At 41.3% G+C, this 118,049-nt stretch overlaps 1 protein-coding gene across 1 annotated transcript; it reads left to right on the forward strand.

The window, feature by feature from the left end:
* Positions 1 to 14,630: 14,630 nt before the first annotated feature.
* LOC127620241 (regulating synaptic membrane exocytosis protein 3-like) lies at positions 14,631 to 115,688 on the forward strand. Its single transcript, XM_052093397.1, has 7 exons — positions 14,631 to 14,777; positions 33,062 to 33,361; positions 93,253 to 93,394; positions 95,471 to 95,583; positions 95,965 to 96,066; positions 96,516 to 96,655; positions 115,311 to 115,688. Exons 2-7 carry the CDS (start codon positions 33,112 to 33,114, stop codon positions 115,521 to 115,523), a joined length of 960 nt encoding a protein of 319 aa, XP_051949357.1. The 5' UTR covers positions 14,631 to 14,777; positions 33,062 to 33,111; the 3' UTR covers positions 115,524 to 115,688.
* Positions 115,689 to 118,049: the final 2,361 nt, after the last annotated feature.

Genomic DNA, 118,049 nt, shown 5'->3' on the forward strand with positions numbered 1-118,049 from the left:
TCACGGAGGCGCGAGCGCCCACTACGAGACACTTATATGCCCAAAAGTGGAAAGTGTTCAGTGACTGGTGTGATACCAAGAGCTTGAACCCCAAATCGTGCGAGATACCAAGTGTACTCGCCTTTTTGCAAGAGCTGCTGGAGGCGGGCCGCACACCCTCCACGTTCAAAGTCTATGTGGCTGCCATAGCGGTGTCACACAATCCTGATAAAGGACGTTCATTAGGGAAAAACGACCTAATCATTCGTTTCCTAAGAGGCGCTAGGAGGATGAACCCCCCTCGCCCCCCCTTGGTGCCGATCTGGGACCTGGCCACGGTCCTGGACACACTCAAGAGTGCCCCGTTCGAACCTCTCCGAACCGTGCACCTTAAACAGCTCTCGCTCAAAACTGCGCTCTTGCTGGCGCTCGCCTCAGTCACGCTGCACGCGCTGTCATCAAGCGCTGCTTGCCTGGAATTTGGACCTAACGACTGCAGAGTTGTCCTTAGGCCAAAGCACGGGTATATTCCTAAAGTGCTCTCCACACCCTTCAGAGTACAGGTGATATCTCTGGCAGCGCTATCGTCCCCAGCGGACGAAAGCGACGATAATTTACTCTGCCCGGTCAGGGCGCTCAGAGTATATTTGGAACGTTCTGCCCCGTTCAGACAGACGGAACAATTATTTGTATGCTTTGGCGGCCGCACTAAAGGTCTCACAGTTTCAAAGCAAAGAATATCGTGCTGGATAGTGGATGCTATAGCGCTGGCTTATGAAGCCAAGGGCCTTCAATGCCCCTTAGGCGTCAGAGCTCATTCTACAAGGAGCATGACCTCCTCGGGGACGTGGTCGAGTGGGATACCCATTGAAGATATTTGTGCGGCGGCAGGCTGGGCCTCGCCTTTGACATTTATCAGGTTTTATAACCTACAGGTCCCCTCATTGCATTCCAACATTCTATCAGCCTGACTGTAGAATGGACTGGAGTATGTATATGCTGAGCATTATCTCCTCCCTTATAGGTCCGTCTCTGACTGACTTAGAGGATTTTTTATGCATATCAATACATAGAAAAATCAGTACATAAGTTATGTGCTTGTGTTTTTACAATGAGCGCCCCACCATGGACCTCCTTGGGGCAAAGGCTCTGTATTTTCCCATTATATAGCTCGCCGTTGGCTGGCTTGTTGGATAATCACTTTGCTTTAAGGCTCAGGCATCCGCCTCTGGCTTTATAGAGCGAAGTCAGCACGCACGGCGTTTTGCATGGTGTTCCCATAGCGTAAGCTACTTACGCAATAGGAGAGACCTCTCGAGAGGGAACGACTCGGTTACTAACGTAACCTCGGTTCCCTGAGAGGAGGGAACGAGTATTGCGTAAGCTGCCGTGCTTGTGCTTGGTCAGTTCGCTTCAGTCGATTGAACCTAAAGAACTCTCATGACGGGGCGCCTAATATATAGCCTTAGCCATGCTAATCTTGGCTGGCTCTGAGCGCCAAGATTAGCCTCGTCGCCTCATCATTGGTTCGAGCAAGTTGCCGCAGCACAGCCAATGACCGAGCTGCCTCGCTCATTGCTGTCTGCTGTGCAGCTGCAATGCGTTTTACATAAAGAATTCAATATTTCTCGAGAAACTGAGTTTTCCCATAGCGTAAGCTACTTACGCAATACACGTTCCCTCCTCTCAGGGAACCGAGGTTACGTTAGTAACCGAGTCGTTTTATGCTTTTGACTTGCAAAACAAAACAGTTGTATGCTTTTGACTTGCAAAACAAAACAGTTGTATGCTTTTTACTTGCAACCGTATCGCGGAGAATACACACAGGGGGAGTCCGAGTAGGAGTCCTCACCCTGTGGAGCACCTATTTCAGTACAGGGTAGATTGAGTTCCTGCAGTGGATTGGGTCGGCAAGTTCCTCCGCTGAACTGCGGACCCATGAGGGCTAGGGAGGAATCGACCAGGGATTCGAGGAGTGGAATCTCCTGGGAAAAACAGACGCACAATTTTACCTCAACCGATGGAAAGGGTGCTATATGCAAGAGATTCACCCGGCCAGCCTATCAGCGTGTTACCGAGTTCTACTGGCTCGGACCTGAGAAAACACGGGATGAAACTGACTCAACCCTGAGATTATAATATCTCGTAAAGTTGTTGGGTGTCGCCCAACCCGCTGCTCTACAAATGTGGCCAGTGCCCCCGAGGACGCAACACTCCTTGTTGAGTGAGCTCGGACCCGCTGGGGGGGGGCACGGCCTGGGTGTGATAGGCCAATGAAATGGCGTTGACTACCCAGTGGGAAAGCCTCTGTTTGGAGACAGCGTTTCCTTTCCACTGTCCCCCAAAGCATACAAAGAGCTGCTCAGAACGTCTAAAGCTCTGCGTGCAGTCCAGATAGGTACACAAAGCATGTACCGGACACAGCAACGAAGGGGCTGGGTCTGCCTCCTCCCGGGGCAGCGCTTGAAAGTTCACTACCTGGTCTCTAAAGGGTGTGGTAGGAACCTTGGGCACGTAGCCCGGTCTTAGGATCGCATGAGTGTCTGCCGGACCGAACTCCAGGCAAGTGTCGCTGACAGAGAACGCTTGCAGGTTCCCGACCCTCTTGATGGAAGCGAGCGCGATCAGCAGGGCAGTCTTAAGAGAGAGAGCCCTGAGTCCAACTGATTCTAGCGGCTCGAAGGGAGGTCTCTGGAGGCCCGCGAGGACTATCAAGAGGTCCCAGGAGGGGAACAGGCTTGGCCGGGAGGGATTTAACCTCCGGGCGCCTCTTAGGAACCTGATGATTAAGTCATGCTTACCAAGGGACTTGCTGTCTACTGCGTCGTGGTGGGCCGCGATAGCAGCGACATACACCTTTAGGGTGGAAGGGGACAGCCTCCCCTCCAGCCTCTCTTGCAGGAATAAGAGCACTGACATAACTGCGCACCTCTGTGGGTCTTCGGCCCGGGAAGAACACCAATCTGCGAACAAGCGCCACTTCAGGGCGTAGAGCTGCCTGGTGGAAGGGGCTCTGGCTTGGTTGATTGTGTCTACTACAGTAGGTGGTAGACCAGCTAGATCTTCCGCGTCCCATCCAGGGACCAGACGTGGAGTTTCCAAAGGTCTGAATGCCTATGCCAGAGCGTGCCCTGCCCCTGAGAAAGAACGTCCTTCCTCAGGGGAATTTTCCAGGGAGGGGCTGTCACGAGGAGTACGAGGTCTGAGAACCAGGCCTGGGTGGGCCAATAGGGAGCCACTAGTGTGACTTGTTCCTCGTCCTCCCTGACCTTTCACAGCACCTGTGCAAGAAGGCTCACTGGGGAAAATGCGTACTTATGCGAGGCATCTCAGCACTGACTGCGCACGCTCGTTGGTGAGACGTGCAGACATTGAGACTGAGTCGAACTCCATGCCGAGAAAGGAGATGCTCTGAACTGGGGTGAGCTTGCTCTTTTCTCGGTTGACCTGAAGCCCCAAGCGGATGAGGTGCTTGAGCACCTGGTCACTGTGAGCGCATAGTAACTCTCGGGAGTGGGCCAGTATGAGCTAGTCGTCGAGGTAATTGAGTATGCTGATGCCGGCTTCTCGGAGCAGGGCAAGAGCTGCCTCTGTGACTTTCGTGAAGGATGTGAGATATCGCCTCCATCTGTTTCTTCACCGCGGAGAACTGCTGGATAAAGTCCTCGACGGTGTCGCCGAAGAGACCGAACTGGGAGACTGGGGCGTCGAGAAAGAGAACCTTGTCAGTCTCACGCATCTCGACCAAGTTCAGCCACAGATGTCGTTCCTGGACCACGGGGGTGGTCATCGCCTGCCCGAGTGACTGCACTGTGACCTTCGTGGCTCTAAGGGCGAGGTCGGTCGCTGAGCGCAGTTCCTGCAGCACGTCGGGATCAGGGCTACCCACGTGCAATTCTTTAAGCGCCTTGGCCTGGTGGACTTGCAGGAGGGCCATTGCGTGCAGGGGGAAGCGGCATGTCTGGTGGCGCTGTAGGCCATCGCTGTCAGCGAGGATGTTGTCGTACAGGCCTTGGAAGGGAGTACAGGGCGACCCCGCCTGGTGGTAGGGTTTCCGGGCATAAGTGGAGGGCAACAGTCCTATCCACCGGGGAATCGCCGTGTACCTGTGGGCCGCTCTGCCGTTGATGGTAGTGAGAGCGGATGAGCGAGTGGCTTTGTGACGGGTGGTGAAAGGTGCTCTCCACAGTGATGTCAGCTCATCATGCACCTCCGGGAAAAACGGGACCAGGGATGGGGATGGATCAGTCCAAGCCCACGCTGGCGGCGGCCCAGGAAAGCATGTCAGACATCTGAGCGTCAGCCTCAGCTTGGGCGTGCTGGCCCGAAGGCGGCAGCCCAAGGGAGTCATCCGCGTCAGATGCCGCGCTCTCCGATGCAGCGGCAAGCTCATCTGCTTCGAGCTCCAGAAGATAGGCAGGCTGGCTGTGAGGCGAGCCTGCCTATCCTCACAGCCATCCACAAATGCAGCCTCAGTGTGATCGCTACCCAGACACACGAGGCAGCGTCTGTGGCTGTCAGGAGCGGAGAGCACTCTTCCACATCCAGGAACTACACAGGGGCGGAAGGGCATCTTTATAAAGACGCATCCTAAAAAGGACTTTCAACGCCGCTGTGTATTGCTCTTTTAGAGAAAATCACTCTTTTAGAGGAAATCACTCTTTTAAGTAACTCTCTTAGAGTTTGGGTTTCTGCACTGTCGAAGCGCCCAGGGGCAATTGCACTGCCGTGCAAAGAAGGAGAAATCGCCGCTGTAATGCGGGGTCAATCCAACAGCATGCAGAGTGTCAGAGGAATACTGGAACTGGTGTGATCTAACACAAACAGCATGCACAACCATCGGCTCCGAAGAAATTTTCTGAATGAACTCTAGTATTTCCTCGCCTTTATACCCATATGTCCGGGGGCGGGGTATGCAAATACTAACTGCCAACTTCTCATTGGCCTTTTTTCATAGATCAGAGGTATATTCAGTGCTCAAGAGAGACCCCTAGTGTCGCTTCTCTGACACAACGTTGAAGAGAGCGACAGACGGGGAACAAAACAGTTTTTGAGTTTGACTTGTAAAACAAAACCAAACAATTTTTGTGTTTGACTTATAAAACAAAACAATACGGTTCTATGAGTTTGACTTGTAAAACAAAACAAAACAGTTGTATGAGTTTGACTTGTAAAACAAAACAAAACAGTTGTATGAGTTTGACTTATAAAACAAAACAAAACAGTTTTTTTTTTTTTTTGTTTGACTTGTAAAACAAAGCAAAGCAAAACAGTTGTATGAGTTTGCTTTGTAAAACCCCAAAACATATATGGCACATACAAATAGGTACAGTGCAAAACCACACAGACACACATTAACATGAGTTTCATCAAGATACAACCAGATGTCCCCTCTTAAAGAGGGTCTGCTACAAGGAAATGATCACAGTTTCCGACCTAATCCTATTTCCATACTCATGTGATACTGAGAAACAGACCTGCAGCTGGTATTCTGGTAAAACATCATCAGGGATCATTAATAAAAAATGATATATGTTAACATCACTATGGAACTATTTGTCCTCTTTGTTTTATTCCCCTGCTTAGATTTAACATACAATAAATTTGTGTTTCACTGACTGGCACTACATTTACTACTACAGTAACATATTGACACTTATACTGTAGCACAACATGTACAGTACATTATACCCTACTTATAACAACAACAAACTTATGGAATACTTTGAAACACTACTTCTAATATATAAATATGTACACTATATGAAAAAGCTTGAAAACGTTTTCATTTATGTTTAAATGCATATAAATTGCTGCCTGCATGTGAATTTCTTTGTAAAATTAAATTTGTTTTCTTTCTTTATTTTAAATGTTTATACACCCAAATGTATTTATTTCAGTAATGGATCAGCTGGACCTGAAAGGTGAAGGAAAAGCAGCCAACAAGTGCACAGCATACACATGAACTCCTCAATAAGATTTTTTTTTTAAACTACACTCTACACTAGTTTTTTTATTTTATTTTGTCCTTTTATTTCTAGAGAGTCAGGGGACAAATAAATCAGAGTTGCTACATAATTCCCATATATCCATATTTCATAGTTATGATCTAAATTGTGGAAAAAAGGAATTATAAAGAATAAGTACTTAGGAATGTCTTAACATTGGTTGAGTATGTTATTGTTTATCTCGCTCTTAAAATGCTTCTTAGGTTGAATGTTGACCTAGATTGCTGGTAAAACAATTAGACTGGTAGTCTAATGCCTAAAATATTTTCTCATGCTCAGGGTCACAAATTACGGGTTTCCCCATCTGCCTTAGACTTCAGAAACACCTTGTCCATGAAGTGAAGAATGGTTGCTTGGAAGAAGTTGTCTTGGGAATACTTAACTCTTTGTCTTTTTTTCTACAGTCACCATTAATGTTTTTTTTTTTTTTAAATAATAGAAAAGGAAAAAGGAAAGACAGATTGCAGGCAGAATTCGCAAATGTATTTTTAAGCAATGGTGAATGGTAGTCTATAAGTAGGTGAAAGGTCAATGTATGTGACCCCTACAGACAGGATCTGCATTAGAAATTCTTCTCAACTCACAGCCCTCTCCACTTGGATAACGCCACCATCAGGAAGGATTACTCAAACATGTCCAGGAGCAAAAACAAACATGTGTGAACCTCTGCTGAGTGGCTGTTGCTTTAATTCACTCTGGCAGGTTAGAGCCGGTAATCCAATAGTACTCACTTTCCAGGTGAGTATGCCTGCCAGGTCAGCCCATTTAGATCTGCACAATCCATAAACCTCTTAACCCAATTATGTAGTAGAATCATGACATAACCTACACTGCATTGTGCACAGAGTGGGTTTAAGAGAGAACTTGAGATAACAGCCCAGCTCTAAAGAACGTGATCATCTGGAATGATTCATAGTGCTTTTTATACATTGCCAGTCTAAACCTTGGACACAACTACTCATTATTTTTAATGACTATTTTCCACATTTTAGAATAATAGTAAAGTCATCAAAACTAAACTGTATAGAAGGAGTTTCCATGTATGCTGGACACTTGTTGACTGCTGTTGCTTCTGGTCCAATTAATTCATTAAAATAATAATTATAATACTTTTTATATTTGTAAAGAAATTCAAACATGCCATTGCTCAGAGTAAAATATAATTAGTTGACCTTATTAAGATTTTTTTTACATGCTTTTTTTTTTGTAAACATATTTATTTGGCTCAAATAAACGTCATGGTTACTGTTGTAACCTCTGTTCCACGAGGGAAGGAACGAGACATTAAGTTGAATGAAGTGACACAAGGGGTATTCCTGGAATGCCAAACGTACCTCTGAACCTGAGAAAAGGCCAATGTCAAGTTGGCAGACAGAATTTGCATGCCCCGCCCCGGACATACAGGTATAAAGGGAAGCGGGGCAGCGAGTGCCAGTCAGTATTTTCTAATGAGGAGCCGAAAATAAGTTAGCCTACGGCCGTTTACAGTGGTAGGTCTAGTGCTGTGGCAGGAGGGACACAATGTCTCGTTTCTTCCCTTGGGGAACGGAGGTTACAAAAGTAACCATGACATTCCCCTTCTGTCACTCACTCGACGTCGTGTCGAATGAAGTGACACAAGGGGTCCCATATAAAAACGCCACACACTTACCGTGTTACGTGAACTGTCGAGACAGGTGCAAGCAGGCTACTGCGTGCTAGAGGCAACTGTGTCGGCTGCATGTAGCCCTCCCAACGGCCCCAAAGAGATGTCACATACAGACCTTAGGTTCCCCCAGCCCTGAGGGGGGGAACAGGTGCTACATGACTAGCATGGGAGAAAGCCTGGCAGCCGCGGCCTTCTCTCTCACTATGTCTCTCACATAGGACGTGAAGCGGCTGGGGCTATCTTAATGCTATGGAATACGTTGGGGAAGGAGGTCTTTCCCGGTCCTATTCTTTCAGGGGGAAAAGACCCTGCAGAGGCCACATCCTGCCCAGTCTAGGGGGAGGTAACATGTGGCAAATACACCAGGAGGGTTGTGAAGCCATACATGGGAAATGGCGCGGTGGTAGGTCCAGCCTAATGATGGGGGACTCTACAAGCACAGTGACCGGGGAAGCAGGGCTGCCCAAGGGAAACGCGGGATTACCTGCCCAAGATTACCGTGGGAAAAACATCACAGGGAGTCTGCCTGAAAAGGGAACTAAGCCCGTGGAGCCAGACCCCAGTACAGAGCACCTGTGACTCATAGTGGGTCTGGATGCAAATTGCTTCGCTGAATTTGCAGGCCAGAAGGCTAGGGAGAAGAACATCCATGGAGTGACGCTTAGTGGCTAACCTGGGATAGAAGGCGCACTGGATCAACTTGGTGAAGGGTGCTGTGTGCAAGCGGAACACCCTACCGGCTCTTACCTGAGAAAACACGAGACGAGACCGACTCAACCCTGAAATTGTAAAATCTGGCAAAGGTATTGGGTGTTGCCCAGCCTGCTACTCTGCAGATGTCTGCTAAGGAGGTGCCATGGGCCAGTGCCCACGAGGATGCCACACTTCTCGTAGAGTGTGCTCGAACCCGCAAGGGCCTGGGTGTGATAAGCTAAGGAAATAGCATCAACGACCCAGTGAGCTAACCTCTGTTTGGAGACGGTGTTCCCTTTCCGCCGAAGAAGACAAAGAGCTGCTCAGAACATCTAAAGCTCTGCGCGCAGTCCAAATAGATATGCAAAGCATGTACCGGACACAGCAACAAAAGGGCTGGGTCTGCCTCCTCCCAGGGAAGCCCTTGCAGGTTCACGACCTGGTCCCTGAAGGGGGTCGTAGGAACCTTGGGCACATTGCCCGGTCACAGTCTCAGGATAACTTGAGAATGTGCCGGATGAACTTCAGGCAGGTGTCGCTGACAGAGAACACTTTCAGGTCCCCAACCCTCTTGATGGAGGCTAATGCGATCAGAAGGGCTGTCTTCAGGGAAAGGGCCTTGAGCTCAACTGAATCAAGCGGCTCGAAGGCGGGTCTATGAAGGCCCGAGAGGACCACTGAGAGATCCCAGGAGGGGTATAGGCTAGGCCAGGAAGGGTCCAAATTGGTCCCAAATCAGCTGGACCACCTGGGGGTGGAGCCTCCACTCTCCACTGGGTGAAACCTGTCATGACAGCGTGTCCGCAGTCGTGTTGTGGTTGCCAGGGATGTGAGTGGCGCACATCGACCTGAGTCGCGGCTGACTCCAAAGGAGGAGATGGCAGGCAAGTTGTGACATATGACAAGAGCCCATGCCACCATGGTGATTTATGTACATTACCATCGCAGTTCTGTCTGAACAGATCAAGATGTGCTTGACCCGGATTAGTGGGAAAAACTTCCGTAGGGCAAGAGATACAGCCAACAACTCTAGGCAGTTGATGTGCCAATGCTGCCGGGGTCCTGTCCAGAGGCCAGCGGCAGCATGCCCATTGCACACGGCACTCCAACCCTGTCAAGAGGCATCTGTGGTCACCACGACACGTCTGGACACCTTCTGCAAGGGGACTCCGGTCTGCAAAAAGCAGAGGTCTGTCCAAGGGTTGAAAGTCTGATGGCAAGAAGGGGTGATTGTCACACGGTGTGTGCTGTATAGGGCTGTACCTAAAAAAAAAATTTAGCGATTAATCTAACGATAATTTTTTCGATTAGTCGATTAATTTAATGACCAATTTTCAGATTTCTAATTTCCATGAGATGTTTGGAGTTCAAGTGAATGAGACACAAGTGCTTTTCCCTCCGCACTCACTGGCGAGTCAAATGTAAAATTTGACTTGCCAGTGGCTATTAACAGACGTTTTTGGTTGCATAGTGCGAAATTTACTTGCATATGCGAGTGATTTACTCGCAATGTAGAGGGCTGCATGGCCGTTAAAGTAAACAGAAAATATAAAACGGCCAAATAACAAAATTAGATGACGCATGTTGTGAAGTTACATTAGCAGCGGTACAAAAATTACTTTTAACATGGTGGCGATTGTAACAAGTAGAATTAGGTACTGCACCTTTAAGATGGAACGTACTCTGTTACTACTTCACAGAGTGGGCAGTCGATATGAGAAGTGCGAGCTGTGAACATCGAGCTGTGAACATGCGTGCAAGCCCATTTTATATTTCTGTTGTTCTTATTCTGCTTTTATATCTATTCAGTAATGCAGTTGTTAGCTGTGTGTTTTGCAAACTGCCCATGTGTGCGTGGGACCGACGACGACACTGATAATAAATCACCACGGTGGAATATCAGTTACGTCTTGTGAGTCTTTGCTTACACCTGACTACAACCATTTAGGCAAGCTATCCGGCCCCTTTTGATTAAGAGCGTTACACGATGATGAAACATTTAGAAAATATATTTTAAGTGACTACTACTAACAGAAACATGTGTTGTAATACTATATCATGTTTGGGTGGGGACAAAAAGTAAACAGGGCTTACGGTGCTGCCGTCTTGACAAGCGATCCGGGATGCTTTCTCTTCAAGTGTTCGGACCTTGTACTGATATGCCTGGCCATCGAACGTGAACCGTAAGAAGGGTCGGTGTCGAGGCAGAATGGAGACGTGGAAGTACGCGTCCTTCAGGTCTACTGCCGTGAACCAATCTAGCTGTCGATCGCAGGTAAGAATCTGTTTCTGCGTGAGCATTTTGAATGGGAGTCTGTGTAAGGCCTGGTTGAGAACTCGCAGGTCCAAGATTGGTCGCAACCCGCCGCTTTTTTTGGGTACGATGAATGGCTGTAGAAACCCTTCTCCATCTTGGCTGGAGGGACGGGCTCTATCGCATCCTTGAGGAGCAGGGTTGTGATCTCTGCTCGTAAGGTGCTGGCTTTCTTGCTGCGCACTTAAGTGTAGTGATCACCGCTGAAACGAGGCGGGAGCCAGGCAAACTGAATCGCGTAGCTGAGTCAGATGGTCCTGCCCAGCCAGCGTGATGGATTGGGAAGTGAAAGCCACGCATCCAAACTCCGCGCGAGGGGCACTAACGGAGAGATCACTTTTGACGTACCAGGCGGGGCTTCACGGCGGGAGGGAATCAGGTAATAGCGCGTCGAGAGGCAGAAGATCATCCCGAAGCTTGGGTGCTGAGAAAATACTCAAAACTCTTACCTTGCTCCGCGCACCCGGTAGGGGGCGGGTTAGAGACTGAGGAAGAGGTCCTAGAGAGGCGTCTTCATAACTCGTCAATGCTGGCCTGCCGGGGCACCTCTGTGTACCTGTAGACTGCCCTGCCATCCAGGGAAATGAGAGCGGACGAGCAGACGGGTCGGTTACGGGCAGTAAAAGGTTCCCTCCATGACCGAGTCAGCTCGTCATGCACTTCTCGGAAGAATGGTACCGGGGGGTTTGGGGTGTGGCTGTGAATGGCACCCGGAGCCGAGGTACCAGTCATCAATTCGCAAAGGCTGTGGGGAGGACGGAGGGCTCCAGTCCAAGCCCACACTCACAGCAGCCCTGGCAAGCATGTTGGCCAGCTGCGCGTCCACCTCGGACTGGGCGGGCTGGCCCAAAAGCGGCAGCCCTATTGAGTCTTCCACGCCAGACGCCTGGACACTCTTTTCCGGCTGGCTGTGTGTCGAGCAGCACTCATCCCGAGCTCGGACGGAAGTGAGCGAGCGTGTCGGGGGGGCAGGTGGTTCATGGGGATTGAGGGTCATCCTCAATCCAGTGGGAAAAAGGAGCGACGTGGGGGGCAGCTGAAGTGGCATTCACCTTGAGGAAGGAGAGCCGCAACGCTGCCATGGTCATGTTCTCGCAACGGGTACATGAGCCATCCACTAACGCCGCCTCAGTGTGATCACTGCCCAGGCACACGAGGCCGTCGGTCTTGGAGAGAAATTGACCACATCCAGGAACAACACAGGGGCAGAAGGGCATCTTGAAAAAGACGCATCCTGAAAAGGATGTTCAACTCCGCTGTGTATTGCACTTTTGTGAGTGGAAAACTCTTTTAGAGAAATCAAAACTCTTTTAGGAGGAGAACACTCTTTTAACCCTCATCATGGTGACTTTAACTATCAACCAGATACAACAAAACAACCACAATATTCATAAGAATTAAAAGTATATACATTTTTTAAATAACAAACATACATAATTCATCACATTCAATTTTGTACTTGAAACTTCTGAGTCAGTACTACTCTATGCCAAAGTTTTAACAACATATATATTTGAGTTCTGATTCCAAAATGTGACATTTCTCGATAATGAGGACAACTTAAATGTTTTTATTAATGACAGCTTAAGGGTTTAGAGAGTAATGGACTTAATTAAAACTAGTATGAATAGTAAAACATCTAGCTTAAGTTGAGTTAAGTTGTTAATATAAACCTCATTTAGGTAACACTTTACATTAAAGATTGCTTTTATAAAGTGGTTCATGAATGTCTAATAAGTCAATTACAAATGCATGATAAGCGGATATAACAACATGCATAAAAAGAGAGACTTTCATGCAATACCTGCCAAAAAGTAAGCCATTTTACTTCACATGTTATAAATGCTTTATAATCATTGTTCAACATTAGTAACCTATGAAAATGTATCTAATGTAAAGTGGACACCTGTGAAGCATTTATAAATGAGTTGCCAACATTAGAAAACTTTATGTAAAAGTTCAGTATGGTTTAATGGTCATCAGACTTTATTATATGATACATTGCTGTGAAATAGCATGAAGACCTGAAAAGTGTTTTTGCAGTAGACTTTAGGTAACTAGGAAAGTGACAACATAAGTGAGTCAATACATTACGGTAATAAATATAAACAAAAAGTAGCTGACTGTGGCAAAATTATATAATACCTCTTTATAATCTCACTATAAAAGTCTATTTTAGCTGCATTGTGACATAAATCATGGATTAGGTAATTTGGTAGCACTTCCTATGAAGCCTATATCTATAAAGGCATTATAATGAATTAGTAATGTCTCATAAAACAGTACACCTTATAATATGTTTTTAATGTCTCTAAAATAATACATTTTAATACTTACTTATTCATAGTTATAGCTTAGAGAATAATGTATTATAGCACAATCAATATCCAATTTTATCTGCAGAAGTTATAATGTATTATATATATTTGTAATACACTGTATATAATAGGTATGCTTTAAGTAAAGTGACAAAAGCAATGCCTTCTTATAAACACTTATAAGATATTACAAGTCATGCTGGAAGTTATATACATTACACATGCACAAAATACAAAGTAACACACATTTAATGTACATTTTGAGATATTATGAAAAACACTTGTAAAGCTACAAACTTAAAACGTATCAGAAACTCTCTCTCCAAAATAGATCATTTGTATGTTGATCACACTTGTAGCTAATTGTCTTGTGTGTAAACACGCTCAATAATAATAATAATAATAATAATAAGCTGATTCTATACTGGACTCTATTCAATAAACTTTAATGTTTGTGCATCTTATTTGAATACTTATTTTATCAAAAACTTCCAATAAATAAGTTTGACTTATAATGTATTGTTTGTGTATGGTAGTTTATGTTATGACTGTTTATAAGTAGAAATTGCTTTTGTAACTTTACCTAAAGCAATCAAAGTCCATATATATATATATATATATATATATATATATATATATATATATATATATATATATATATATATATATATCGATCACATCATAAAGCCTTTTGACTATTAACTTTATTAGCTTCTGCTGCATTAAAATAGAATGTTGCTTGTGTTATAATGCATTATACTCTGAAATGACTGAATAGAGGAAGTCTTATACTGTATCATAACTGTAGTAATAATTTATGAGAAGTTATAACTTATTATAAGGTGTATTATGAGACATTATGAATGCGGTATAATGCATTTACGATGCATTATAAATATAGGCTTCATAGACAGTGTGACCAGTCATTTTATGTTTTTGATTATTGCAAGTATAAATGACTGTTTTTATTAAGCATTTAAGTTAAAATGCTCACTATTTAGCAAATATTGGATGAAAGTTGCTCTTGTTATGCATGTTGCTTTGACTGCATATAAATAATTTATAATGCATTTGTAAATGACTTATAAGTCATTAATAACCAATTTCTAAATCCTTAACAAAGGGAACAATAATGTGAAGTTTTACCATATCTTTTAATCTAACGGAAATTTGGTTAAAATTACGTTACTTTTAGCTTTAACTGGTAGTTTATGTTTTTTTTTTAATATGTATTAGGCCTATCATCATTAAAGTAAGAACAATATGTTTCAATAGTAGAAGTGATTTCAAACTTTATGGTCCTAGTTGGCCTCTGAATAGTTACATGAACTACTCTGGGCTTCATGTTCGAGAGAAAGAATACAATAAACAAGTGAAGTCTAATTATGTGTGCCTGGTCAGGATATGGGTGTATTATGATGCGAATTAAGTTCATTACGAACCCTAATAACAGCTTCTGATTATCCCATGTAACTAGCATCAGGGGATTATATCAGAGCGAGCCAAATATTTTGCTCTTTCTACCCAACCTCATCACCGCTAGCATGTCTCCATGGTTATACACCTGACTCAATCGGGCCCAATGGGTCAGGTGTGTAACCATGGACACGCGCTCCCTATGAGGAGGCTGGACCAGCAGGCGCGCGCCGCTCTCTCGCTCGTCAGTTGCTCTATCGCGCTCTTCTGTGGATGCAAGCACCAGCACACGAACAGAAAACAAACCCAAGCAATGACATTATTTGCAACGATACGACAGAATCACACCACTATCTGACAACTTGAAACAATTACCTTCCTCTTCTGCTCGCTGTTTGCCGGTAAGTGTTTTTAATCTATTCGCGCGATCAGATATGATGCATTCAATTATTATGAGGGCAAAGCTGCCATTCAAACAGCAATTAATGCATCATTCTCAGCTACTGTGCATGCTTCTGTGTGAAAAAATTCTAACGCAATCTGCATATTGCGTGCATTGCATGAGTTAATATCGAAAACCTCTAATGCTGAATTTATTTTCGGTGCTGTCTCTACGTAATCTATTTACAATGTGTCTCTGCGATCTTTTTAATGCATTTGAAACATTTTTATATCAAGTCATTTTGAAAAACAGCTCTTATTTTGTTGTTTAACTGAGTTTTACCTGAGGTTATGGGTGCTAAATTTCACTGCATAATCTCAAATGGGACTTTTGAAAAGAAATTGCCTGATACTTCAAAATAAGATTACATATTCGTATAGGACTGTATGATAGTTAATAAATATCCACTTGTGTTAAATGGTGCATTGCAAACCCTGCAGTCTGTCACTAACCTTTCAATAATATCTAGAGCAGCTTGCAAAATACCTTTTTTGACAAACCATTAGATGTTTCTATACAGAGATGTTTGCATGAACGTCTAAGTCAGCTTCCATATAAGTTTTACTCTGCTTTTTTGTGGATATACTGGAATTCTGGCATGTGATTGATTTAATATAAATATGAACGCTTCCTTCTATGAAATATCAGCAGAATTCCAGTGTTGAGTCACTACTATTTCTCACAGGCTGTGAGCTGACTATATCATAGCTGCTTAAGTGATAAATGTGATTGATTTACACCAGGTCTGGTGAGCATTTGTAAAACTCAATGGACAGCTAATCAGCTTAACCTGTTGTTTAAGCTGTCTGTATCTATAGGCATATCATTGCATCAGTGATCCTTGTGATATACGTTTGTTCCTGTTCTGAGTCGATACGGTTAAATCCATAAAGTTTCTGAAGGCCATAAGGGCGGTTAAGGGGCGGTTACACCTTTCACTGATTTAAGTACATCATCCATTTTCAGAGTATTCGGGAGGGCTGTAAATGCATTGGATTTATATGGTCAGTTCACAGTTACCAGACTATTTGGTGCCTACACACTGCTTAGGTCAAAGGCAATATTAGATTTAATTGGATGACTCTATCAAGACATTCTTGGCATTTTTCCAGTAAATTGGCTGAATAACGGTTGAATTGCTCTCTGATGTTCAGATAATATATCTATACATACATTGAGAAGTATAGGGGCAGATACAAGTCCAAAGCCATATTTACACTTAAAGGTGCCACAGAAGCTGCATCTGAAGCGGCATATTTAAACTGTTTAATGCTGCTCAGTGTTGGCATTAATGCATTTACACAGCAATTACAATTACATAAATAATGAGATTAATAAATAGTGTTTTAAATATACAATTCTGAATATATATATTCAGATGGCAGCCCAAAATTGCATAGAGTTTAAGGGGTTAAATGCATAACTTTGGTCTTTAGTGGTCATTTCAACCCCTTTACCTCATTCATTTTTGGAGTTATGCCACACCTTCTTAATATCCTCAATGATAGGATTTCTCTCATGAATAGTGAAACGAACAAATAAAAAATCTAAAATATATAATGCGCTGTTGTTGACTGACTTTATTTACATTTGATACTGCTATTTAATGAAAAAGCAACATGGAAGTTAACTATAGCAAGTACAACACATGAACAGAATGATTTGGCTGATGTCATTGAGGTGTACTACCGAAATGATGTATGTTGTGCACCTATTCAGTGGCGCCTGCAGCTGTACGGCTGTACGCACTGTGCGTATCATGAGCGTTCCGACTGACCTGAGAAATATTTACTCTCAGAATATTTCACCAGTCATGAATTGTATCCCGTATTTCTGTTGGCTGTTTAAAAGAACAACTAGAAATGCCCAATTTGTGAGTGAATAATTCTTTTGAGTCGGTTCTTTTCAGTGAATTGGCTAAACAGGCTTGCAAAACGGTCTGAATCGATTCGTGATTCAGTACAATTTGTTCACACGGCTCTCTCACTGAATCAGTTGGAGCGGTTTTTCACACAGTAAAACAGTATTGGGATATTCACGAGTATACAGAGAACAAACAGCGCTGGATTCAGTGTAAATTTACCTACAATAAACTGAAACAAAATGCTGTCTTTTTGAGAGGGAACTTTGAGAAACTTCAGCTAGTGCTGTGGCATTTGAACAAGGGGCTGTTCAAACTGAACATGTTTTTTGCATCCGCTCGCACTGTTTTTAAATTGCTTTCCATATAAACATTTGTTAGATTGATATCTTTTGACAACTGTGTCACGTTTCACTGTGTTTTTAGCATCTCTCACAGGAGTGTTGCATTTTTAGACGCTGTTAAATTAAAAAGAACTTCTTCAACTGATAACTCGAGACACTTGCGTTCTGCTCTATTCGTCGTGGTGCGTGTTGCTTTTTTTAGCATGAAAACGTTACTGGAAGAAATGCTATAGCCAATAGTTACATGAATGCTACTCATACTCAAGACAATAAATCAAATGCTTATCTCAAAGTTACCAGATGTGAATGCTTTGGTGTTGTTTTTTGCACACACAAAAATCTCTCGGGGGAGCTTGCCCCCAGACCCCACTAGATATAAGGTTTATTAGACAGATTTCTGTGAGTACCCTCAGATGAAATCCTGCAGACACCCCAGCATCTATTTAGACACAAAATACTGATGTGCTCATGTGTAGCTTATATGTTTTGTGTAGCTCAATGTGTGTTTGACAGCCAGTTGCATCTCATAAAATTTCATTGCAGAAATAATTAATCCCATTCTATAATTTTTTGCTTCATCTCTTTAATGTATCAAAACATCAGCATTAAACAGAATATGTACTGTACTGTTATTTTCTAATTATCTTGATAATTGTATTTTATTTTGGCATTTTGTTGATCCATTTGTGATAGATATTTCTGGCGATACCCCCATTCATTTCAGTGTAACTCCAGTACAGTACGAGTGTTATTCCAAAATGAACACAACACAAGGGTTAAGTATAATATCAATTTAAATAATATATTAAAAAAATTAGTTTCTTACACTTTTTGGTCTCTGGTCATAGTTTGTAGGTGATCAGAATCTATATTGCAAGCACACTATATTAGCATGTTTTGATTGTGAATGTATGTACAGGAGGATAAAATACAAACCAATGCAACATGTACAACAGCTGACAATGAGCATTCAGTGATGAAGGAATCATGTGAGTTCAAACCTGTAGGATGTAGGAAATAGAGTGAAAATGACACATTAGACCATATTTCTTTTTTTGACCAAATCTGGTGGGCCCAGATTTTGTGCTTCTTACACCAGGTTATGCTTAATTGTGCTTTGATACAATTATAGTTTTATGAAGCTTGTGATTTATAGTTTTTGGTGAGACTGGTTTGGAGTGCTGCTGATTTGATTCTGTGGTACTTTTGTGGCATTTAGCAACTATTCTGCAAAGTGTCTTTCTGTTCCTGTCAGTGAGCTGCTATGTTCAGACACTGCTCATTTTTGTGAGTGCACCTGTTTGCCGCTATCGAGACTGTTCTGCTTTCCACATTTAATTAGTGTGCAGGTTTTGTGACCTATGCATCCCCGTCTACACTATTTGGCCTCTTTAGAACTGTGCTAGTTATCTAAATGTTGCTCACCTAAAAAAAATCTCATTGCCGTGAAACATTTATCTATTATAAGCTCTTCCAGCCTCGCAAGCTCAGTTTCTGAAATGCGTCAGAGCGCAATTCCTAATAAATTGAGAACACATTGTATTCTCAAAATTGCCACTATCCACTGCCATTGTATGACATCACTGAGCACAATATTTTTTTCACAATTTCTCTCTTTGTGTCTAATCAAGTCTAATGAATTATTCCATGTGACTCACGTCTTGTTCTTAAGGCATATGACAAGTTTTGGTGAGAAACAAACTGCAAACTAATTTATTATTTAATAAAAGTAATGTTGACTGTTACTCTCCTCTGCATGCTCATGAGAGTGCACAAGAGCAGCAGTGAGAAAAAAACAACACAGCTGCAAACAAATCAGAGAACCGAACTTACAAAACATGTGTTTGAACTCGAAAAGGAGAGCATTTCCATAGCATTTCTATGACCTGCCTTATTTGTATGAACTAGATTTCTCGGAAATCAAGCTGAGGGACTCCTCCATTTCGTCCTCTTGAAGCTTGAAGAGGTGGTCAACATCCACTGCCATTGTATGACATCACTGAGCACAATATTTTTTCACAATTTCTCCCTTTGTGTACTGAAAAATAAAGTTATTTGTTTTTAGAACAACACAAGAGGGAGTAAATAATGATGGAATTTTCGTTTGACTTTAAAATGTTTTAGTTAATTTGGCACGATCGCTGTTTCATCGTGTAGGTGCAAAAAATTTTTTGTTTTGTTTCCCTCCTCTTGTCCCAGACCTCATCCAGATAGGCGGGGATGACCTGCCGGCAGACGGGGGGTTTAGCACGCCCCTCCAGATGGAAAAGGGGGTGTACGTCATGCCGAGGGTTCCCCGGCCTGAGAGCATGAGAGAGGAATTTGACAGGGCGGAGGGCGGGGCCAGGTCGTGATGCTACACACCCGGCCTCTAATCATGCTAATCAAGCCTCAGAGAGGGATAAAGGCTGACTGCTGTCTCCAGTCAGCCTTTATCCCTCTCTGAGGCTTGATTTGCCTGATTAGAGGCCGGGTGTGTAGCATCACGACCCGGCCCCGCCCTCCGCCCTGTCACACACCTATTTCTAAATTAATATTATTTAGGTGAAATGCATTCAAAATGAATTATTTTCAGATGCGAATCTGTTTGTGTTTCTGAAAGATGTGTGCCCCCCTAATGAGTCACTGTGAATTAAAATTAATACATATCTCAAGAACTGTGAACTTTTTATGCACATTGAGATTAAGGTATTTGAATGTACATTTTTAATATTTTTGGTGATGCCCTACAGTGAAAGGCAATCATGCCCCCATTTTTCTCCAGTCATCATAACACTGGGATTGACCTCACAACCAAAGGTCACATTAAATATGCAGGTACACTTGTGGTCAACTGCAACTCGTATGCTGAGCACTGGCTTTCGTTTTCAGTCTGTATCCATTTCTACTCCTCTACCTCTCTATTCTTTACTCATGCAGTCTTTTGGTGAATATAGAGGGATTTAATAATCAATGATGCAATCAATGATGCACTAGGTCTCGTGCCAAACATGGTTTGGATGACTGAGAGAAGAGTTTGTGAGAGTGATTGAGAGACTGAGGAGTATAAATCAGAGAGAGTTCATGTGCTGTGCTCTAAGATGAATCAATGTTCTCCGATCTTAAGTAAACACAAATGTTAAAGCACAAGATAGTAAGAGATTGTATTTTTATCTGCCACCAAACAGACACACAAAAAAAGTTGCATTGAACTGATGAGGTAACCATAGAAACAGTCCAGTCTAAGGCACAAAACGGCAAGTGGTGAAACAGCTGATGTTCTGTGGATGCCAAATGACAATTTGTGTTGCACAAGACGGACCTCAACAGATGGCGTATCGAAATTACGAAATTCATTTAAAAGGTTGACCACCTTGAAAGTACAGTTCGCATAGTACTGGTGAGCTCACACTCACCCTGGAGAATTCCCTCCATCACTCGTTGTGAAACCAGGCAAAAAGAGGAGAAAATGAGAGGAAAGAGGGAGGTAAGTGAGAAGAAATAAATTGGTGAATAATTGTGTCAGCAGTTCAGTTAAATACGAAGCGAGAGATTTGGGCTGAAAAGAAAGGAAGCAGCGAGGGAGGAGAGCAGGAATGGAAGATGACAAGGACAATAAAAGAACACGGAAGGACCCATCTGTGTTCTCATTTGCAAATGAGCTGCTTCAGACGGCATTCTTTTTTTTCTTTTCACAAAGTGCCCTTAACCTCTGTCCTTACCTTGTTGGTGTGTCTCTTCAGGCCCTCATGAATAATCGTATTCAAGTTCAGACTCCACAATCTCTCTTTGCTCCCTCTCATTCTGTCTTTCTTCTCTTTATTACACATTGTCCTAACCAGGCATGACACGGTGATCTCATTCAAAATTGTTAAGAAAACACAGATATGAAGGCTAATTCGCTATGGGTTTTCCTATGAAATTTTAAAAAGATATTTTCGATTTACGGGTAAAATAAGATCAATGTTGAAAATGACCATTTTGAACGTCATTCCTCAGTCGTGGATTTTGAAGCCATTGTGTCTTTTAAAAATGCATGTTGCTAACCTGTTGCTAAATAAGGACTACAACAGTTGTTCATTTCGTAATGCATGTAGCCCACATGCTCATGGTAGTTGTAGTCCTTAATTAGCATTGTGATAGAAAAAGCATCTTTTTTAAAACATGGTAGCTTCAAAGTTTATGTTTGAGGTCTGTCTGTGTGTAATTTATGTTCTAGAACAAAACCTTACAATCATTTTTAAGTAATTTTAAACCACAAACCTTATTTAACTCAAACATTTAAAACTGGCATTATAAAAACTCAAAGAAAATTCCTGAGGGAACCCATATCTCAAAAATGCGAATTGTCTTCTCGGTTTTTGGTCTACAATCTGAACAGTTCTATTAGTGCTAGAGCTGTCCGCCCACATTTTCAGCCATCTTGGGATCAGAAGTATTCCTCCCATTAATTTCTTTCATAGAGGTTTCATAAAATCCTTCATAAAAGAGTTCTAAACCATGAACTAAACCCACCAGCTTCTTGGTGAATCACAACATTATAAAGTTTAATTTGAAGTAAAAGAATGTACTTGAATATCTAAATGTCTTTCATGACGGCATGAACAATAATTAAATACAAAAAATGTATGATGAAAAAATATGAAACAATGTTTTTTTAAAGTTGGTGATTATATGTGTAGAAACAGTATCCTTTGATTTTATTGCAAAATATAATGTTTGCAAATATAAGTAGTTTGAGAGTGTAGGGGATTAGGCTTCATTACGTCATTAGTATTGTGTCTTTTAGGCAGTCGCAGCTGAGCTCTTTTGCTTCTCTTTGTTCTGAATGGTAGATTTATTCCCTCATGATTATGAGTAATGTAGTTCTTCACACAGACTGATGGCTTCAACAGAAGCATATATCATTGATTAACAACTTAGGAGCTCACGGTATGCAGACTTTAAATGTTTATAAGTAATTGCTAAAAATCAATTCCCCTATGTAAAAATGTATGGGATTTTTACTTTCAGAACCAGACTGTTGCACCCTATAGACTCTTGTGATCAGAATTTCTGTCAACAAAAAGTAACAAGTATTGATTATTTCACAGACAGAAAACAAAGCAGAATACAGTTATGTTCATGGATATATAGTTTACTTGCTATGAAGTGCCTCAAATAAAGTGTTATGTTTATTATACTGTATGTAAGCTGGCCTTGCCCCTATCAAAGTTTTATTGGTTTAAATTTCCTTTCAACACAGCTGTATTAAACAACAAATTGACTGTGATTTTGTTGTTTTGCACAGCATTTTGGAATTTATAAGGAAAGAAAAAAATAATTGTGCTTGAACATGTCATGTCAGGCTTGGTTAGGACACGATGTAAGGAGGACCCCGCTCATCATATCAGTGTCTTGAGGGCCTGACAATTTTGTCTAAGCCCCATTCAGGAGGAGTGTTTTCAAACACGTCCATCTTCAACATTGTGAAGTTTTTTTAGCAATCAGGATGTAATGTTATTCATCATGATAATTAAAGCTTTGATTGAGGTTGAAATGTATGATGTTGTAAAGACTTTCCCAGGGAGGACACGGGGAACTAGGTTTCTTCAACTCAGGTAAGAAGTTTTAATGGAGTAACTTGGGTTTTTTATACAGAACACGTCTGCTTCACACTTTCACAACACTCTTTAGCTTCACAACACTCTGTAGCTTCAAAAGGGCTTTAAGACCCCGAATCTCTCTGTCTGGTCTGCTGGCGGTGTGGCTCTTTTATGCCGCTCTCCCCGTGCTCACTGTAATTAGACACAGGTGTTAGACAAAATTTATCTCAGGTGCAAGTGCCCTTACCGCTTTATCTCTCTCCGGATGGACGCTTGACCACGCCCCCGCTGCCACAGATGTCAACAACATATTCCAAATGTTCAAATGCTGGTTCACAGTCCAACAGCTCTTTTGATTCTGGCTCACACATAAACTAATGGTGTGTTAATGAAGAGAGTGTTGTGGATTGAAGTTGCGTGTATGTGTGTGTGAGTGAGCATTACTCATCCCGTGACACAGCACAGCTCGTGGAGTGAGAGATACCACACAGACATCATGTAGAGAGCTGTGTGTTTCTCTCCATTTCTCTTCTCATACCCTAAAGTGTAATGTACAAGATACCCAGCCTGTTCATTGGCAGTGTGCAGATTTTAATAGGGATTGATAATGCATATCCTGTTTGTGACGCCAAACGAAAAAGTATGAAAAATAAAATCAAGGAGTGCATTACGGTCGGTGGTATAACCAAAAGCTTATATCACTATATCAATACCTTTTTATGTATATATCATGAAACAAATGGTTTAAGCCTTTATATGACTTAACCATGTGGTAATGCATATTTTTGAATAATCCAGTGAATTAAATACTTAACAAATGATCAATACTTCATCTCATTTGATTCATTTCTGTTTTTATTTGGAATTTGATGGCTGTAAACCAAAATAAATGAATGATAAATCTAAAACTTTATAACAAACAAAAGTGAACAAAAGACTCAAAACATTAAAAATAACAGCATAAAACAGTTCCAACTTTAAGATCTGATTGGATCAGTCACATTTGAGGCGTTGCAAAATCAAAAGCCTTAAAAAAAGCACACGCATCCAAATAAAGCGAGAATAGGGTACAGCATCCAAAAAATACAAATCCAAAAACGGAGTACAAAAAGAAAACGCACACCTGAAAAATTCCCATAAACCGGATTTTAATCAAGAGTGAAGTTTGGAGCATTCCGCTCTTCCTCAAACCTATGCTGTGTCCATTCAAGATGGATGAGGGATTTTCCTACTTGATATCTCCAATCTCCGACCATAAAGGCATTCAATTACCACATGCTCGGAAGATGACGTGTAAGAAATGCTTCCATTAGCTTAGCAAGAGTTCGACTGTCACCAGAGATGTCTCCTAGCAATTGATAAACACTGCTGCAATGCTAGAATTAGTGCTATAGGTGTGATCATCAAAAGAGTGTATAATTTACCATGTTTTGAACACATATCTGCAATTGTTTTTTAAGCAAGCTTTAATATCATGTAATGTACAAATTTCTAATCATTTATTGTTATTATTTAATAAACGTGAATGTTTATCACTTTATGTCTCCCTGGGTGCAACCATGTTTGTGTGATATTTTGTGTGAGAATTTCCTAACGTGTTTCCAAGTTGGAATTCTGACTTCAAGTGGCATTCCGTTGCACTTTTCCTTGTAGGAAGTTGGAAAATCCAACTTTCTGACTTGAATGGAATGCAACATTAAGTCACCTGATCACACTAAAACAGCATTTAAAGTGCATTCCATTCAGGAGTGATTATCCCTATTCCCTATGAAGAGCTTTGGAGGGCTGAAAGTTGTGGTGCTCAAATTTATTTTTATTGGAACTCAACTTTTAGTTCATTTTTATTGGAAATTCAGTTTGAAGCTATCTCACAGCATGGCTACCATGATCATTCTCCCTTCGACGTGCCCTTCATTGTCTGATGTTTTCTGTTTGGATTCACAATAAATATTGTAATATCTCAAAATAGAAATACCTTGTTATACTGTATATAGACATGATTTTAAAGAAATGGCCTAATGGCGTTGCAAAATAACCAATATTCACACCTGTGATCACACATTTGGATTCTGTATTAAGGCGCCAAGTTGCAACATTGCTTGGTAACCGTATTCAACTAAACTTTGCTTCGTGCCTAACAAACACCCCTTAATAACCAATTCGACTTGTTTAGGAATATCACGCTCTGTATTTTTGTGTTTCTACAGTACTTGTTACTTTGTTGCTCACTTGTAGCCTTTTGGATATATCTACCGGTTGACAAATATCTACCATGTCATATATACCGTCATTCCACTCAGCGCTAGTGTGCATTGGTTTGTTTTAATGACTAAGTATTTCTGGCCATAGTGCCAAAGACGCTTACTTGCACTGTCAATCGTACATTTTTGTTCTCAAAGCAGTCAGTTTACTGTAATTCTTTTCTCAACCAGTTGACTGATTAATAACTATAATGACATGTATCCGTTGCCCAGAAATTAACGAGGCCAATAACAATTATGATTTCAACTCTATTAACTGTAATTTGATTAACAACTTGGTACTAGTGAGTCTCACGCTCACCCTGACAGTAGACTCAAATGCAATTGGTCATTACTTGATTCAGCATCCATGCCATTTCTTATGATGTTTGCATCTCCAGCAGTGAGTACAGAAAAGTGTCTGGGTTTTAAATGAAGAGGACCCCGGATTTTTTCAACATCACTCCAAAGAGGTCATTTAATTAATCTTATCTCTCCAACCCATAAAAATAACCACAAAGAGATAATGTGTTGAGCGCAAGCCCAAATTAAGACATCCCTGTATTGAGAAGTGGGTTAACGGGGCAGTGATGGATGGGCCGGCCCATTTTCTCCAGTGACTTATGATGACCCCCTTAACTTCTCTGAGAGTTGGGTTCTCTGCGGTACAGAGAATGATTGAGCATGCCTAGGGAGGGTCATTTTTCGTTTTTTCTTTACTGTTGAACTACTTCAGAATCTTCTGCAAATCTTCTATTGTTGTGAAAACTCTATTCCAAAAGGACAAGCTCCATAATTTAAATAATTGGTTATTTTGCACTAATTAATGCACTATAATTAGTTTTTTTGGGGTGTAGCTGGTGGACCAGACAAATTGTTAACCAGCTAAACTTAGCAGGTAAAGTTGTTTAACCAGCATGGTAAATGGTCTGCACTTATATAGCTTGTTGATCAAGGAGGTTATGGTGGTTAAACCAGTGCAGAATTATGCAAAGGCTGTTCCAAAATGTAGACAGCAAAATGATGCTGCCCTCTAAGATACCTTCTTTTGAACACATTTTTAAGGTAGCATTCAGTGTTCGTTTTCACACATTTTTGTCTTTCGATGTAAATGTTTAATTTTAGTCAATATTTCATCATGTCATTTCATTAATTATAGTCAATTTAAATGGCTTAAATGGCTTATAATTATAGTTGACAAAAATTATATTTTTAGTTGATATTTTAGTTGACAAGAATTCGTAAAATGAATTTTATTTTTATCAAACTGCAACAGACCAAACTTCACCCAAGAAATTTTATTTATAAACATGTATCAAACATATTAAAGATTAATATGTTTTATATGTAAGAACAAACTCTATTGGAATTCACTACAAGCAAGTGTGTGAGTACGAGTCTTCTGTACATTTCACGCAAGGAGTGCTATTTGTATGACACATATTTTCTACCTTTAGAGCTTTCAAAACAAGTCATTTATGAGGTTTGAGCAGGACAGACAACAAGGCAACTCACTACAAGGCCACATCTACACTAATATGCTTTTGGTTGAAAACAAATAGATTTTGTTTAGTTTACGACACTCATCAAGTCTGGAATGGCTTGGAGACTTGGAGCTCTCTAGTATTTCTTGATTGAAATACTTTAAAAAAACGATGACATTAGGAATCAAGAGTTTCATATTTGGTGCATTCCAATCGACCGTTAGTGTCCTCCGAAGTGGACTTCAAATGGTATTCAGCCAACTTAAGGGAGATTCCAATCCTAAGGGAGCATAAATGTTCAGTTGGAGGGGCACTCCAAATGGCTCAGGGAATAAGTGTATATCGATACTTTACCTCACAGGAAGTTGAGAGGGATATTTACCCACCAGTCATTGCGAACCAGCTGAGTACTGATGTAGGCTGTGTCTCGTATGTAAGGCTGCGTCCTCCGGAGGTCGCATACGTCATCGAGGCTGTCTCGTTTCATTTTTTATTTATTGATGATTGGGAATGCAAAAAAGGTTAACAATTGTATAAATGTAAGTGCATATACATAAAAGGTATTGATGATTTAGAAAAAAAATTAAGAAAAAGAAAGACATATTTTTTTTAAAATGAAACGAGACAGCCTCGATGACGTGTGCGACCTCCGGAGGACACAGCCTTACAAATGAGACACTGCCTAAGTGTGTCTAAAATAAACTCTTAAATCAAACAAACAAAAGGAGTTAGAGATGCTGGCATTTAATTAAGATTATAAGTTACCTCAGGTGTGTTTACTATGCAGTTGTGCGTGAGTACCAAGCACGCGAGATGCTGCTGTTACATCCATTTTCATAACAACTGGTTAAGAAGACTTATTATAAAATAACCACATTGCATTTATTTTTTATATTAAACAAAAACAGTCATTTAACTTACGGGTTACATGTCTGGAAACTATATTCATTTAAATATATAACTACAAGTATATACATGGAGGTATTATAAAAATTGACAGTATATACTGTCAGGTTATTTATTGTACATTTATTTTTATTTACATGAGTTTATTGTGTCATCTTACTTGAATTCCTTAATTAGCGTGACTCAAGCATTGTCTGTGTTTGATGAAGTTGCAATTTATTCCAAATGAACTAATTTTGTCAACTTCAGCAGGTATCCCGTGCTCAGTGAGTAGGGAGAAGTGAACACTGCATAGGTACCCTGCGGATTGGAATGCACCTATTATTGTGGAAGTTGCCTACATTTTGAAACACTGTCGTTTGAGCTGGAAATGGTACTGAATGGTAGGTTAAGTAAGTTAAAGGGATAGTTCACCCAAAAAGGAAAATTCTCTCATCATTTACTCACCCTCATGCCATCCCAGATGTGTACGACTTAATTTCTTCTCTTGAACAAAAACGAAGACTATCTCAGCTTTGTAGGTCCATACAATGTAAGTGAATGGTGGCCAGAACTTTGAAGGTCCAAAAAGCACATAAAGGCAGCTTAAAAGTAAACCATATGACTCCAGTGGTTTAATCCATATCTTCAGAAGCAATATGATGGGTGTAGGTGAGAAACAGATCAATATGTAAGTCCTTTTTTACTGTAAATGATCTTCCCTTCCCAGTAGGTGGCGATATAAACAAAAAAAGGAGGATCGCTTAAAACAAAAGAAGAATGCGAAAATGGAGATTTATAGTAAAAAAGGACTTAAATATTGATGTATTTATCACCCACATCTAACATAGCGCTTCTGAAGGCATGGATTAAACCACTGGAGTCACAAGGATTACATTTATGTTGCCTTTTTGGAGCTTCAAAGTTCAGGTCACCATTCACTTGCATTGTATGGACCTACAGAACTGATATATTCTTCTAAAAATCTTTGTTTTTGATCCTCAGAAGAAAGAAAGTCATACACATCTGAGATGGCATGAGGGTGAGTAAATGATTAGAGAAGTATCAGCATCAGGCTTCAGAACACAACATATGCTAGTGACCATGCAAAGGTGGTCTTTTCAGCAAGGGATAAGGCCAAATAGCTAAACTTTGATTCAGGGTGTACAACACACAAGGTCCCACTCTATTAAGCTCTATTTGGGCACTGTAAATAAACGGGAGCCACTTCTCCACATCTGATTGACCTCAAAGTGGCCCACTTTGTCTGTAAGCTGTGGGTCATCATGGGTGATGTCCTTCTAACTGGATCAGCTCAGATGTTTATAATACAGTGTATTCTGCAAACGTTTGATAAAAGGTGCCCTCTTAATCTGTCTGAACTCATCAGTGCCACAGTTAAGGGCTCAAGGCACAACAGCGGGGGCCATTTGGTCTCTTTGATCGCCTATACTGGCACATTTCAGCCCATTGATCTCCACTCGTCTCTCTCACCTAAACAGACCTCACAAATACACTACCTAAACAAAATTGAATACTATGATAAAGACTTACCATGCTTTCTGTTCATTTCATTTTCATTTCAAAGCAGTGTTTGTGCAAATCCAGATCTAAATTATGATTATTATCACTCAGGGAGGCAGGCAGATTCATTTTCAAGAGGGATGACTGCCGCAGACCGAGAAACACTTGAGTTGATATGAGAAAACGCACATCAAAGAGCGTTAAGAATGAAGATGAGTGGGAAGGGGAGCGTGAGAGTAGAAACAAATATGCAGATGATGCTCACAAAGAGAAATAAAGAGAACAGATGGACTACACTTTTTCATTCACTGTTTTAATTCAGCAAGCAACTGAACTTACATCTGAGGAGAGCACACTGGCCTTTTCTCCTGGAGAACAATGATTTTATTCGTCAGCTCACTTACACTCTTTAAGATGTCATCCCAGTCCATCTTGTAAATAATTGATCAGGCCATCATTATTCTGCACCTGTGAGCCAGAGCGTTTCATGCTGTTAAAAGCTAAGCCTAGCCTGTTAATCACAAATCACTATTCTCAATATGTTTCAGCCTCTTGACACAATTGAATATCTCAATATTCATCTGTTTGTGTGTGTGTGTCTCTCTCTCTGTATGTGTGTGTGTGTGTGTGTGTGTTTCATTTCAACCAAATAGCTGTTTTTGCAAAGTAGATTCAAAATATGCATAAATAAATGAACACAAGGATCAATTATTTGTAATCATTTTGAATTATAAGCACCAATGTAACACATAGTATACAGAAATATTTACCTACTGGTACATATATTTTTGGGTCAATGATGTGATACTAATTTCTTTACAAATATTTTTTATATCAAGATCTATTAAATTATTTATAAAATATTAAAGCTGTCGGAATGAATGAGTTCATGCATTTACCATTAATACATCTTAAATCAGCACAAATTCTTGGAAAGGCGGAAACTTTGTAACGTGTTCTCTTGAGGTTATTGCACTGACGGACACACTACAGACACACACAGCAATGATTCAGTGTCAGTGATAAAGTGGTGGGAAAGGGAGCTCTTAATGCTATTTGATGTATAAAACCAGCCCAGATTGAAATCAAGTAGTTTTTAATGTTTAATGTAACTTGAATTAGAGCGATTTTAGTGCATTTCTATCTTTATACTGTGGATGGCAAAATGTTAGCAAAGCATTATATTGATACACATTGTTTTTGTTTTGTTTCCAAAGATGCATTTTGACAGGAAAAAAATAAAGTGTAAAATTTCAGCACTTTCTAAATCTGTGATTAATCGCGATTAACTACAAAAAAAATGATGCGATTAATCACGATTAAAAATGTAATCAACTGACAACACTAAAAATATATATAAAAAGGCAATTCACAAAAACAATTGCTTACACCTCTTCTATGATGAACATATATTCAAATACTGAGTTCAAAGTCATTTTGGTATTTTTCTGAGGCTCAAAGTAAAAAATGTCATGTGGTGTAACCGTCTAGAGATAGTAAATACAAAGGTAATAAAAGCAAAAATTAATGGAAAATTTATATGTTGGCATGAGTAGTGCAGAATGATCTTTTATTATTATTTCTTAAAAATAAACAATGATACAATTTTGTTTAAAAATATGATTAATATTTTTTTTTAAATTGACCACCAAATCAAATTCATTGTAGGTAGCGATTTTATTCGATTTTATAAGTTTCAGGAGCATCCAAGCACAAACCACATGACTCAGAAACAGATCATCATCGATCCTCTAGAAAATTTACAGTGGGTGCGAGACTCTGCGGGTTGAAGGCCTCTCCAGATCTACTTTTAACCATTAGACGACCAGGTGGAGGATCGGTGATGAACTGGGGGTGCTTCAGTAAGGCTGGAATTGGGCAGATTCGTCTTTGTGAAGGACGCATGAATCAAGCCACGTACAAGGTTATCCTGAAAGAAAACTTGCTTCCTTCTGCTCTGACAATGTTCCCCAGCTCGGAGGATAGATTTTTTTTTCCAGCAGGACAATGCTTCATGCCACACAGCCAGGTCAATCAAGGAGTGGATGGAGGTCCACCGGATCAAGACTCTGTCCGGGCCAGCCCAATCTCCAGACCTGAACCCCATTGAAAACCTCTGGAATGTGTGGATGAGGATGATGGATGGCCACAAACCATCAAACAAAGCTGAGCTCCTTGAATTTTTGCACCAGGAGTGTCATAAAGTCACCCAACAGCAGTGTGAAATACTGGTAGAGAGCATAAGATGCATGAAATCTGTGATTGAAGATCAGGGTTATTCCACCAAATATTGAGTTCTGAAATCTTCCCAAGTTAAAACATTAGTGTTGTGTTGTTTAAAAATCAATATGAACTTGTTTTCTTTGCATTATTCGAGGTCTGAAAACACACAATCTTTTTGGTTATTTTGACCAGTTGTCATTTTCTAAAAATAAATGCTCTAAATTACAATATTTTATTTGGAATTTGGGAGAAATGTTGCCAGTACTTTATAAAATAAAACAAAATTTGTATTTCTAATCAAACACATGCCTATAAATAGTAGATCCGGAGAAACTGATAATTTTGCTGTGGTCTCTTAATTTATTTATTATTTTTTAAATGTATGTATGTATTTATTTATTTTGCTTATCTATCCTGCTACATACATATATTCCTCTTTGTTGGTTAAAATTGATTTGTACATATTAATATATCCTTGTTTGTCAGTCCTTTTGCAAGAGTAACTGCCTATCTTGCACATATTAAACCTACCTCACTGCAGTACTTGCAGATAAGACATAACTTGCACTACAATAACTACCTAGAGTAGTTACTGCCTCACACAACTCAGTGTGGGTGCCTGCATATTCATGCATTCATTATTTATTGTTTATTGTTGTATTCAGTATGTGTACTTATTTATCATTCACAGTGTTGTTTTCTATTGTTATTTTGTATTCACTGTTGTATTCAGTGTTGCAATAATTTATGTGTCTACCTGTGATAGTCTTGTAAGACATGTTACATGTTAAATGTTATGCACTGTTGTCTCAGGAGACACTTTGTTTCATTTCTTCCCCTGAAATGACAATAAAAACCACTTGACTTGACTATTATTATGTGACAAAAAACATAAAACAGAGAGGGCCCCTAAAGACCCTCAAGACCAGGTGAAGTTTAAAAAATATAAATATTTTTTTGTATCATTAAAAATCTATATTTTTACATTTTTATGAAAAGTTTAATTTTGTTAAGGTCAGTACGGAGCAACCCTGAGAAAACGTATTGATTTTATTGACTCAAAAATGACTGATATTTGTAATATATATATATATATATATATATATATATATATATATATATATATATATATATATATATACAGGGACGTGCACAGACATTTTGGGGGCAGGGGCTCAAATGGAAAAAAAGGGCACTTCTCATAATTAGTTATTTTTAAAAATTCAAATTTTAATTATTTAAAATGCCAAATTTGCATATCAATGTGGCGATTGTGATGACGTTATTAGACACACATTTTAGTGTATTCACCTGTAGTGTCTCCATTAAGTACAGTACATTAGCCTGTATGACTATATTTGTCTTTTGGCTAATTAGCTGTGAAGTCGAGGCACTGGTAGCTTTGTCTTTTGTTCATCACCACTCACCTCCACACAAGCCAAGAAAAACACAGCTGGGATAGGAGCTGGGAGGGGCTGCTGCCTGCCTGTCTGTGTGTCTGATGTGCTGATGTGTGCTGCTCTGCTGCGGTGGGAGGGAGGGTGGACATCGAAACTCGACAAATTCTCATCTCCCAACCTGATCTTTTTTTATTCAATAAATATATTTGTTTGACAGGGAAGCTGTGCGCAAACAGGAATATGTTATATTCCTATATATATTTTTATTTATGTAAAATTTATATTTGTACATTCTCATGTATTCAAGGTGCAAGGAAAGTAATACCTTTTACTCGATGGTTACACCACATGACATTAAATGTTTTAAAAATGTTGTCAAATCAGCATGATTTTTTACAAAATGTCTCTCTTTTAACACAGCCAAAAAAAAAAACCTGATTAATATAATCATGATAGTTAATTCTAAATCTGCAAAAAAAAAACATTTTTATACATTGTAAATATTGAATATATTGCCCAGTCATAAATGCCGCCTTGTTAAGTTACAGAGACCGTCCCCATGCATGGTTACGTCAAAGATCTTGCAGGGCTTGAACATGCATCATTTTAGTTATCATCCCACCACTGGGCCACAACAGTGTAGCCCACTTTTAAAGAAAACATTGTTTCGTATTTGAATTATTCATCATGTGCCAACCTCTGACTTTTCTCCCACTAGCTTCCTCTCAGACTCAGTCCAGCCCTGTGCCCAGAGGCTTGTGTAGAATCATGATGCTCAGCAGCTCAGTGGATGTACCCAGCCCAGGGGGGATGAGCGAAGTGGCGACCAGGAATGTGCTGCGCAGTTCCAGCATCAGTGGGGCCATGTACAACTTGGAGAAGAGCCCCAGCAGCATGGGGACTGATGCCACAGGCCTGGCAGGAAACAAAAAGCGTCGCTCCAGTCTGGGAGCCAAAATGGTGGCTATTGTGGGGCTGTCTCAGTGGAGCAGGAGCACTCTCCAACTCAACCAGCAAGGTTTGAAATTTTCTGTTTGGTTACTCTATCTACCTTAGTGTTCTGTGTCATACACAGTTGTCCTAAAAAGTATTTGGACACTATTACATACTTTAAGCTTCCAAAAGTGTCAAATACTACTGTACTACTTTGCTTCTGTTCACTTTCACTGTCACAACATGAAAAATGTCAATGCCTACAGAGCATTTCTGCATGCTCTGTAGTTTTTCTACTTCACTTCCTTTTCATTTTGCTTTCCTTCACCTCCTCTCAACTTTCAATTTTGCTATTTTCTTAATACCCCAATTTGACTTTCCTATTTCACATTCATCCACTTTCAAAAGGTTACCTAGTCCTGTCAGTCTCACAGTCCTTATTATAGCTTCCATCCATCCATCCCACCCAGCCTCCCTTTTCACCTCTTCTCAATGCTGGATCTGGTCACCATGACTTATATACTCCTGATCAAGATGTTCTTGCAAAGCACAGTTAAGCGAAAAGGTGACAAGCGATAAGTTCTATTCTTTCACGTTTCTGTCTTAACCAATTGTGACAAGACAATATGTTGGTTGTTTGCTTTCTATTCCTGTTTGTTGCACTGGTTATTCCCGCCCACTGTGAATTCTAATTGGTCTAAGATTCCACATAAGGTGGCGTCCCAGTAGCCTACTCAAACTCAACTTGATTTTGGTAGCGATTGTCAGACCTACCGACTGTTTATGTTGAAAGCTTGCTCTTTTTTGTTGGAGGTCTGTCATAATCGCTGTTTTATGGGGCATTCAGACCGTCACACAGTTTTGCATTATGCTGAATTTTATTTTTATTTTGTAGTGAAGTAAATATAGCCAAAAATAACTTCTACATTGAATAAGTTAGTTTAAGCGTGAACTTAAAAATATTAAGTACATTTTACAGTTGTGCTCAATTCAAACGTAAAAATGATGATCGCTCTAGCTTTTAAGTAAATATTATTTACGGTTGTTTGTTATCTTTTCTATCCTGTATCAGTCCTAATGTAGAAAACATTGTCATAATTTGATAATTTGAGTAAATTTCACAGGTAAAATAAGTACATTTTACATCACTTTTCAAAGTTGTTGTTTCCAGCAAGCACTGGGCTAGAATAATTAATGAGCTTGCATGATTTCACTGTTTGCAAGTTGATTTATACAGTTTTTTATTGTTTATTTTGTTGTTACGTTTGGTAACTTGTTTTTTGAAGTCTGAAGTTAAATTTCTCCTCTGAGTTAACCGTTCATAATAAAAACAATTATCCGTTGATTGATATCGTCATCATGTTGTGTGCACCAAGTGTTCAGATCTGCACATGCATCTCTGAATTTTGAGTCTATCGCCATTAATGCAATGTGATATTGTTGAATAGACTACATAGCATGCATTAAACTTCCCTGCGGTAGGTTTCCATGTGTCATGTGGTACATGGTTAAAAATAATTGAAATACTATTTAATTTGAAAAAACATGGCTTAATTTAGTATTACATTGCAATACTCACGTTTTGTCTGTACATTTTATTATAGCAAAGTAAACATTACTTGAGAATTTCTCATTTAAAGCTTTTACTTGAAAATATGGTCTGTTAAATTTACATTTATTTACATTTGGCAGACGCTTTTATCCAAAGCGACTTACAGTGCCCTTATTACAGGGACAATCCCCCCGGAACAACCTGGAGTTAAGTGCCTTACTCAAGGACACAATGGTGGTGGCCGTGGGGATCGAACCAGCGACCTTCTGATTAACAGTTATGTGCTTTAGCCCACTACTCCACCAACACTCCATACATTTACATTTATGCATTTGGCAGACGCTTTTTATCCAAAGTGACTTACAGTGCACTTATTACAGGGACAATCCCCCGAGCAACCTGGATTAAGTGTCTTGCTCAAGGACACAATGGTGGTGGCTGTGGGGATCGAACCAGCGACCTTCTGATTACAAGTGATGTGCTTTAGTCCACTACGACACCACCACTCCACCAAATTTACTAGCAATTTCTGTGTGGACACGGTTTTCTAGGATTTATAAAGTAAACCATGTAAGAATGTAAGACGCAGAGCAACAAATAGAACAGAAAGATGTATTGAGATGTGATTTTAACAGTTGAAGTTGTTTTTAACTTGACACTGTGTGTCTAAAAGTCGCAGTGCTCCTGCCAAGATGCTGAAAACACAGCGAGACATGACACAACAGTCAAAGAAGTCTGTTCAGTGCATTTTTACATTGAATAACAATTGAAAAACAGTGTGAACAGATGCAAAATCACGTTTGGTTTGAAGAACCAAGCCTCTAAGTATGGTAGAGGGGTGACAACATTTTTCTCTAATTTCTTTTTATGGATTGCCAAAATAAGAACAAGCACAACACAAAATCCATTGGGAAGGGCTCTTCTTACTTGGGCCAAAGCAACCACCTAACAACCACATAGAAGACCCTAGCAACTTCATAGCAATGCCCTGACAACCGCTAACAACATTCTAGCATTTGCAAGCAACACTCACATAATGGGGTGGGGCCCCTCTGTTCACATTAGAGGTCCGCCGGGCTCGAGTCAGTTTTTCCTGCGTTGTGTTTCATTCGTTCTGCTGCAACTAGACTGTTTTTAGCGCAGGTGTCACAAAGATTTAACATTCTCAACAAGTTCAGGTTGCAAAGAGGTGACTGTTACAATTTTTTACATTATTCCAGATTATTCTGCACCAAGGCTTGATAAACGGTAATGTTTTTTTACCTTCTGCTCTAGTGTGCTGAGGGGCCGCCGTGCCTTGTTTACTGTTACAATACTGTCACGAATGTTGCTTACGATGTTTACAAAAAATACAGCCTTCTGCTACATGGTGAACAATACACCGCAGAATCAGAATATAAAGTGAAATTAAAGTAAATATGACACCAAAGTGAATATTGCTTTTTTTATCACTGTATTGTGGAAAAAACGAAATACATGCATTCATTATCTTGAACTAGATTTCTATTTCATTACATGTTTTGAATGTACTTGGCAACGATGGCTGATAGGATTATTTAAAAATTATGATTTAAAATACATTTTATGCAATTGTTTAAGCAAAAATTTTCTAAATGGGGCCACAGGTTGGTCTGTTGCTTGGGCCTCAGAAATCGTAATCCCGCACCTGTTCACTATATAGGAAATAGTGAACGATAGACCGAATTCAGACACAGCCAGTCTCTTCACGATACGATCGCCCTGCACTCCTTGCTATGTACGCGTACAAATGCTGTCTGATCACTCTCCAGCTGTCAATCACGTGAACATGAGAGCAAAGGCATTTATTAATTAGAAATGTACTTGATTGAGTGTAAAAAGTACCCACTTTTAAACCTACTCTAAATGTATTTTTTCCCCAAAACAGTTACTCAAGTAAATGTAACGGAGTAAATGTAGCGCATTACTACCCACCTCTGTGTATAAATCTACAATAGTCATCATTTCATGTCTTAATAGGCATACGCAGGGAAACCCTTTCATTTGCTTTGCCTCGACTGGTCTTTGTGCTTGTTTATTTGTGGCTGCAAGATATAAAGGCTTTGTGTTACTCAAATGAGCGTGTGTTGAGAGTGCCTTGCTCTTAGTCAAGCGCTAGAACAGGCTAACCTTCCTATCACCCTGCATGACTCACGGATGACTGGATGTGTGGCTGAGTAATACAACATAAATGCGGCTTCTCCCAGGAATAAACCTACATTTTAATTCCATTATTTCATATTTAGTTGGTGAAAGAAAGAGAGAGAGAGAGTCTTTCTGAGAGTTCATTATTTTTTACACAGTTATTGTTATACGTTTTGTCTTTTATTCATAGCTTTTTTCTTTTGACAAAATAGTTTAAATTACACTGGCAGTCAAAACTTTGGAATAATGTACAGATTTTGCTCTTATGGAAAGAAATTGGTTCTTTTATACACCAAAGTGGCATTCAACTGATCACAATGTATAGTCAGGAGATTAATAATGTGAAAAATTACAATTTGAAAGAAATTTTCAGAACTTCTTAAACTACTTCAAAGAGTTCTCAGCAAAAAAATCCTCCATGTGCAGCAATGACAGCTTTGCAGATCCTTGGCTAGCTTTCTGTTTGTCCAGATACTCAGGTGACATTTCACCCCACACTTCCTGTAGCACTTGCCATAGATGTGTCTGTCTTGTCAGGCACTTCAAGCACCTTACAGTCTAGCTGATCCCATAAAAGCTCAATGAGGTTAAGATCCATAACACTCTTTTCCAATTATTTGTTGTCCAATGTCTGTTTCTTTACCCACTCTAACCTTAACCATTTTAAAAGTGGCTTTTCTTTGCAATTCTCCCCATAAGGCTGCACCCCTGAGTCTTCTCTTTACTGTTGTACATGAAACTGGTGTTGAGCAGGTAGAATTCAATGAAGCTGTCAGCTGAGGAAATGTGAGGCGTCTCTTTCTCAAACTAGAGACTCTGATGTACTTATCCTCTTGTTTAGTTGTACATCTGACCTTCCACATCTCTTTCTGTCCTTGTTAGAGCCAGTTGTCCTTTGTCTTTGAAGACTGTATTGTACACCTTTGTATGAAATCATCAGTTTTTTGGCAATTTCAAGCATTGTATAGCCTTCATTCCTCAAAACAATGATTGACTGATGAATTTCTAGAGAAAGCTGTTTCTTTTTTTGCCATTATAACCTAATATTGACCTTAAGACATGCCAGTCTATTGCATACTTTGGCAACTCAAAAACAAACACAAAGACAACGTTAAGCTTCATTTAATGAACTAAATAGCTTTCAACTGTGTTTGATATAATGGCAAGTGATTTTCTAGTACCAAATGATCAATTTAGTATGATTACTCAAGGATAAGGTGTTGTAGAGATGGCTGCTGGAAATTGGGCCTGTCTAGATTTGATCAAAAATGACTTTTTTCAAATAGTGATGGTGCTGTTTTTTACATCAGTAATGACCTGACTATACTTTGTGATCAGTTGAATGTCACTTTGGTGAATTAGAGTACCAATTTCCTTCCGAAACAGTAAAATCTGTACATTATTCCAAACTTTTGGCTGTCAGTGTAAGTCTAAGTTATTTTGGCATGTACTGTAATTTTAGTCTATATATGTCATAGTTGACCACAATGTGCAAAATGACTAAACTGTGAAACAAACTGTCACAGATCAAACTTTAACTAAACATTTAGAATTATTTTAAAACATTCCTTAATTTAAACATGTATCAAACATATAAAAGATTTTTCAACATATGAAATACAAAATAAAATCACAAAAAACTGTCTTTGTTGTGAAAACTTGAGCTCCTCAAATAATACCATGCAATGAGATTACTAAAGTATGAGCTACTTCATAGAACTTACTGTGTTGTGATTATTCATACTTTAGAGGCTGTTATTAATTTTCCAAGTTTTAAAGACTGTTAAGGAAATTGCATTATGTATGACTCATTCTTATGGCCTATTCACAGTAATGCATTCTGACTACGTAACTTAGTTCAAGTTCTGGCTGTGCATTCGCTTTATTGTCTGTGCAAATTTAAGTTGTAAAATAGTGTTTATATTGTGGATAACACTGATTGATGTTATATAGGATGTGTTTGAGCTAATCATTTAATTATAGTAATGTTGCATCTGTTTATGTCTTGCCATCATTATCGTCATCGTTGATGAAATCAAAAAACATTTTCCAACTACACTTTTCCTTCAGTTATTTTGTAGAATCTATGGAAGATTCTGTTGTGTGCAGCCCACCTTTTTTTATCTTCCTTTAATTTTTCACTCTCCTCCAGTGTAATTGTGCTCCTGTAAGGTAATTACAGACTCAGGGGGAAGGATTGTGTTACTCTCTCTCTCTCTCTCTGTAAGGGTCAACAGTAGCCACACTGCAGTATGACCATGTGAGTGGTCTTTTCGAAGGACGAACAACTTTTCCGACAAACCAAGATGGCAATTTGTAATGATTCTTTAGCGGATAGTCCATCCATGAGCTGAAAATAGTGCTAATATTTTTATTCCGTATACATTGCTGATTTTCAGATTTCTGTTCCGCTAAGGTTTCGACTGTTCACTGTTGTGGCTCCCTTTCAATTCATGAATTAGAATTTGAATTGAATTGGCCACACCCACATGTTGCAAACTGGAAACTGAATTAGAATGACAATGATTTACTGAATGGCAATTCAAAGAAATACAACACAGTAACGCTAGACTATTGACCTACAGGTTAACCACACAAGTTTGCTAAAAATAAACTCAGACATTTCCATAGGAAAATTAGAGCTTCTGCATTATGGGAAATTAAGTTAATCCATTAATAATAAAATATAAGAGTGTTTCTACAACTTTGGCAATTTTCTGTCCCAGGAGTTGATTTTTATTAAAACTAAATTATTTAAATTTTTTTCTCTGTGTTATATGAAGGTCACATTAAAACTTGGAACTTGAAAGCTTTTTACCAGGCCTTTACCACTTATTTTTGGAACTTTAAAAAAAACCTTTTATGTATAGATTTGACCCTTATAGCCGTGTCCCAGACACATTTTAAGCTATGAAAATCCATTAAAAATAAATGAAATAAAATAAAAAAATAAATGTTTAAAACTATGATTATCTTAACAAAAAGATAATTCTGTTGGTTCCTGTTTTTCATGTCTTTTATTTTGAAAAGTTTGTTCATGTTCCATGCCATGTTTCGTTCCTGTTTCCTTGTCACCTGACCTTCCTGTTTCCCTCCATGTTCATGTGTCTTGTTTTCATTGGTTCATTGTTTGATTACTTTGTTATCAGTTCTAGTTTGTCATTGGTTTTAGTTTATTGTCTTGTTATCTTGTTTAGAGTTATGTTTGTTCATTGGCATATATTTCCACATGTCCATGTATTTAAGCCCTCATGTTTGCCATTGTCTCTTATCTAGTATTGATGTATGTTTACGTCAAGCCATGTTTAAGTCAAGGCATGTTTAAGTCAAGTCAAGTCAAGTCAAGTCAAGTCAAGCCAAGCCATGTTTATGTTTAGTTTAGTTTTTGTGTTGTTAGGTTTTCACGATTGTTGCTGGCAATGAAGAAGACGATGACGTGAATTGAAGAAGCCAAGTGCAGTTTACACAATTTACAATCGTGAAAACCCTAACTCAACACATGAACTAAACTAAACATGGCTTAACATAAACATGGCTTGACTTAAACATGGCTACATATACAAATTGACGTGGTTGCTTCAGAAAATGTTCTTTTCATTTCACTTCTGCATTTTAAAACACTGTCAGTTAAGATTAAGTGTTGGTTAATGGTAAGGATGTCTGTTTTGTTAAACTCTCATTTCTCTTTTCGCACACTATTGGTTAAGTTTAGGGTAAAGTTTTAGGTTAGGGAGGTTAGTTTTATTAAAACCTCCATCTAAAATTCACCTTAAAAACCTTGTCTGATTACAACCTCATTTAGCTCGTGTTTGGCACCCCCTGCTGGACATCTCACTTGAAAAGTGCAGCCAAACGTGTTAGGAAGCACATAATTTCAGTTTTGCATAATTACCAGGCTGTAATTACCACTTGAGAGCAGAATATTTTTATTTGTCATCATTTCCAATCAAGCTGTAATTTTGCCAAATTATGCAAAAATAAGTTGTTTTTATGACATGTAAATTACATACTGACCTACAAGTAATTCATACTGAAAACTGCAGTGTATTATTTAAAAATTCCTTTGCATTGCATTTCATTTTAATTCTACTTCCTTATAATGATGTTCACATTACAATCCTGCCTCATGTTTTCTACCTCAATTTCAAATTCAGGGAATTGAAAAGGAATTCAAATATCCTGAATGTTAAACAACCCTGATCTCTTGATCCCTGATCTCTCTTCCTCTCTTTCTCTGACTCCTATGACTAGTCTATGTGCTCTCCAGAAAAAAGCATGACCTTTTCAGTATGCTGTCTTGTCTCTGGCTCTCCCAGCAGGGCTAATGAGACTGAGGTGCTGGCTGGGTTTGTGGAAGGTTTAGGGGGAGCTCTTCGGTTCCATGGTTCAACTGTCTGGGGCATCAGGGCCAGCCCCGCATTTGCCCTTATCCTGGATAACTGCTCTGCTTTGCTTTGTCACTTTTCCACTTCCACTCACCCTGGATCCCAGTCAAGCAATTTAAACCAATACTTAGGTTCAAGTCTTGATTCTGCTCTGAATCAGTGATGCAGTAAATGCAGTTGCAGTCATTTTATCATGCTATGAGCTCAAGAAGAGAAATTGAGATTCATTTGTATATTCAAATGAATTTGTGGTTCATTTGTAACAGCTTTACTTTTTTATTTAGACATCAATTCTGATCTTTGAATGTGGCTTCCTTTGGTTACCTGGATACATTTTATGATAACTTTGTATAATCCAAGAGTTTTCTGATCTTCGAAAAAAGTTTACATTTTAGCTGGCTGATCATATTTTAGAAGCTACAAATAAAGCCTTAGTTATAAATGAATCCTTAGAATAGGGTAGGATTTGTCCTAGTCTCAGACAGCATGTCCATGGACCGCCAACATATTGTTCAGTGACAGTCTGATGGACTATAGGGCTGGGTGAAATGGCCAAAAATATTATCACAATATTTGCTTTTTTTCATATCGTTCCATTTATCACTATATACATTTCTTACCATTACTGCTGGAGGAAATGCATTCCACATGTTTGTTTGAGTTCACAGAATTAATGTTTACAAGTAAACTCCAGAGTGTAAGGTACCTTTAAAGTATACTCCGTTTAGGATTTAATCCTACATAAGTGTGTGTGACCTCGCTTCTATGTAATTTCGCCAAATTCATCATCTTCAGCTGACGTTTGACTCTACTATAAGACTTTCTTTTGATGCTCCAGTGGAGCGGCTCCACACTCCAGATCGGTAGGTGGCATTAATGCACCATAAGCTGGATTGCCAACTGCCAATAATCATCACAAGAAGAAGAAACACTTTCTTGCCTGTGTGAAAAAAATTAGTGGACGTGTCAGCACTATGGATCATGATTTTTTTTTTTACTAAATAGTACATAAATAAACATAAATAATCGTGTCGATGTCGGAGTTGCGTTGTGTTCTATCAATAGCTGTATTGCATTGTCAGTGCTGTCTTGTTCGGTACACAACGATATCACATTGGCTACCATGCCTCAATACCAGTTTCCTCGACAGCAAGGCTATGTAGCCGCTAGCCTGCTAATACTTCCTAACAGGCTGATTTCATGGCTGTGATTCAATTAGATTGTTGTGTGCATAACTTTGCCGAGCTGTTAGCACTTTTAGCAAGTACTCAAAAGTTTATCATCTGTATAATTTTATTTATATCGATATTGTTTTATCGCCCAGTCATAGAATGATGCATAGGCCACTGACAATTAAAAGATCAAATCAGATTCCCTAACTGCTATGCAACTTCCGGGAGTCAGGGTACACAGGTTTCTACCAGTGCAATGGAAAACACATTTTATTTGAAAGATACCAGGTTAAACCATGCAAACTGATCACCATGAATTTGTCAACAGAAGATTGAAAGTTCTTCTGTTGAAATCGGTCTGTGCATACCAAAATTTGGATCACTGTCCCCAGTGGCCGAAGCTAGAAGTGTTGTTGAACGTATGGATGCCAGTGAGCTCCAGTTTCCAAGTGAAATGTTCACAAAGTGGTGCCAAAACCAAGCTGTATTTTTAGTTGTAAATGTTTTATATATATATATATAGTCAAATGGAATGCATATTTTATTAACTATTATAAATATATAAAAAAAAAAAAACATTTTTATTGCAAAAATCAGTAGCTTTGAAGGGAACGGTAGCCATTATTTAATAGTTTTTTTCCCACTTTGGTCTATTATGGTGGTATGACCAATTTCAGATTTGCCTTTCTCAAAATTCAACATAAAAGATGTCATTTTATTTACATGTCGGTCAGACAGTAGATCAGTGTGGGATTCTTGGACAGAATAAGCTGCAAAGTGGACCAGATTTTATACCAATAAAGCGCAACAGTCAGGTTCTGGAAGTAAAAATCATGGTCATTGTCCTTGAGCGAATTGATTTTTAAAGATAACTTTTAACTTTAACTTATCACAGACCTACTGAGAGCTCCCAGGTTGTTAATCGATGGCTCAGTTGAAGCCATCTTTCTGCATTATTTCAACTTTATTAAAAAACAACAACAAAAAAACACTTGTTTAATAGCATAAATCCCGGAGAAGATCTACACTGCATGTGAATCCTAAGAGAAAAGATCCACCAGTCAGAGAATCAGGGCCAACAAAGTACACCAAAAGAGCTCTGCAGCAACCACCCACATCCATGATGCACTGTGAATGACGCAACTTAGTCAAAATTTCTTAGATATTTATAAATATATCTAAATATTTTACAATAATATTCTTAAAATCTATACTTATAAACAACAACAACTTTAAATCAATAGTTTTCCATTTGTTCTGTCATTTTTAATTTGATTTCATCATTCGCAATGCTTCATGGGATTGTAGTTCATTCCCTCATTAAAGACGTTAAGTACACAATCTCGTATCTTTGTCTTTTAGTTCGACTTTGAAATACTTCACCTCGTTGCTGGTTGGTTTGTTTCATGGCTTAGAACTCTTTTATTTTATTTTTATTTGATAAAAATCTCTAAGGAAACAATTAATGGGAAAAATACATTCAAAATCAACATGGCTGGGCACTGTTGCACTATATAGTCAAAAGTCTGGCTATATGAGCCTATGGTATGACTAGGTAGATCTGAAATGCAACTGAGAAGGTTTCCTCATTTCTCTCTGACATGTATTTGCAAACGATGCACTTGGGCCATATGGGTGAGTTGCTAGCATGGCACAACATGGCACCTTCACATTTCAGCAGCACTCAATCCCTCTGGCAGACGAGTTTGCTGGCACTCACTCTATCTCCATGGTGACAGTGATGCAGCTTCACATTTTCTGAACCTTGTCTTTATTAAAACACAGATGACAACACTTCTTTCAAAATGAGCTGTCAATTTTTTCGCTGCAGGGACTTTGTACCGAGGGTCATCCTAATGAAGAGAGTGCTGCTATATTTAGGCATCTCTGAATGTGACTGAGAAACAGAGAACCCCTCAACAACATGAGGTTGAGGAAATGAGGACAGAATTTAAATTTTTGTGTGAACTATTTCAATTCTTAGTGTTTTATTAATGCCTTTAGCATGTGTTCTCCAGTGCTCACTGCAATGAAGGAAACTGCAGAGCATTAGCTTTCTCGCAGGTTAGTGGTCGCATAGATTTTTGTTTTACATTGACAAGCTGAAATTAGCAAATTACACATATCGTTCTATTGCTTTGTTGAAAGGGGAGAGAAAAAAAGCCTCCTTTTTAGTTCTGCTTGGTTTCACTGCCTTCGGTCAAGATGTGTCATTAAAATCAATTTGGACTGCTGCTTCATGATCCAGACACATTGATCAATGTATTGATCACGGGAGTCAAAGCAGGTGTTGTTTTCCATGTAGTGTCTTACATTTCTCTGCTGATAGACACCTTTTTCACAATAAGCTCAGCAGGGCTGAACTTCACAGGGCTGAACAGCCTACTTTCCCACCAACAAAGATGACTTTAACAAAATGGCTTTAAACAGTTCTTGGACTCTCATTCATTGGCTTTGTATTTGTGTTTGGGCTACTTCAATAAATTGAACATTTCGTGGTCTCGTAACTTCCTTGCTGAATTTCCATGCTGGTCTAAGCTGGTTTATGATGGTTTAATGCTGGTCTAGCTGGTGGACCATGGATTTTTGAGCACCTAAAAAACAAGAAAGTACAACCCCAATATCCAAAAAGTTGGGACAGTATGAAAAATGTTAATAAAAACAAAAATGAGTGATTTCTAATTATAATCACCCTTTGCTATTTTGAAAGCTATACAACTACACATTATATGCCTGTCAATTTCAATTGGTTTATTTTGTATTTTTTAAATGTACAGTAAATTCAAATCAGATGACTGCAACACACTCCAAAAAACTTTGGGACAGTCGAGTGTTTACCACTGTGAAACATCACCATTTCTTCTAATAACACTAATTAAGAATTTGGGCACTGAAGACACAAGTTTGTTGAGTTTAGAAAGTGGAATTTCCCCCCATTCATCCATTATGTAGGTACATAAAACCATTATGTAGGTACTTTAGCTGCACAATTGTACGGGATCTTCGTTGCCGGATGGTGTGCTTGATAATGCGCCACACATTCTCAATTGGAGACAGGTCATGACTGTGGGCAGGCCAATCTGGTTTGGTTGGTTGGTTGGTTAACTTTATTATCCACATTGTGGAAAATTGTCTCTGACTTCACCATACAATATATCACAAACAATATTTAAATATACATTAAAAAGGCATGCAAGACAAGATAGTGACCAATCCCTTGCATTTAAAATTTTAACAGCATTGGCCACAAAAGATAACTGATTAACTTTCTTCATTGCACGTGGTTGTCTATAACATCTCCCTGATGACAACAGGTGAAACTCACCATGAAGAGCGTGAGACACATCCCCTACTATCACTAAAGCCTTTTGCTTGACTTAACATGAATATAGATCATTCAAATGTCTCTGTGTCTTGCCGATTATCTTACTGGCTTCATTTACAATCTTGGGCATCTTGGCCTTGTTTTTAACACTCAAATTACCATACCACAAGGACATGTTAAAAGTTAAAATACTTTCAACTAAAATCTTATAGACCATTTCAATTATGTTCTTACTCACATCAAAGTGATTTAACCTCCTGATCAAATACAACCTTTGTTGAGCTTTGTTACAAATGCTGTCAGTATTCTCTATAAAACTAAGTTGAGCATCTATATGTGTCCCCAAATACTTAAAATTACAAACAAATTAAATTGGATTCCCATGAAGAATTACAGGTTCCAACTTAAAAATATTCTGCTTATGTCCAGTAATTACCAATTCTTTTGTTTTATCCATATTTATCTCAAGTGCACTCAGCTGACACCACTCAAAAAGGGCTTTTATGTGCTCTTGGTATGTGCTAGCACCCAAACTCTCCGCTTACATAATTGTCCTGCTGGAAAATGCAGAGGCGTCCCTGGAAAAGACGGTGCTAGATGGAAGTATATGTTGGTCCAAAATCTGTACATTTCTGTCTGCATTCATGGTGTTCACACAGATGTGCGAGTTACTCATGCCATGGGCACTGACACATCCCTGGCCCATACAGACACTTGCTTAAACCTGATGCTAATAACAGCTTGAATGGTCCTTTTCCTCTTTGGCCTGAATAACATGATGGCTGTGTTGTTCAAAAACCTTTTAAATGTGGACTCTTCAGACCAAAAAACACAGTTCCACCGTTCTACTTTTCATCTAAAATGAGACCGAGCCCAGAGAAGTCGGCAGCTCTTCTGGACAGTGTTGATATAGTGCTTCTGCTTTGCATAGTAAAGTCATAAAATTGCATCTGTGGATGCAGCGGCGAATGATGTTGACTAACAAATGTTTCCTAAATTAATCCCAAGCCGTTGTTCATGATATCCATTACAGATGACTTTTTTAAGACAGTGACATCTGAGGGATCAGAGATCACGCGCATTCTGAAGTGGTTTTCCTCTTACCCTTTATGCACCAAGATTTCACCAGATTCCTTGAATCTTTTACTAATATTGTGCGCTGTAGATGGTGAAATGCCCCAAATCCTTCCAATTTGTCTTTGGGGAACATTTTTCTCAAAGTGCTGGATTATTTGCTGAAGCATCTCTTGGCAAATTGAAAGTCTTGAATGATCCTTGTTCTTGAAAGACTAGGCTGCTTTTGGAGGCTTCTTTATACAGTATACAGTGCTCTGAGACAATTGCCTCACCCGATTAACATCTCCTGTTTCTCATCACCTTGTTATTTCAACTTGTCAAATTATTAGTCTTAAAAGTTTTTTGGAGTGTGTTGCAATCATCTGATTTGAAATGACTGTACATTTTCAAAAAACAAAACAAAAAAACAATGTAAATCATCATATTATGTGTAGTTGTGGTGCTTTCAATATAGCAATGGGTGAATCTAATTTACAAATCACTCATTTTGGATTTTATTAGCCTTTTTCATACTGTTCCAACTTTTCATAATTGGGGTTGTACCATAAAAGTAGTCCAAACAACTTGTGCATGATATTCCAAGTCTCCTGAAGACATACGATAGCTTTGTGTGAGGAACAGATAGCAATTTAAGTTGTTCTTGACTGAAAATCTTCCCCTTAGCCACAGCTCTCAAGTCTCATTTGGAAGCAAATAAACCATTTCAAAGAGAAATGTGTTGGTTTGGGAAGTGATGTCTTTGTTCTGAGAACATTTCCTGTTAATTGTCACCCATTTAAAACAACAGTGGGAGTCGCTTCATTGATAGTGACTTGCATCGGTAATGTTATAGGCAATTAAAATTTGGATCATGTTGTCGGTGACTGGATGCTTTCTAGATGCATTTGTAGATTCCAGTTATGCAAAGTGCCTCTGGTTCTGGCGTGTTTCATAACCAATCATGTTGCACAAAATTGAAATATGTGGAAATGTGCATGAGATTTGAAAGCAGCAGTGATTATCAGTGAATAACAACTGGACTAATTTTGGTCTGTTCCTCACACTTAGCCATTGAATGACTTGACAGAAGAATGTAAATACAGTGCACGATTCATTTGGACTATTGTTATGATATTTTTATTATTATTTTTATCATTTTAGAGCTCAACAACACCCATCCCCATTCACTTTCATTTTATGGGAAAGAGCTGCATGAAAATGCCTTTTGTGTTCCAGGGGAATAAAGCAATGCATATTTAGAATGACATTAGGGTGAATAAATGATGAAATGCTTTTGATTTTTGGGTGAACGATCCCTTTAATGTCTGCCCACTTTCATTAGTTCCAGTTGAGTAACAGGTACATCCGTGGCAGCATTTCCTTTTTGGAACTCGCCTTTATTCACTGCTATTCTTAGCAGGTATAAGATAGTGCTAGTGTGCAGTGTGAGACAGAAAGAGCATCTCCAACCCTGTAAGCTCTGACTCATCCTTCCACAGCTCCAAGCCTGCTCCCCTGATGAGCCCTGCACTCCTAAAAACAGCTCAGGCACAGGTGGACAGCACCTTTGACCCTGCTATAAATGTGCAAAGCTCCCTTTGTGCAAACAACAGCCAACACAACAAAGACACTCAGTAATCATGCACAAACACATACACAGACTTCAATGAGGGACTTCAGTATCAATGAGGGACTTGAGCCATATCAATATCAAAGAGACTTGGATGTTTTGACATTGGACCAGTAAGCAACCACCTAGAACACCCTAGCAACAGCATAGCAACTACCCCCAATTGAAACTCAGTAGGAAAGTAATTCTCTGATATCAGAAGGGATCTGCAAAGTCAAATCCCATTGTTTACGTGTTCAATCGTTCAGATCATTGCTTGTTGTTGTTGTGAGTCATTCTTCTCTTTTCCCTGTTGAGTTGATTCAGGGCACAGCACATTGTTGGAAATATTTGTGGTCTAAAGAGCTGAAATTCACTCTCATTATGTGTGTAATCATACGTCCGCTGACAGTTATTGGTTAGCAGCCAGCCAATGACATTTTCTTTGACGTCATCTTGATTAGTTGAACACTCTTTGTGAGACCTCTGTTTTCACTGGCATCACTGTCCGTCTCCAGTCTCAGAATCGTTGTGATGATTTTGGAAGCTATTATGGAGCATTTTTTCTCCCTTACTCTCTTTTAACCCTCCATCTTCTCCTATTCCCGTTATATGTTAACACAGTTATGAGCTTCCAACAAACACAAATAATCTCAATGACCGACTCTGTTAATAATTTGTTCTTCTCATGAGAGGTTTGTGAAGATAAATCACAATGTATTTGCAATAATTTTACTGATGATATAGAATTTAGCAACATCGTAAATATGCTATACCAGTGGTCTGTTGAATGCTTGATTCTGATTGGTTGACTCAGTCTGACCACATCCAGCTATGGTCTATGGTCAATACCCATTCTGTCAAGTGTCTAGCGGCTGGCATCCAACCTGACCCATGACCAGCGCCCTCCATCCAACCTGACCCCTTACAAGCGGCCGCTACCCTGATTGACCCTTACCCAGTGGACACTGGTCAGTCATTCCTGTTTCCAGTCAGTTCCTGTTTATATCTTTTTCAGTTTTTTATTTTGCTTGTTTGTTTTCTGCTAAATACAAGAATGGCGACATTGAGAATTGTACTTATACTTACATCTTGGTGATTTGAAGCAATGTTTCTGCTGACGAGAGCCACAAACACAGGTAATCCAATACGCAATCTCTGTTTTCTTTACTTCTTTCTCTTGATTTTTCTCATGTGCATATTTACACACACGCACAAGCGCTCTACCTTTTTACATGAGTGAGTGCTCCAGCCTCCAGTAAAGCAGCACAAGCAGTGCAAACCTCCGTGGCTAGTTCTAAAGTGATGATTTTGAACTAGCAATGGTGGCTCGGGCTGTATCAAAACAGTACGCTGAATTTGTGGCGGAAGAAAGTAGTTCCACTCACAAGAGTGTTTTTTGGGACGGAAACCAGAAAATATCTTGATATAAAACCGTGAATGATGTCTTAAGGTGTCGTAACCATGGTATAAGCAGAATAATTGACTTCAGCTCATTGAATTATTGAAAATGTTGCATCATGTCGTGACAGCATTACTGTTCGTCATCAATTATTCCTTACATGATTATTTTAATGTGCTTTTAATTTGGCCAGTAAGTTTCCAAAATAACATGTCATTAGACTAGTATTCTTCCTTAGTGAGTTTCCTGAGCATTAGAGTGTTAAGACAAAAATGCTTTAATTGAGTCTCTGAAACTGAAACAGTAACTAAAGCAGCAAAAACAGTGTCGGAGTTTGATTTACTTTTGTGAATCAGTACGAACTGTCCATTTCTGATTCAATGCTTCATTTACATCATTACTCAAAAATTTTTATGTATATCCCTATGTAACATTTTTCATGTATAAAATTTAGAGCTGTCAAAATTAACAAGTTAACGTATGCAATTTATTTCTATTAAAATGTTTCAGTAAATGATATATACAGTAGGTAAATATTGTTGATTATTACTATGTTTTAATATCATAGAAGGATGTCGCAACAGCAGAATAAAATTGCTTTTTGTTAAACGCCACCTATTGTTCGGGAGTGAATTTGCTTTTCATATAGCCTAAGAAAAAAGTGTTTTTGCCTTGGTGTAAAAAGACCTTTCGCCTGCAGTTTGTCTCGCTAATTTTACAATAAGACTAGGAAAGTGTATTTAGAAGGTAAATTGGCAGGGGTTAAATTGGGATTTTTGAGTAGGGGGAATCCTACCACTTGTAAATAGGGTCTATTTTGATTGACCATAACACTCCCTAACTGAATGTGCTTGAAGTGGAGCTGAGACCTGGAAAATTGACTCAAGAACAATGTCACAACTAAACACAAAAACACTCACAGGTGCTAAATATAGCGCTTCAAGTGACAATGAGCAAGAGATCCGTCAAACAGAATGAATCACTGCAAAGCTGCAGTCTGTCTGGTGGGCAGCACTGGCTCCGTTATACTGTGATCACATTAACAGACCTAGTCATGGCAACTGAGGCCACAGCTGCACGCTGATAAACACAACATGATAAGCTTCATTTTTGTCTTTAATTAAATTAAAATGAAACTATGGCTGTAAAATAGTCTAAAGCTGTGTGTCAGAAAAAAAAGCTAGAAACCTCAGACCATGTTTAGAAATGGGCGTTGCTTCAACTATGTGTACCTTGGGACCCTGTGGACCGTATAACAGCCTTAAAACACACTTTTCAAACTCACTAGTTTATTTAATTTGTATGCAAATTATATCTAAAAGTGTATATCCATGCATTACAGCATGAGAATTCTGTAATTTTTGTGTTTTCTCATGAAAAACATTTTGTGATGGAAACTATATTTTAAACATTTTTGGAATAACATTTTTTGGAATAAAGTTGCAGACATCATTTATAACTAAATAATACAGTATTTTCACACTTTTTGCATGATTTGCATTCATATCAAGACAAGCATCATCTTCACTGACACTGTTATCTTCTTGCTAAGAAGTACACTAACATTTGAAAAGACTTCAGTGACCTTCTCCTCCCTTACACCCCCACCAGAGCGCTCAGGTCTTCTGATCAACTTCTATTGAGGTGTCCTCGTTGACGCTATAGATCTAAGGGTGACCGTGCCTTTTCTGCAATAGGTCCTAATCTATGGAATAGTCTCCCTTTGCATGTGAGGTCAGCTTCATCAATAGCCATTTTTAAATCTTCTATAAAAACATATTTTTATTCTGTGGATTTTGAATAGATTGAATAGTTTGAAATGGATAAATGCATGATGCTCTATCTAAATGTTTTTATTTATTTTATTATTTATTTGTTTGTTTTATCTATAAAGTAAATGTGCTCTATAAATAAAGGTTGACTTGACTTGACTTGAAATGTGACAAGGCAGGCGAGGAATGAGGCTCTAAGTGCAGCTTTAATAAAATAAACACAAAAACTCAGAGTAAAGAAAAACACAGGGAACCTAGCACAGAGCATAACAAAACATGCAAGAACTGACAAAATAACTGGGGGAAACAAGGGCTTAAATACACAAGGGGAAACAAGGAACACCTGGGGAAACAATCAGGGGAAACCCAATCATAAAATTAAACTACAAAGAACTACAAAAACCAAACAGGAAACAGGAACTAAACAAAAACTTCAACATAAAAGCACAAAAACAAAAGACAACAGGGAATATGTGACATGAAAATGAAATATTAAGGGAAAAATGGTCGTGGAAGAAATGATACAACAGTGGGACAGTCATATTTTTTCTGTCAAAATTTAGATGAATGATTTTCACTCAATAATAGTTTGTTTATTTAACTATTTGTTTAGCTTATCATTGTTTTTGTTATTAATCAATGTTTTATCATTGTTTCAAATTAATGATTTAAGATTAATTAATCAAAGTAACCACAATTAATCAATTACATTACAATTTGCTGAATTCAATATACATGGAATATATAATTATAAATAATTACATGTTAATAATTATGAATATAATATAGGTGTTTGTGTATATATATATATATATAATTAGTCAATCTGTCCGAGATAAATTTATTATAAGGGCTTTTCTTAGGATGCATCCATGTATGTCTTTGATTACATTGGGTCATAAACAGCATTTTTAGGATGCTGTCAAGTTAAAGGAATTTTAAACTTAGTCTCGAGACCTCTGCATCCAGAACTGCGTCCTGTCAAGCTGTGTTCAGCACAAGTTCACAGCCTCATCTTGCTGTCAAAGTAAGTGTGGTTTGTTGCTTGTAAAGCTGGAGTTGCACTTACTGCCCCCTGCTGACTGAGACTTATAAATCATGAACGTTGTACTTCAAGCTTGAATTGAACTTGAATCCTTATTTTGGTCCAGGGGCATGATTTTTTGCATTAATTTGTTTAATGCATAATTTTGTATATTATTAATCACAATGAATTAACGTGTTTATATATAGTGTATATGTATAACGATTAATCTCTGCTCTCCTCCAATAGCTACCATAGCTAAACAGTGATGCATCAGTAAGAGGCGATAGTGGGGTAACAGCGGCTACAATGACCAAGTTGTTTAAGCTGAATTTTGTTCACATTTTGTGAACATTTTTGTGCTTTGTGCAGCCATTATGAGGTCTGTTAGTTGTGTAGGGCCGTGGCAGACCTCTGGCATACCATAAAATGGCTCCAAAACACTGTCTTTGGAATGCAGAAGAAACTTCTCTACAGGTTTTATCCATCATGCTTGCCTTGTCAATACACAACAAGGTCTTAAGTTAATGTTTTGACATGGCAGTTTTCCGGCTCAACATCAACAACAGTAAAAACAGACATTGAAGTGAAATGCCACAAACTCATTCCAGGCTCCACTTACACCAGGGTGCCCATATGCCTGCCAATTTCTTGGGCAGAGATATTGGTGACCGGAGTGCCGACTCATGGCATGCTGCTTTTAACATGTGCCTCAAAGCTGCTTGATATGGTGAAAAGGAGGCAAGTAAGGCTTGAGCCGGCGACAAAACCATCAGAAAATCTCCACGCTCTGTATCCCATCCTCTTCCATCTCTCTAATATGGTCCCTTAGGAGCACAAGAGGAGCAAGCAGAAGTAGAGGGGTGGGGCTTCGGCTTTCAGAACAAAAGCATGCTGAGAATGGAGCATGTTGAGTTTCATGTGTCTGCATTAAGCACAATCCATCTCAGTGAGTGCTATGTCAGCGAGAGCACAGCCCAGGCTATATACAGCACTTGTACTGAACAGATAAACCACTTAATACAGAGAAAAGGAGGTACGCAAGGCTTGAGTCTGCGACAAACCCTCCTAAAATCTCTGCGCTGTATATCCCATCCCCTCGCTTCTCACACATGTGGTCCCTCGGGAGCCGCAGAGGAGCAAGCGGCAGGACAGTGGAGTGGCTTCGGCTTTCACAATGAAAGCAAGCCTCTAGAGCCAAGCATGATGAGTTTCATTCAAACAGTGCTCGTGCCCATGAGACAGAGGGATATATTGCTCCTTTGCTTGTGGAAATATTTGCAAAAGTAAGCAAAAAGCTTTTTTTCTTAATTTATTTCACTGAAAGAAAACACACACAATGCAAACAACACAATAACACAGATGTGTTTGAAGGATGTGCTTTTCTGTGCTGAAGTACACCGGGAGTAGAAGGAGATCCACTCTCTGACCAGGTGCAATTTAGAATAGTGAAGCATTGATTTAGGGTTACAAAGCACACAAGAGATGTCTACGCGGCCCTAAAAAAGGAAAATTCTGATTGTGTGGTGCTGCACTCCAGCTTATATGCCCAAGATGACGCAAGCATAGGATGGAGCACCAAGTTTCACCAGCCAATCAAATTTACATGATGGTATAGCGTTTCAAGGTCACCTCCCTTGGAAGGAGCTCCAACAGTGCTTAATGGTTTTGTTGGTTATCTTAGTACAAATGCACCTTATGATTGGCATTCAACTGGACTGCCTGACCATGTACAGTATGATGCAAGAGTACTCTAATTGGGTAAAGGCTTTGGGACTGTCTAGTGGTATCGTTGTGGCTACTGTCCACTGTAGGGGCTGTAGGGGGCATGTCAACATAGTAGTTGCCGGTGTGAGTGTTTCATACTCAATTAATCATCTGAGCCAATGAACTCGTCTTCTTTAGCTGGAGACTCAACTCCCAGCCACCAGCATACCATTTTCCGTTTTGTTGATAAGTTTGTCTTTTCTTTGTACTGGCTGTTATAAAACTCTGAAAACATACCTATGACATCAAAGCCATTTTATGATTGGATTACAAGGTGCATGCAATCCATGTTGTCTATTATTGATGATTATTCTATTTGCAATGACATAGACACAGTGATTGCCACCTCAACCTCTATAAGACAATCTCTGGCACTGCCACATGTTTTCAAGGTTCCTTTGAGATAGTCATTAAACTGGCATTTCTGACCTCCAAGAGCTCTGACTGCTGGCATTGAGAAGTAACTGTAGATAATATGTCGAGGAAGTTGGTTTAAGGGCATACAAATGTGTCATCACAACTTTCACCTTGCTAGAGTTCTTTTGATAATGATATGATTATTGCATTGGAAAAGTTGGCTATATTGGCTGGAATCGTTTGTGTAATCTATCTATGATGTATCAAATATCACCAAAAGGTTTAACATTTTTACAGTATAAAGTTATATTGCCCAGCTCTACTCACTACATATGTTTTGTTTGGTAGGTCTGTATAAAATCTGATGAAATTGTGCTAGGATGCTAATAACTTCAGTTTTCACAATGTGGACTTGTCATAACCACTGCTTGGAGAAATGTAAGTTATAATAGGCTGTTGATTTCAGAGATATAAACATGCAGAGAGTAGGAGAATATGATTGGTTTCTCATCTCATTGACTGTCACTTCATGTAAATATTCCTGAAACTGTCTTTGAACTGACTATTTCAAAAATAACATCCTATGCTTAGTGTTTTCACACAAGTGGCCAATGACTCAGATGATGCTGAATCATTTGTGACATTTTCTGAAAACACCTACTTTCCTTAACAATATTTAGAAAAATTACTCATGGTATTAGCTTGCAGTACACTCAACGGTGTTTCTGAGGTCCTATAAAGGATTTCTTATGAACCCCCTGGTAAATTAGAACAATATGTAGATATTTGTTGAATACTGAACCTGAGCTTTGCTTTCTTATTTAGTTAAAGATTTATCTAATGTCACCTTAACAAATAAAACAATGAATATTTTTTGGTAATGTCTTCATCTGCAGTGCTTCATTATAACTGATCTAGTTGTAAATGCTGATGCATCACTATGATGCAGTGCATTAATAGAAACTGTATTTGCATACAATAGTGGCACTTTGAAGCTGAACCCTCTAAGTTGGAGTATACAGAGCTCTTATATGTTCTTGATGGTACTTTTGATTAAATACAGATGCTCTTTCATAGCTCAGGAGACTTATTGAAGATCATTAAATTAACTTTATCTCAGAGGTTTCCTATCTGTAACTCACTCAACGTTGTGTCGATGAAGTGACACTAGGGGTCACTCTTGGTAGCCCAAGACACCTTCTGATCTTTGATAAAAGACCAATGGGAATTGGGGAGTGGGGAGTTCGTATGCCACTCCCCCGCACATACGGGTATAAAGGAGCTGGCGTGCGAACCACTCATTCAGATTTTCTCTTCGGAGCAGAGTGGTCACTATTTCATTGAGAAATAAGCGAGCTGAATGCCCACGGCTTCCATTCACCTCTGCTGGATTCTGACGGTGCATTACAGCGGCTTCTCCGCGCTCTGCACTGGCACACTGCAGAGCAGGCAGAACAAACTAAAAGAGTATATTCTAAAAGAGTATAATTCCTAAAAGAGTATATTCTAAAAGAGCGGCACACACGGAAACGTCTTTTTAAAGATGCCTTTCAATCTGTGTGTTATTCCTGATTGCGCTCATCATCTCTCGCCTTCTGATGGCCACGTTCGCTGTCTTTTGTGCCTAGCCGCTGCCCACGCGGAGACTTTGTTCGTGGATGTGTCATGTTTTCACTGCGAGAATATGACCATGGCAACGTTGCTTTCACGGCTTGCCTTCGTAAGAAAGCAAGCCACCCTAGCGGATCCCTGTCTAGGTCCTTCTACCTACGGGATTGAGGCAAGTGTGGCTAGCATTGGGGGTGATTTGCGGACCTCAATGGGACCACCTCTGCTGGGTAAATCCCCATGGACCTCCCATTCCCAGCATGCTCGTTTGCCCCAAACAGGCTTCCGGATGCTTGCATCCAGCTTGCATCATGCACAAGATGATTAAAGTTCTAAGAGTTAATGACATTTTTAAGTTTTTCTGGTCTTCTGGTTTCTATGTTGCAAAACTCTGTTGCACTGTATGAAGCAATTTGCTGTGATTAAAGTCTGTTATATTGCATGCTTTTGCAGGAGATATGAGGTATTTTTGTCCATACAATGCAAGTCAATAGGGTCCATCACTCTCAAGCTCCAAAAAGGACATAAAGGCAGCATTAAGATAATCCATACAACTCTAGTGGTTTAATCCATGTTTTCTGAAGCGAAATGACCCGTTTTAGGTGAGAAACAGACCAACATGTCCTGAAACTCGTTTTTCAATATAACACTTGCCATCTGCAGTTTCTTTGGGGCATTATGATTTTAAGCTTGATTACACTTCCTCATGCTTCACACATGTGTAGAGCATATGCAAATTCCATGTACATGCACAGAGCTAAAATGTTAGACTTGCAGTGTATGGACAAAAACAACTGATAAGAGAATTGTAATTTTTGGGTAACTATTTTTTAAGGAGTCTTCGACTTGGGCCAGTAAGCAACTGTCAAGCAACATCCTAGCAATGGCATAGCAACATGCTAAACACCACTCAGAACACCTTAGCATTGCATAGTAACGCCCTGGCAACCACCCACTAAACATTAGCATCTGCATAACAACATGCTGAAAACCACCTAAAATTCCCTAGTGGTTGTGAGATTTGTACGGGCAAGCATCGCTAACTTGACAACAGGGTACTAAGGGCAGTAAATGCAATTAGAATTGTTGTCCACATACTTTCTTCCAAAATTAGGAATCTTTAAGAACCGTTATTGGAATCATTAAGGGAATTGTTAAGTCAAATTATAATCGGAGCCAGAATTCTGTCTGATTCCCATCCCTAGTACCGTGATCTCTACAAAGCTGTTAAGCCACAGATCTGTAGTCCTGCTGGGGTTGTATGGGTCTGGCACAATCAAACACTTCACACTGCAGAGGTGAGACATGTACACTGGCTAAATGAAGCATCATACTGGACCACGTACAAAAACAACAGCAGCTCACTCCCATAGCGAGAAACCCTTCAGCACAAACACACTCACTCACGTGCTAAATCTTGGCAAACACATCCATGGCCAGTTGACATATGTGCGGAGAGACAGATCTGCCAAAATGAAGATCCATTTCACCTCACACACACTCTCTCTCATTCCAAACTGCATTTCATCTGATTACAGCTCACTCCCGGTAATCCTACACCCTTTTTTCAGCTCAGCTCTTCACCCTTTACACTTTATACTGCAAGTGTGTCATATTATAAAGGGTTAGTTCACCCCCCAAAATATTAAAATGAGACATTTGCCGCTCTGTACCATGCAGTGGAGCTAGAAAGTGCCTAAAAAGGACAAACAAGCACCATAAAATCATTTTGTTTTGTTCAGATGATTTGCGTACTATTTTACAAGTCTTCTGAAGCCATATAATATATTTGTGTGAGGAAAAACCAAATGTAAGTTATTCACTGAAAATCTTGCTTGACAGCTGTGGTCACCATTCACTTTCACTGTATGGAAAAGAGCAGCTTGGACATTCAAGTCCTTTTGTGCTCATAGGGTTTCAAAAGACAAGATGGTGAGTAAATGAAGATGGTATTTTCATGCTTGGGTGAACTACTGTATCCCTTTCATGAGTCATTTGGGGTAAGTTTAGATGCCGAAGCAAATACTATGTGATTGCATCAACGTGATTAGACATGTTGGCAGGGGATGTTGCTTGGGTTTATGTCAAGATGCTGCAGCCCACAAACATGACTGAATGTTAAACCTTGTAGACTGAATCAGCCCACAGCGGTAATGACTAGCGCTATGCTTACGGTTTCAACAACGTGCACAGATGGAAGATTCGCCCTCCCTCCCATTTGTAATTAACCTCAAAGTAATTAACTTGTATTTCTCACTCATATCTTGTGAAATCCCTGTCTCCACCCTTCTCGCCCACAACATTCACTCTATCACTCACACCCGAAAGGTTACCCAAACACCAGCTGACATTTAGTTTCTGGCCACAGCGTAACAAAAGATTGCCTTACAATACAGTTTATATCGCAGCGACAGCAAGATGTACACTGTCTAAATGCCAGGATAGCAGTTGATCTTAATGGGGACCATGCTTTATGATTGAAAGTTATTTGCATTACTACATATAGGAATCATTCGAATTTAATGATTCCCTATTCCATTTATGATTCTTAGTACTTTATAGGAAGCACTAATAACCTAAAATTGATCTCAATTACACCATACCATATTCTGTCATTTGCTTCATGAGTTCACTGGTTCATATGGGTCTAGAGTGTATTAAGGTTAACAGATTTGGCTTGCGGTCCATAACAGAGGGGCTCGAGCACAGTACTGGGATTGATTTCTAATATCCCCTGCATTCATTTCTTTCAGCCATTTTGTGCGTATTTTTTGCCTTCATTGAATTGCATTATATGCATAGGCATTGTTCAGCTTGCTCTCTAAATACTGCCACGGACCCTTTTCACATGTCCGCGTTCGCTAGGCGGAAGCCGTCATAGTTGGGTAAATGCAACTATGGTCGCTGCTGAGTTTTATGTGTTTGCACAGTCCTTAAAAGGTTTGCCTGCATTTATGTTTGGAGAATTGAACCGCGTCGTCCATCAACGGTTAAATCTAAACTCAATAAAGACAAAGATTACAAGTTGTTTTTTGAGGGTTATCTGCACGATGCATTTTGGTTTGGGTGAGAAGCATTCTGAGTGAGCTGCAGGTGTGTAATGGTTTTTGGGAAGACCGGTTAGTAGTCCATTGCTGTAGTCTACCCAACTGGTGATGAATGCATGAACAAGTTTCTCTAAGACTTGACTGGATACAAAACATCTAATTCTGGCTATATTATATTTAGTTATTGCTTTGATGTGACTACTGAAACTAAGATCTGACTCCTAAATGACACCAAGATTTCTTACTTGATTTTTTTTTTCTTAATACCCTTAGAGTCAAGGTATGTATTCACCTCAGGAAGTTTTGGCACATCCAACATTTATTTTCATCAATGTACTGGCACAGAGAGTCTATGGGGCTGTAGTCATTTGGTGATAGGGCTAGATAGACCTGGGTATCGTCTGCATAGCCATGGTATGCAATTTGGTTCTTTTTCATAATTTGTCCTAGTGGGAGCATATACTGGCAGAACAGGAGTGGTGCAGGAACTGAGCCTTGTGGGACTCCGCACGTCATAGATGTCCACTCAGATTCATAGTTGCCTATGTTCACATAGTAACCCCTAACTTCTAGACCTGAACCAGCCAAGAGGACCGTCCCAGAGAGCTCTACACAGTTTTCCAATCTGTCTTGGAGAATGTTGTGGTCAACAGTGTCAAAAGCAGCACTGAGATCTAATAATACCAGCAATTATATTTTGTATGAATCAGTATTTAGCCGAATATCATTAAGGATATTTATGAGTGTCATCTCTGTGCTATGATGTGATCGGAAACCAGACTATAAATTGTCCAAGTAGCAATTTTTTGTTAAGCTGATTGAAAACAACCTTTCCAATAATTTTGCCTATGAAAGGAAGATTTGAGATTGGTCTGTGGTTGTTCAGTATTGAGGTATCTAGATTGTGATTTTTAAGAAGGGGCTTGAAAACTGCAGTGTTCAGGGACTTCAGAAATGTGCCTGAAAGGAGTGATGCATTGACTATTTCTTACAGATCTTTTTCCGGACAGCTAAACAATTTTTTGTAAAATGTTGTTTGGAGTGTGTCAAGACAGCAGGTTGAAGTTTTAAGATGCTGCACTATTTCTTCCCGGGTTTTGCCATCAATTTCCGGACATAGTGACTAATTTCAGAGGTTTTTGTGGTGGGTGCTGTCTGACCTCAGTGCAACATGAGGACGAGCTGATCACCATTCTTATATCATTGATCTTATTCATGAAAAAAATGCAAACTCGTTGCATTTCTGTCAGAGAGCATTTCACAGCAACCTGTGTTGTGGGGTTTGGTAGTCTCTCTACAGTAGCAAAAAGAGTGCGGGTGACGTTTATATTGCTGTTAATAATGTTTGAGAAGAAGTTCTGCCTAGCTGTGCATAATTCCAAACTGAAAGCATTAAGGCTGTCTTTATAAATATTATAATGAAAGACTTCAATGGACTGTTTTCCACCACATACATTCTGCATTCCTGCATTTTCTTTTCATGTTTTCCACTGCTTTTGTGTTTCTCCAAGGTGCTCTACGCCTGCCAGTGATCGTCCGGACCTTTACAGGAGCGGTGCCATCAATAACATTTTTAACTTTTGAGTTAAAGTTATCGTGGAGATCATAAACACAGTTTGCTGATATACTAATTTCAAAGATATAACCTTGATAAATTGCACACTAGTGTTCTCATTTACGTACCTCTTTTTGACAGAGACAGATCTAACTTCAGTGGCAGGAGAAATCAATATTTCAAAGAAAATACAGAAATGGTCAGATAGCACAACGTCCTTAATAATAGTGGACGACGTGTTCAGATCCTTGCTAATAGGCAGATCAAGAGTGTGTGGGTCCATCTACATGTTGAGTCAGATCAGTGTTTAAAGCTGTTTTGAGTTCTTTGGCAGTGTTGTGTTCAGGATTATCTCTATGAATGTTGAAATCCCCAGCCATAACAAAGCAGTCAAATTCAGAGGAAGTTGTTGATAACAGTCCTGTAAAATCATCAGAAAGCCAGGAGAGTATTTTGGAGGCCTATAAATGATTATAAATAAGCATCTTTTTATAGAAGTTATAAGAAATGGATTAATCTAATCCAATAATCCAGTTTGTTTGGGTTTTTTCCTGTTTGAGCTGTGCAAGCTGGATGCGCTGAACACAGACAAAATGAACCGCTTTAAAATGGGTTAATTATTTTACTCAAACGCATGTTTACACATGACATTAATTACTATATCTTATATCTTATAACTTACATCTGCACAGACAATGAAGCTAACGAACAGGTGAAACTGAATTTAAGTTATAATAGTCATAATATGCATAACTTGCATTGCGTAAAGCAATATAATAATATAATAACTGACTAAACACAGAAAAATGAAGAATTCACAATACAGTGTGCTCACTTTTAAAGAGTCGCCAATACTTCTATATGTTCATTATATGCTATTATTTCAGAAGCTCGGGGTTGTTGTACGATGACAGTTGTACAGTATTTTATATGTAGCCTTTCTTTTATATATGTTTGATAAATGTTTAAATTACAAAAGTGTTCAGACATTTTTTCTAAATGTTTGAATATTTGGTTAAAGAGTGATCTGTTACAGTTTGAAACATGTTTTTGAGCTTGTCCTCCTATTTCTTTAAGACACCATAATTCTGGATGGTTTAGAATAATCATCCTTACCTCAGTTACCCAGATGGACAGGAGGTGTTGAGTGGGTGGACTGGTCAGCGCCAGGCTGCCTGGCTGGAGGGGAATCAAAACACGGCATACGGTCCAGAACATACGTTCACAGGTTAAAAACAAGACAGTGTGAATACTCAGAATTGTATTTAATATAGCTGAAAGAGATTTGGAATGTGCATATCATGTGTGTATGTCAAGAGAGAGAGTAAATCCTCTGTGTTTACCTTTAGTTGTTTATCTGGTGTTTGTGTACGTGATTACTTGACACCAAGGGTGACTGTTCCCCAGTGCCTACAAATCAACATCCTTTTTACTTTTAATGCAAATAAGAGCGGCATGTTTTGGAGCATCGCTTCTGCTGTCATACAGTATATAGAGAATATATACAAGAGTACTGGAGTCCATCAGAAAAAGTTTCCAAACCTTCTAAAGCCAAAGCTTCAATGCATCTCTATCTTTGATGATGAAAAGCTCAGCAGGATAAATCAATATGTTGGCTAACACACTGAACAAATAAACACACACACACACACACACGGTCACATACCGCTCAGACCAACCACTGCTAATTAATGGTCTCTAAGATGCGACAGTTGTTTTGTTTTTTTTATCCCACCTTTCCCTGAATTTAGACAGGGAGGGTTTTGTATGGAGATGTATTGCCTCCATCAACAAGTTCTTGGTTACTGTTGCTATGCATGGTACAATGTTCCTGTTGCAGCTACAGCCAATAAGCATGCCACAAAGACACTGGGCTCTAAAAACGGCAATCTATATTTCAGCAAACAAGCAGCTGCAGAAGTGCGCTTCAGCAAATGTCAAGCTTTCCTTTTTTAATGATATTGCTGACTTGTGTTGACTCGTAATTAAAATACCCTGTTACATGCGTCACAAAGTTATATAGCTACAGCTGGACTCCATATTGATTGTTTATGTTGTTTTATATCTTTTGTTTGCATACAATGAATAGCATGCTGTATATTAGGGGTGGGCAGTTTGAGCAAAATATTGATGCAGTAACATTTTTGAGTTCTCTCAACAGCTGCTTAATAATTGTCCTCAGTAATTTTGCTTTGTTTACTCAATGTAAAAAATCTTGTTAAGAGAACAACTCATTTCTTATATAGCCACATATCAATTTACAGTATGAGGACTTTCATTTTGTCACCATTTCATATATTTTTACATGAAGTTAACTGCAATCTTTTCTTCTAAAGAGAGGTGTTCAATTGTTCTACATAGACACATAATAGACTTCAACCCTTAATACACAAACAGTGACAATCAACAAACCTCATTAAGTTAAAAGTTGAGCTTCAAACATAACCACACAAATATTTTCTAACAGGGATAAAAAATAAAAATAACAGCATAAAGTCAATAAATAGCAAAACAAAAATAATAATAAGCATTTTACACAAACCGCATAATTTATTTATGTTGCAAGGCATGCTGGGAACTTGCAAATCAGCTAAATATTTTAACATGAAATTGTTTGTTCAGACAACTCTGGTCTCACGTGTGTTTTTATGTAGATTTAATGTAATTCACATAGTGACTCAAATACTGGCAAAAGCTGGATAAAATGCTATAAAAAAAATGTACGCTGAATAACCATATCGTTTCGCTTATTTTTGTATAATCCAGTGGATTAAAAACTTCAAAAATGAAAGATAATTTATTCACTTGTCTGTGTGCGCAAATAATAATAATAATCATAAGAAAAAAGCTTCAGAACAAAATAGGGTGGAACGGTACATTCACAACATAATCAAGATAATTTTGCTGACGATATAAAATTAAGCAATATTGTGAATTTCACGATAATTTTATAGAGCCTTTTATTTGGACAATGTGTTTCATAAGAGCCCACCTTTAGACTAATTACACGTCATTCAGGGCAGTGCAGTTATTCAAAATAACCAACAAAACATACCATCATTATTTACAACTTGATTTTTACTTTTGCATTTAACATTTTTTATCTACTTGACTACAATGGCTGTTTAGTCGACATGATGATTCCTTTGATTTAAAAAAACAAGCAAATGCTTTTAAGCCATTTCAGAGCAAATACAAAATTATTAATATACTGAATATCATCAGTTGGCTGAAAAATAGCGAGACATAATTTGTATTGCCATAACACCCAGCCCTAATAACAAATGAATAATAAGTCTGGCATCAGTGCAAAAACTGTTTACATTATGTAACACTTGAATTAAAAACAGATGACTCCAAACAGTAAAACTAATATTTTAAAACAGATAGTTCTGTCTCTATTGTATACTCTATGTATGGTTGTATACGTCATATTAGAAGCTGCTGTAAAATCACTTGTGACATGATGGCCATACATCAAAACAAATCAGCATACATTTACATTTGTTTGAAGTAGATCATTGGGGCAGATTGAATAACATACTACCGATACAATAAAAAGCCACAATGTTGATTTATTTATTTATTTACATATTAATCGATTAAATAATTAAAAGATAATTTCAACTTTGAGCCCTTACATTTCCATTTATGCATTTGGCAGACGCTTTTATCCAAAGCGACTTACAGTGCACATATTACAGGGACAATCCCCCCGGAACAACCTGGAGTTAAGTGCCTTGCTCAAGGACACAATGGTGGTGGATGTGGGGATCGAACCAGTGACCTTCTGATTACCAGTTATGTGCTTTAGTCCACTACGCCTCCACCACTCCAATATTTCATCACAAAAATAAAATAAAGCATTTTACATCAATTCAAAATAAGATTATCAGAAGCATGAAAGAGAACATACCTGCATGAATAAAGACAAATAAATCAAAACAAGCTCGACTCTGTGGCCTTCTCTCACAATTGAAGCCCTTGAAAATACTGATTTCTAAAATTGTCGTTGCTTGCTGTTCATGTCTTGAATCATGTAATTACATTACGTAAAAATAATTTCCTGTTCATTTCCAGTGACACTATTGAAGCATGCACACATTATTTCAACACATACTGTTTTTATTTCCAGATCATTCATTCACTTTCAGCTTCTGAGCATCTGTCTGGATTCTGTCCTCTTCTCTCCTCCTTTTCTGATTCTTTATTTTAAGTGGATAAAATCAGACCTCTTGAAGTCTTATGTAACCAGCCAATAACGTGTATGCCAGAAATAATTTCAGCATGCCATGATGTATATAGATCCCTCGGATGCATGTACATGCACACTGCCTTGAAATAAACACAAACTACTTGTGGTAAATAATCACACATCAGCACCACCACATGTTCCCATTTATAGATACTACAGTAAATATAAGCTCGCTACGGCTGGAAAATATAGCTTTATAAATTATATCGGATTATTTTTCAGCCTTTTGACAATTGGGTATTTCTCAATATTTCTGTATTGATGCTATATGATGCTTATTTTTTTAATCATCATTTCTACAAAACAGCCAGTAAAATATAGCCAAGTACAATATAGCCAAGTACAATATAGTAACATTTTTGTTCATTTATATTAAGGCATGTTTTCCACACTGTTTTTCCTTGAATGAACTGAGAGAAGAATAATGTTTAATATTTTGCATTTCTATGCACCAATATAACAATACATAAATACTGTAAATCAAAGCTGTTTTTCATCTTCATGGGGGTGGATCACTTTCACCGCCAAGACAGATATCATTTTTGCCTTTGGGCCAACAGTCGTTCTAATCATTCCAATTTGGGGGGGCCACTGCTCATATGTCACACAGCGCTCATGGCCGTGACTGTAAAACACCAGACTTCTCTCACAGTGAAATCGTAAACAGTAGGTTGACTTTTCTTGAGCTAAAATTGGTCCGTGGTTACCGAAATTCTAAATACTGTCCCCATTGGCCAAAGCAGTAAGTGTTGGTGGGCGTATGGGCATGTGTGAAATGTGCATGGAGAGGCAACAAAAGCAAGTTTTTAAGCAAGTTGTTTTCAGCTGTAATACAGTGAAGAGGAATGCATATTTTATAAACTCCGAATTGCTTCCTGATTTCAGAGTGGGTTCCGAACCCGGGCCTCCCGCTCTCCTGATGCAACGCGCTTCCAGTCGCGTGACAATGGAAGGTAAATACACTTGAGCCGATGCAAAAATATCTCATAGGAGATGAAGCTTGTCAGTGAGTCAGCATAATGTGGGTGATCCTAGTGTACTGGAACTCTTGGAAACAACATGCCTACTTCCCGTATGATCATGTTGAAAACACAGTGGAGGTGGTGTCAGCATTGAACCAATACTTGAACATACACACTTCCTATATCTCATTCCCCAGCCTTGCGGCTGTCCTCCAGGGCTGATATTACTCATCAGAGTGTCAGGGAGAGATTATTTTAATTAACACTCTCTAAATGCCAGGAAGAAGCAACCCCTCTCTCATACTGCATGCTATGCACCTCACTCGCATCCCTATTACATAGTACTGATATTTTACCCACACTAACACGTGACTGTAATAACATGGAATCAGTAAACCCCAGTGTGCGCTTTCTTCGTAAGAGAGGGTGTCAATTGAGTTTTGTAAAACAAAAAATACTCAATTAAGCATTGAATTAATCATCTAGGGCCCCTTGCCTCTAATTTGTACAATCAAGCAACGAATCTTGGCGTGGTTTTCAATGCTGATTTGAAGTTAGATTAATACATCAGTTCTGTCTAACTAAGGGCCATTGAGAAATTGAAACCTTTTCTTTATTATAAGGATCTGGAGATTGTTGTACATGCTTTCATTCCTTCCTGACTGGATTACTGTAACTCATTGTATTATGGTATTTCACATGCTTCATTAACACATCTGCAATCATTCCAAAATGCAGCTGATTGGCTTCTGACTGGAACTAGGAAGCATGTTAGTATTTCACCAGTGATCTCTTCATTGACAACCCGTTAAATATAAAAGTCAATATAAGATTTTATTATATGTTTTTATGGGTCTGCACGGCGCCTTCTTACATTGGTGAACTCCTTCAGCAATATCAGTCTTCTAGACCTCTAAGGTCATCTCAGAATCTTCTTTTAACCATTCCTAAGTCCTGTCTAAAAACTAAAGGGGATCATGCATGCTCTGTAGCGGCTCCGCGTCTTTTGGAATAGTTTGCCTCTTCATATCAGATCCTGTATCACAGTTGATGTTTTCAAATCTCATTTGAAGACTCATCTTGTCTCCATTTGCCTATGACTGTGTCTAGTGTGTGTAACTATACAGTATTTACTAGTGTTGCTGTATTATTTTATGCTTTATGAATGTGCACGCTGTTTTTGAATAATGATGTGGTTTTTTTTCCTATTATGTAAAGCACTTTTTTCAGCACGTGTTGTTTTTAAATGTGCAATATAATGAAATGTGATTGATTGAGTGATTGATTGATTGATTGATTGATTGATTGATTGATTGATTGATTGATTGATTGATTGGTTGATTGAAAAAAGTATCTAAATATAATTACTGTCTTGCATAAAAATTTGTAGATATAGTTCAATTGGGGGCACCTTCGATTCCAAAAAGAAAAATAATAGTCTGCATCAGAACCTGTTTCGCTATATTTGCCTAGAGCAGTACAGTTCAGACATTGGAAGGAATAATTAATAGTTAATAGTTTAACAATTTATCCAATATTTAAGTGTTCCGATTTTATTTTAGGCTATTTGAGATTTGTTTTGTAAGCTTAGCATTCTAATGTCCATCTCTATTGGAATCAATTGTAAGTAAAGTCTCGGGAACACTTTATTTTACAGTGTCCTTGTTATACATATTACATGCATTGACTATAGTAACAGTAAATTATGCATAATTACAAGCAACTAACACTAATCCAAACCCTAAACCTATTGTAAGTAGATGTTGTTAATAAATATTACTCAGTAATTACATGTGTAATTACACTGTAACAAGGACAGAGAAAAATAAAGTGTAACCAAACTCTCCATGTATGTAGCACTATTTGCATTGTGCATAGAGTTGCTTTCTATGTTGAGTGTTCTTAATCAGTCACTTATGAGATTCCATTTCTGGTTTAATGCTGCATGAGTAAACAAGGCAGCTCTCCAGCTTGTGATATTTTAATGTGTGCCTTCCATTTTGAACAGTGAGTAAAATGGACTTTATTAGTGGCAGATAAAACAGTTTACAGCTATTGTAAATCTTGCACAGTAAGCCAAAAAAAAATCTCTATTAGATAATAGTTTACTCTGAGAAATTGTGTTTTAGTAAATTGATTACATTTTCACAGAAACATGTGTGCCTCCAACCTTTCTTTATGGGATAGTAGATTACAGAAGCTCTGGTGAATGTCATTTGTCTGCATTCTCCAAACCCTCTTTCTGATGTGATAGATACAGCAGAAAAGGAGAGATAGTTCACACAAAAATGGAAATGATGTCATTTTTTTGTTCACCTTCATGTCATTCCAAAGCCTTCTTCTGTAAAGCACATAAGGAAATGTTAGGCAGAATGTTAACAAAGCACTTCATTCAATGAAAATGAATGGGGACATACACTGTCAATTCCCAACAATGACAAAAAGGCACCGTAATAACCATAAAGGTGTAAATACGACTCTTGTGCTAAATTCCAAGTCTACTGAAGCCATATAATAGCTCTGTTTGAGGAACAACCAACAAAGTACATTGCAACTCACTGAAAATCTTCACCTCTGCCACAACTCTCAAATCTCATTAGCATTTTGTATATTTATATTTGGAGTGTAAAGACGTGCTGTGCCAAATTTAATGTCAATGACACCAAAAGCCATTGGTTGATAGTGTCATGCCAAATTTAAATAGGCTACTGAAGGAAACATTTTCAGTGAATAACTAATTCATTTTGCTTCAGTTTGTGACACAACTCTATCCTATATTGACTACTTTTATGTTGCTTATTTGTCATTTTTAAAGCTCAATAGTGTCTGTTCTTATTCAGATTCATTTTATTGAAAAAGATAAGCATAAACATACTTCACAATGTCTCCTTTTGTAGAAGACCAAACATGGGATTGGAGCAACATGAGGGACAGAATGTTTGAGTGAACAGTCTACATGTACAGTATAATATATAGCCAGACTATAACAAAGTTGTACAAGAGTACAAGACTGGTCAACAACTTTCACAAAGTTGAAACATAAGCAAAATGTGGTACTAGCAGGACGTTGGACAGGGAAAGTTAGAGAAAAACTGATTAAAGGGTGAGAGTTGTAGAAAAGGAAGAAAACAATGCAAAGGTACTGAGCGAGAGGCCAACAAAATGGGATCTTGGTGCATTGCAGACAGCATTGCCATGGAAACGGGGTGGGGGGAGAACGAGTGAGAGAGAGGATTAGAAAAGAAGGTCTGAGATCACTGCAGAGCTCTGTGGCTTCCTGTGTATTCAGTTGTGGGTGTGTATGTATTGAAGTTGTTGGCTTGTAGAGGAAGAATTTGGGTACAGCTAGTCCATACTAGGCCATTGTGGGCTAATAAGTATCTCACTGGAGATTGGAGGAGCTTCCTGGTGGAGCTTTGTCTGACTGCACTTTCTCATCAGTGACAGAAAATAAACACAAAATGTTTTGCCATTGTAGCAACCTACAGACTAAACAAACTGAGCGTTGAGTTTGAAGTTGGCGCTAATAGATTGTGACACTGAGAGCGCAGTATTTCATTGGTTGTTTTGAAAACTGCCCATGCTCATGCTTGTTGCATCCAAGGAGTGAAGGTTGGACTGGTTAGCAGGTTAGCCACAGCATGTTTCTTAATTGCTAGTCATTCAAAAGTTGACTTGTATTCAAGAAATTTTTTTGCAAGTAGCATATAATTATGCAATATAGCACGAGTAAGAGTGCTGTTGTTTTGAATATCAGCATGGCTGTGATTTGGAAATTTGCTGAGACCATAGGCCTCAGCTATACACAGCAACACATGTTTAACTGATTCAGAAGTGCCTCATTGTCCGAGACACAATAGTTTGGCCGGCTTTGTTGTGACATTAAGAGGAGATCACGTGTGTGAAATGAAAGGCCATTGCTGAGGCCTATGGTAATGGCTGACCATCATAAAACTTTAACTGCCCTGCAAAGTGTAGAGTAGGTTTGATTTTGACACAGTTTTGAGGAGACCAAAGATTTTTCCAGGTTGACTGATGTAAAAATAATAACAACAGTGATAACGGACATACTTGATAGGGGTGATGATAAAGATAGTGGTGGTGATAATACTGGTAGTGATGACAATGGTAGTGGTGATTGTGATAGTAGTGATGGTTATAATGATGATGGTGGTGGTAATGATACCAGCGATGGTCATGATAATGGTGATGTGGTGATAGTGTCAGTGACCAAGGTGGTGATAATTGTGATGGTAGTGATGATGATGATGATGATGATGATGATGATGATGATGATGATGATGATGACGATGGTGGTGATAATAGCGATGATGATGATGATGACAATGATGATGGAGGCAGGGATAATGATGGTCATGATGGCATTAGAGTATTATGATGATGGTGGTCCTCATACCACTGATGATGATGGTGATGTGGTAATAGTGACAGTGATGATGGTGGTGATAATAGAGATGGTGGTGATGGGGGCCGCGGGGATAATAGACTTAATAATATAAACCCTGTCCCACCACTTATTCACTGCTCCCTCTGCACTCCATCACTCTTTCCATCTCTCTCTTTCTCTAAATTTACTCCATGTCCTTCGCTGTCATCCACTTCATATCAGTCACTCTCTCTCTTGAGTAATGCTCATAGTCATGGAGATGTGGGGAACAGCATGTAATGTGTTACGGGTGTCTCCCGCTGAGATGAGAGCTCTAATGAGTCTCTCAGGCAAGCATGAAGACATCCGACAAGGCACAGAGCCAGGCGAGACAAATATACATGCGATCCCTGATTGAAGATAAACTGGCCAGATGACCACAGCCATGTTCTGAATGAAATACAAGCTTCATGTTTACTCGATACTGTGCTGTTTACACTACATAGTATGAGAAATGGTACACAATATGCAATGATAAACATTTCGAGCAGTAATATGCTGCATTAAATATATAGCACTCTTAATATCCTTAAAGTGTAAGTCTAAAAGGTCTCTTAGCAGTTCATTTATCTGAAAAAAGCTCCTGTCATCTAAAGCATTCAAGCAGTACTTTGTATTCCCTGCTTTGTTTCTGATATATTTAGTCTCTGAATAAACAGTTTATTTTGTGCAAGCCCTCTAATGTGATTTTACTTTGCGTCAACGGCCCCTTCACAGACCACCCACGTGCAGATCTTCCTGAAATATCAGCCATTGATTAGTTCTGTCCTGTTGGGCGATAAGGCAGTATTTTTAGCACTAGGTAATCTAAAATGTCTGTACACCATGATTTCTGTCTGGGGAGAGCGGGCTGTTGCCACAGATACCAGACAGAAGGATGTCTTTCCAGCACGTAGGGCATTTCCCTTTTTAGAGACGCAGTCGACAGCATTCATGACAACATTGATGCACTGTTCACCGAGCCACAGGTGGAAACAGGTTTAGCGCAAAGATGAAAATAGGATGTTTGTGTGTGCATTTTTTCACTTGTGCCCTCTTCTTTAATTTGGGTAGAAATGTATTCAGTTTTTAAGTGAGGATTCACTGCACTGCAAATAATAGTATCAAATAAAATTTTAGCTGAAGGTGTGATTTAATGGATAACATTTTTTTAATATGTTCTTCTATCTAGACTTAATATGCAGAGTCAACTTTACAGTACGTTGATTTCAATTACAAATTTGATGTAAACACTGTGGATCTTTAACACTTTCAAAACTTTGCTGTTTTTAAGTAGCCCCTCTAGCCTGACATGGCAGCATTGCCTCAACCAATGGAGTAAGTTTGGGGCAGGACTAGCTGGTTGATTGACCAATAGCAGACAGGGGGAGTGTTCAGTATTTTTGCAATTCCATTTAGTGATGCATATGCTGTAGGAATTACACACATCAGCTTTAATAGTATTTGTGTCTTGTTTCTCAGTGAAAATATCTTAACATACTTATTACAACAAAAAAATATTTTAGAAGAAATATTGTGAAAGATAATACATTTTCAGATAATATATCTTGAATATGGTTTATTATTATCCCATTGGCAAACATATATATTTTTCTTTTTTTTAACCATAAACCTTTGTAAATTTGATTAGTACTTAAAACCAAAATGGAGTAAGACAACAACAACAAAATTCTAATCGCTAAATTCATTTATACAACACAAAAGCTGATAGGTGCTTTGAACATATAATAATTTAGCCAATCGGCTTGCATGGTGCAAGATTATAGGTCATTTGACAAATAATTTGTTAGCAAATCAACTTGCGTATTCTTTCTGTCTAACAATTAAATTGCTTCATTTGTCTGCAGGTAAGCAGGTTTCAATACTGCACGCTACAGGAGTTTTCTCTCTGAAACCCTCCTCCCCAGCACCATTTGTCTAGAGCTGAATCTCATGTATTGTATGTTTATCTAATTGTGCGGTAGCAGCCACATATGGGGCTTTTCCACTGCATGGTACAGCTCGTCTCGACTCGACTCTGCTTCCGTTTTGGGGGTTTTCCACTGTGGATAATACCCTGCAGATCACTGATTGGTCAGAGAGAATCATCACTGCCATCGTCACTGGATTTTCAACACGGGACATCAACCCGCTAATTTTAAAGTTAGCTACAGCGAAAGCAGTATCATTTATTCATGAGACTTTCGAATTGTAAAAAGAAATGGCTGTGTGCAAGACCACGTCATGGTCAATAAACTAGGTGCAGATGGCCCACTCTTTAGCGATGAGTTAAACGAAAAAGTCTCTCAGGAAGTGTATCAGCTGTTGGCCGCATAGCTGAGACACGGCTTCCACCGGATCAACCAACAGTGTAGGGAAAAGTAAAAAGTAAAAGTGACTACAGAACCATCAAGGAAAAGTGGAAGTGGTTCGACTAAATGGACGCTATCTAGACCGGCGAGCAATGGGAGGGAGCGTGCCTATGACTCAGTCACAGCTGGAGTCCACGATGGAGGATGGTATGTTTTGTTATGTTAACTCTATACTCTGCTTGAAAGCTTCACTTTATTTAGTTGACCAGCTACTGGAAAGCTTGCTTCTAAAATAACCAGGAAAATTGAACTGTTACACTTAAGTAAAATCACCATGCAACAACTGCTTTATGCAGCACAATGAGCTAGTAGCTAACAGCTAGCAGTCGTGTTATTGTTTATTGTTTTGTGTCGTGATTAAGATGATGTCATGGCAGTAGAGGCGGCGCAACTATGACGATCAGCCTATAATACCACCCACGTTGAGGCGGCACTAAACTGCAGTGGAAAAGCAAGCTCAGAAAGTAAAGCGAGTAGAGTCGAGTCAAACCGTAACGTCCAGTGGAAAAGTGCCAATACACATGTCTGTGTGTGTTCAAACAGTAACAAGTCTTCATTCTTGTTATGCAACAGCAGCAGTAAGCAGATTTAAGCAGACCAAACCTACCAACTTAAATTTACCTTAAAAAAAGCCTTAAATTTATGTATCTTGAACTTAATTAAAGAAATATTCTCTGAAAACAAGTTTTGAATTCTTAGATACTTGTACTGGAATACATGGATACCGATTAAAAACACTTGTTTTTGCAAGTGGTCACGTGGACGTCTTATAGATGAATCTTTTTAACGCCACTTGCCCTTAGCCCCCGTTCTAACCAAACCCATCTCTCACTTGTACACTCTCTGAGCTGCACCCTTAAATATTACATCAAAGTGTCCCAAAGGACAGACTCTCCCGCTGTTCTGGTATTTACTGTGGATCAGTAGCGAGAGGCTTCTGGGTGAAACAGGCAGAGTAGGTGTTTGTTACAAGGGAATAACTGTAGAATGACAAGGCCTGAGCCATATACAGAAGGTGACAAATGTGTTTTGTTAGCATCTTAGAGAAAGCTGTCACCTCTGAACATGTGTTCCCTTTGATTTCAATGGAACATGGGCCAGGAATAGTTTACATATAAAGGGACAATAATGGTTGGTTCAGTGAGCAGTATGTGTGAGTGGGAGTTTATGGCACCATCATTAACACATTTAAGAAACGTATCCAGTGTCTGGATCAACACAACTCAAAGGTTGATCTTTCATAGCTCAGGATACTTTTAGCACTTTTCCACTGCACGTTACGGTTCGACTCGACTCTACTCGCTTTACTTTTCTGAGCTTGCATTTCCATTACAGTTTAGTGTCACCTCAACGTGGGTGTGATTATAGGCTGATCGTCATAGTTGCGCTACCTCTACTGCCGTGACATTATCTTAAACACAACACAAACTGACCAAAACAATAAAAAGGACCACTAACTGTTAGATACTAGCTCATTGTGCTGCATAAAGTTCAATTTTCCTGGTTGTTTTAGAAGCAAGCTTCCAGTAGCTGGTCAACTATATAAAGTGAAGCTTTCAAGCAGAGTATAGAGTTAACATAACAAAACATACCATCCTCCATCGTGGATCAAAGGCAGTCCAGAGCACTCTCCCTCCCATTGCTCACGGTTTAGATAGCATCCATTTGGTCGAACCACTTCCACTTTTCCTTGATGTTTCTGTAGTTATTTTTAATTATGTTAAATTTTTTTAAACTTTTCCTACACTGTTGGTAGATCCGGTGGTAGCCGTGTGCGGCCAACAGCTGATACATTTCCTGGGAGACTTTTCGTTTTGCTCATCACTAAGAAGTGGACCGTTTGCACCTCGTTTATTGACCACGGTGTGGTTTTGAGCACAGCCATTTCTTTTTTCACAATTCGAAAGTCACGTGAACAAATGATACTGTTATGCGCTGTTGCTAACTTCAAAACTAGCGGGTTGATGTCGCATGTCAGAATTTCAGTGACGCTGCAGTGACGATTCTCCCTGACCAATCAGTGATCTGCAGGATTTTGACATCACATTTAGTATCGGCTCGGCTCGCTTGGAACCTCGACCAGGTACTATCCACAGTGGAAAACCCCAAAAAAGCGAGCAGAGTCGAGTTGAATCAAGTTGTACTGTGCAGTGGAAAATCCCCATTAGACAAATAGCACACAAATTACTTAGACTGTCATGTCCTTATTGCTCATACTTAAGCAGTAGCGGTATTAACCACCATGCAAACCACGCAATTGCGTGGGGCCCCAGAACACGTGTGAACACGCCATTGTCAGTGCTCTCAGAGCACTCTTAGAAGCTGCCGGGTTCAGGTCAGTAGGACTTTGGGTTTGTAATTTATGAAAAAATATATAGGCCTTCCGAACTTGTTTCACTCACACACTCAGATACGTGCGAATGGATGAGTTAGGGGCCGTTCACACCGAACATGTTTTTGTGTTTTCCTATGTAAATATGTTGGACGAGCATCCTTGACTGCTGCAACACGTCTCACTGTTTCTTCAGTATATGACAGTGACCGGCACATTTTTAGCAAAACGCATGTCGAGACACCTGCGTTCTGTTTCATTCATTGCGTTGCATGCATCTAGACTGTTTTTAGTGCAGGTGTCACAAAGATTTAATGTTCAGGGTGCAAAGAGGTGACTGTTACAATGTTTAACATCATTATAGATTGTTCTGCACCAAGCAAAGTTTCAGCGCTTGATAAACGCCAATGTTTTTTTCCCCTGCTCTGGTGGGGCCGCCGTGCTTGTGTGTTTATTGTTACTGTTATAAATGTTGCAGCATCAGAATATAAGTTCTAGGTGAAAGTAAAGTAAATAAGACAGAAATATAATACTAATGTATAAATCCTCAAAGTAATAATAATAATACTGTATCATGTTGTAATGATAAACTGGACAACAATAAATACTGTAATTTATGGGTTATAATATTAATAAATACCAACTAAATTCCAAAATGTTACTGGGTAAAGTAGTAGTTTTTTGCTCACCCTGTTCACAAAAAATATATAATAATAAACAAAATTTTTAAAGTTTTGTAAAACTATATGTAGGTGTACATTGCTTTTTTACCTGTGGAAAAACTGGAAAACATGCATTCATTATATTTAACTAGATTTTTATTTCATTAAACATGTTGAATGTACTTGGCTACAACAGCTTATAGGATGAAATTAAAATTATGATTTAATGTAATTTTATGTAATTTTTTTAAGCAAATATTTTCAAAATATTTGGTCAGTTGCTTGGGGCCTCAGAAATCGTAAACCCGCCCCTGTACTTAATGATGGGCTCTTTTTACTTGGTGCAGTATGTGCCAATGTTGCATTATGGACACCAAACACACTGTGCCAATTGGATGTATACTTCCCACTCACTAACTTAACAGGCCAACACTACAGTACATATGCGTATGATAGCATTTACATTACATTTGGATGACCCAAAATGACTTTCAGTGCATTCAGCATTTAAATGTACTTCAATTATCAGAAACGTATCATTTTATTTTCAAAATGTTTCTTTGCCATAGAGTCTGTAATATTAGTACTGGCTGTCTTTTTACAAGAAATCATAGTCCACATACCTGTAAAAAAAATTTACCATATATTTATTGATGTATTTCCTGGGTATCAAATCTACAAGCATGAGCATATGTAGCAACGTCTACCAGTGGAGCAAAAATAGATTAAATGAGCTAATACTACAATAGATTATCTATTTTGGCATGGCTGTTTTTCTACAAGTCCACATTACATTCTAACAGTAAGTTTATCTGTGTGTCCACATAGTCCATATGTCCATTTGATCAATGTTAATCGATATGGTCTGGGAATCAAACCTACAACCTTCACATTGTTACCATCATGCTCTACCAATTGAGCTAATGTTGAGTTAAAATAGATCAGAAGAGCTAAAATAGACAGCCAATTCCAAATGAGTTATACAAGTCCACATATACAGTATATTTTATCAGTGGAATGATTGGTGTTTTCCCTGGGAATTGAATCCACAACCTCAACATTGCTCTACCAGTTGAGCTAATGTTGAGCTAAAGTAATCAAAATATGCTCAAATATACAGCCAATACTAATGCAGTTGATCTACTTTGGGATTGGCCATGACTTTGTACAATCACAGTCCACATATACATTTTATCAACATGTTTATTGGTTTGTTTCTTGGGAATTGAACCTAAAACTTTGGTATTATTAGCACCTGGCTCTACAATTATTATGATAAAATATTGTCTGTTATATACCGATAGTAAGATCGCCGGCGATAGCTGCCAGTGACGGTTAAGATGACAAAATGTACTGATTCCTTTCCACAAGCTGTCTGTTCAGAAATGTCACCTATTATATTTCCAAATATCTACTTGCTGTGGAGTGTGTGGTATTTTAGTTCTGGCTGTCTTTCTACAATCACACATCATTCATATTTAATTGAACTTTTCAGCGAATGAGCAGCTGATGGCAGTCTTCATTCGCTGTGTTCCTATAGTGCACATTGTGCATGCTCTGTCTGTATTTTTAGAATGCTGTTCTCTTTCTCAGTCTTTCTCAGTCACTGAGGTTTTTGTTTTGTTTTTAAGACTATGAGCTCCTTGACAGTAAGAAGGTGTCTGCTGGCAACACAATTCTTGGAGTTCTGTAGTCAGTCTGTACATAACTCTCTGCAAAAGTGCCACTGATGTTGTAGCATTCAACTGTTCATCAAGAGACGCATGATTATTAACAGTAGGTTTTTTTTTATCTCCCTTTATCAGGCAGTATATATAGTACAAATACATAATTAGTGGTGCTTGCTAAGGCAAGAATCACTATTTCTATTGCCCATACTTAGGGTTAGGGATTTGAACAAACCCCTAAGCCTAAGTATTAAAGTTTGGGACCTAACCTGTCTTCCACTGTTTGTGTTACAATGAACATGTATGATATCTGAAAATGATATTGTAAGCTGCCACATCCCTTTTCAAAAATCATCCAATTTCACTGCTTGGTGTCGGTGAACTGCACAATGTGCAGTCTTGTGCTGTTCTCTATTTAAATAGTTATGTTATATATCAGAGCGTTAGTCCTCCAGCTCAGGGTGTTGTGCTCTGATCTGATGCTGGGTGTTATTATGAAGTCATTAGTCTCTGTCAATTTGCACCTTACATCACCTTTGAGATGTCATCTTTTGGCTGATGCACTCACAGCATAGTGTGTCATGATTTTCACCTCTATTTATTTCCTAACTGCAGTCTTTTTTTCTCTTCCACTTCAACCATCCTGTCCCCTTGCTGACTTTATATGTTGAGGTCAGTAGATTGGCCCTGATTGCCGGGCTCAAACCGATTGCCTGGGTGCACTTGTCTTGTGCATCTTTCAGGTTTGTGAGCCACCAGCCATCTCTCTACAAGGAATAAAAAGCATAGTGAACACAAAAGTACACTAGAGTTAGTCTCGAGTAGCCAAACATTTGACTTGCAACATCAAGGCTAGTCAATATCGCCGCTTTTTCAAGAACAAACCAATAATACAGGAAGAACATGTTTTTATTCTTAGCATAAAAAACACACAGCCTGTCATCCAGTTATGTTTGAGTAAAATAATTTTTATTTTTGTCTGAACCATTCCTTTAAGTCAAATAAAGTATGAAATACCAAACTGTACCTTATACTACTTCTAAAATGTGTGTTACTGTATGTTATGTACAGCATTTGACTATGTTGTACAGGAATTCATTTCTATTGCAGTGCTCTGTCACCAAACACTGTTGCAGTCAAACAAGTAGATTTATTTACTTAGCAGGTCAAATCTTTAAATCATTTACAAAAAGAACCAAATACATGTCTTCTCTTGTTCCTCATTTACAACAACAAACTGTTAGGTGATTTGTCTAAAGGCGGGTGCACACTGTATGATTTATTATAGTCATTTACGATTGTTGCTTGTCAGACTGTTAGATATGAACGCATTGATATCGCCATGGCACACTGTGTAACATTATGTCAGATTGCACGATATACATTGTAGCCGATTGTGGTCCCAATCATCCCAATCAGTGAACGTGACTCACGTTACGGGAGTGTTGCGGAATAGAAGCGAAACTTGCCTACCATGGAGCAGCATTTTTTTTCTCTCTCTGAAAGTCAGGACATCAGCATTTCCATTGCTCCAATAACACTCCATCACGAGCATAGGCTAACATTTACAAGAAAGATGGATTTTGTCAAATAGGCTTATAATAAGACAGCTTGGTCACAAATACAGAAAATGACAGATGTTGAGAATGAACGTGAGTGCGGCAGGTAGCCTAGAGTAAACATGCAAATATTCATTGTGGAAATAAAAAGACTTGTGGCCCGAAAAATTACAAACTTCTCCGTTCACATTGGAGAAAACAAAAAAAGGTGGGCTATAGTACGTCTTTCTCCTCTTTTAGATTAGTAACCTAGGCCACGCAAAATTTCGAAAATGTGTATAATTGGAATTGTGTGAATCTTTAACTAAAGAAGTTTACAGACATTGAAAGTAAATTAAAACAGTAATAAAAATAACGTTGTAAAGAAAACGCATGATAAATGTAAAGAAAAAAACGTGTTAAGAAAATACAATCATTTATTTATTTTCATTTTGGAGCCTAAGATCTGTATTTATTGAATTCAGAGAATAATGCTTTCATATTGCTGATGTGTTACACTTTTCTCCAAGTATTTTCAGTTTATTTATTTATTAAAAGGTTTTATATAAAATGAAAAGAAGAAAATATATTGAAAGAGTTTGAATAGAGTGATAACTGGGCACAAATGTTGCAATGGTGCAGACGCAGAGCAGGTTTTTTTCCAAGTGAATGGGTGTGAGAGAGGAGCAGAATATCTCATCTGGCCGTCAGATAGCAGTCACGCTATACGGCTGCGATGCAAAATTTCAGACACTGCCAGAACTTAGTTAGAGGTTGAAGCAAAGGCTATTAATCGGCCATCTGTGAACATGTCACACTGATCATTGTAAGATTGCTGATTTTGCCCTGCGACGTCAGAAATCCTTTAGGATTCCCGAAATTTGTCTCAGACGGCAGAATGATGCACCTGCCTTAAGATCAACACTGTCAGGGATGTCTTGATGAAAATGGCACACTGCAAGTATCATATACTTAGCAGGTCCATTCTTTAAGTCAGTTACAGGAAGACCCGATGTTTTCTCCTGTCATTTACGACAACAAACTGTTGACGGATTTCTCTGAAATCAACCCTGTCAAGGATGTCTTGGGATGACAAACTGCAACATGGTTGAGGCATGACTGTGATGGGTCAAACTTAGCCAGGTTTTGAGTCATCTCAAAGTGCAAAACACAGGGACCACCGACAACAACACCTGAAAATGGTCATAACTTGATCAAAGAGGCCTCTGACCTCAACTGGCATGTCTCGTAAGATCAGGGCAGCTTCATTACTGGACTGATATGTATTCTTGTTCATTAACATTGCAAGCTGCACTTTTAGGTTCTCTTTTTTAACTCTGGTTACTGCAGCACAGTGTCATCAATTTATCCAGTCAGGAGAGCACTATCAAGTTTACCAAGAACATGCAGGTCTGATTGACAAAGCCTCTTTGTAAACTGCACATCTAGAGTGTCTAGCATTTTATAATACTCAGCTCTGAAACAATCCAGATGGGAGTTTGGAATATGCTGCTTTGCATCACCAACAACACCTTTCGGTGGCCAGCTGCAGTGTGGCATCTGGATAGGTGCGAAACCTAGGTCGTCAACCATCTCCACAACCTTCTTATACACCTCCTGGAACTTCTGTTCATTTATTTTGCTTCAGAGAGTGGTTCTGACAAATTCTACAGCATAATTCATCCCTGCAATTGTTTGTGTTTGCTTTTGCAGTGATTTACTGAAGCATTCAAGCTCTCCAGTCACCTCTGTTGTCAAGAGGAGTCCTAAGATAGTTTTCCCTTCTGGAACCTATGTAATAAGCCATTAGACCCAGTGCCACTGTCAGAGGATGCTGATGCAATTTCCTCCAAGCTTGAAAGTATGCTGGAGTACAGATAAAGAACACTGTGATATGCTTGGTCTCTAATTGCCCACCTGGTGGGACAGAGATGTTTCAATATGTGTCTTTCTATGTCACCTACAGTGCCTATTGAAAGTCAACATACCTTGTCAAAATGTTTATCTTCTGTCACATTAAACTCAGGGAATTTAAATACATTCCATCTAAACTTGTCCAGCTGTATTGGTACATTATAACCATCAACATCAGTGAAAAGTAACATGTAAAAATGAAATGAATTAGTAAAACCTGGTTTAGATAAGTTATCAGCCCCCTAAGAGTAACCATTACAAACTTGCTAAGGTCACCTTTTCAGGTCACCAATCACCTTGTTTAGAAAGGTTCTTTCAAAAGGGCTCCAGGATAAAATTGTGGAAAGGCACAGGTTAGAAGAAGGGTACTAAAAGATTTCAAAGGCTTTAACTATCCCTCTGAGATCCCTCCATACCCTTCAGAGCATTCCAAAAATATTGCTAGCGTTGGCTAGCATGGTTGCATGTTCCATCATTACCAACATAGTTCGGTGTATCCTGAAACCGTAGTTCCAACGTACATTTGCAAACAGCATACAGCACATACAACTACAGCTTACATGCACTTAAGGACACTGCTTATTCCAGAGTCTTGCAGAAAGCGGCATTCTGAAATGTCACGTAAAAGCAAAAGCACCCATTTAAGGGATTAAAGGCTGTAAAGAGAAAACTTTCTTAAATCACACTGCTTCTGTTGGAGAACATGGCTGATGTATCCATGTTAACACATGGTGGCATTCTCTCGAACCGGCATCTCTGGTCGCCCCTTATCTCACTCTCCCGCTGATCAGCTTCATCATGGCCCGGCCACGCCCTCCCCCTCATCACAGATAACATTTGCTTTGCTGATGTTTCTCAAAGCTTTGCAATGCATTCTTTCCATTTCTTAAGCCTTTATTGATGAAGGCATGATCTGATATTTTTTCCAGTGTTGATACCCCTACATTATACACTTTGTAACACTGAAAGCATAGGACAACTTCTAAGGAGTGACAGTAATGAAGCCATGAGCAGAGTTTGTACCAAGGACTATTAAAGTGCAGGACTCTTGATTTTTAACACATTAAGGATCCAGTTGGTATGACTTTTCGGCTATTTCCCTGGTGGTGACATCTTTATCTGCTCTTCATCACTCTCACTTCCACTATCCCTGATGTTGTCAGCATCCATACTTTCCCTTAAACTGCCTATGTACTTCAAATAATAGAAAAGTATGTGTTTACAGATCACCAGCCAGTACTGGAAACAAAGAAGAATCGCTGTGTTCCATTGATGTAAATAAATATATCATGATTATTTAAAAAATAATTGATCATGATATTGATTGGTGGTCATTAGGCTTTTGATCGAAGTCTTTTTCACACATCGATAATCAGAAGATTTTTCTGATGATTATCGATATACTGTATCGATATATCTGCATTTTTTCCGATTTAAATAGGGCTTCTCTTTGCACAATAGACTTTGTCTTTGCAAACATATTTCTCAACACAACTTTGGTAAACTGTGAGTGGCAGGGTAAATTAAAAGGGCACACGGGACGCGTCTAGTGGAAGACATGGCATATTCTAAAATTAGAAACAATTATTTTCTATGTAGGGATGCACACTGCTGCCGACTGATGCCGAGCTATGACTCCCAATGCTGCTCAAAATTCTGCAGGGGTATGTAGTGCAACTCGCATAGTTTTTACATTAAATTCAACCCAAATCAGTATCAAATGAAAAAGAGTTACTCTAGCCATCACAATATTGTGTATGTGTATCTTTCATATAGCCTACACAATGTATTTTCCACAACAAGTTAGTCTTTTTGTGGTTTGACAGAAACACTTCTTAAATTTGGACTGCCATCTACTATGTGGCATCAGCTCGCCCTGTGTATGTGAGACCTGCCTTTCCTACCCGTGACCTGTACTTCAGTAAATGTCACCCTTTTGTGGTCTACCACAGCTATTACGCCAGACTATATTAAATGGAAGGCAATTGACAGTGAATGTATCAAAAATGTATCGATAAAATTATCGATACAAAATCGATATATATATTTAATTACCTCAGCTGCCTCTGATTCTATAGCTGTTGCCTGGTCAAAGTGTGGAAAGTTACCATTGCCTTACATTTAAATGTCAGATGCAATATCATGCATTATAATAACACTGCTGAACAGATATGACTATACTCACACAGAAAACTCTGGATATGTAATTTTGTCTTCTCTGTCATCTTTTAAATCACAATAGGGATGGGCGGATCGATCCTAAAGTATCGATACTTCCAATACTGATGTTGTATCAAAAATATTGATCCTCACACAAAAATATCGATTCTAAATAATTGATTTATTTTTTAACAAGGGACATTATTTTGTGGTTACCACGAACAATAATCACAAACTTCAAAGTGAAATAAAGGATGGGAACTTCTTGGGGTTTCTTCTTCCACTCATCTTAACATTCATAAATGATGAAAAACACAAGCAGACAAGCGTTTGTTCCGTCACAAGACTCGTTCAAACAAGAGAGATCAGCGGCTTGTAGAGGTAATGATGGAAAATCAGAGAAACAGCTTCTGGTGTGTAGTCTAGGGCATACGCAGACATATGCGGTATGCCCCACCTATCTTTCTTAGCATTTTGTGTATGCCCACCTGAAATAAGTGATGATACGTGTGTCCGCCAGAACAATGAGTTGTCTTTTGACCTGGAATTTTTTCAATCTAATAACGTGATGCCGCAGCACCGTTGAGTGAATTGTGGTTTATTATTATTATTTTTTAAAATGTACAGAGATTCTCTCTAAACACGCACGGAGATGCACTGGGGAGCACTAGCAAGACAGACAGTACGGCTAAGCTGATCCACCAATCAGAACGTTCATTTCAGACGCGATTGGATATTTGCTAACCAATCATATTTTCTGTTTCAGTAAGGGGCGGGACATTTTCAGAGTCTGATACACAAGCATCCCTGGAGAAACTATCATTTGCAGTGCATATTTCTTTCCCTGCTAAACATAAATATATGCATATACATTTAAATGTAACTTATGCAACTAAACTTATACTGCATGTTATTGCACCCCTTGATTCTCTTTTTCTTTCTCTCCATGGTGCCTGTTTCTTCTGATATCAAATAAGTTACATTTATATATAAGTAAGAAAACAATTTCACTCTTCACAGAAAAGCACATAATATTACACAAATAAAAAAATAGCAATTAATCTTTATGTAGGCTATATGTAATACAATATAAAGTGTTAAAGTGGACATTACTTCTCATAATAGCTACAATGCTTTACAGTTTATTGGGTATTATGAATTTGTTTATTAGTTAGAATAACAATAAAGTATTAACAATTTTCATAGTAGCCTAATAAAAGGAACAATATTGATACATATTCAGTGATACAGATACGTTGGGGGCTAAAGCACATAACTGGTAATCAGAAGGTCAGTGGTTTGAGCCCCACAACCACCACCATTGTGTCCTTGAGCAAGACACTTAACTCCAGGTTGCTCTGGGGGGGATTGTCCCTGTAATAAGTGCACTGTAAGTCGCTTTGATAAAAGTGTCTGCCAAAAGTAAAATGTAAATGTAAATATTCATTTAAATACATATTTAACATGAAGTTACTGTAACATCTTAGCAGTGTACACTACACCATGCCAGCAAAAAATGATATACATGTTGTAAGTTAATGTGGGACTATAATTACAACAGTACCTATTTTAATGGAAAAAACATTCATACAAAGGGGGACATTTAGCCTTAGATAGTAACACTTAATAAAATAACTAGTAGAGGCCCTTTGTTGACTCAGGTGCTTATGAGGCACAGTGAAAAATGTATGGGCACAGAACAGAAGTGTTGTTTATTGTATTCTGTTTGTTGTACATGTACAAGTAGGACCGAAGTAAGAACTTCATAAAAGAATTATGAAAAATAAGATTCGTCATGCATGAGAAAGGGCATAAGTTCAGGAAATGTTCTCTAATTATCTGTATAATGTTTGTTAATATAATTGATGGAAGTTATTTCACTGCATTTTTATTGGAGATGTCTCTATGCTGTAATGTACAAATACCAACAGTGCTCTAGACAGAGAACCATGCTGGTGGAACAGCGACTGGGTGACAAATCGCCTATTTACTGCATTATATAGTAAACAGATAGAGTGTGTCCTCTTACCGTATAGATCTAAGACAGCTAATATTTCACAAGCAGTGTTTTAGACCCAATAAACATGGCAGTTAGCTGATCAAACTTAGTTTCGTTAACAGTCTCTGATCCAACTTAGTTTCGCCAGTATACACGCAGGCTATATGCTAAGTAGTGCTTGCTATTTGAGTAAACCAACCTGCAGTATGCTGTTTTTCTAAGCAAAAGCGCCACTCTTCACCACATTGGTAACTTAACGTATCAGAATTGGTTCTATATCCCAAAATAACAACATTAAACACTATTAAGTCTTCCCCTTTCTTATCTTAAATCATAAAATAACATTTCATTTCAAAATGTTTAATCACCACATCCAGTCGAACTACATATCCCCTGCCCATGTTAATGAACCGATTTGATTGGTTAGCATTCACCCTACATAATGTTACCTACTACAGTGCACAATTTAAAGAATTACATATACATAAAGAATTTGTTGTGTAGGTAACAAATAATTTTATTTAATTAATCAGACAACCAGAATGTCCCCATTTTTTTCAGTGCTGTTTTGTTCATTAAAATCTGGTTCCCCGTCTGTCGCTCTCTCCACGTTGTGTCGGAGAAGCGACACTAGGGGTCTCTCTTGAGCGCCGAATATGCCTCTGATCCATTGAAAAAAGGCCAATGAGAAGTTGGCAGTCAGTATTTGCATACCCCGCCCCCGGACATACGGGTATAAATGCGAGGCAAATACTAGAGTTCATTCAGAAATTTTCTTCGGAGCCGATGGTTGTGCATGCTGTTCGCGTGAGATCACACCAGTTCCTGTATTCCTCTGACGCTCTGCATGCTGTTGGATTGAGGGCGCATTACAGCGGCGATTTCTCCTTCTTGCACGGCAGTGCAATTGCCCCTGGGCGCTTTGACAGTGCAGAAACCCAACTCTAAGAGAGTTGTTTAAGAGAGTGATTTTCTCTAAAAGAGCAATACACAGCGGCGTTGAACGTCCTTTTCAGGACGCGTCTTTTTAAAGATGTGTTTCCGCCTCTGTGTAGTTTCCGGATGCGGTCGATTTCTCCCACCTCCTACGGTCATAAAAACTGTCTGGCATACCTGGGTTGCGAATACACGCAGGCAGCATTTTTATGAATGGTCTATGTTTTCAGTGCGAGAACATAGCCATGACAGCATTGCGGTCGTAGGCTTTTTCTTGTAGTGAGAGAAAGCCACTTCAGCCGCCCCCCACACCTCGCCTCTTTCCCACGGAATTGGGGCAGGCGCCGCGGGCGATGAAGGTGATTTGGGGATAAAGACGGGCTGTGTTCACCGGGTACCCACCCCCGCGAGCCTCCTGCCTCCTCGGTACGCTTGCTGGCTTCCGTCCGAGCTCGGGATGAGCGTTTTCTCTCCAATAAGGTTATGTTCTCAGTGCGAGAACATAGCTGTTGCAGCATTGCGGTCATAGGCTTTCTTTTGTCATGAGAGAAAGCCACTTCAGCCACCCCCCGCACCTCGCCTCTTTCCCACGGGATTGGGGCACGCGCCGCGGGCGATGAAGGTGATTTGGGGATAAAGACAGTCTGTGTTCGCCGGGTACCCCCCCGCGAACCACCCGCCTCCCCAGCACGCTTGCTTGCTCCCATCTGCTCGGGATGAGTGCGGCCCGCTTCACGGCCGGCCTGCCGGTCCCTTGAGCTCCCGGGATTGGATGACGATAATCACCGCTGCATCGGAGAGCGTTACAGCGGCGTCTGATGCTGATGACTCGTCTGCACCGCCACCTTCAGGTCTGCGCGCCCAGTCTGAGCCTGATGCACAGAGGTCCGATATGCTTCCCCGGGTACAGCGAGCGCGAGGTTGGACCAGAAAATCCCGTTCCCCTCCCCCTCACGGCTACTTGTTTGGTTCCACGGGCATGTGCGCCGCTCACAGCACGCCCCACCCCGGTTCCTTTCTTCCCGGACGTGCATGACGAGCTGAGCAAGCCAAGCTTCCTCGCTCCTCCGCTCTCACTACCATCGGCGGTAGAGCGGTCCCAGACCACTCCCCCCCTGCACGCCATGGCCCCCCCCTGCAGTCCACCGGGTCAAGGCTTCAAAAATTTGCACTTGGGTAGTCCTGTTCTTGACGTGCTGCAGAAACTGCACTCGAACACGCGATGGCCCCCCTTGTGGTCCGGAAACTCAACACATGGACTGGACCTGGTCGCAGTAGAGGAGGTAGACAAAGCACGCTTTCTCAAACGCTCCCGTCTCCCAGCTCTGTCCATTCGGCGACACCACCTGACGACTCTACCCAGCAGCCCTCAGTGGTGAAGAAACAGACGGAGGCTATTTCACACATCCTGCCCTGCCGCAAACGTGCCGCCAGGGGCCATGCCCTGTCTGCTTGCCGAGGGCGTCCTCTTGTGGCTTTCAAGAAAGAAAGAAAATCGGTGCTCCGCCTCAACAAACATGGGCCCAGCTCTCCGCCCTGGCGTCCAGCTCCCCGCAGAAGATGGACGCCCCCTCATCTCACGGACCCCCTCGAGGACCCGGAAGGCTCCCAGGCGCTCCTGAGATGACCGACCCAGAGACTGAGACGTTAGCTCCGGAGCTGGTAAGACCACTCCATTCCCCGGTGGAGGGCCGGGAGGAGAATCTTTTGTTGAATTAATTTCATTTGCCACACCCCCTGCGGTACTCACATTCTCAATAATCGAGCTATTTCCTTTTTTGTCTCTGGGTCACCTGGCTCACAAATGCCGTTCTCACGGCACTCTGCCGCCAGGCCTCAACAGTCCCGGCACGCTGAACGCGGCCCCAGATCCGCCTTCAGCCCCACGACTGTTCCCCGGCGGCCGGTTCTGACGAGTCCAGAGGACGCCACTAAAGGACCTCCTCCTCAGTCACCAACCCGCCCTCTGCCGGATGTCCGGAGCAAGGTAAGTGCTTTGAGTCTTTTCTCAGCACCAGAGCCTCGGGACGCGTCCGCGCCTCCCGACAGCGTACTACCTGCTCCACCTCGCTGCGAAGCCCTGCCGGGTACGTCAAAAATAACCGTCCCTTTGGTGCCCCTAGCACGGAGATTGGATGCGTGGCTTTCACTTCCCAACCCGTATCGCTGGCTGGCCCGGACCATCCGACTCGGTTACGCAATTCAGTTTGCCAGGCCCCCGCCCATTCACGGGCGTCCGCTTTACCGCAGTGCACGGCCAACATGCCAAATTCCTGCGCGCGGAGATTGCTACTCTCTTACTCAAAGACGCGATAGAGCCTGTCCCTCCAACCGAAATGAAGAAGGGTTTCTACAGCCCTTACTTCATTGTACCCAAGAAAGGCGGCGGCTAACGACCAATCTTGGACCTGCGAGTTTTCAATCGAGCGCTGCTCAAACTCCCGTTCAAAATGCTCACGCACAAATGCATCTTGACAAGCGTCCAACACCTAGATTGGTTCGCAGCGGTAGACCTGAAGGACGCGTACTTCCACGTCTCAATCTTGCCGCGACACCGACCTTTTCTACGGTTCACGTTCGCCGGCCAGGCGTTCCAGTACAAAGTCCTCCCCTTCGGCATGTCTCTGTCCCCTCGCGTCTTCACGAAAGTCGCAGAGGCAGCTCTTGCCCCGCTCCGAGAAGCTGGCATCAGCATACTCAACTACCTCGACGACTGGCTCATATTGGCCCACTCCCGAGAGTTACTATGCGCTCACAGAGACCAGGTGCTCAGGCACCTCAGCCGCTTGGGGCTTCAGGTCAACCGAGAAAAGAGCAAGCTCACCCCGGTCCAGAGCATCTCCTTTCTCGGCATGGAGTTAGACTCAGTCTCAATGTCCGCACGTCTCACCAACGAGCGTGCGCAGTCGGTGCTGAAATGCCTCGCCAAATTCAGGCCAGGCACAACGGTCCCTTTAAAACTGTTCCAGAGGCTCCTGGGGCATATAGCATCCTCCGCCGTGACCACGCCGCTGGGGTTGATGCATATGAGACCGATTCAGCACTGGCTTCAGACTCGAGTCCCGAGACGAGCATGGCGCCACGGCACGCACCGTGTGACGATCACCCACGCCTGCCGAAAAACACTACAACCCTGGACAGACCTCTGCTTTCTACGGGCAGGAGTGCCCCTGCAGCAGGTGTCCCGACGCGTCCTGGTCACTACCGACGCCTCCAGATTGGGTTGGGGCGCCGTGTGCAAAGGGCACGCAGCCGCGGGCCGTTGGAGAGGGGCCCCGCTGCGCTGGCATATCAATTGCCTAGAGTTGTTGACTGTCTTCTTTGCCCTGCGGCGGTTTCTCCCGTTAATTCGAGACAAACACGTCCTAATCAGGTCAGACAGCACCACTGCGGTAGTGTACATAAATCGCCAAGGCGGCGTACGCTCCCGCCACATGTCACGACTCGCCCGTCGTCTCCTCCTTTGGAGCCAGCAGCGACTCCGGTTGCTGCGTGCCACTCACATCCCCGGCAAGCTCAATGTGGTAGCGGACGCACTGTCACGACAGAGCTTACCCAGTGGAAAGTGGAGTCTCCACCCCCAGTCGGTCCAGCTGATTTGGGAACGGTTCGGCAGAGCGCAGGTAGACCTGCTTGCCTCCCAAGAGACCTCCCACTGCCCGCTCTGGTACGGCCGAACAGAGGCTCCCCTTGGGACAGACGCGCTGGCGCACAGCTGGCCCGCGAGGCTACGCAAGTATGCTTTTCCCCCAGTGAGCCTTCTTGCACAGGTGCTGTGCAAGGTCAGGGAGGATGAGGAACAAGTCACACTAGTGGCTCCCTACTGGCCCAACCGGGCCTGGTTCTCGGACCTCGTGCTCCTCGCGACAGCCCCTCCCTGGCGGATTCCCCTGAGGAAGGACCTTCTTTCTCAGGGGCAGGGCACGCTCTGGCATCCGCATCCAGACCTCTGGAAACTCCACGTCTGGTCCCTGGATGGGACGCGGAAGATCTAGCCGGTCTACCACCTACCGTCGTAGACACGATCAACCAAGCCAGAGCCCCTTCTACCAGGCAGCTTTACGCCCAGAAGTGGCGCCTGTTCGCAGATTGGTGTTCTTCCAGGGCCCGAAGACCCACAGAGGTGCGCAATTAGGTCAGTGCTCTTATTCCTGCAGGAGAGGCTGGAGGGGAGGCTGTCCCCTTCCACCCTAAAGGTGTATGTCGCTGCTATCGCGGCTCACCACAACGCAGTAGACGGTAAGTCTCTTGGTAAGCACGACTTAATCATCAGGTTCCTAAGAGGCGCCCGGAGGTTAAATCCCTCCCGGCCAAGCCTGTTCCCCTCCTGGGACCTCTCGGTAGTCCTCGCGGGCCTCCAGAGACCTCCCTTCGAGCTGCTAGAATCAGTTGGGCTCAGGGCCCTCTCCCTTAAGACGGCCCTGCTGATCGCGCTCGCTTCCATCAAGAGGGTCGGGGACCTGCAAGCGTTCTCTGTCAGCGACACTTGCCTGGAGTTCGGTCCGGCAGACACTCATGTGATCCTAAGACCGCGACCGGGCTATGTGCCCAAGGTTCCTACCACGCCCTTCAGAGACCAGGTAGTGAACCTGCAAGCGTTGCCCCGGGAGGAGGCAGACCCAGCCCCTTCGTTGCTGTGTCCGGTACGTGCTTTGCGTACCTACCTGGACCGCACGCAGAGCTTCAGACGCTCTGAGCAGCTCTTCAGCCGCTTTGGGGGACAGCGGAAAGGAAACGCTGTCTCCAAACAGAGGCTTTCCCACTGGGTTGTAGATGCCATTTCATTGGCTTATCACACCCAGGCCGTGCCCCCACCCTTGCAGGTCCGAGCTCACTCGACAAGGAGTGTTGCGTCCTCGTGGGCACTGGCTAAGGGTACCTCCCTGGCAGACATTTGTAGAGCAGCGGGTTGGGCGACACCCAACACCTTTGCGAGATACTACAATCTCAGGGTTGAGTCAGTTTCATCCCGTGTTTTCTCAGGTCCGAGCCAGTAGAACTCGGTAACACGCTGATGGGCTGGCCGGGTGAATCGCTTGCGTATACGCCCTTTCCCTCGCTTGAGGTAAAACAGTGCGTCTTTTTTCCCAGGAGACTCCACTCAACGTGAATCCCTGGTTGATTCCTCCCTAGCCCTCATGGGTCCGCAGTTCGGCGGAGGAACTTGCCGACCCAAGCCACTGCGGGTACCCTGATGGCTACCCTGTACTGGTATAGGTGCTCCACAGAGTAAGGGCCTCCTACGCGGACTCCCCCTGTGTGTATTTTCTGCGATACGGTACCCTTACGAGCAGACCCGCTTTTTCCTTGGGTAAGTTTCGGCTGCCCCCCGGTCGCCATGTGTAGCAACTCCACCCTCGCTGAGGCTGGATCTGCCACCGCGCCACTTCCACGTGTCGCCTAAGAACACATGTGACGTATTCACCACCATACCTCCCCAGTTGGGCAGGGGTGGTCTCCGCGGGTCTTTCCCCCCCTGAAAATAGGGGAAAATGGGTAAGACCCCCTTCCCTCAATGCATGTAAGGGCCCCGGCGGTCTATTGCTCTATGCAAGAAACATAGAGAGAAAAGAGGCCCAGCCAGGCTTGGCCCGTTCCCAGGTTGGCAAGCGTCGCCTTGTTCCACTGCCTAGGGTAACCAAAAGGATCCCGACGACTTTTCTGGGGCATTGGGGAAGGGTACGTGTCCTGGCACAGCTGGTCGTTTGGCACGTAACAAATACCTGCCCGCTCCTGTGTCAGCAGAACACGTACACGGCTCAGCGCATGGCGGATTTAAATTGGACCCCTAGTGTCGCTTCTCCGACACAACGTGGAGAGAGCGACAGACGGGGAACGTCTAGGTTACGGATGTAACCTCCGTTCCCTGATGGAGGGAAGGAGACGTTGTGTCTTCCCGGCCACGTCGCTGAGCCGAACCGCTGTAGTGGCCAGAACCATTTCCGGCTCCTACTCTAGTATTTGCCTCGCCTTTATACCCGTATGTCCGGGGGCGGGGTATGCAAATACTGACGGCCAACTTCTCATTGGCCTTTTTTCAATGGATCAGAGGCATATTCGGCGCTCAAGAGAGACCCCTAGTGTCGCTTCTCCGACACAACGTCTCGTTCCCTCCATCAGGGAACGGAGGTTACATCCGTAACCTAGACGTTTAGGTGCTACTAAGTGCCTCAAACTAATTCTGAATATCTTTTAAACATTTGAAGCCACAGACCTGGTGAAATTCTGTTAATTTACAGTTAACAAGAATTCACAATACCAAACCGGTACCTATTAAACATGATTTCACTTCTCGGACTGATACACCCCTGTGCATAACGGTTCTTGGAAATTGCTTTGCAGTAAGGAAGTCTGATTGGAGCTTGTGATTTTCAATATGCTTTCTAGTTGTGTGTGCAATGTGCATCAGCTGGTCAGTGAACAGCGACCCGAGGGAGTGCTTTTGTGTCATTTCTGTAGCACAAAACCGACTGTCAACCCCAGTTTATACTTGCTAATGGATGTAGCACTTAAGAACTCTCTGGTGGCTTGAAGAAAGAAGGGCTTACATTTGAAAGTTACATTTAGCATTGTTTATTATCACCTCCTGTATTTTTGATGAGCTCTGTTGCGAATTTAGCCATCATTTTCATATGGTTTGCCAGTTCTGGTTTCCATATTTGGTCTTTGAAGACAACAGCAAATGCATTTGAGTAATCATCATGCTGTTCTTCTGTCTAGATTGATTGTTTGTGATTGTTAGTCAGCTAAATGCAGCATGTGTAAACAACTAAAAGTCATGCTGAGTATGTGTACTGACATTGGTGCTCTGGTTAATCACTGATGGTATGATATATGACCAGACTACATAAGCTCAGCTGTCTTATTCATAAACACTAAAACAGTTTATGCAATAAGATTTTAAGTTGTATAACATTTAAGAGTTTATATCAATGCTGTGTACCTATGTGTGTTCTTAGATGGTGGAACAAAGAAGCTACGCAGCACTATCAGGCGGAGCACAGAGACAGGTATTGCTGTGGAGATGAGGAACCGTGTCACACGGCAGGGCAGTAAGGATTCGACAGATGGCAGCACCAACAGCAACAGCTCAGAGGGAACGTGAGTGTGATGAGTAGCCCCCATCATATTCAGCACCATCATCTGCCAACATGCCAGACATGCAACCTGCATATATATCCTTTAGAAATAAACACATCCAAATGTTTTCATATCTGGTTGAATCTCACAAAAACATAATCAAAATTATATTTCACATTAAAATGACCATTTAAATGTTTGGATTGTGACATTTCCCTGACAATTAAGCCCATTTCACCTGAAATTCACAGGACTGTAATGTGTGTTCGTTTCTTTGATTTTGTCATTTCCATTATTCTCATTGGTGATTCTCAATAATGTAATGCAATTGTTTTTTATGCTTTTTTTGTTATTGTGTACTACTAGGATGTATTACAGTAAAGGAATCACTCTACTGTGAGGATTTTTTTGTTTAAATCAGCATAACTTAAATCTAGTACAACAAAAACTACCATGACGTATACAGTGGCAAGAAACTGGTATTAGCTGGTTTTCTGCATTAATTGGTCATAAGCCACCCAGACATCATCTTGTAAGATATCTTGATAAATTTGGGAGTTCATTTTTCCCTCCATGATGGCAAGTCGTCCAGCCCCCAAAGCAATAAAGTAGCCACAAATCATGATGCTCCCTCCTCCTTACTTCACCGGTGGGACGATCTTTTCAAGTTGGTATGCGGTGCCATTTTTACGCATATGTTCTTTCCAAACAATTCAACCTTAGTTTCATCAGTCCACAAAACATATTCCCAGTAGCATTGTGGAATGTTAAGGTGGTATTTGGCAAACTTCAGGCATGCAGCAATGTTTTTGTTGAAATGACACGGCTTCCTTCGTGGTGTTCCTTCTTGCCATAGACACCATGCCTGTTTGATGTTTTCTGTATAGTAGACTCATGAACAGAGATGTTAACCAGTTTCAGTGATTCCTTCTTCAGCTGTCACTCTAGGATTCTTTTTTTACATTGAGCATTCTGAGGTGTGCCCTTTGTGTCATCTTGGCTGGACGGCCACTTCTAGGGAGAGTAGACACAGTAATAAATCGTCTCCATTTATAAACAGTTTGTCTAACTTTGGACAGATGAATATCTAAGCTCTTTGAGATAACTTTGTAACCCTTTCCAACTCGATGCAAAGCAACAATTCTTGAATTTATTCTCACAGGTCTTCTTAAATCTCTTTTTTTTTTTGCGAGGCATGGTCCACGTCATTAGATTCTTCTTGTGAATAGCAAACTCAAATTGTTGGAGTGTTGGGAGTTTTTTTATACTAACCAAAACCTTCAATCTTGTTTCATTCATTGGATGTCAGGTTTGTCAACTCCTGACACTATTTAGCTTTTGTTGACATCATTAGCCCACAGGGTTCACATACTTTTTCCAACCATGCTGTGAATTTTTGAATGATGTATTCAATATGTACAACAACAATACAATAATGTGTGTGTTATTAGTTAAAACAGATTGTGTTTGTTCATTATTGTAACTTAGATGCAGATCAAACCAGATTTTAAGACAAATTTATTCATAGATGCAGAATATCCAAAGGGTGCACATACTTTTTCTTGCCACTGTAAGTACTTAATACTGTAGTTCGTAGATTTTTTTTATTTTTATTTAAATCAGCATATATATAAAAAGCAGTATAACAAACACCTCCATAATGTATTAATACTTTACAATATACATAATATTTCATATTACAGTACTGGTAATAATTTGTACGTTACGTTAGACCACTAATATTTGGGTCAGGGGTCTTTAAATGTGCTTAATTGTCAGAAAAATATCACAGTGAAAAATTTGTAATGGCACTACAAATAGACTTCTGTATGTAATATATATATATATAAATTCTTTTTAAGTTTTGAGTTTTTGAGATTCACTCGTGCACATTACACATGCTAAACTCTGCCTGTAATGTGACAAGTTTTCACATTATATGATGAGATAATTAGTCCCACATTACTAAAAATTGCAGCTGGGAAAAAGAAAACATTATTATGGAAACCAGATACATTAGTTGGTAAATCTATTGATCATCTTATCTAGTGAATCTATCATCTATAGAATATAGTTTTCCTCTCTGGTGTATTGTAGGTTCATCTTCCCCACCACTCGTCTGGGCCCTGAGAGCCAATTCAGTGACTTCCTGGATGGTCTTGGCCCCGCCCAGATAGTGGGGCGTCAGACATTAGCCACTCCTCCAATGGGTAAGATATTAGCTGTGTTCTGAAAGGAATACTAACATACTGCTTACTGCATTGTATACTAAACCTAGTATCTGAAACAGTACACATTATGTAACGATAAATATTTGATTGTTGTCAAATTACATCATTACATGCATCATCCAATAATCATCTTGGCATTAAAAATTGTAGGTACATTTTCAATTGATTGAAAATCAGTACATTTTGTAGCTGAATTCTGAGTAGACCAAAGTTATTGAATTATTTGATATTGTTTTCTCAAGGCAGAAGCACTATGTGTCTTGCTCTGTGCCTCCACCTGCTGTTTATTGATACCATTGCAAGATGTCTGTGCAGAAACAGAAGAGACTTTTATCTAGCCATTTGGTTTTCTCTGTGTAGGTGATGTTTACGTTGGTGTGGTGGATAGAGGTGGTCAATTAGAAATTGAGATCACACAGGCCCGAGGCTTGACACCTAAACCAGGGTCAAAGAACATTCAAGGTAAGCTAAGATCAAACAATATTTTTTGGGGTATGTTTTGGAGTATATTTGTATCCTGTGTTTAAAGGTGCGGTCACACTACAATTCCAACTCTATTCACTCCTATTCTATCGCATCCAAATGCTGCAAACTCATGTAAAGCATAACGAAAGTTTAGGTTGGTGAGTTTGACCTGCGAATCTGTATGATGAGAGGACTTGTGACCAATAGAAATCCAGTACAACAAAACTCTTGAATCAGTTCAAAGAATATATATTTCATGTACAGTATACATGTTTTAATGTAGTTGACAATATATTTGAACACTTTAAATATAGTATTATTTGTTATAAGTGATAAGTTTGTCTGAAAAAAAATTGCATGTTCAAAACCTATTGTGACCTTAAGGAATTATCTGCCCCTATAAGGCCACATAATGTTTCATAATCTGATGTTTCTTTCTATATTAGCAACGTATGTGAAGGTGTATGTCCTGGAGAATGGAATGTGTCTCTCTAAGAAGAAAACCAAAGTGGTGAAGAAAACCCTGGATCCAACATTCCAGCAATCCCTGATGTTTGATGAGAGTCCTCAGGGGAAAGTGTTACAGGTATTACACACATCCTCAACAAACAGAAAATAATACACTAACATCTAAGTTTATCATTACCCTTCTGAAAAGATTAGCTTGCATTTCTGGGTTGTTCCAGGCTGGTTTATGGGTGAATTTCTCAAAACCTGTTAAGAACATGTCAGTGTCATATTTCCCCCGAATCAAAAATAGGTTATAGCTATAATATTAAAGCTGGAGTGAGTTACTTTTTAATGCTAAAGTTTTCTCCTACCCCAGTTTAACATGCAGAGACAACTGTAATTAAACCATTCATAGGATAATTTTCTCGAAAACTGTAAACACTCAGTATTTTTTGCACTAAAAACATTGATGTGTTTGTTTTGAGTGACCCGCTTAGACCAGCACCAACAACGTTACTCAACAAATGATGTGTGTTGGGGGCAGGGCTGAACTGTTAATCTGGCATACCGGACATTTTCCCAGTGGGCTGACACACTTTGGGGCCGATCAGAGGTGGAATGGCCATTGGGAGTACCAAGCGGGGTGGTGGGTCGGCCGCGAAACGTGCAGAATGGACCGCGATAATCTGAAATGAGCCATCGCGTTATGAAGAACGAAACACAAAACAGCGAAAGAACCGCGAAAAGGACAGCGAACACCCGCCAAATTTTGGGCCAGTTGCCATGTAAAATCCCATGCCAATTTCTCTTCCCAGTCCAGCCCTGGTTGGGGGGGCCAGACTATCTGAGAATTTGAACAACAGAAGATGTGGGGCGTATTCAGGAAGCTTTTTTGAAAAATGTATATCATATATTTATTTTTGCAATTCCGTTCAGTGGCTCTAGTGTTGCAGAAATAACATACTTCAGCTTTAAGTATTTATACATCATGATAACATTTGTTGTATTTCATTTAATTTATAAAGATTTAAATGTAAACAATCTAGGGAAATCGAAAAACTGATGTGATGTAATTTCGAAGAAAATCTGTTTTAAAAGGTGTTTTTTGAGTTAATTCCAGTGGTTCAAAACAGTTTGCCAATGCGAATGTTCAGAAAAACTTTGTTTCAGCTGTTAAATACTTGCTATTTGTAAACGTCATCAGTGGTATTGACGTATAAAAAATACATATATACATGGACAATTTTCACAAAATGCATCATACAATACAATAACAGAGGGTAACCAGAGCACATTATGACCACGTATAGCGTGTTAGCATTAGCACCATGAATGCAAAATGTAAACATGAGATGTTACACATCATCTAAAATCACATTAAATCAGAATTAAAATGACTTGATGTAATGTGGATTCTATTCATAGAATGAGTCAAGTAGTCAATGTGTTATCAATTTAATATTACATTGGTTAATGGTTTACATGTAGCAGTGTAATTGTCAAAAGTGTCAATTTTGTAAAAAATCTAAAATGTATGGGTAATTGACAAATAAGGTTGTCTAAGGTGTTAAAATGAAAAATCTTTAAAAAAAATAAATAATATATATATATATATATATATATATATATATATATATATATATATATATATTATTTATTTATTTATTTATTTATTTTAAACACTCGTTTCATGTTCTCAGAAATGTAATCTTTGTGTCCAATTTGGTTTCATACATTTCTGAAAATTATTTAAAGCATTTTTCTACAAAAATAAATAAATAAATAAAACTTTAAAGTGGTTGTGTGGTGTAACCAAGTAAAAAGCATTATAATATTTTCTTTGCAGCTTGAATACTTGAGAGTGTAACACGCACGTTTTTAGGCCCAAGGAAGGTAGGTGTGCCAGTTACCCTGGTTCTGGGCACAGTAGACTCTCAGGTATTTACCTATCTCCTGGTTAAGGCGCTCAGTCTGACCATTGGTTTGGGGGTGGTATCCCGAGGAGAAGTTTAGCTGGATGCCTAGTCTGTCGCTGAAGGCTCGCCAGAATCGAGACGTGAATTGGGTCCCTCTATCAGACGTAATCTCCTCGGGGATGCCGAAGTTCCGGAAGACGTGGTTGATCATGAGGTCGGCCAGTTGGGTTGCGTTGGGTAGTCCAGGTAGGGGAATCAAGCGGCACATCTTTGAAAACCTGTCTATCACCACTAGGATCTCCGTCCTGACCGTCGGAGGGAGGTAAGTCGGTGATGAAGTCCATGGCAATGTGGGACCACGGCCGATCGGGTATGGGCAACGGTTGGAGGAGCCCAGCGGGAAGGTGACGAGGAGTTTTGGACTGGGCACAATCTGGACAGGAAAGGACATAGTCATGGACGTCGTCCTTGAGTGAGGGCCACCAAAATCTCCTCGCGAGTAGCTCAGTGGAATGGGTGATACCCGGATGGCCAGAACAAAGGGAAGTGTGGACCCACTGCATTAGCTGAGGGCGAATAATGGTGGGTACGTACATCTTGTAGGGGGGGGTTTGAGGAGGCGCGGGCTCGTTGCCTTGAGCCTGTAGGATGGCCTCCGTCAATTCCCACCTAACGGGTGCTACGACGCACGATGTAGGGAGAATAGTCTCTGGGCCCGGAGGTTTAGAGCCGTAGCTGAAGAGCCGAGAGAGGGCGTCAGCCTTCGTTTTTTTGGAGCCTGGGCGAAAAGTCGACAGAAAAGTTAAAACGGGTGAAGAACATGGCCCACCTGGCTTGTCTGGGGTTCAACCTCTTGGCTGAGCGAATGTACTCCAGGTTCTTGTGGTCGGTGAAGACAACGAAAGGGAACTTAGAACCCTCCAACCAATGACGCCATTCCTCTAGGGCTAGCTTAATGGCCAGCAACTCTCTATTCCCGACGTCATAGTTTTGTTCGGGGGAGGACAGTTTATGGGAGTAGAAGGCACAAGGGTACAGCTTAGCGGGAGTCCCGTGTTGTTGTGAGAGTACTGCTCCCACCCCCACCTCAGAGGCGTCCACCTCTACCACGAACGGGAGAGTGGGATCGGATTGCTGGAGAACAGGGGAAGTGGTAAAAACGTCTTTTAGAGTTTGGAAGGCCTGCTGAGCGGGAGTGCTCCATGTGAGGGACTTCGGGTTGCCTCGTGTCAGAGCAGTGAGGGGTGCGGCGATCTTACCGAAGTTTCGGATGAAGCGCCTGTAGTAGTTGGCGAAACCCAGAAACCGTTGGAGCTCCTTCAGCGTCCTAGGTTCCGGCCAGAACAGGACTGTGGCAACCTTGTTGGTTTCCATCTTCATCGTTCCTGCAGACAAGACATAGTCCAGAAAGGAGATGGAGGAATGGTGAAAGGCACACTTCTCTGCCTTAACAAACAAGTCGTGCTCTCTAAGTCTCTGTAACACCCTCAAGACGTGATTGGTGTGTTCCGAGAGTGTGGAGGAGTGGATTAAAAGATCGTCTATGTAGATGACGAGGAATTGGTCCAGCATGTCTTGGAAGATCTCGTTCATGAACGACTGAAACACCGAAGGGGAGTTAGCGAGGCCGTACGGCATCACCAAGTATTCGTAGTGCCCCCTGGTGGTGATGAACGCAGTCTTCCACTCGTCCCCCTTTCGAATGCGCACGAGGTTGTATGCGCTCCTGAGGTCAAGCTTGGTGAAGATCTTGGCTTTGCTGACTTGCTCAAGGGCCGGTTGGATGAGAGGCCAGGGATAGGCAAACTTTACCGTTGCTTTATTCAAGGCACGGTAATCGATGCAGGGGCGAAGCCCGCCATCCTTCTTGTCTACGAAGAAGAAGCCTGATGCTACTGGGGAGGTGGACGGTCGTATTATGCCGAGACTGAGCGCTTCGTCGATGTAGTCCTCCATGGCCTTGGTTTCGGGCAGCGTTAAGGGGTATACTCTGCTCTTAGGGAGCGGGGACCCCGGAAGAAGATTGATGGTGCAGTCCACACTACGATGTGGAGGGAGATTAACCTGGGTCTTTTCGAACACATCGGCATAAGAGGAATACTCCGGGGGAATGGAGACCGGAGATCTCACCTCGGGGCTCTCTACAGAGGTTGAGAAGACAGGAAGGGAAATACAGTGGGACAAACAATGGTCAGTCCAGCGCAACAGCTCCCCCGCGCGCCAGGAAATATGGGGGTCGTGAAGAGATAACCAGGGGTGACCCAAAACTACTGGGTCCCTGGGTGACTGAACAATAAAAAACTGAATGGCCTCCTTGTGGAACAAGCCTACTTGGAGGGACAATGGCATGGTTCTGAAGGAAATTAATCCCGATCCGAGGGGTACCCCATCCAAAGAATTAACCTTGAGAGGTGGCACGACCGGACTAAGTGGGATACCAAGTCTTTGGACCAAGCCATCGTCCAAAAAATTCCCCGCTGCCCCGGAATCAACTAGAATCAACTAGGGCTGGGGTAGAAAAGGAGACATCATTAAAAATCAAAACAACAGGGAGGCAGACTTGTTTCTGGGTAATGCTAAGAATGACGGATGTTCTAACCTGGCTTCTGGAGAGAGAAGGCTGGGGACAGACCGGGCATGAAGCAGTACGATGACCCGGTTTGCCACAGTACAGACAGAGGCTCTGTGTCAACGTCTAGTGCGCTCTGCAGGGGTTAACAGAGCGCGACCAAGCTGCATGGGTTCAGAGTTGGAAGTGCTTTCGAGAGGTGGGGGGTGAGACGAGTTGGAGCCCACCGTACGCTCTTGGATGACTGAGGGACTACGAAAGGCACGATCGCGTAGGAGATTATCCACCGTAATGGAGAGTTGAATAGAATTCTCCAGCGACAGTGATTTTCCTCTACAGGCTAGCTCCATCTGCAGTTGACTGCTCAAACCCAGGCGGTAGACAATTAGAAGAGCGGGGTCGCTCCACCCGCTGCCAGCGGCAAGGGTGCGGAAATCAAGGGCATAATCGGCTGCGGTGCATGACGCCTGTTTAAGAAACACGAGGCGGCTGCCCACATCTCTGCTGCAGGGTGATCAAAAACCACGGCAATCTGGTGGCAGAATTGATCGTATGAAGTAAGAAGCGGGCTATCGGCCGTCCACAACGCGGTGGCCCATTGCCGTGCTTTGCCAGTGAGAAGTGAGATCAAAAAATGAATTCTCTCACTGTCAGAGCGTAAAAGGGGGTGATACTTCATATAAACACTGCACTGCATTAAAAACCCTTGGCAAGCGTCCGAAGAGCCATCAAACCTCTCGGGGGTTGAAAACTCACGGCACTCAGGAACACGTTGGGAGCATCAACGAGTTCAGGGACAGACACAGGTGGAACAGGGTTAAGCTGATCAGAAAGAGCACGTACCGTCTGTAGTATTTCTTGTATCTGCTGCCCCTGGGTTGTAAGCGCTTGATCATGTCTCCCCACGGTAGATCCTTGGGCAGAAATCGCTGCACAAATCCGCTCTAGTGAGCCTTGGAGGTTTTCCACGGAATCCATTGTGACTAAATTTTGTGGGGTTGATTATTCTGTAACACGCACAAGAAGAGATAGTCACAATGTCGGGAAAAACTGCTTTATTGGCAGAAAGGCAAAAGTACAAAGGGGCAAATCCAAAGAAGCGTAGTAAAGGGAAGCGTAAGGTCGAAGCCGGGAGATCAGAATATGACAAAGGGGCAAATCCAAAGAAGCGTAGTAAAAGGAAGCGTAAGGTCGAAGCCGGGAGATCAGAATGTAACAAACAAACAAGAGAGTAGTTTAAACAGGGGAAAGCTAGCGAAACACTAGAGCTGGCAAAGCGAAGGGGTAAACTAAACAATAACCAACAACTGTGGGGAGAAAGGGCAGGGTATAAATAGGGGAAAAGAACAGTGCAGGTGAAACTAATATTCCGGTGATTGGGAGCGAGTGTGAGAGCTAAAGGGGGCGGGGTGAACTTGGGGATTAGCGTTCGTTACAGAGAGTATAAAAAACGTAATCATTCATTTAAAAAAAAAATTCTATCACATTTTTCAAGGTAATTTTTATATATATATATATATATATATATATATATATATATATATATATATACAGGTCCTTCTCAAAAAATTAGCATATTGTGATAAAGGTCATTATTTTCCATAATGTAATGATAAAAATTAAACTTTCATATATTTTAGATTCATTGCACACCAACTGAAATATTTCAGGTCTTTTATTGTTTTAATACTGATGATTTTGGCATACAGCTCATGAAAACCCAAAATTCCTATCTCAAAAAATTAGCATATCATGAAAAGGGTCTCTAAACAAGCTATTAACCTAATCATCTGAATCAACTAATTAACTCTAAACACCTGCAAAAGATTCCTGAGGCTTTTAAAAACTCCCAGCCTGTTTCATTACTCAAAACCGCAATCATGGGTAAGACTGCCGACCTGACTGCTGTCCAGAAGGCCATCATTGACACCCTCAAGCAAGAGGGTAAGACACAGAAAGAAATTTCTGAATAAATAGGCTGTTCCCAGAGTGCTGTATCAAGGCACCTCAGTGGGAAGTCTGTGGGAAGGCAAAAGTGTGGCAAAAACGCTGCACAACGAGAAGAGGTGACCGGACCCTGAGGAAGATTGTGGAGAAGGACCCGATTCCAGACCTTGGGGGACCTGCGGAAGCAGTGGACTGAGTCTGGAGTAGAAACATCCCGCATTCCCCAGGTCAAGCCACTTTTGAACCAGAAACAGCGGCAGAAGCGCCTGACCTGGGCTACAGAGAAGCAGCACTGGACTGTTGCTCAGTGGTCCAAAGTACTTTTTCGGATGAAAGCAAATTTTGCATGTCATTAGAAATCAAGGTGCCAGAGTCTGGAGGAAGACTGGGGAGAAGGAAATGCCAAAATGCCTGAAGTCCAGTGTCAAGTACCCACAGTCAGTGATGGTCTGGGGTGCCATGTCAGTTGCTGGTGTTGGTCCACTGTGTTTTATCAAGGGCAGGGTCAATGCAGCTAGCTATCAGGAGATTTTGGAGCACTTCATGCTTCCATCTGCTGAAAAGCTTTATGGAGATGAAGATTTCATTTTTCAGCACGACCTGGCACCTGCTCACAGTGCCAAAACCACTGGTAAATGGTTTACTGACCATGGTATTACTGTGCTCAGTTGGCCTGCCAACTCTCCTGACCTGAACCCCATAGAGAATCTGTGGGATATTGTGAAGAGAAAGTTGAGAGGCATAAGACCCAACACTCTGGATGAGCTTAAGGCAGCTATCGAAGCATCCTGGGCCTCCATAACACCTCAGCAGTGCCACAGGCTGATTGCCTCCATGCCACGCCGCATTGAAGCAGTCATTTCTGCAAAAGGATTCCCGACCAAGTATTGAGTGCATAACTGAACATAATTATTTGAAGGTTGACCTTTTTTTTTTTGGTATTAAAAACACTTCTTTTATTGGTCGGATGAAATATGCTAATTTTTTGAGATAGGAATTTTGGGTTTTCATGAGCTGTATGCCAAAATCATCAGTATTAAAACAATAAAAGACCTGAAATATTTCAGTTGGTGTGCAATGAATCTAAAATATATGAAAGTTTAATTTTTATCATTACATTATGGAAAATAATGACCTTTATCACAATATGCTAATTTTTTGAGAAGGACCTGTATATATATATATATATATATATATATATATATATATATATATATATATATATATATATATATATATTTTTTTTTTTTCATTTTTGAGTCAACAATATCAAATAGTTTTCTCTGGGTTACACCACATAACTTGTGCCTTTTCATAAAAATGTCAAAATAAACATTTATTATTATTTATTTTTTTATGTAATTGTAATTTAATAGATCTGGACAAAAATTTGCATCACTTCATTGACCCTGAGGACACATGGCCATAATATGCACATGATTGTATTTTATGATGAAAAAAGTTTTTCTAGATTGCTCGCCCACTGTCACAGACCTGCATTTTTTCTACTCCAATAACCAAACAAGTACAGGAAGTTTGGACGGTTTTTGTGAAGGATGATTAGACATTGGTGTAAAGTTGTTCTACACAGTGCTTGAAGTGGACAAAAAAAGTTAAAAAAAAAAGCTAAGTGATACTCAGAGACCACTTTTGTTCACAACATGTGTATAAATAAATACATTTGTTGGTTATATGGCAGGGTCTTCAACTACTGTACTTTCGACAAACATTTTTTCCATTATAACTAACATGTTAACACGAAAAACAGACATTTTCATTATAACTAACATGTTAACACGAAATACAACTGTTAAATAAAACGAATCGGTTACCTAAGCGTAACCTCGGTTCTCTCTAGATGAGGGAACAAGTATTGCGTAAACTAGCTTATGCTACGGGAAAGATTAATCTTTTCTGAGATATTGAAGCCAAAAAATTATCCTTAATTTTGTATCATTTGTCAACGCAGTGCAGCAACTGCAGACCTTGAGCGGGCTAGCTAGCGAGCTCATTGGTTGCTCTGCGGCAACTGCTGCAGCCTATAGACGAACTTGGGCGAACTCGCGTCCAATGAGAGGCGTCCGCGCGCTTACTGCATCAAAGCCCGCCAAAATGGGTGTGGCTAGAGTGCATATAAGCGTAGTTCGTAGGCTGGAACCCTGGTTTTCATTGAATGAAGCAAAAGTCGCAGGCTGCTTCCGTGTTCACAATAGTTTCGAGCCGCGCTCTGAAGCGGGGAGGGCGGCGATCGAACTGTAGCAAATAGCCCTGTTTTATTGTGCTTAACACCCATTTGGATATCCCTGGGATAGCTTCCCACGCTTTGAAGCGTAACGCTAGAGGGTGAATGGCCAAATCGCCCTGATTGCTGCACACAGCGCACTGAACAGAATGTGTGAGCGCGCTTACTGTGCTTATGCATGACTGCTGGCAGACAGCAGGGACAGGCTGTTCTGTGAGTGACTTCCGATTGAGGTGAATGGGGAAAGAGTCACATCTGTTAAGTGATGCTTGAGCATAGTCACAGGCATGGGACTTACATACAGAGAAGTGTTTGCTGGCCGTGTGACAGAGCGGGCAGAGAATGGGCGCCGCGACGTATTCGTGAGCGCGTTTATTGACTCTAACACTTGAGCGGGCTGTGTCCGCTTTATGTGAGTGGGCTCTGATCGGGACACGGGAAGTGTAATGCTTGTGTGTAGAGGTGAGCACTGGATTGTGGGCACATTTTCTACACATAAGGCTGGTCGTGTGACAGAGCGGCCAGAGAAGGGGCGCGCGCACGGATTCGTGGGCGCATTTATTGACTCTAACACTCGAGCGGGCTGTGTCAGCTTTATGTGAGTGGGCTCTGATAGGAACACGGGAAGTGTAATGCTTGTGTGTAGGGGTGAACACTTGATTGTGGGCACATTTTCTACACATAAGGCATGTTTGCTTTTTACAAGATTTCTTTGGGTCGCCGTGAAAACGCGTTTGAGTGCAGGCAAGCGGGCAGTATCACCGGCTTGTTGGCTGCTGAATCCACCACTGTAGTAGCCTGAGAGAGGGGGACTGACAGGGGGCGAAGCTTTGACGGTGGTCCGGCCGCGGCGGGACTGAGCCGTCGTTTTTTCAACAAGGCTAGGAGGACTTCGGTTGCTCAGGTTTCAGCGCAACCTTAGACCGAGGCCCACGGGGGGCGGCGGTCTGCGGCGGCTGTCTGAGCGCGATCGAGGGCGGCCGCCCTGTCGACGCTGAGAAGTCTGACTTTGTTGAGCTGGGTGCTGTGAAGAGGCTCGTGCAGGAGGCTGGTCACGTGGGCGGCCTGCAGAGGAGCTAGCGCGACGTGGCAGGAAGAGGTTCATGGCTTGGGTGGCTTTCTGGACTTCTGAAAAGCGGTCAACAATGCCACTCACCGCGGAGCCGAAGAGACCGGTCGGAGAGAGCGGTGCGTTGAGGAACGTGGAGCGCTCTGCTTCTCCCATGTCGGCTAGCGTTAGCCACAGGTGTCTCTCGGTCACAGTCAGCGAGGCCATGCACTTCCCTAGAGCTTGGGCTGCAGCTTTGGTGGCGCGAAGGGCGAGGTCCGTCACGCTTCTTAGATCTGTAACAGCCTCTGGGTGCCTGCCTTTCTCATCCCACTCCCGAAGAAGGTCCGCTTGGAGGATCTGTAAGACGGCCATGGAGTGCAGAGCAGATGTGGCTTGGCCGGCGGCGGAATAGGCGCGGCCAGCATAGGCGGAAGTCGCTCTGCAGGCCTTAGACGGGAGCACTGGCTTAGACCGCCATCTCACGGAGGGCGGGCAAAGGTGTGCTGCTACCGAATCCTCGACCGGGGGGATGGAGGAGTAGCCCTTCTCAGTGGCGCCGTCCACCGAGCGAGAGGGTGGAGACGTGGGAGCGGATCCTGGCCGAGAAAGCGCGTTCCACGACTTTGCAAGCTCAGTGTGGAGTTCCGGCAGGAAGGGAGCGGCCCGGCCGCGGGTGTTGCGCGGCGACGGCTCTGAAGAAAGCAGCCGTCGAGTCTGTTGGGAGCCTGCTCAGGGGCGGTGACCACTCGAGCCCGAGGCGGTCGACGGCCTGTGTGAGGAGGCGTGTTAGTTCCCCTTCGACTCGGCGCGGGTCCTGCTGGATTCCTGGGCCGAGGAGGAGGCGTGGGAGCCTGACCACTCCTCACTGTCCGAAGCCATGATGGAACAGCCCTTATCCTCCGCCTTGTCCTCCGAGATGGCCGCAGTGCGGCCGCTGGGCGGCAACTGCGCGTCCCGGGGGGGCGGGGAGGGTGAGAGCGATGCTCGAGGGAGAGGCTCCGGCGAGGCAGTCGGTTCTATCACCGGTTCTGGCAGCCTTTGGGAGTGGCGCTTTTTCCTGCGCGGCGGAATGGAAGGCGGCTCGGCGGCTTCGGTTCTGAGCGCTTCGAGTCGAGCCCGCAGGGTCGACATCGGAAGCTCCTTGCAGAGGTCGCATCCGCCTTCAGCGAGGGCGAGCTCTGCATGCCCCAGTCCCAGGCAGAGAGCGCAGATGATGTGCGGTCTCCGGCGCTGAGAGGGGCGCGGCATGAAGCGCAAGTGGTGCGAGGCATCTTAAAAAAGATGCTCGTTACTCTTTGTGAAGTTCGTTAAGAACTAGCTTGCTCTAAAAAAGGATACGTCGCCGGATGGCGTAGCTAGCAGGATGGCTGAAGGTGGCGGAGACGGCCGGCTTCTTCGAGCGCTGTCCAAGCTTGCTAGATGCCCCTCGAACGGCGACGCGGCTTCCAGTTCAGAGATGCGAAGAGCTTCGCTGAAGAGATGAAAATCAGGGTTCCAGCCTACGAACTACGCTTATATGCACTCTAGCCACACCCATTTTGGCGGGCTTTGATGCAGTAAGCGCGCGGACGCCTCACATTGGACGCGAGTTCGCCCAAGTTCTTCTATAGGCTGCAGCAGTTGCCGCAGAGCAACCAATGAGCTCGCTAGCTAGCCCACTCAAGGTCTGCAGTTGCTGCACTGCGTTGACAAATGATACAAAATTAAGGATAATTTTTTGGCTTCAATATCTCAGAAAAGATTAATCTTTCCCGTAGCGTAAGCTAGCTTACGCAATACGAGAGAACCTCTCGTAAGAGAACACTGTTAATAATGTGCGTTTGTTTACATTAAAGTAGTCAGAGGTATTTCATTCATATTTTTAAGGTCTGGCCATAAATTCCTTTTTAATATCTGGCTAAAATCACACCCGCAAATAACCAAAAAGTTTCAAATAACTTATAATGTTGGATTATTGTTTATGAAAACAGATGAAGACCATTTAGATCTGCTAAAGTCTGTATGTTTTTGACAATATGTGGAGGCGGAGGCGTGGCCGAGCGCCGTGCTGTGGAGAGGGAAGCAGGAGTAGTGAACAGTTCGCGGAAGAATTTAATTACACGCATTTTCATGTGGATAAAACATAAAACTGCTTTTCAGCACACACACACACACACACAGACACACACAGCTTCATGTGTCACTCACACTGTTGGCCTTCCTGACCCAATGCAGAATGCACTCTTTCGAGGGGACCTCGATCAACGGAGGGGGCGCAATGTCGCTCTTGTGGTGGCCGGTGGATTCACCAACTGACATTCACAGCATGCCGCACACCACCTGTAAATCCCTGTGAATGCCACGGCCAATAGAAATGGGCTATTAGACGGTTCAGTGTCTTTTCTTGCCCTAAGTGACCTGCCATCGGATTATGCATTTCCCGACGGCTCTACGAAATGAACAATTGGTTTGTATCTTCCTTTTTCTGAGCGTCCTGAGTCACTCGATATAACCGATCTTTAATATCTGAAAAATACTGATATGCGAGTGCCATGTCTGGCTGGAGGTGTTGACCATCAATCACTCTAACTTGGTCAAAGGCATGACTAAGGGTCTTGTCTCATGACTGCTCCAAAGAAAAGTCCCCTGCTGGGAATCCCCTAAGGGCTAGGGAAGCAGAGACTTTCCCCACCCCTGGGACCTCCCATCATGGAGCTGACATAGATGGCCCTGACAGTGCCTCCCCAGCGAGCAAATAGCACACCACACACCAATATGCTTTACTGCAGGGCTCATCCACACATATTCCCCTCAATAATGATTTAAATGCTGGCCAATTTGTACCCAAAATTGGCAGATGGGTGAGAAAAGGGCTAACCGCTGCCCTTGAATAACACCCTTGAATACTCACAGATATCCGGTAGGTACCTGCTAAGTCGGGGGCAGTATGTGGCACATTGGAAATCTGGACCGACATCCCCACCTCCATCTCCGGACAATGATCTTGGAAGTGGCCTGGCTTCCCTCAGTGCAAGCACACCAACCCAAACTTTCCTCCCACACCTGCGGCCACATAATTTCCCACCTGGCACAGAGGGGGTGGTAGAATGGCCCGGAACACTCCGGGTCTGCAGAGCGGGGTTTCCGCAGGGAGGGTAGAGGATAGAGAAAAGAATTACACACCGGTCCCCGGTCATGCCGCTAGTCGGTCCTCAGCTAGCTGCACGGTGGTATTCAGCGGCGCCGGCCGATGGCACTGCACCCTTCAGTCGTCCCTTTCGGCCGCCGGCTGGGAATCAAGCACTCCCTTGATGTTGTGAACCTCCATCAGTGGCGCATCTACCTCCAACTCCCGGGTTTCGGCACCAGTGTGGCAGATCTCTACCTTCCATATGAAGGAGGAAGCGGGTGCCGGGTGAACAGTTCATGGAAGACTTTAATTACACACATTTTCACGTGGACACAACATAAAACTGCTTTTCAACACACACTTGCTGGCACACACACACCTCTGTGTCGCTCACACTGTTGGCCTTCCTGGCCCAATGCAGAATGTTCATCGGCTGCATGCATCTCTCTCTCTCTACAGCCACCGTCTCCTCTCCTTAAAAGCCCCCGTCACTCCTCACTGATTCACAAGACAGGTGTTAAGCACAGGTGGAAGTCATTCACCTCTCATTTACCCCATGAGGGCCATGCCCCTGCATCCACATAATATTAACCCACATAAGAAAACAATAGCAATCTAACATAGAACTTCTTTTTAGATATAATAATGAGAAAATGCAATGCCTGTTCTTCCATTTTCTCTATCATCCTGCCATTCAGGTGAGGACAATTAACCTTTTCTTGTCCTACACATGGTGAATTTGTGCAAGAGACAGATATTTGAGTTGATAATCATTGTTAAACAGAGAACAAACTAGATTTTTTTCGGGAGTGAGAACTCTTGACATTTCTGATTATAGAACCAAACACAATCAGGATACATGAATGTGTGCAGGTTCAATGATGCTTAATGCTATCACTTTTACAAGCACGACTGACCCTGACAGATGAAACATGCCCGTTTAACACTTGAAGAATGGATAATAAAAGCAAACGTTTATGTGGATTTTTTTTTTAAAGTTTTAAAGTTGAAAAAGGATGTGCATATGAGCTGACATCACTTCTGTAACAGCTGCTGATGTATTTTTTAAGTCTGTAGTTTTGACTGCACCTGCTAAGCAATTTACTTTTGATAAGCATTTGATTGAATAAGACACGATAAAAGATGCTCTGGTCCGGAACTGGTCCATGGATCTCATGATGACAGCTGATGCTGTTGTGTGTGCTGCTGAGTGTTGTTAAACTCACCATTGAGTTTTGGGCAGAGAGCACCCAGATGTTTAGACTGTGATGCATATTTTATCAAAATCCATCGGAAAGTCAACTAAAATGGCAGGCCGCATCAAATCATCTACTATATTAAATTAAATAAAGTAATCGTACAAGGAGACTCTGAGAAGTGGTGGTTCGCAAGAAAAACTGCTGGTACTCTGTTGACTAAATTAGAGAAGTGCCGGTACTGTGTACCAGTGAGTACCCGCCCACTTCAAGCACTGGTTCTACAAACAAAAGTGTTTTATGGGCAAAACCCTGAAAATTGTTTGAATTAAAAACATGTAAATGTACACTCGTCATAGCAATATCTTACCTTCTATTCTCTTCTTTTTAAAGAAATACAAAATATGTCCTTGAACTGTTGGGTGTTTTTGAAAGTGTGCAAAACATTTGAAAACTGGCATGACCTTTAGTAGCGTACGTTTCATGTGAACACTAGGAAGTCAACCCATCGCTAAACTCCAACATACCTGTTCCCCTTCTGTCGCTCTCTCCACGTTGTGTCAGAGAAGCAACACTAGGGGTCTCTCTTGAGCGCCGATATTCACCTCTGAACTATGCGCCGCTTCCGCCCTGCATGCCATGGCTCTCCTGCAGGTCCACCAAGCCAAGGCACTGCGAAACATGCACGGGGGTGGCCCTGATCCCGACACGCTGCAGGAACTGCGCTCAGCGACCGACCTCGCCCTGAGAGCGACGAAGGTCACGGCGCAGGCGCTCGGGCAGGCAATGGCCACGCTGGTGGTCCAGGAACGTCAGCAATGGCTGAACTTGTTTGAGATGCGTGAAGCCGACAAGACTCGCTTTCTCAACGCCCTTGTCTCCCAGTTTGGCCTCTTCGGCGACACCGTTGAGGACTTCGCCCAGCAGTTCTCCATGGTGAAGAAGCAGACGGAGGCCATTTCCCACATCATGCCTCGCCGCAAGCCTGCCGCCACGGCCCAGGCCCCGTCTGCCCGCCGAGGGCATCCTCCCGCGGCCAGAAGACCTTCTGCTCCGCCTCAACCCGGGCCCAGCTCTCAGCCCTGGCGTCGAGCGAACCGCGGGAAGCGTACGCCCCCTGTCTCACGGACCCCATCGAGGACCAGAAGGCTCCCAGGCGCTCCTGAGACAACGGACCCAGAGTTCGAGAAGTTAGCTCCGGAGGTGGTAAGACCGCTCCGTCCCCCAGTGGAGGGCCGGGAGGAGAATCTTTTGTTTTTTCATTTGCCGCACCCCTCAACAGGGGCTGCGGTACCCAAATTCTCAATAAAAGAGCTATTTCCTTTACCTCTGGGTCATGTGGCCCACAAATGCCGTTCTCACGGCACTCTGCTTTCAGGCCTCAACAGTCCCGGCTCCCTGGATGCGGTACCCCCGCACTCAGCCCCACGACTGTTCCCCGGCTGGCCGGTTCAGACGAGTCCAGAGGACGCCAGCGTCGGACCTCCTCCTCAGTCACGAACCCACCCCCTGCCGGGTGCGTGGAGCAAGGTAGGTGCTTTGAGTTTGTTCTCAGCACCAGAGCCTCGGGATGCTACATTGCTCCCCAACGCCTTACCTGTTTCACTGCCCAACCCGTCGCGATGGCTGCACCGGACCATTTGACTCGGTTACGCAATTAAGTTTGCCAGATCTCCGCCCCCCTTCGTGGGCGTTCATTTTTCCGCAGTGCGCGACAAACACGCTCAGTCCCTGCACGAAGAAATTGCCTCCCTTCTAATCAAGGATGCGATAGAGCCTGTCCCTCCAACCGAAACGAACCGGACCGTTCTTGGACCTGCGAGTTTTCAATCGGACTTTGTCCAAACTCCCGTTCAAAATGCTCACCCAGAAACAAATTCTATCTGGCATCCGGCATCTAGATTGGTTCGCAGCGATAGACCTGAAGGACGCGTACTTCCACGTCTCGATTCTCCCTCGACATCGACCCTTTCTGCGGTTCGCGTTCGACGGCCAGGCGTATCAGTACAAAGTCCTCCCCTTCGGCCTGTCTCTGTCCCCTCATGTCTTCACGAAAGTCACAGAGGCGGCTCTTGCCCCGCTCCGAGGAGCTGGCATACGCATACTCAATTACCTCGACGACTGGCTCATTCTGGCCTCCTCGCGAGAGTTACTATGCGCACACAGAGACCAGGTGCTCAAGCACCTTGGCCGTTTAGGGTTTCAGATCAACTGGGAGAAGAGCAAGCTCACCCCGGTCCAGAGCATCTCTTTTCTCGGTTTGGAGTTAGACTCAGTCTCAATGACATCACCTCTCTCCAACGAGCATGCTCAGTCAGTGCTGAAATGCCTCGCTTCCTTCAAGCCAGGCGCCGTGGTCCCTCTAAAATGTTTCCAACAGCTCCTGGGGCATATGGCATCCTCTTCGGCGGCCGTGCCGCTGGGGTTGATGCATATGAGACCACTTCAGCACTGGCTCCAGACTCGAGTCCCGAGACAAGCATGGCGCCGTGGCACGCACAACGTAAAAGTTACCACTACCTGCCGCCAAGCCTTCAAACCCTGGACAGACCTCTGCTTTCTAAGGGCAGGAGTACCCTTGCAGCAGGTGTCCCGATGCATTCTGGTTACGACCGACGCCTCCAAACTGGGTTGGGGCACCGTGTGCAACGGGCGCGCAGCCGCAGGCCGGTGGACCCGAGGCTCGCTGCACTGGCACATCAACTGCCTAGAGCTGCTGGCTGTTTTTCTTGCCCTGAAGAGGTTTCTCCCATTAATTCGGGGCAAGCACGTCCTAGTCAGGACAGACAGCACCACGGTGGTAGCCTACATAAACCGCCAAGGCGGAGTACGCTCCCTCCACATGTCACAGCTCACCCGTCGTCTCCTCCTTTGGAGCCAGCAGCGACTCAAGTCACTGCGCGCCACTCACATCCCCGGCAACCTCAATGCAGTAGCGGACGTGCTGTCAAGGCAGAGCTTGCCTGGCGGAGAGTGTTGGCTCCAACCCCGGTCGGTTCAGCTGATTTGGGACAGGTTCGGCAAGGCCCAGGTAGACCTGTTTGCCTCCCAGGAAACCTCCCACTGCCCGCTCTGGTATGCCCTGACAAAGGCTCCCCTCGGGGCAGATGCTCTGGCGCACAGCTGGTCCACGGGGCTGCGCAAGTACGCTTTTCCCCCAGTGAGCCTTCTTGCACAGGTGCTATGCAAGGTCAGGGAGGAAGTCACTCTGGTAGCCCCCTACTGGCCAACCCGGACTTGGTTCTCGGATCTCACGCTCCTCACGACAGCCCCTCCCTGGCGAATCCCTATGGGGTTGGGTCTACCACCGCACCAATTTTTCCACATAGGTCCTAAGTTAGGCCATCTGATGTATTTGCCACTAAAACTTTGCCTCCCCTGCTGGGTAGGTGTGGCCTCCACAGGGTCTTCTCCACCCTGAAAGAAGGGCTAAGACCTCCTTCCCTCAATGCGTGTAAGTGCCCCGGCCGTAGTTGCTCTATGTGAGAAACATAGAGAGAAAAGAGGCCCAGCCAGGCTGGCCCGTTCCCATGTTGGCGGCCATCACCTTGTTCCCCCCTCCAGGGTAACGATAAGGAGTCTGATGGCTTGAATGGGGCATTGGGGAAGGGTACGTGCAGCCGGATAAAGTTGGTCGTCCTGCACGTAAGAATACCTGCTCGCTCCTGTATCAGCAGTTCACGTACACGGCTCAGCACATGGCACTTTTTAAGTGGACCCCTAATGTCGCTTCTCTGACACAATGTGGAGAGAGCGACAGAAGGGGAACGTCTAGGTTACGTATGTAACCTCCGTTCCCTGATGGAGGGAATGAGACGTTGTGTCTCCCCTGCCACGTCGCTGAGCCGAGCCACTGTTGTGGCGGACCATTTCAGGCTCCTCAGAAAAATCCTGAATGAACTCCCGTATTTGCTCCGCTTAAATACCCGTATGACTGGCTGCCAACTCTCATTGGCCTTTTTTCATAGTTCAGAGGTGAATATCGGCGCTCAAGAGAGATCCCTAGTGTTGCTTCTTTGACACAACGTCTCGTTCCCTCCATCAGGGAACGGAGGTTACATACGTAACCTAGACGTTTTCCAGTGTTTTCAGTCTTTTCGCAGTGGAGAGAGAGTGAGAGCTTGCACGCTCAAGGTTGCCAGATTGTGTGACTAATGCGTCACCCTGGCAGAATATTTCCAAACTGTACAAGTGTCAAGATCTGATTGGGGGATTTCTCCTATTGAAATCTGGCAACCTTATACAAGTCAAACTCTAATTCTGACTGGCTAATCACCCTTATTTAAATCTGTTATTTATCAGATACAGAAAATTAAACATTTTACTTGCATGACCAGTTTTAAGTAGTACATGACACAATTGATCTAAATGGGATGGTAAGAGGGGATGGTGGTTTTATAAAGGGGGATGCTTTTTGGTATTTCTTGCTTCAAAGGGAATGGCATACCTGTGCATCCCTCCTCAACTCAAGCCCTGAGTATATTGAGAATAGTGAGAATAGCACACATTTCATATTTAAATGCTCTTCTAAATTCTTCCCCCAGCAGCATCGTTGCTCAGATGTTGGGGCCTTCTTTCTCACTCTGAGCAATGAACGAAGAAGAATTTTGCAATATATTGGAACCTTAATGAGAATCACTATTGAGAATAATGGGAAATGCAATGAAAGTATGGATAGGGATGAGTATTGTAATGGAGATTTGCATGAAGAAAAGTTATCATAAATATGCTAAATATAAACTGTACTCTGTGGTCCACTAGGTGATCGTATGGGGCGACTACGGCCGCATGGACAGCAAGTGTTTCATGGGAATGGCTCAGATCCTCTTGGATGATCTTGACTTGTCATCAATGGTGAGCGGCTGGTACAAGCTCTTTCCTACCTCCTCTATGGCGGATCCAAGCATCGGCCCTTTGACGCGCCGCCTCTCCCAGTCTTCAATCGAGAGCGCCACAAGCCCCTCGTGCACCTAAACACCGCCGAGAGATCCAGTCGTCCACGTCCCCTCTAAATATGCCTGTGTTCTCTATCTCTATGTGTGTATCTTTGTTCAATATACCCCGCCATACAGACCCCAAAAGCATGTACACACACTCTGATAGATATAACCAACTCGCCCAGGGCTGCAAAGCTCCTATTACCGATACATAACAGAAATATTCAGAGTTGGATATAAATCAGGCATGAGACACAAAAAGAGCTTGCATACACCCTTACAGATAGATTTGGGTGTAACACATGACTAGTTACATGCAGATCCATTGTGTGCAGGTCACAACAAACTCTAAAACAGGGGCATTCAATAGTTATATTAAGAAATGTTTCTCACAATGTAGCATTTGCGTTGGCTTCTGTAACCTGTGCAGAAAGAGAAGATGGGTTCTCAGAGACTAGTAGTTCTCCTGTAGGTTTCGGACCCTTAAGGGTCAACCAATTCTCTATGCCAAACCCGATAAAAGTTTATTTTTAAAACCAAAGCAATTCTTATTATCTGTCGTGTCATATTATAGAGTATGGATATGTAGCAGAGTCAATGACTTAGATGAGATGCAAAAAAAAAGAAGATGTATTAGAAAAGTTCATAGACTACATACACAACTAAACGTTTAAAGGGCAGGGCTCAACTCCACTTGTCAGGTTATTAGATATGTACACAATTCCTATTGCATAAAGTAGCGTTAATTCTTTATTTCCTTTTTCAGAGAGCTGAGTAAATAAAAATATAGATTGATATTTGTGTTTATGTATTTATCGACTGCATTCTGCACGTTTACTCGCAACCCTTGTTGAACAAAATATGTAGTGCTATTTGAAGCTTGCCTTTAAAAAAATATGTAGAATTAAAGACAGTAGGTTATTTATTTTGCTAATGTTTCACTTTTGGGTCTGAATAAAAAAGTCTGCACCAAACCACAGACTCAAAGGGAATTAAAGCCTCTCTTGGTAAATGAGAACTAACTGTCCAGTTAAACCAGCAACCCTCATTTCCAGCTGCATTGTGCGATAGACAGAATAACAAAGCGGGAGTTGGATGTCAAACAAGAAAACTTTTCTTGCAGCATGTAGTAAAGAGAAGGTATCTGGGAAGTGTTGTCCTGAATTGGAACTTGGTTGAGTTTGATGGAGCCACTCTAGACTCTACCGCTTCAAGTAGTTTGGGTTTCTTTCAACCAGCATATGGATCAAAACTGTTTTAAGGGCCTTTGGCATTTCCTGTCAAACTCAGGAGGTCACCACTGAACAAATACAACGTACACAACAATGTCCGATGGACGATGGTGTCGCTCTCTCAACAGGATTTCAAAGCCCAGAACAAGTTATATTCTTTATACTCCCGGACATTTTTGTTTTGTCAAGTTCTTGAACTTTGCCGTTGTGACTAGTCTTTAGCTTTTGCTCTGAAGCCAAGTGGCTCTTTAGATGGCTTCTTCTGTAAATCTTTGGTATTACAGGGACTTACTCAAATGATGTATGAAGTGTCGGAAGGAAAGCAGCACTGTTGGTAAACAAATTTATCCAACTCCTGGTGGTTAAAGATTCAGGACATGCCAACCTCCTCTGCAAGTCACTATTCTGATGCTAAACAGACAACTTTTATATTCATTTCCATATTTCCTGTAAAATAAGCATACTTTACATATCAGAGTATCTTATTCTGTACCAACTAAGTCTATACAATTGTTGTCCTATTCAAGTTCCATGTCAAATTTCAGTTTATCTTCTGCCAAAAAGATGGTCAAACACATTCTCATAGGTAGAGGTGAGCTTCACAGGCGCAATCATATTCCAAATCATTTAAGATGTTTGTGTTGTTCTGATTGGGACTTGTTATGGAAGGCTGTTTATTACAAGTGCACAAACTAGCAATTGATCAATGTCATTTGCAAGGAAAACTTCAGTGTCAGGATAGTATACCTTATAAAGCTGCTTTTAATGGCTCAGTGAGACCATCGGAAAACCATTACATCTGATCAGTGTTGGGTAAGTTACTCAAAAAAGTATTCCACTACAAATTACTAATTAACTCTTTAAATTTATAATAAGATTGTTTTACTAATTACTTAATTGAAAAAGTAATTACATTACTAATTACTTTACTTTTAAGTTACTTTGTAAAACTTTTTTTACAGAAAAATAAATTGTTTCTTTGCTCAACAAATTAAAAATAATGTCTATATTTCCTCCTTGTTCATTGTCACATTGAAGTCATACACTCGTTTCTCCCTTACAATGATTAGTTAGGGGACACACACCCTTCCGCTGTCAAACATATTAAAATAATTATTGCTTTAAATGTGTTTTACATAATTTTTTTTTTAAATGTGTAACTCATTTAATGTACTTAAGGGATAGTTCACCCAAAAATTCAAATTCTGTCATTATTTACTCACCCTCATGTTATCCCAGATGTGAATGACTTTCTTTCTTCAGCAGAACACAAATTAAGATTTTTAGAAGAATATTTCATCTCTGTAGGTCCATAAAATGCAAGTGAATGG

This window comes from Xyrauchen texanus, chromosome 26 (assembly GCF_025860055.1).
Source record: "Xyrauchen texanus isolate HMW12.3.18 chromosome 26, RBS_HiC_50CHRs, whole genome shotgun sequence".
NCBI lineage: Eukaryota > Metazoa > Chordata > Actinopteri > Cypriniformes > Catostomidae > Xyrauchen > Xyrauchen texanus.

Coding starts and splice junctions, on each gene's coding strand:
- LOC127620241 (XM_052093397.1), top strand. CDS start 33,112: ATGATGCTCAGCAGCTCAGTGGATGTACCCAGCCCAGGGGGGATGAGC. Junction 93,395..95,470: donor AGCAACAGCTCAGAGGGAAC/GTGAGTGTGATG, acceptor GGTGTATTGTAG/GTTCATCTTCCCCACCACTC. Junction 95,584..95,964: donor ATTAGCCACTCCTCCAATGG/GTAAGATATTAG, acceptor TTCTCTGTGTAG/GTGATGTTTACGTTGGTGTG.